General features: G+C 43.8%; 1 protein-coding gene across 22 annotated transcripts; it reads left to right on the top strand.

Moving 5' to 3' along the window:
- Window positions 1–39,360: 39,360 nt before the first annotated feature.
- Window positions 39,361–101,016, top strand: PCMTD1 (protein-L-isoaspartate (D-aspartate) O-methyltransferase domain containing 1). Of its 22 annotated transcripts, none has more exons than XM_060115671.1 (11): window positions 39,501–39,586; window positions 40,925–41,272; window positions 48,774–48,946; window positions 50,270–50,404; window positions 56,764–57,081; window positions 60,758–60,839; window positions 65,883–66,312; window positions 78,933–79,035; window positions 90,513–90,684; window positions 92,232–92,355; window positions 97,990–101,016. In XM_060115671.1, the coding sequence occupies exons 7-11, from the start codon at window positions 66,006–66,008 to the stop codon at window positions 98,352–98,354; spliced, it is 1,071 nt and encodes a 356-aa protein (XP_059971654.1). In that variant the 5' UTR covers window positions 39,501–39,586; window positions 40,925–41,272; window positions 48,774–48,946; window positions 50,270–50,404; window positions 56,764–57,081; window positions 60,758–60,839; window positions 65,883–66,005; the 3' UTR covers window positions 98,355–101,016. The 22 variants fall into 22 exon arrangements, with proteins under 22 accessions (XP_059971671.1, XP_059971672.1, XP_059971668.1 ...); XM_060115670.1 differs by having other exon boundaries at window positions 48,774–48,967; XM_060115667.1 differs by having other exon boundaries at window positions 48,774–49,049.
- The last annotated feature ends 43,163 nt before the right edge of the window (window positions 101,017–144,179 follow it).

Raw genomic sequence — 144,179 nt, 5'->3', positions numbered from 1 at the left:
TAGGGCCTCCCTGGTGGCGCAAGTGGTTGAGAGTCCGCCTGCCGATGCAGGGGATACGGGTTCGTGCCCCGGTCTGGGAGGATCCCATGTGCCGCGGAGCGGCTGGGCCCGTGAGCCATGGCCGCTGAGCCTGCGCATCCGGAGCCTGCGCGTCCGGAGCCTGTGCTCCGCGACGGGGGAGGCCACGACAGTGAGAGGCCCGCATACCGCAAAAAAAAAAAAAAAAAAAAAAAAAAAAAAAAAAAAAAATGTCACCTGTAAAAAGAAAAAAAAAAGTCACCTGTTTCCTTTTTATTTTTTATTTTATTTTATTTTATTTTATTTTTTTTCTTTTTGCGGTATGCGGGCCTCTCACTGTTGTGGCCTCTCCCGTTGCGGAGCACAGGCTCCGGATGCGCAGGCTCAGCGGCCATGGCTCACGGGCCCAGCCGCTCCGCGGCATATGGGATCCTCCCAGACCGGGGCACGAACCCGTATCCCCTGCATCGGCAGGCGGACTCTCAACCACTGCGCCACCAGGGAGGCCCTACTTTTTATTTTTTAAATGACCTCTCTGACGGGTGTGAGATTTCTGCTGGACACATCACTGACCCAGAGCCTAAGGGTGGTGGCCACCTGTCCTGGGGCCCCCAGGATGGCCTTAAATCGCACCTAGTGTCCTGACAGAATCATCCAGTTTGGCTCTTCTCCTGGATTTGTTTTTGATCTTTAAACAAAGGAGTGCTAATAGCTGCACTGAAATAAGCTGGAAGGGTTTGTAGCCCTGTATTCGGTGGCTCTCGGTGGACGGGAGGCCCCTGCCCGGTTAGCAGAGGCCAACCATGTGTGGGCGATTTGGCCACAGCCCATGTCCTTTCCCGGCCTTTCCAGAAGCGTTTTACTAACACCTCCCTCTCAAGGACTCAAGGCGGCACTTAAGGATTACACCATATGCGCTCAGCAATGAGCACGTGTAGAAACGCTCGTGCATTTTGACAGCTGCGGCCTCTCTTTAGACCTGAGCGACACTGCAGCGGGTGCAGGGGCGCTGGGGATGGTGTCTACACCTCGGCCAAATCCAGGGCTTTGCTGCTCCTGGTTTTCTCCACTTAGTCAGACCACCACTTTCACTGTCCTGCTGCACTGCACCCAGAACGATCTGGATTATCATCTTACATGTCTTCCACGAAGTAGAATTTACTCTGCAGTTACGAAGTGCTCAAAACCTGTAGAGAATTTTCTCAGGTAAGAGCATTACGGTCCAAGAATCTTGATGGCAAATTCTTTTTTTTTCCCCAGACTCCGAAGTTATCCCTTCCTCTGCCCCCGCTTTCCTCTTTGGTAACCATAAGTTGGTTTTTTATGTCTGTGAGTCTATTTCTGTATTGTAAATAAGTTCATTTGTATCATTATTTTAGATTCCACATGTAAGCGGTATCATATGACATTTGTCTTTCTCTGCCTGGCTTACATCTCCAGGTCCATCCATGTTCCTGCCAATGGCATTATTTTGTTCTTTTTTATGGCTGAGTAATATTCCATTGTATAGATGTACCACCTCTTATTTACCCATTCATCTGTCAATGGACACATAGGTTGCTTCCATGTCTTGGCTATTGTAATTGTGCTGAGATGAACATTGGGGTGCATGTATCTTTTCAAATTAGAGTTTTCTCCAGATATATGCCCGGGAGTGGGATTGCTGGATCATGTAGCAACTCTATTTTTCCAGCTTCTTGAGAGACTGAACCAGATCTGTCCAGCTGAGCTGTTTCTGAATATCTGACACACAGAAACTGTGAGAAAATAAATGTTGTTTTGAGCCAAAAAAAAAATTATGGTCCATACAGAAAATTCAGTGGGAAGTACCAATAATTTCAACTTTAACGCTAAATACAATTTGGAAAAAACTGCAGGCAATTTTATTTTTAAAAACTTAACAAAATAACAAAATTGTGAAACATTTTCCAGGAAAAATACCAGTGCCATGGTATTTAAAAAAGAAAAGAAAAGAGAGAGAGATGTCTAAAAAAATTGATTAAAGTGTTTGAATATATACCAAGAATAATGATCTTGCTTATGTTATTTTAATGATCAGGTAATCTATATAAAGTAGCTTACATTTTTTCTTCAATGTATGCAAACATATGCTACTTTTATTTTTTAGAAAATTTATATTTGAACATTATTTGTAATGTAATTATTTTACAGGTCTACTGCTATAATAAAACCAATAGGTGTTCAATTTTATTAAACTTAGGGACTCCTTTTATTCTCAGAAGTACTGCAGGCTGGACGGTCTACCCTTTGGTCACCAAGCCCAGAGGCAGTTGATACCCCTCCCCGGGGCTGTGTGGCGGTTTGATGCTGACAAAAGTCCCAGGGCTGCTGGGACTGGTGCCCGTACACCCTTCCAGCCACATCTGTCCTCCTGTGGCTTCCCATGATGCTCCTCTCCCTTCATTTCCACTTGCATCAGCTTCAAATGCCTCCACTATCAGCCCCAGTGTTACTGCACTTCCTCACTGGGTTAAAGTAGCCCGAAACTAAGAACTGAATCATTAGCATTTAAAATTTCTCACCCAGTTTGCCTTTTCTGAACAGCTCTCCTTTTAGAGACTTTATAATATCCTATGGGACTAAAGAAAGGGTCCTTTTCTTTGAAATGACTAAATGATCTCAATTCAGCATTTTTATTACCTAACAACTGTATCTTTCAAGTCAAAGAACACTAATTAAATCGAGGCCCTAGTGGTATAATTTTTAATCATTACCTAACTCACCAAGGTATAAGTGTCAAACAAAATAAAAAGTTTCATTTATTATGTCATAATTATGTTAATTATACTAACTCACTGTATCAGTTTATTAAGACATCATCAAATCCCTAAGATGGCTTAAAACTGAGTATGTAAATGAAAAAGATGAGAATGTACCTAGGAAGGTCGAAATCAAATTTTTTTTTTGTCATTTGGGCTTAGTTTTATATTTTCTAACATGTGGTCTTTTCAGATTATCGATTAAGACTCTATTATTTAAAATGTAAAATCAAGGCTAATCAGTAAAAGTCTATCCTGCCAAGAACTCTAAAGGACATGGGGATCAGGTGAATTCAGAGAAAGGGACTGAGCAAGCTTTCTGCCTCTAGCTGGGTTTTCCTTTCTAAGCCTGTGCCCTGAAGCCCTAGCAACGCATACGCAGCAGCCTCTCCTGCAGCAGGGCAGCATCCCGGTCCCAGCCGGCCTCGCCCTGACCCAGCGGTCACAGAGCTCCCCCATCAGCTCCAGACTGGACTCGCAGCAGTACCTGTAAAGCTCAGAATTTCTGTACCTTCCTACAGCTGCATTTTTCCACGAACCCAATCACTGAAAGCTTGTTACCGATGAAGCTCATTGCTGAGATGAAAACACATGCCCTAGTTTAAAAATGTTAAACCATCAGTGATCTGCATAATAAATTGTTTAATCTTTAAAGAAAAAAAACTGTCTTACCCTGTTCTGATCCTACTATTTGATCTTTTTTTGCTACTTCATTTAAGTACCATTTAAGTATGCAAGTGGGGCTTTGACAGTGCACTGCATTAATGAACTGATATGAATTGCTATATCTTATGTGTTATTCTTCGGTACTGCATAGTACTTCATGAGATGCACAGGAAGGTCACACCTTAGATTTGAATCCCAACTCTGCTCCTAATACACTGCATGATCTGAGACAATTTAGTAAACACTCCTGGAATCCTGTATCCATAAGTAGCTAGGATTGTGCTTGGTTATATGCAAAGGAAACCCCAAAAGACCATGACTTAAACAAGATAAACATCTATTTCTTTTTCTTCTTTATTTACTTATTTATTTATTTATTGGGTCTTTGTTGCTGTGCGTGGCCTTTCTCTAGTTGTGGCGAGCAGGGGCTGCTCTTCATTGCAGAGCACGGGCTCTAGGCGCGCAGGCTCAGTAGTTGTGGCACGTGGGCTTACTAGTTGTGGCTTGCAGGCTCTAGAGCACAGGCTCAGTAGTTGTAACTCATGGACTCTAGAGCACAGGCTCAGTAGTTGTGGCACACGGGCTTAGCTGCTCCGTGGCATGTGGGATCTTCCCAGGCCAGGGCTCAAACCCGTGTCCCCTGCATTGGGAGGCGGATTCTTAACCACTGCGCCACCAGGGAAGTCCAAGATAAACATCTATATCTATCACACATAAACTCCACTGTCATTGGAGATCCTCAAAATTTCTTTCTGCTTTTTTATCCTCAAGTTCTGAGTCCTGTGGTTCTTATCTTTAAGATAACCTCAAGGTCCAGTGTGGTGCCCAGGGATACAACCATCACCTTCATAGTCCAGGAAACAGGAAGAAGTGTCCACCTTCCTGAGTTTTCCATTTTTTTGATACTAGTGAACATTATGTAAATTTTCGCCATTGAAATAACTGTTGTGGTTTCCACTTTCTGACTGTCCCCTGACTGATCCAGTGCAAACTAACTTTGGACTTGAGGGTCTTGGGCACAAAACCTGGTGCACCACTTCTGGGCTGTATAACTTCAGGTAAATTCATCGACCCAATCTCAATTTCCTCATCTGTAAAAATGAGATGATATTGCCTGAAGCTGTAAGGAGTAAGGGATACAATTCAAGTAGAACAGGCCTATTCATGAAAATCACATCTCAGATGTAAAGAAGTAAAACAATATTCTTCTATTATAGAAAACTCTTTTGGAAGGGCTTCATGGCACTGCGGCCTTTCTAGAAAGAGAATGAGGTGGGATTGAGTGGAAAGTAATTATTTTCGCTACAAACCCCTCTATATAGTTTGAATGTTCCACCGCAGGTGTAGTACTTTCATTTTATTTCTAAAATGGCACAGAGATTTTCTGGGCAGTGGATGATGAGTCATTTTTGCTTTCTTATAATATTTTCTATTAAAAATGAGTAGATGTTGGACTCATGTGGGGAAAGGCACGTTACAAGCTTCACAGTGTCTGCAGATCTGAGCAGGTCTGATGATGCGCCTAGGTCCCCTCCTGCAACAGTTGGTCCAGCCACTGGTCCTCTGAAGCCAGGCTGCCTCAGCACCAAGTAGACAGGTGTCCAGTGTGTGAAGAGCAGGGCAATTGTCGGCCTCAGTAATTGTGGCTTTTACTCACACAGGGAATATTGCAGGTTTATGCTAGATGAGGCATGCTCCCAATTTATTATACATTATTCTATGAAGCATTATTCATTTTTCCACATTTGTGTGAAAGATAATGTCTTTGGTAGGCTAGAAGCCGGCTATGGCTGGGGAGTTCACCAAAAAGAATTGATTCCAAACCAGGCTTACTGATTATGATCCTTACTGGAGCAGGGACAGAAAAAGAACTGGTTATGTATCAGCAAAAATCAAATTGTGATTTAAAGGCATTAATTTTGTTAACCAAATGTATGCATGTGATTAAAATGCAATATTGCTGTGATTATAATGCAATCAACAAATTATTAAACTGCAATCAAAACGTCAACAAGTCCTGTGTCTGCCAGAAGTCTCCTCAGCACATTATTTTAACTCGATCTGTAAACTAGTTTTTAGTAAATAGACTCTTTCCTATTTCTCAGCTGTCACATTTCTTTTTTTCCCTTTTAATTTGTTACCTAAAAGAAAATATCAGAGAGACATTTGAAGGGATGTAGTGTATCTTTCCAAATATAATTTTTTTAAAGTATACAAACCAGGGTTTATCAGTATTATTGTACAGAATTTGATCCCTTAAAAGGAAAAAATATATAAACATCCTGCTCGCTTGCTTACAACACAAAAATGAAGCAACATGCTAATGAATGATAAGCTTAACCCAACTTTCATGATAGAAAAATTCGTTTTCAAATTAATTTTTAAAAGATTACAGTATCTAAAGGTGCTCAACACCAGCTTGGATGTGATTACACTTTTAAAATACTTTAATGCAGGTGATTATTAGATAATAAAATTATAAAATCTCCAAAATGTAGCCATCAAAACATGCATTTTAAAAAAATCATACATGTTAACCACACCCCTAGCTTTCTTTGCTTTGTCCACAGTTTAAAAATACCTTGCTGATTGTCTAACCCTAAATCAGACGAGAAAGAAAGAAACACTCTAACTATCTGGCTCATCTTGTCCCAGGACCTGCCCTAAAATGAAACCTAAAATATCTTTCACCGACTGTATCCTGATTTTTATTTACGTTAACACTGTCGGGCGTATTTAATATGAACCGTCTTCTCCAGGCTCCTTTGGGGTCCTCTAATCTCAGCTTCCAGAAGCTTTGTTCTTCACTGGAAAATTCTTCCTAGAAGCTCTGGCTGTAGCTATGGTGTTGTAATATACAAGGCGGGGAGGGCCACCTTCGAAGGTTGAAACACAAAGAGCTCTTTCATTTCAGCAAAATAGAGTCTCAGAATTGTTTTCTTAGACTAGGGTGGGTCCCAGTGGCAATTACGACATCTGAGGCTTCATTTCTAGCCTGTTTGAACACGCGCATCGTCCATTTCCAGGCCTGAAGAGCTGGGAGACATCTTAAAACTGACCTGGGGACTTCCCTGGTGGCGCAGTGGTTGAGAGTCTGCCTGCCGATGCAGGGGACACGGGTTCGTGCCCGTGAAGGGGACACGGGTTCGGTCCAGGAAGATCCCACATGTCGCGAAGCAGCTGGGCCCAGGAGCCATGGCCGCTGAGCCTGCGTGTCCGGAGCCTGTGCTCCGCAACGGGAGAGGCCACAACAGTGAGAGGCCCACGTACCGTAAAAAAAGAAAAAAAAGTTACTCATGAATCTTAGAGATGCCCTTCCTCGCAGTGCCTGACAGGACTGTAGAAATCACCCCATCTTTACCAGAGGAAGGAGCAAACCGGGTCCCTGAGAGGCCGGTGGTGGGGGCTCGTGTGGACGCCAGCCCAGTCAGCATTACAGCTGTGTGGTCACGTCCTCTTCCACCTGCCTCTTGCTCCCTAAGATGGGCATTTCGCCTCCCGCTTAATCTCCCTCCATAAGGTGGAAAGGGCAGAACAAATAAGAGTAAACGGGACCATCCACCCAGGTGAGGCTGTACTGACCACAGAGCACCTGCTGGGCAGTGACCCCTCTGCCCCCGTACCTCCGAGAGGGCACGGCCGTCCTGCACCTTCTCCGGAACAGCTGCAGGCTTTCAGGCTCAGAAAGTGACGAGGCCAGTAACACCCACCCAGTGCTGGGCAGCCAGGGGCACAGCGGTCCTCTGAGCCTCCCCTCAGCCTCCCCTGGGCCTCCTCTGAGCCTCCCCTCAGGCTCTTCTAGTTCTCATTGGTGGTGTGCTCTTGGAAATCTGTCTCATTCGGCTCTAGCTGCTGTAACAAAAACACCATGGACTGGGAGGCTTACATAAGACACATCTCAGAAGGCTGGGAACCCAAGGTCCAGGTGTGAAGTTTGCATCCCGGTGAGAACTCCTTCTGGCTCGGGGACAGCTGCCCCCCACTGTGTGCTCACATAGCAGAGGGAGACAGAGATCATCCCGGTGTCCTTTCTCTTAAGGGCACGGATTGCATTCAGGGGGGGCCCACCCTCCTGAGCTAGTTCCCTCCAAACGCCCGTGTCACATTGGGGTTGGAGCTTCCATGTAGGACTCTGGGGCACACATTCAGTCCACAGAAGAACCCTGGCACCGTGTGCACATTAGTTAAAAGTGAGATGCAATATTAGATCCCCAACTCCTCATCAGTACAGAGTGACAAGGAAAGTGCAAACTTGGGTTTGCTTTGGACACTGTCAAATTAGAATGCTTTCAAACCACGCATGAGATGCGAAGAGTATCAACCATCCTCTGCTGAATATAATTTTTTTAGCGTCTTAAACCTGATTCCTGACCAACTAAAAATAATTAACCCTTATTCCTTTCAGTTTCTGTGTTTTGACTGTTTAAAATATCAACCTGAATATTGTATTGTTCCATGGTGCAGAAAATAAGCTACTTTACGTATATACTTACATATTTAAGTCTTAACACATTGTATGTAATATCTGATTCTGAATTAAGAGGTTTCTCTATAAATTCAGTGGTGGAGAAAGTCAGCTTCATAAAAATGATTTAGGAAGAGATGGAAATGTTTTGATTCCGTGTTTCAAGAAAGAAAAGTAATGAATCTCTGGGATCATTAAACTCAGTAAAACGTTCTTCCTCTGAAACTGTATTATTATCATTTGAAATAGTGAAAACATCTTTAAAGCCAATAATACATTACATAGTTTGGAAAATATGACTCATTTGGAGAGCGCAAACGTGATTCAGATATTTAGAGCTTCACTCACTACCTAACATGGCTCAGTTCATGAAGAGTGGGTATGTTTGCTGAAGTGGAAAAGCCATGGGGACCCTAACTTGTAGCATTTTAGGGATCTCCCACATTACCGTGTGGCCGCTCTGGGGTAGCCTTCATTCAGTCATACATTTACTCACTTCACAAAAATCTGCTGCGCATTAGATCAATGAGACCAGGCCTCTGAGACAGTCACGTGGAGGACCTCACCTGCCGTCCTGGAGTGAGTGGTGACAGCCGGGACACGGCCCATCCAGAGTGAGTTTAGAATCAACCTGGGTTTTCCCAGGCCCCGAAACGGGGGAGTTGATCCCAGGAAACGTGGCCAGTAGACGGGGAGGGAGCAAAGCCAGTAACAGGTGTGTTGTAACATTGCATCTCCCCGGGGGCTCCTGGAGGTGAGCGGTGCTGGAGCGGGGGGCAGGCCGGGGGCCCCAGCTGGACAGGGTCACAGGGGTGCGCTCCCTGGACTTTACATGGTTTCAAACACTCTAAGGGAACATGAGACCCTCCTAAAAGTTCTTACGTGCCCTGCGGTCTCCCCAGAGATAAACTTCTTTCCTCTCCTGGCCTCCAGCTTTTCCTCCTATCCCTTCTGTCTCTGGTTTGGAAGAAGATGAAAGGCTGGAAACAATCTTAAATCATCTGTTTTTTTCTCGAATTTTACTTATCCAATAATTGCTATGCAAGACATCCTTGATGTCATGGGACCACAGAGAGAGGAGTGGCCGTCCCTGCTTGGACACTGGGATGAGGCTTCTTACAGGTGACAAGGCTTCTTACAGGTGACAGGGCTTCTTACAGGTAAGGCCTACGGGAGGAGGAGTTTGCAGGGTGGGGAACAATGTCACACTGTACAAATTTACTTCATAAGTGTTCAGTTTGTCAACTCCGTTTAGGATTGTTCCTTGGGCCATACTTTGAAACCCACCCCAAAAATATTGTGTACTGGACTTTTATGATAGGTACGAGTTCCTCTTCACTTAGTTTTTCAGTGTCGTTCACTCTCCCCGCCCCAAAATAGACAACTCTTTTGACTCACTGCGATTTAGTAATATGGCATCCATCCTGGTTTATAAATTAACACTCCAACTGATTTACTCCTCTGGGGACCATCCCTGAAATTCGCAATCTTGCCACAAGGGGGCAGTGTCTCCTGCTTCGAGTAATCTAATCCCATCCTTTCTTGAGATCCAAACTTCAATCAAGGATTTTGTACAAATTCTGTGTGTGAATCTAGTGTCTAAGTCCATTAAAACAACTAAACACAATGTATGTGAAGGGTACATAAGAAGTCTACTTACAAACTAACTCTCCATGCAAATTTATGTGTGTGTTTTATGTTTTAAATTTTAATTTGTTATAAACTCAAGCTTGTGGAAAATTTACAGAAAAGTAAAACTAAATTAGCAATTTATTTCTTTTCTACAGATCAAAGATCGCTACCATAAAAATTTTAGTACGCCTTCTAAAATATAATTTTACTCATGTAACATGTATAACTTTACATACTTTTTCAGATAACACTATATATATAGAAACATTTCTCAATTTGGTGGATTGAAAGAGCTTCATTAAATTCCTCCAAACATAAACATTTCCCAATTTAGGTTATTTTCAATTTTTCGACATTAATTGTTTAATATATTTGATATTACCCTTTGAATGAGTCACAGTATGAGATCATTGGATGCAATGCATGCTTTTTTTAAGACTTTTTGATACATTTTGATAAATCATTTTTCTAAATAAGAAAATAAGGGGTTTTAACTTTATTTATTTATTTATTTATTTTTGGCTGCATTGGGTCTTCGTTGCTGCACGCGGACTTTCTCTAGTTGCGGCAAGAGGGGGCTACTCTTCGTTGCGGTGTGCAGGCTTTTCATTGTGGTGGCTTCTCTTGTTGTGGAGCACAGGCTCTAGGCACGTGGGCTTCAGTAGTTGTGGCACTTGGGCTTGGTAGTTGTGGCTCGTGGGCTCTAGAGCGCAGGCTCAGTAGTTGTGGTGCACGGGGGCTTAGTTGCTCCGTGGCATGTGGGATCTTCCTGGACCAGGGCTCGAACCGGTGTTCCCTGCACTGGCAGGTGGATTCTTAACCACTGTGCCACCAGGGAAGTTTGGTTTTTTTACTTTTTATAAGCAATTCATATGTGCGAGATATATAGTTTTAGCTTTGCATGCTTCCAATATGTATGAATTTCTGTTTTCATGATTTAGTTAAACAATAGTAGTTCATCTCTGTTACAAAGGTTGTGTGGTAAAGAATTGACCTTACCCCATAAGAGGTCTGGCCTTTGTCCCCAACTCCTGGGAGGGAACCCCTAAACTGCTTGCATTTCTGAAGCAATAATAGTGTCTTCACTGAGCCCCTCAAATGACACTGACAGCTTATGTTAACAAGCTGACGCATGGTGGGTATATGGGCCACTTTATATCAGCCCAGCCTCTGGGCCAGGTGCTGGGCTTGGAGACTGAGCTCAGCCCTCGGGCAATCAATCAATCATGCCCTGTAATAAAGTCTCAGTAAAAACCCTGACACTGAACCCCGGACAAGCTGCCCTGCTCAGCAATACTCCATGTATCACACGTTGATGCTGAGAGGGTTCCACGTCCTCAGGTCAATGGAAGCTGTGCATTTGGAACTTTCCAGAAATATTCGATATATGATAATATAGTATAATTAACCAGTCTCCTACAGATGGGCAAATGTACATCTATCGTTCTCTGAACAGTTTTGAAACACAACAGAACTATGTATTTGTATTGTGCTTTTCAGTTTTCAAAGGGCTTTTACATCCACTGTTTTATTCACCTGACTGAGCAATGATCTGCCAGGGAGAACAGAGATGGATTCTTAGATTCGCCAGAACCTCTGCTTCTGGTGGGAATCCATCCTGATGGAAACTGAATCAACAGCATATTTTCAACTACATGGCAAATAGCCAGATGCAAAATACTACCCTAGAAAAGGCATCACCTAAATGAAGTAGCACACTTGGGACTGACCTACCTTAACGAAAACCACGCCCTTGTGGATTTCTAAATTTGTTGAAATAGGCAGAAGCGTAGCACTTTGGGAGATGGACACACATATCTACAGAGATGCCACATGCATGCGAAGCTTCCTTCTAAACTGTGATCTTATCTCTCTCTCTAAATGTCTCCGCTGCTTTTAATACCAAACTTGTTTAGCTATCATGTCATGGTGCCTTGGCAGAGAGGTGAATTTATATTTGGAGAAAGCTCATGTGACAGTCCTGTGATATGGAAATATCCTCTGTGTCATCAAAAGAGTCTGCTAGTCCAAAAGCCCACTTAGCAGTTGTAAGGATGGGGGCGGGGGAATATTTTAGTATCTAGCCGCTGTCCGTGAAAACTGACAGTCTGTGTGCCTTCAACGTCTCTATTAGCTTTGTTTATGAGTACTAAAAAGTCCCTAAAACTTCAATTCCTTCACGTGTTCCCCAAATGCACATCCTCTGAGTTCACTCCTTGCCTGGCTGATTCCCCGGCCCCCAACCTCCTTACTGCGCTTTATTTTCTTCATAGTGCTATCCGCATGTAAAATCACAGGAATTTTGCTTACATTTATGTTCCTTTCCCCTTCCCTTCAAACTTCAGAGATCTGTTCACCTCCTCCAGTCCGAGAACAGCACCTGCACGTGGAACGCTCTCAGGACACGTCTGCTGAGCCAGTAAACAGGAGTTCGCTGCTGGCTATGAATGCGCAGCGCTGGAACCTCTCCAGGCTCCCGGGTTACAAGGCAACAAGAAAGGCAGTGGATTCCAAGCCTTCTCCAGGTCGGAGCTTTGGCTGCTGTTCCACCTGCAGGTGGGTCTCACCTAGAGGATCTCGCTGGCCCGGTTCAGCTATTCTGAAGCCCGGAGATGTGACATGGTCAGTGGAAAGTCTTGGTTCTAAGACAACATTGGATGCAAGTTCATTTATCCAAGCTCGGAGAGCACCAGAAGGAGATAAATGTGCGATTGGTAGCAGCTAACCCTGGGTGAAGAGAGTGATGGATTCTAGCCCCTGGTCACTGCGTGTTATTTTCATTCCGGGGGTGAGTGGCGCCTGCTGGTCAAGCCCCTTCCCCTTCCTTCTGCTCTTCCGGATCAGCTGATGGAAGAAATGACAGACCCAGCTGACTGGTTTCACTTTAAATTCATGAGCACGAACCTGAACCAGGCCTCCCCGCAGCCCAGACTCCTGCTCTGTGTCTTCAGCAAGTTAAGGTCCAACAAACAACTTGTTTCCCTGAGATGCTAGACCCCGAAAACTAGGCAGCCTCCCCCCATTTCTGCCCCCAAGTCCACACACCTACCCAGGTCTGCCCAGCTTTCCCCTTCTGTTACAGGAATAAAAAACGTGTTTCCTTGTTACGGGCTGAGTTACAACTGATGTGTTGAAACCCTAAGCGCAGTGCATCAGACTGTGTCTCCTGTGAGCTGAGTGTTTGTGTCGCCCCCCCCACCCCCACCCCCGAGTTCACGCTGAAACCTAACCCCCAGTGTGACATGTTGGGAAGTGGGACCTTTGAGGGGTGATTAAGTCATGTCAGCGAGGGGAAATTTCCCCTCTACCCCTCTTGAGTTCTTGTGGCTGGACTCATAATAAAGTTGACACAGGACGGAAGAACAGGAGAAAAAGAAACCAATTTTAATTGTGTGCATGGAGGTTCCACAGAAATGACACTAAGAAGTGGCCAAAGCAGGCAGCTTTTATACTTTTTAGACAAAGAAACAATACACTGGTGAGGAACTGACAGGACAAAGAAACCTAGGTTTGGGTGCTCAATTAGTGAAGAATCTAAACAGACTTTGGGCCTGGGGAGTCAACTAAAGGAGTCACAGGTTTTGTCCATCCAGCCTTCTTGGCCGAATCCCCGATCTCTGGAGATAAGGATGTCCTTCTACCTCTGGATGCAGGGAGAAGACCTTTCACATGAGAGACTGATTTCCTGCTTCAGGGAGACAGAGAGGAGGGTCAGAGTGTCCCTCTTGCATCGGGTGTTTCTTAAGTAACTTTAGTGCAAAAATAACCAATATGCCGTTGAGGCACATTTTGGGGGCGACCCACCCAGGGTCCCACACAGTCACGAGGGCAGAGCCCACATGAATGAAATTAGTGTTTTTGAAAAGAAGCCCAAGAGAGTTCCCTTGCCCCATGTGCGAGGGAGCAGGCTCTCACCAGACACCAGATCTGCCAGAGCCTTGACCTTGGACTTCCCAGCTTCCAGAACAGTGAGAAATAAATGTTGCTTAAGGGCCCCGAGTCTACGGAATTTTTTCCTCAGGTGTATAGGTTTTATTCCCATGGAGATGCTGCCTTACTTGATTACAGACCCTACAGCATCCAGACCGTTCATACTCCATATACTCTTGCTTTGAATTTCACATGTGGAGTCAAACATTCTGGTGGAGCTATGATTATTTCTTATTTCTGTTACATTAAATGGATAAAAGATTCCATTCACAGGAAGCATGAGCTTCACTCCCTAGATGAGGAAAGTCACAGGTTTGTCATCTCTCCAAGCCAAATTTAGTTTTTCTAAAGTTCCCCCTCGGGGTTGAATGAGGTCCTTGCCTTCCTCACCTTCCAGAACACTGGACATCGCTAACAAGTTCACTGCCAAGTCCGGAAGTTTGGGAGCTCAAATCATTCTGAGCCAAATTTGAAGACGAGGTCTTTAGCAAAGCCAGCCCCCAGGAACACCGGGCACTTGTTTCCCTGGGGACCTCCCCACTGCCCGAGTCCCCCTCAGACCAGGCTCCTCTAGGCTCCCGTCTGTTACATCTCCACCTGCCGGGAGGTCTAGGTAGAATCTGCTGGGCTCCCCTCTAGGGGCCAATTTTAAAAATAACCTCTGGCTTGGCCAAGTTTTTTCTCAAATGGGATTGAAGGAAGACAAAGTCCTAGTGTAGAATAAAACAGATGGAAAATATCTACATTTCATTTCTTTTGCTGGATATTTAGTACATTTTTCAAATGGAGAAGCAGATATTTTTCCCAACATAAACATTTTTTGAAGTATCCTGTTAAAAATGTCCTCCCCCTTTTTAAAATTTTTGTTGTTGCTGTAGTACATCTGAAACTCCTATTATTTTGATGTTGGACCTCCCATAATTATCTTCTAATCCTTGTACCTTTTTCTCGTTTTGCTTCTCTTTATTATTTATTGAATATAATTGACATATAACATTGTAGTTTTAGGTGTACAACATTATGATTTGATACATGGCTATGTTGCGAAATAATGACCACAGTAAGCTTGGTTAATATCCATCACCACATATAGTGACAAATTTTTTTTCTTGTGATGAGAACTTTTAAGACATACTCTTTTAGTAACTTTTTGCAGTACAGTATTGTTTACTATGATCACCATGCTGTGCATTACATCCCAGGACTTATTTATCTTATCTCTGGAAGTTTGTACCTTTGACTATCTTCACCCAATTCACCCACACCCCACCCCCTTCTGGCAACTATCAATCTGTTCTCTGAATCTATGAGTTTATTTTTGTTTTGTTCTTTTGTTTTGGTTTGCTTTGGGGGCTAGGTCCACATATAAGTTAGTTACATGGCATTTTTGTTATAAACAGTCCAAATGCACTAAGGTGGCACCAGGTGTGACACGCTGTGCAGGGGTGGGAGGCGGTGCTGGGAGGGTTTGTCATGGAAACTGTGGGCTCCGCAGGAGGCTTTGTCCGCGTTGCAAATAGGGAAGTGGTCTACAAAATGAAGACAAAATGTAATTTCTCAACAAACACATTCTGTGGTATTTTTGTCACTGATCCTACCGCCCTGTGAGATGTGGAAATGCTTGATTCTGAGACCCTGGTGTCGTATGGAGGGAGGGGAGGGACAGGGGGTGACCAGAACTGAGATCTCAGAGGGCGCATCACAAGTAAGGGGGCTGCTCTGAAACCCAGACCTGCTGTAAGTCCCGTTTCCCCCGTTTAAGCTACATGCTCTGTTAATTTCCTGTCTCATTAAACAGTCACCTCAGAAAACCTGAACCCCTCTTACCCTGCCTGGCCTTTACCCTGCCCGGGTTAGAAAGTGGGCTTTATGTGCCTGACAGTTCACATAAAGCCAGGAGATCTTTACTAATGTATGTGAGTCTTGACCAAAACCCACTTTTAGGTAGGGGTGGAAGCGTTGTCTGATCCCGTGATGTTGGTGTCGCAGGAAGTCAACATTCTATTTGAAGTCTGCCTGGATGCTCGGGGTCGGGGGCAGCCTCTGACCCACCGAGAGGCAGAACCTGGTGGCTGTCTCTTCCGTCACAGGTGGGACCTACCCTGGAAGCTGGCAGACCCAAGCCACCAGTGTCCTGATGCGCTGGTCGTAACGAACCTTTAGCTTTGGAGGGAGCTCACTGAAGTGGGAAAGTGGAAAATGGACGGAGTATCATTTACATCACCAATATAATGTGCAAAAATATTGTCACCCTGTGGACATACCTAAAAGTCTGACCTCTGGGTGATACATCCTACAGTCAATGTACATTGAGGAAAGAAACAAACAAATAAGCAAGTTTGTTTGTTCAAGTAAACTTGAACACAGAATCCGGGGAAAGGTTGCAAAGGTGTCCCTTAGACAGACGGCTCGAGTAGAATATGAAAATAGAACGATAGGCTGCTCCTTGGGTTGTTTGGGCAGCGCTGAGTGGTTACAGTAACCATCAGGGCCAGGAACCGTGTGGAATATGGCTTTTCTCACCAGTAAAACATTCACCAGGAAGAGGGATCAAAGGCCAGGGGTGTCAGGGACTTCCCTGGTGGCGCAGTGGTTAAGAATCCACCTGCCAATGCAGGGGACACGGGTTCGAGCCCTGGTCCTGGAAAATCCCACATTCCGTGGAGCAACTAAGCCCGTGTGCCACGACTACTGAGCCTGCGTGCTACAACTACTGAAGCCCATGCGCCTAGAGCCAGTGCTCCGCAACACAAGAAGCCACTGCAATGAGAAGCCCACGCACCTCAACAAAGAGCGGCCCCCGCTCGCCGCAACTAGAGAAAGCCCGTGCGCAGTAACGAAGACCCAACCCAGCCATAAATAAAAATAAATAAATAAATTTATATTAAAAAAAAATCTGTGACCACTATGCACAGTGGTCTTGACAGAGGTGGAAGAGCCTCGTCACCTCCTGCCCTCACGCTCGTGCAGGGAGCCCAGGCACCCGAGACTGAAAGGAACTTTGCACATCACAGAGAGACCCACACACAGGCAGAGGCTAGCTGGGGATGGAGGGCCACCTCCCAGCCTTGTCCCTGTGGATGTCCGCTGTGCTGCCTGGTGCTTCATAGTTAAGAAAAGCCACAGTTATTTTGATAACACTTAGGAAAGTATGTTGGCAAAAGGGGAAAGAAAAATCACAGAACTAACTGTGAATGACTCGAGCTTACCCTTCTGCTCATCCGGGCCCTGGGGAGGGGAAGTAGGGTGCACAGTCAAGTCCGGGCTCCTCCCCAAACTCACAGCTCTCCAGGGGCCTCTGAATCTGTGCTCCTGGGCTCACCTCCCTGGGGACCCCCCACCTCCTGTCCTAGGGTTCCCCCAGCCCACGGCTCCCGGCTCTTCCTCACAAGGAAGTGCTAAACCCATTTCTCCCTCAGGACATTTGCACTTCTGTTTCCATGGCTTACAGACGTAGCCTCAGAGATCACCGCAATTCACCGAGGCCTCTGTTCAAATACCCTGTCTTCACTCACGCCCCCCTGGCAACAACTCTCTGCCTTTGGGGACCCCTCTTTCTGACACAGACGGACCCTCAGTCCGCTCCATTCATCTCTGTGGTACCCATCCCCACTGGAGGCCTCACAGACCTACTTGCTTCCTGGTGTACTGTTTGTCTCTCCACGAGGGTATCAGTTCCAGGACGGCAGGGATGGGGTCTTGATCGATGCTGTGTCCCATGATGTAGAACTGTGCCTGAATCATAGAAGATGCTCAATGCACATTTGTTTGGGGGAATGAAGACATCATTCCTGTGGGGTAGACAGACATGCCACAAAGCAGTCAGGGGCAGGAATCCAAGCCCTTCTGGGCGAGGGGGGCAGGTGAAAGACTCCCAGACCCAGGACGCTTGAGAAGGGCCTTGGAGATGGAGAGGCAGGTGTGGGCAGAAAGGAGACTTGTGTTGCAGGAGGGGAAGCAAAGTCACAACACTGCTGGGTTCAAGGAGAGGCCGGGCGTTTGGAGAAAGGAGACGGGATGCAAACAAACCGTGACATGTTGGTGCTCCTGGGACATCAAGTGGGGAAATTCCAGCCCTCAGAGCAGAGGCACCTGCCTCCTTGTCAGGCTGGTAACTGGAGATCATCAGCAGACGGTTCACCAAGAGGGATCACGGCTTCAAGACGCCAGCGAGGGTTAGGGCCACTCCCCGGGGATGCTGCTGGGGAGAGGCCCGCCCGGACCTGGGGGGCCCCCATCCCGGCCCCATCACCTCAGAGCCGCCATTGGTTGATGAGACCAGAGCCTAAGATGAGGGATTTTGGCCCATGTGGTCCCCAGGCTCGCTGGGCCGCAGAGCCAGACAGAGCGAAAATTCCGAGGGACGATAAGAGGATGTGCAGCTCAGGAGAACTCCTTCTGGGGGACAAATGCCTCAGTGGGCGCCTTGAGGTGGATGGTGAGACCCCGGCATCACGCCCAAGCAACCCCAAACGCCTACACAGGCAGCAGTGGGAGAAGTGTGGCTCTGCCCCAGGGAAGGAGATGGGGGACAGTGTGAGCACAGAGGAGGGAAGGGCAGGGTGGGGACCCCGTGTGCCCCGGGCCCAGGGTCACTCCCCAGGGGCCACAGGCCCCCAGCACCTCTGCACGTCCACGAAGACCCACGGTTTGTATGAGTGGATCACCCTGATTATACATGGGCTTCACTCCTGGGACAGCGTGGTGCTTCCCAGAGACCACTCTCGTGGAAACAGAAGTGTAGACGCAGAACAGGCCCTGAAATTCCCATAAAATCTTTAGGGGAGGTTCATTTTCCACAGGCTCCACAGAATTTTCACAGGTTTCCACAATTCCACAGAATTGGCCAAGGTTCGCCCAATTCTACCAAGATCTTTTGGATCCGAAGGGTTGTGAGTCTAAATTATTAAGAAGGGTGGAATTTTTTTTCTCCAAGCAGCGGTGAAAATATGGAGGCATTTGTGGGGGCTGTGCCTCGTGGCCGTGTGGAAAGTGGCGGAAAGCGCTTAGGCAAGAAAGACGATGTCCTCGCCTACGATGAGGTTGGGAAGAATGCTCTGGAATCTTCCGGAACGGGCCTCCTTCTACACTTGGGCCACGCATACCTTCCTTAATGAAATCACCCGCAGCCTGTAGGAGCTCACACGGCCTGGGTCCTCGTGCTGATTCATTTAACGTCACCTCTGTCACCCGTCACTCACGGCGGCCTCTGCATCTCCTGAGGATCTCTTCTCTCTCTCCTCGGATTATTTCAGATAAGGGTGGTCATTACTTCTCTCTCCCACTCACTGTGACACTGTAGTTCCCCTTGAGCCCCTATCTTTCATACCCACTCCTTACCATCTGCTACTTTCATGAATTAATCCTCGTAAATAGGGAATGGTAGTTTCACCATATGAGTACAAAAGAATATTTAAAGGCTCTGTTATGACATATTGGAGGTAGAAAGATAATTTTTTTTTTTTTTTTTTTTTTTTTTACTGAAGGTGTTTCTTTTCTTTAGAAAAAAATACTTCACAAAAACAGTGTTGATTTTTTTTCCCTTAGTATATGTCTTCTTATTTTCAACAAAGACACAAGGAGGGTGCTGGGCTATGACATGGTAACTTTGAGCATTTTGAAAAGGCCAGAAATTTCACAAACCATCAACAGGACCCCAAGGCCTTGTGTATAACCACCTACCGGCCACTGGCTTATCTGAAAAGGCGCAATTTAAAAGGAATGTCGACATTTAAAAGACCATTGTCCTCGGTACAGACAACGACTTCCTAGAATTCAACGGTCCTGTTTCCTGTAATTTTCATCTTTGGGAAAATCATGATTTCTCTGAGATGTGACATTTATTTATGGCACTGTTTTTTTTTTTTTTAAGTGTCCCGCGCGCAGCAACAAAGACCCAATGCAGCCCAAAATAAATAAATTTAATTAATTAATTAAAAAAGAAAGGGATGGAGGGCGGGATGCTAGTTTATTATTTATCATTTTGGCTGGGGAATACGTGTAGCCCAGTATACATCTCAGTAAAAGGTTACTGCAAATCACAAAGAACAGGTATCTCAAGTTAATGATTTTAGTGCTTTTCTATGTATGGGAAGATGCAAAACTCTGGGTTCATTAAAATTCTTCCCGAGATACACATCTAACTCTCTAGGGCCCTGTTTTCCCAAAGCACAGACGGCCTCTCGCTATCGCCTTAATCTCCTCTGGCTGAAGCACAGAGGGCACAGCGCCCGCAGCGGGTCAGTCCCAGCAAAACTGGTTGGTGAGCCAGGTCTCTGTGTTTTGTTTACACGAGGCTTGCTTAGAACTGGGATTAAGACCCTCACAAGAAGACAGGACAAAGGCCATCTCAGATAGTTTGCCACTTGCCCCAGGTGGGCACGTCCTTGTCCTCAGACAGAAGGAAGTTGAAATGCATGGACTCCATCCGGGACAAAGGGGAAGGTGGATTTGAGATGGACAAGGTAGACCGAGCCCTGGGTACGCTTGTTGACTATGTCTCGAGAGAAGAGGACGCTACAGGCCTGGCTCCTTTGGAGGAAATTATGTAAAAGTAGTAGACGGTTAAATAGTAAAACAAAACAACAAAAGCTCTCAGTTCTTGCAGCCACAGATGCACTGGCACAAACAAGGACATATGGTCTGCCCTAGAACATTGCTTTCACTGTATGATCCTGTGAGCTTGGTTAGAAATGCAAATCCATGAGGCCCATTCAGAGCTCCTCAATCGGAATCCCTGCGGACAGAGCCCAGCAGCTGGAGTTTTTACAGGTTCTCCATGTGGTGCTCAGGCACACTAGAGTTGGAGAACTGTTGCCTTAGTGGACATATTTCGTTATCCCTCAAACTCATCTACAGGTGACACTGCCCCCCTTCCCACCCACAAAGCACACGGCATAAGCTCATCCCAGCTTTACCATCCAAGCAGAGCACAGAAGCCAGCTTAGTGGTTCTGAGTGTGGCCCTCAGGCCAGGGCCTGGTATCCACTGGGAGCTGGGAGCAGGGGGTGGGGGACAGCAAGCTGTGGTCCAAGCAGCCCTCCAGGTCATCTTGATGCAGCTAAAGCTTGGGAACCGCTGGGAGAGAGGATAAGGTTTGGGCTCTGGAGTAAAATCTGGGATTACATTCAAAACTGGGTGACCTTGAGCAATGTGCATAACTTTGGTGTTTCCCCAGTTATAAACGAAAATATGATTGTTCAGTCATTCATTCAACAAATATTTATTAAGTACCAACTTTGTTGGGGTAAAGACAAAGCTGCTGTGTAGAGTCCCAGTAATGCAGTGACTCAAAGCATAAAGAACATTTGCTTCTCTTCACAGAAGAGTTGCCGAGTGAGCTATGCTGCAGGGGCTGGCAGGGCAGCTCCGCTCCGTGTGCTTTTCATGCTCAGGGACCAGGCCCTGTAAGCACCGCCCCACCTTCCCCTGGGGCAGCACGATGTCTGCCAGCCTGCAGCAGTGTCCTCCTGGAAAGGGAAGGGGCGCTGAGTGTCTGCACACACACCGTTGCTGAGGCCTTGGCCGGAAGGGCACGAATTTCCACGCTGGCAGCGCACTGATCAACAGGTAGGCATCCAGCCAGGCTTCCGTGTGCGTGCTGCTGGAACATGTAACCTGTCCTGTACCAGGAGGAAGGAGAGCAGATGGCGGTGAACACCCAGCCACCTTCACCAAGCCAGCCTGTGCCACGCACTGCGCCGGCTTTCGGGACACAGCAATATGGGGGTAAAGTGGCTGTTTTCAGGGAGCTCACCTTCTAGAGGGGTGAGGCTCATAAATGCATAAATGACACTATTTCCCACAGGGATGAGAGCTACGAAGAGAATAAAACAGGGGTGTGGGGTAGAGAGTGACTGGGGCTGGGACCAGAGGGAACACCACCCTGAGAAACGGACATTTCAGATGAGAAATAAAAGACAGCAGATGAGACAGTAAACTGTAAACTGCCCAGCATGTGTTATGCTCTATGACTATAAGAATTGTGATTATTAAGAGTCAGGAGAGCAGATACACATAATTAGCAAAAGAAGACTTTCGGGATAATGTAAAACCCAAATCAGGCATTTTGCCCACCCTATTGAGGAAGCAAGAGATTCTTAGAGGGTCTTCCCTGGTAGCACAGTGGTTGGGAGTCCGCCTGCCGATGCAGGGGACAGGGGTTCGTGCCCCGGGCCGGGAAGATCGCACATGCCACGGAGCGGCTAGGCCCGTGAGCCATGGCCGCTGAGCCTGCGCGTCCGGAGCCTGTGCTCCGCAACGGGAGACGCCACAGCGGTGAGAGGCCCGTGTACCGGAAAACAAAACAAAACAAAACAAAAAAAAGAAAGATGGGCAAAGGAACGGTTGATTTCATTTTAAGTTCTACAGCAAGATTGGGTTTTTATTAACCATGACACCCATGACTTTGATACAATTGAAAAATGTAAATTAAAAAAACCTTTCCAGGGATCGTTATAAATGAATATCTGGATAGGTAGGACCTGACAGTGAGCTTAAGTGCTGTTCTGATGTCTGGACGCTCACAGCAAATGAGTGACAGTCCCTGGTTCACAGATGGCCGTCTTCTCTGTGTCCTCACATGGCGGAAGGGCTGAGGGAGTTCTCTGGGGCCCCACTTATATAGAAGGGCACAAATCCCATGCAAGAGGGCTCCTGTCTCATGACCCCATCACCTCTCAAAGGCCCCACCTCCAAGTACGATCACACTGGGCATTCGGGTTTATCATATGAATGTGGGGGCACACAAACATTCTGTCCATAGCATTAATGTTATATGTCAGCTTGGCTAAGCCATGGGACCCAGGTGTTTGGTCCAGCACCAGTCTAGAGGCTGCTGTGAAGGTTAGGGGTGACTAACTTCTACAGTGAGTTGACTGTAAGTGAAGGAGGTGGCCCTTGCTAATGTGGGTGGGACTCATCTAATCAGTTGGCGACTTAGGAGCAGTAACTGAGGTTTCCCAGAGAAGGAGGGGTAATGCGTCAAGACTAACACAGGGGTCTTACCCGAGTCTTCGGCCAGCCAGCCTGCTCTATGAGTGCTGAAATCAGAGTTACAACACCCACTCTTGCCTGAGTTTCCAGCCTGCCTGCCTGCCTGTCCTGCGGGCACTGGACTTGCCAGGCTCACATGCCAGCCTGAGCTAATTCCTCGAAATTAATGTCTCTCTTAATTTAAAATTAAGAAATTAATTTTTAAAATTAAAAAAATATCTCTGTCTCTCTCTTTCTCTCCCTCTGTCTCTCTCTGTGTCTCTGTCTCTCTTCACTTTTTTTTCTTTTTTCTAACTTATTTTTGGCTGCGTTGGGTCTTCATTGCTGCACGCGGGCTTTCTCTAGTTGTGGCCAGCAGGTGTTACTCTTTGTTGTGGTGTGCAGGCTTCTCATTGCAGTGGCTTCTCTTGTAGCAGAGCATGGACTCTAGGCACGTGGGCTTCAGTAGTTGTGGCTCCCAGAAGCCCACAGAGCACGAATTGGCTGGGAGAGGAGGAAAGACAGAGCTTGTCTGGGGTGCACGGACTCCTAGGATGTATGGCCCCAGTTACAGGAGGCTGACTCAGAGGGTAGCAGAAGGAGAGACCCAGGGAAAAAAGGGATCCTGAGAACCTGACACAGCAGCCAGATGTGGGGATCCTTTGAAGAAGCAGCCTCAGAAAAGTCACAGTGGTCTCAAAGGATGAGAGAAGCTTCTTTCCCCTTCCTCTCCTGTTAAGTACAACTAAAAATCCCTGGACTTTACATGTAAGATGCACATGAGAAGAATCTGAAAGTTGGAGAGAGAAGCCAGGCAGACTGGGAAACTTGGGACCTAAGGAATGACCCAGCAGTGGATTCCCTGGGTTTCCTTTTGCCTCATTATCCCAGATTGGGTGCCGACACAAAAAGTCCCAAGCTAAGCCTGCTATCTCTAGTCAAAAGACAAAGAAAGGGACAGCCTAGCAGTACAGAAAAGTTTTAGACAAGAACTGCCCTGCTACCAAAGAATTCAGGCCGCCTCATGAATGTACAAAAGACAAGGGAGGGATGCTCCCCCAGAGCCTCCAGAAATAAGTCCTGCTGGGGCTGAAAGCTCGGCTTCTGTGCACCAGTGTCGGATCGAATCTTGAAGACAGAGTGTTGGGTGAAGCAGAAAAGGATGGCTTTACTGCTTTGCCAGGCAAAGGCGGCCACAGTGGGCTCCTGCCTCAAAAACTGTGTGTCCCCAACCAGGAGGATTTGATGACGGGTTTTATAACAATACTTCAAGGGTGATGAGCAACTGTTCACATCTGCCCTTTGGAACTCAGGGAAGGTCATGGAGGCTGGAGTCTTGCCTACAAGAAATGGGGGACAGAAAAAACGGCTTCTGTGCCCAGGAGCCCACACCCCCATCCCGGTTTCACTCCCCCTCTTTTCTTTTTTTTTTTCCCTCCCCTGTAAATTTATTTATTTATTTATTTTTGGCTGTGTTGGGTCTTCGTTGCTGCACGCGGGCTTTCTCTAGTTGTGGCCAGCCGGGGCTACTCTTCGTTGCGGTGCACAGGCTTCTCACTGCGGTGGCTTCTCTTGTTGTGGAGCATAGGCTCTAGGCGCGTGGGCTCAGTAGTTGTGGCGCACGGGCTTAGTTGCTCCACGGCATGTGGGATCTTCCTGGACCAGGGCTTGAACCCGTGTCCCCTGCATTGGCAGGTGGATTCTTAACCACTGCACCACCAGGGAAACCCCCCTTCTTTTCTTTGATACGCCTCAATCTTGAGGAGAACAGATGCTGAGCAAGAGAAGGGAATAATCGTTTTGGATGGAGATGTTAGTCGTAAACCCGGCAGAGGAGCTCGGTTTTCTTGCTGACAGCTGGATGTTAGCTCAGTAAACCCCATTTTTCAGACTTCTGGCCTGTAAGATAACAAATATGTGCTGTTTAAAGCCACTAAGATGGTGGTAATTTTTTTTTTTTTTTTTTAGCATCAAGAGGAAGCTAATTATAGATTTTGGTACCAAGATTGGAGAGCTGCTGTAAAAAATACCTAAAAGCGTGGAAGTGGCTTTAGGTTTGCATAAAACATAGTGGCTAGAAGAATTCTGAGGAGGATAACAGAAAAACCTTAGATTTTCTTGAACAGACTGTTAGTTGAAATTGTTAATGCAAGTTCGTACGCGTGATGCACAGTGAGGCCAAACAAACTGAAACATCGGAGTCTGGAGCAGAGAAAGGTTTACTGCAGGGCCATGCAAGGAGATGCGTGGCTTATGCTCTAAAAGCCCCGAGCTCCCCGAAGGGTTTCGACAAAGCACTTTTAAAAGCCAGTTGAGGGAGCGGGTGTCGTAGGGTAGGTGATCAGCTTGTGCACAGTCCTCTGACTGGCTGATGGTGAGGTCACAGGGCGGTGTCACAGGGGTTCACGTTTTCAGTCCTGAGGCTCCAGGAGGCCCTGGGCTGTGCGCTCGTGGTCGGCAAGTAGTTAACCTCTTCCATTTGGTGGGGGGTTTTCACATCTGCAAAACAGCTCAGGAAATTCGCATCAAATACTACCATCTAGGTCCTTCAGAGAGGAGCTGCAGCAGAGGGCATGGGGGAGGCCTGTCCTGGGAAGGCCCCGGGGTCCTGCTCGGTTACAATTCCCCCTTTTCTTGGCTACTCCTCAGTCTTGAGGAGAACAAGTTTTGAACAAGAAAAGGAATAAAGGTTCAGATAAGGAAGTTAATCATAAACTTGACAGAGATACCCACATTCCGGCCGACACTGCTTTGAGAATGGCTGGCGGCGTCTGAGTCTGACACAGCTACTCCAGTTTTACTTCCAAATGCATTTCTCTCCTCAATGGCCAAAGCAGACGTCACCATTAGTGATTTTACTGCTTTTCTAGATATGTGAAGATGCAAGAATTTGGGCTTATAAAATCTTCTCCTGAAAACATCTCACTATCTGAAGGCGTGTTCTGCTAGTTTTTCCCAGAGCACAGAGGGCCTCGTTCCTGATCTCCACCCTGAGCTCCTTTCAGGGGGTGCTGAAGGTCGGCGGCTACAGCGGAGACGCAGGTGGCAAGTGTCCATTTTCAGCCAGCAGGGCCCCTTCATGGTCCTAAATTTGACCATGGTTTTCGTGGCATTTCATAACCATTTCGTCCCATGGTGTTAGGAATGCTCATCCCCAGGTCTGGCAAAGATTTTGTCAACTACTAATTGGCACTCGCCATCTACGACTTCGAGGATTAAATCAGGTGTCCCTGCGGCCGCTGACCTTCCACATCCCCTGAAAGGAGCTCAGGGTGGAGATCAGGAATGAGGCGCTCTGTGCTCTGGGAAAAACCGGCAGAACAGGTCTTCAGATAGTCAGGTATTTTCAGGAGCTGATTTTATGAGCCCAATTCTTGCATCTCCTCATACCTAGAAAAGCACTAAATTCCTTCATGGTGACGTCTGCTCCACGGGACTAGCAGAAACCCGCAAGGGACTAGAAGCAACCTTCTGTAAAAAAATATGTGCTACATTGCAGGTACTCTGCCTTCACCAAAATCACATATATATATATATATATATATATATATATATACACACACTGACCTTCCCCCCACCCCCACCCCGCCTCTTTGGAGCAGTTTCTCAGTGCTATCTGGGATGCTGTTTCCCGGGCTGCAGTCCTCATTTTGCCCGAAATAAAACTTAACTCGTAACCCTCACACTGGTTATTTTTTTAAATCGACAATCTCATCTGGAACTATACATTATCATTTTATCAGAGGCTCAGTCGCACATTTGTTAAAGCAAGAAACAACAAAAAAGGCAATCTAGGTTATAGGTTGTTACAAATATCTCCTGGTTTCCCCAGATTCTGGAGGGGATGTGTTAATGTCTTCTTTCTCGCAGCCATTTACAGGTGGGCGGGGTCTGGGTGTTCCCTGTGAGCTGAACAAAGGTATTCTAGCTTAACATTCAAGCATGGGGGCGGGGTTCCCTGAGATGGGCAACTGTGTATACTTTAAGCTATAGGCAACATCCCATTAGTGATGAATTTGGAGCAAAAGCAATAGAATACAAAGGTTAAGGTAAAAGATTTGTTCTTCCCTATTAGAACATGCGGTTGTTACTGGTTCTGCTAGTATGGACTCAGCAGTCAGTGAGAAGCATGGCAGAGAAAGGATATTGTTTTAGAGAATTCGTGAATCATCAGGAAGAGACTGTTAACAAAGACACTGAAGGCTCTGCTGTGAGGGCCCAGAAGGAGATGAGGAAAACATTACTGGAAGTTGAAGGAGGGGGATCCTTGTTCCATATTGGCAGTTTCCTGCCTTTCTGTGGAAAGCAGAACTTGTAAGTGATGAACTTGGACAATGGTAAAGAAACATTTTCATGACTCATGTGAAAGACAGTAAGGTTGACTTCATTCAGCGACCACTACGACGGGGTTTGCAGGAAGCAAAGAGATTCAGCTTAACGCCAAGTACAAGCACAAGTACCCCGAGAAGCAGGTGGCGGTCTGTGGATGGAAAATTACCAAGAGGAGACACCGTGGTAGGGGGATTCTGGCTAAACTGGCCGGACAGGATTTCTGCTGAAGGCAGCTAGGGAAGTTTGAGGATGAGGAATTTGATCAGGGTGGGGCTTTTCACTAAACTGAATCAGCAGGATTCTTGCTAAAATTGGACAAAGTAAGCCAAGGACAGAGCCCAAGGGCAAGACCTAGTCAAAATCAGACCTCAGAGGAGAGAGTCTGGTCAAAGGAGAGAGTCCTTGTCACTATGTAGCTGAGGAGATTTTCAAGAATGTTGAAGCTGATGCCCGGTTTCTTCTTGCAGCTTTTAAGTAAAAACTGAGAAGAAAGAGATGAACCGAAGGAAGAACTGTGAAGCAAAAAAGAATCGGGGTGGGCTTCCCTGGTGGCGCAGTGGTTGGGAGTCCGCCTGCCGATGCAGGGGACGCGGGTTCGTGCCCCGGTCCGGGAAGATCCCACATGCCGTAGAGCGGCTGGGCCTGTGAGCCATGGCCGCTGAGCCTGCGCGTCCGGAGCCTGTGCTCCGCAACGGGAGAGGCCACAGGAGTGAGAGGCCCGCGTACCGCAAAAAAAAAAAAAAAAAAAAAAAAAAAGAATAAAAATGACAACAAAATGTTTGTAATTAAGCAAAATGACAACACGGGATAATTTTGAGAACATGGTAGATTCTAACAAAGAAGCGCTAAGTTAAACATTTCTTCTTAAGTGGTCACTAAGTGTTTCTGGGGTGAGCAGTATTTGCAGAGCCCTAGTAACAGCTGGGCTGAGGTAGTGACCTTCTGGCCCCATTAGACCACAGCCACCAGACCCCTGGGCAAGCTTCCCAAGATCACACTGAGGGGAGAAAAACAATATGAACCAATGTGAAGAACTGAAAACGTGGTAAGGATGGACCAAATATGCACAGCAGCAGAATCCGGTCCAACTGACAGGTAGGTAACAATACCATGTAGGTTATAAAGAGGTGAAAAATAGCTCCAAGCCAGTGACTAGGACTAGAATCTGATAACCCAGAAGGGTGTGCTATGGTTTTCTATTGAAACATAGTTTCTCTCCACAGTCAAAACAAATGGTTAATTTCTTCAACAGGAATGCTAATGACCATTAATGCATAAGTATGAATTAGCTTAGTTTTTTTTTTTTTTTCTCCTGACTACTAGTTACATTAGGGGCTAGGCAATACATATATATTTATGAAGTGTGCATTTGTTTTATGACTATTATTTTTAACTGGTAATGTTCTCAAACTCAAAGGATCTTGAATCGTATTTTGGATTTTTTTCTTGTCTGCTGTTGATTCTCTTGTTTGGTGACAAACAAAACTTTAAACCCTCTTATCTTTTTTTAAATATATATTTTTAATAAATAAATAAGTTTATTTATTTATTTTTGGCTGCGTTGGGTCTTTGTTGCTGTGCGTGGGCTTTCTCTAGTTGCGACAAGCAGGGGCTCATCTTCATTGCGGTGCGCGGGCTTCTCATTGCAGTGGCTTCTCTTGTTGTGGAGCATGGGCTTCAGGCACACAGGCTTCAGTAGTTGTGGCACACAGGCTCAGTAGTTGTGGCTCGCGGGCTCTAGAGCGCAGGCTCAGTAGTTGTGGCACACAGGCTTAGTTGCTCCACGGCATGTGGGATCTTCCTGGACCAGGACTCGAACCTGTGTCCCCTGTGTTGGCAGGAGGATTCTTAATCACTGTGCCATCAAGGAAGTCCCTAAACCCTCTTATCTTGACTCTAAGAACTGGGACTAGGGACCTCAGAGAGTCACTTTTACTAGAACTGTGGTTAAGCACAAGGTAAGTGGCAAAGAACTCATCTGCCTACTTGAGAGTACATTTTTCAGCTTCATAACACGACAATAAATAGGCCCCTTGGCTTCTTGCTTGAATAGCTAGCGGTGAGAGTTTTCACACTCATATTCTGCTCTTTTCTTCTCGGAAAATGGGAAAATTACCCACCCCTGCCCTTGCCAATAGTTTGAGCCGTATGAATAGTCCGGGCCAGCAAGTTGGATCATTTATTTGCTGGCATGAGACACTTTAAGAGCTCTCTTTTCCCGTTGTAAAGGTAGTGGGAAGCACATGTTAATATGGTGGGGTCTGGAGCCCTGAGCCAACCCACGGGGACAGTGGCCTAGAGTTCACCTGATAAACTTGTGTCGGGGGAAACCACTGCAACTCTGTGCTGTTACAGAGGCAGAATCTAGCCTGTGCAGATGGTAGTTGAGAGTTTTGTATCAGGGAGCCATGCGGTGTATCATCCAAACCTGCACACTTGAGAGTAAAGGGACGCACTGTTAATAACCACGACAGGACAGCAGCCATCAACTGGGACTGCCATGAGCAGACCAGGATGGATGGTCACCTTCAGTCTGTGGGCTGAGAATATCTGACCGCCAGACAGCTGTCCAGTAATATTCTCCAGTGCTATGTTGGAATGCAGTTAAAACCACAGCAGACTGTGCAATTTTAGAGCCTAAGTCAATACAGTCAAATATTTTCTCCTAGTCAAATGAATTTTGAGTGTGAGTTCGTAACCTGTGGAACCAATGAGAAATTTCCGTTTGAATTATACTTGCAGGTCTCCTATGTCCGTAATGATTAAACATCCGGGGTTCTTGTGTGAGGTCAAACCCTCGAGGAGGTTGTCCTGGCCTGGAGCTATACACTCACAGTAGTTACTGCTGAGATGCCCGTTGTCCCACCTGGTGTAGACCTTGCTTCTGGAGGTCCTACTGAGTCCGTTCTACCCTACGGGCGTGAGAGAATGTAGTGCAACCAGAAACTTCAAGTCTGAAAGTCCGGCCTCTCCAGCTATACTGTGCATCCATTTTCTCTGAGGTCTCGCCCCTGGTTTGGTAAACAGGTTTTTGTTTTGTTTTCCTGCTCACTGGACGCAGGGTCATCTGTTTCATTCCCATCTGAGGAGGGAGGCCTTGGGGCATAATTGTGCTAACAAAGTCAGCTTTCTGTCCTGCCAACTTCACCTCTCCCACAAGGCAAGCAGCCACATGACTTGCCTACCTGCTCAAGCAGATCAAGGGAAAAGGAACAGATGCAGAATAAAAATATAAACTAGTGTCAGAGATGTATTTCATATTTCAGCCTTTTAATTAGAAATTGAAGGAAGCTAAGAAGACAGAAAGCCCTCCCCCTGTAACATTCAGTGGAGGCTTACCGCTGAGGCCAAAGTCCTCTGTGAGTAGAACATCGTTAGTTAATTCCTTTGTAAGAATTCTACATTTTTAAGAGAGTTGTCTAAGTAAAAGTACTCCTGGAGGGAAACCAAGCTGATTTTGTATATGAAGCATCTTGGCGTGAATCCCTTATCATAAGTTCTTTCGAATGTGGTGCTAGTCCTGAGTCCAACAGGACACATTGTAGAGAGGCAGAGGGAATGTTGTTGGTGGGGAAGGTGGGGATGATACCACAGAGGGGTCAGGCAGCGAGACGGCAGTGTCTCAGGCAGAGGAGGAGCACTGATGTGCTGCTCATTTAAGTGCTGGTTTATAGCTGGTCCTGGCAGGGGAGCTGCGTGATCCAAGCACCTGTGCTCTTGGACTGCCTCTGTCACTTAACCATGACCTTCAAATTGGGCTACACTGAACACTCTTCCAGAGTGTTTGGGGTGGACCAGACTCTGTCAATATCTCCTTGAAAAAGCATAGACTTTAAGTCACATTCTGATTTATACCACATTTTTGCCAAAAGGAAGGGTGTTGATGATTATTTAGGCCAAGGCTTTGTTTTAGGATTTTTCATTTAAATTCTCTGTTCTGCCCTAATAACGAATTTGTTGACACAACCCCTATTTTTAGTATTATTTTTAGCAAACTATTCCATTTAACGGGATTTAAAAAAAAAACACTCTATTTGAAGGCCAGTTGGTTCTGGTCAATTCCTCCTAATTACTGTGTTCAAGACTATCAACCCACTTAGAGCAGGAAGAATCTATAAATACTAGTTATCACTTCAGTGCCTGGACTCATTACTATGGTTCAGTTATCTGATCAATAAAGACAGGCTTATTGACCAAAGAATTTATCATCTTCATCTCAGAATTCAGATGCCATAGCTTAAGCATGTGCCACACATGCACACACACACACACACACACACTTCATTTACACCATGACTCACTGAGGCAAACTTTCAGATAGATGATAGCAAACTCTTACAGCAATTGCTGCATACAGTATAGTTTTTAGCTCTGAGATAAGGCACTGGAGTCAACGGCACATAAATAAGACGAATGTGGCTCCTCATTGCTTCATGAATCTAGACCACAAGCCCAGTTGCCGTTTACCTGCCAGACTTAGTCCCGTTATCCCCTTGTACCCTATGTTCTAGATAAACGAGATTAATCTCTGCTCTTTGAAAGCACACCATGAACGACCTATCTCACTTACTCTGTGCTACTCCCTTTCCTAAAATGACCATTCTCATCATCTTTTCAATGCAAAAATTCTATCTAAATTTTGGATCATGATTCAAATTTGACTTCTGTCATGGAGCACTTCCACGAAGCAATAGCATCTTATTTTTACCCTTTTTGTTATGTCATGCGTCACTTTCTTCCTTGCATTATTTGAATACAAGTTTATTAAGAAAGCAACGATGTCACATTTTGCTTCATATCTTGAACATCTATCACAGTTTCTCAGAAAATGTTCATTAAATTTTTAATAGATTCTTTAAAAATTTAAAATTTAGTTACATATAAATTAAAAAAATTACATCTATAGTTTCAATGCATCTAATTTACAAGCAGTATCCCTAGTGAAGGAAAAGCATCTCTATAGATTAAAAAAACATTAACTTTAGAGTTGAAGTCACTATTTACTGCAGACAATGAAGTAGAAATGCTTATTTTCCTACAAGAAATTCCTTTTTTGTTGATAATTTTTATATTTCCTTTTACTGGAAGAACTTCCAGTATCCTATCAATATGAAATCTACTGTAATCGCAAAGTTACAGTTAATACTCAATCCATGTGTTAAAACACGAGAGCTGACCAAATGCCTTCTAAGGTAATGGTTAGCTCTGAAATTCTTTATACTATTGTCCCATAATTTCTTCTATCTGTTTATGTACAGCTGCACTAAAATATGAGCTCTAAGAAGGCAGGGCCTTTTCCAACTATTACCTGCTGTATCTCCTTGCCCAGCAGAGCTCACATCCTAATAAACACTTGTTGAATGAATGAGTGCATCACTTAACCAGACTGTTTGTCTCTCTCCCGCAGAGGTTTATAGACTATGAACATTCTACTGATGCTTTTTTGGTAGAGCCCCTCCCGCGGGCCACTGTGCTAGGCCCTAGGCCTCTTCTAAGCTTCTCACAATCTATGTGGAGAGGCCTGTCAACACCATAAATTAAATGTGAACACAGCTGTAAGAGCCGTTAAAAATAAGATAATATGGGAATGATAATTCAAAAAGATTAGAAGAATCAATTAATTTGGCAATCAATTAATTAATTAATCAATGAATTTTACTAAATGGCGAGTGGGAGGCTTTTCCTTTCCTCCCCACCCCCCCTCCTCCTTCTTAGCACAAATGTAATATATATATATTTTATAGAATATAATTCTCACAGTACCAAGGAATAGGAAGTATGAAAATGGGTACACTTCCAGTGTTTTTCTCCTTCTCAGCCATTCATTCATAAAAGACTAATCTTGGGAATTTCCTGGTGGTCCAGTGGTTAGGACTCTGCGCTTTCACTGCCAGGGCCGGGGTTCAATCCCTGTTCAGGGAACTAAGACCCACAAGAAGTGGGCGTGGCCCCAAAACAAACAAACAAAAAACCTAATCTTATCAAATTTGAAGGTTACATGCCATTACTTTTCAAGTTTATAATAGAAGTTTGCCCATAGGCAGCTCTCTGGAATAAGCTTTGATAGAAAAAAAAAAAAAATCTAAAGGTGGATCTGATCCAGATGCAAGATGGTTAGATTTCTCTTCTCTTAAATGTTAATGATCTCTGAAAATGGAATAACTTCCTCTTTCCATTTACTAGTGCCTGAATGCCCACAGTAGAAAAGATGGTGAAGACGTGGAGAAAGGATGAGAGGAAGAGGCTGAAAGTTTTCATGGAAATAGAGTATCTTAAATGCTATTTTTGTCAATAAAAATATCTTCATTATATCTATTATGTTAGTAGCTTAAAATATATAAACCGGGCTTCCCTGGTGGCGCAGTGGTTGAGAATCTGCCTGCCGATGCAGGGGACACGGGTTCGAGCCCTGGTCTGGGAAGATCCCACATGCCACGGAGCAACTGGGCCCGTGAGCCACAGCTACTGAGCCTGCGCGTCCAGAGCCTGTGCGTCCAGAGCCTGTGCTCCGCAACAAGAGAGGCCGCGACAGTGAGAGGCCAGCGCATCGCGATGAAGAGTGGCCCCCACTTGCCACAACTAGAGAAAGCCCTCGCACGGAAACAAAGACCCAACACAGCCAAAAATAAATAAATAAATTTATATTAAAAAAAAAAAAAATATATATATATATAAACCTATGATATATAGTTAGCTTATTAGAGCAATTTCTTCCCTAAGCTGTTATTCTATGTATAACATACATGAAAAAGGAAACCACATAATCATATTTGAATTTTAGAAAGAAGCCTGTTTTGCAAAATTTGAAACAAAGATAAAATGTAAATATTTGTCTTAGGGAAATGATTTTTTGTACTTTTAATCTGTCAGAGAGGGGGCGAAATCTGACATGTGGAGGGAACGCAGGTTCCAGGGTAAGAGAAAAAATAGGCAAAGATCTATACATTCATTAAACAATTATTTCAATTAAAAAATTATTTAATTTATTTTAGTTTTGGCTGCGTTGGGTCTTCGTTGCTGCGCACGGGCTTTCTCCAGTTGTGGCGAGTAGGGGCTAGTCTTCGTTGTGGTGCGCGGGCTTCTCATTGTGGTGGCTTCTCTTGTTGCACAGCACAGGCTCTAGGCACGTGGGCTTCAGTAGTTGTGGCCTGTGGGCTCAGTAGTTGTGGCTCGCGGGCTCTAGAGCGCAGGCTCGGTAGTTGTGGTGCACGAGCTTAGTTGCTCCGCGGCATGTGGGATCTTCCCGGACCAGGGCTCGAACCCGTGTCCTCTGCATTGGCAGGTGGATTCTTAACCACTGCGCCACCAGGGAAGCCCTTCAATTGTTTAGGATGAAGCAATTAAAGTTATGTCATCACTTCAAAATAGTTGTTTCATCTATTTAAGTGTATATAGTAATAAACTATCAAATTCATCAACATTTTAGACCCAATGTTTATCATATGAGATAAAAACATATGAACATAAATACAGCAATCTCTCAAATCTTTTTTTTTTTTTTTTTTTTTTTGCGGTACGCGGGCCTCTCACTGTTGTGGCCCCTCCCACCGCGGAGCACAGGCTCCGGACGCACAGGGTCAGTGGCCACGGCCCACGGGCCCAGCCGCTCCGCGGCACGCGGGATCCTCCCGGACCGGGGCACGAACCTGTGTCCCCTGCATCGGCAGGCAGACTCTCAACCACTGCACCACCAGGGAAGCCCTCAAATCTTTTTATAAATGAAATTTTCTCTTTCACATGGCTGGCCCTTGTCCTTTTTTTTTTCTTATTCTTATTTTCACTGAATCTCTATCAATTTACTTATTAATAAAATGGATATTATACATCACTTTGAAAACCATCTGGCCAATTTAATATTACATAGTATACAATTAGAGTCTTAGGCAAATGCAACAAGATAAGTAACCTTAAGACTTCTCAATTTAGGTGATCAAAGGGGCTATCTGCATAGCTTCTTTGAGTATAAAGACTTCTAAGCCAACAGAAAAGAGAAAAAGAGTTGATGCAGGAATCAGTAGTCCATTATCAGATAAGTTATTTTCAAGTAAATCCTGAAAAAGTGAGAAATGAGGCCTGAAATAGTCATTTAAATGTCTTTGGTATTTTTATGTATTGTCAGAATAAAAGGGATCTATATATAAAAACAGGGTAACACAAATAGATGTATATTATGGCTTAATATTATTAGAGATTAAATTTCCAATGAAAAGTCATTTCTAATTGAATATAGTCTGCACAAACAGGTTTCATTCTTAATGTTAAATAGAGCAGAAATTTTGGAAGTATCCACTCAAAGAATAGGGTCAAGTGACTTTGGGAAAGTATAATTTTATTTTTAATTGTATATACAATTCCTTTATTACTTAGATTTCAGTGGTTACTGAATTTTTTATTTTATTTTTTTTTGGTTACTGAATTTTAGAAACTAAAAGCAACTTTTCTGCTTTTCAGTGTTTTGCTGCAAATACTTCCGGTGGAGGGAGGTGGGTAGACACAGCAAGGTGTGTGTTTTTACATTCGTTGCTTGGTCTCAGAAGAATTGAATTCTTTGCTGTTCCAGGTTGGTTTTTGAAGACTCTTACTATAAAATAACTTTTACATAAACTCTGCCGTAGTTTTTTTGTTGTTGTTTGTTTTTAACATATTAAGAAGTTTCAGAAAATACAGTATAGCTTTGAAATGCTGGGAAACTAATGGAGTCTGCAGATCAACGTGGCATTCTGGGTGGGTAGTTCAGAGGGAAAAAAAATAAAGAAGACTCACTAAAGGCTCAGGCCCACAGAAGCAGAAGTGGTGCACAATTCCAGGTGATTTTCCCACATGGGAAGGGTTGCTTGAGCAGTCTTTCCGTTCACACCCATCATCACGAATAGCATCTTTGAATGTGAAAAATATCAACAAAACAACATAATATTGTGGCTCAAAGGATTGAGAAAGGCCTATAAAGGAAGAAACACTGGTGAAGGTCCATGAACAATGAGTACAATTTCCTTACTAGGAGATGATTTATAGCCACTGGGAATACCAGGAATGGAGTATTTTCACCAAAGCAAGCCTGTTTTCCACCCAGTTTCATATCTATGAACTATATGTACTTTAGAAAAAAGAATGTACCGAAAAAGTCTATTTTTTAGACTTTTAGCACTGATCAGAATCGCCCAGAGGACTTGTTAAATTGGGGTTGGGCCCCTTGGATTTGCACTTCTGGTGAGTTCCCTTATGATTTGATGCCTCTGGGCCAGGAAACCAGGAAGAAATGCCCCATAAAAGTGATTCACTGATTCACGAGGGCACGACTCTCTCTCTGAGTCCGCCCGTGTGTCTCTCCACACGTACTGTACTCTTTTTTTTCTCCTAATAAATACTTTACTTGTTTTACTACTTTCCGTCTTTGTGGGAATTCTTTTTCTGCAAAGCTGTAGGGCCAGGGCCTTGTCACTGACCTTTGGTCTAGTGGCTGGGATTCGGGGCTCTCACTGCCGTGACCCGACCTCAGTCACTGGCCAGGAACTGAAACCATGCTTCAAGCCGCTGCAGGCTGAGGCCACCTGAGATCAAGACCACATTTTGAGAACCACTGACTTAAAGTCTGTTTCACTTTTCTTCTAGAGGATAGCTACTTTTATGTTGTCATAGAGAAGTCCTTAATTTTGACTTTAATGTTTCTCAGTACTTTAATGTTTCTCAGTAATCTTAAGTGATCACAGTGGGACGCAACACCAAGGAGACACCTTGGAATAAAACAAAGTGCTAATGGCTATAAACAAAGGTTGTCACGAAGTTAAAAGATTCCCTTTCATCTGTCAGCTCTGAGACTGCTTTGTATTTCCTCGATTTGTAAATTATATAGATATCACTTCTCTGGAATGTAGGGTCTGAAGTTTTCGCCTTCATTTTCAAATTCTAGTCCTACTCTAGAAATATTACCATCTTCCCAAAAAAACGAATTTATGTTTCTTAAAATCAGTAAGGAAATGCCGTTGTGTGGCCCTTGTTTTCCAAACAGAAAAGTAAGTACAGTGAAACTAATTCTCTTTTATTAGAGAGGAGATATTTATTTTTATTTTTTTGTGGGGCGGGGAAGGAGGCGATGGACTTGTAACTGTACTGAAAATAGTACAAGGAAATTTAGTTGCAGAACAAAACAGTTCCATATTTAGTAGGATTTAGTCCTGGATTTTCCCCAGACATTGCAGGTCAAATGAAAGATACAAAGAAATTCTCTCAGGCCTCAGACCAGACTTGGCATTCACTAGAAACCACAACCAAGGCCCCTTATGCAACAGAGGTGTTTGCAAATAACTAGGTGATTTAAGGTTAATCTGGGCAACACACGAAGACCTCCAATCCTGAGGCTGAAGAGAACATGCAACAACTCTTGCCATGACTTTGGGAAATGTGCACTCCAGGGGGGGTGACAGTGGTTTGTCTTCTGACTTTGGTTTAGTTTAATAAGCATCTGCTGAATGCCCTGCCAACTACACACTGGCACTCGCCATCTACCTTCACAAGGATTAACTCATGAGCCGCTGCAGCCGCTGACCTTCAGCACCCCCTGAAAGGAGCTCAGGGTGGAGATCAGGAATAAGGCGCTCTGTGCTCTGGGAAGAACTGGCGGAACAGGCTTTCAGACAGATATTCTCAGAAGATTTTATGAGCCCAATTCTTGCATCTCCTCATACCTAGAAAAGCACTAAAAGCATAAACAGTGACATCTGCTCCTCGTGACTAGCAGCCAGCCTCTGCCAAAACGTGTGTGCACCCCCTTCACTAAAATCCTGTATAGCACTGACCGTCCCCTACCTCTTCGGGGAAGTTTCTCAGAGCTATCTGAAAAGCTGTCTCCCGGGCTATAGTCTTGATCTTCCCCCAAATAAAACTTAACTCACAACTCTCACTTTGTGCGTTTTTTTTTTTCAGTCGACAGCCTTCTGCGTGCAAATAACAGAGCATTTCCGATATTACAAGGCTCCTGCCTACACAGGATTCTGTATTCATGAAGTATGCACTCTGGCTATTTCCTGCTTAATATTAAAACTGAAGCAACCTGGTGTGAAGAATTAAGTTACTGCAGCAAGTGTTACTTTCCTGTTGCCAGGACCACACTCGCTGCAACACTGGACCAAGAGCTCTAGGAATAAATTGTCTTGTGGGCATCTAGATTAATCAAAGTCTAAATAAATCTCTAAATAATTCTGGATGATGGTATCATTTAAAATTATATCAGCCATTCAACAACTACAGAGGACCAGTCTTGCAGGAGACCCTGTACTGGGTGCTGGAGAGCAGCAGGGAACACCACGGGCCTGCACCCAGACTTTGTGGATTACACATCAGTAGGAAGGCACACACTCACCAGAAGTAAATTATGCACGAGAAGTACTAAATGCAGGCAGTAATCAGAAATGGTCTGAAGGTGGAGAACCCCAGGAAGACACTGAGCTGTCAGCCGATTTGCTGTTGAATCACTTACCCACAAGAACAGCACTTGGTCCTGTTTGCTAACTACATCCTTACTGGTCGTCTTACTAAAAATGACATGTGGTCAAGTTTAATGCAGTTGCGGAAGAAGAAAAAAAAAGTCTAGAACTCTGAAAAATTCCTATTGCAGAATGGGGAAAGTAAAGAAAATGCATAAAGAAATGAAGGGGAGAAAAGAGGGAAAATGCCGTGGCAGGTGGTTCATGATTTCAGCTATTTTCCTAACTTGATCATTTTTACTTATTTAGCTATAGTAGGAGACTTTCGAGTGCAGAAATTCCTGCTTGGGAATTTCAGAAAGCGAACCCTTTAAGACTGTTCCGTGACCCCATCACAGTGAGTATACAGTTAGGGCCCGGGACCAGGAATGCAGGGGTCAAGGGCACCGCAGACAGAAAGACTGCAGGAGGAGCGGAGCGGCCGCCGGACCCGCATTCACACTCCATTCACTGCAAACACAGTTGCTGAACAGAACGCCGACCAACTCTTAGCAACTCTGCTCCGTCTGCGAGCTCCTCCCTAGGGACCTCTGCTCTAACCTCGCTTGCAGGGCTTCCGCCAACAGTATCTGATTTAACCGCTTTTGCACACAGACAGCCACGGTGGGAAGCAGCACGGCATTCAGGGCGCTCTAACTGTTCACCCGCGGAGGCAGCCCGCGGACACGGTCCGCACGTCTGCAAGGCCGGCAGCCGCGGGCAGAGCCCTCCCGCCGGGCAGCCCTCGGCCCCGCCTCCTCTCCCGGCGCCGCCCGAGGGGGTGGAAGCCGCCCGCCGTGACGGACGGACAAGCGCCCACACGCCGCCAGGCACCGCGGAGCAGCACCAGCTCAACGACCGACCCCAGCTCCGGAAACAGCCAACCCACGCGGGGAGGCGGGGGGGAGGCGGGGGGGAGGGCGGCGGCGGCGGCGGCGGCGGCGGCGGCGGCGGCGGCGGCGGCGGCGGCTGCTCTCGCGGGATCTCTCTCTGCCTCCGTGACTTCGGGCCCCATCGAGACCTCGCGTGGTTTGGGCTAGGGGCGGGGCGAGCCGAGGGGCGGAGTCGGATGGGGCGTCCCCGGGCCTTGTTGATTTCAGCGTCCTCGCTGCGGCCCTCACGCCCGCCGCCGTCCGCGCATGCCCGGTCCCCGCCGGCTCGGAGGCCGCGGCGCTCGGGCTTCCCCAACCAGCGTCCGGGCCCCGCCCCTACCCCCGGCGGCGGCGGTGGACGTGTTGTTTTGGCGGCGGCGCCGGCTGCCGCGGAGCCCGCCGAGTCCCAGCGCCTCACCTGCGCCCGCTGCGGCGGGCCCACCGACCGCCTCGCCACAGGTAAGGCAGTCGCCTCGGGCTGGGGGCGGGGTCGGGGGCCAAGGGGCCGGAAGGGCCGAAGGGGGCCTAGGGATTGAGGGGAGTCAGGGGGTGGTCGGGGGCCGGGAGGGAGGGAGGTCGGGCCTGGGCGGCCGAGGGGGCGGGGGGAGGCTGGGCCCGGGGGTGGAGGCGGGTCTGGGGCCGGGAGGTCGGAAGGGCCGAGGGGCCGGGGGTCGGGGCCGGCGGCTGAGGGTTCGAGGGGGCCTGGGGGCTGAGGGGAGGCTGCGGGCCGCGGCGTCCAAGGAGGCGGAAGGGCCGGGGGGCCGGGCCCGGGCCCCGCCGCCGCGACTTTGTTGTTGTCGGCTTCGGAGGAGGCGGACCTGCCCGCGGCGCCTCGCGCGGCCTCGGCGCTGCAGCTGGACGGGGTCTCGGGGGCTGGAACGGCGCCGCCTTTTCTCGTTTTCGGGTCTCGGTTGGGCGGTTACTGCTGTAGAGTGCGGGTTCGTCCACCGCGGGAGTAGAGGGGACCCCGGCGTGGAACCACACGGGGAGAAATTTTGCGAATCCAATTATTTTTTTGTTTGTTTGTTCCCCACTTCCAGAACTGTGTTTCCATCTGTCCTCTTAAAATTTAGAGATCCCAACTGTGTTTTTTAAGTTACACATTGGCATCCTTTGGGTACGGAGGAGGAAGTACGGTCTTCCCGATAGTTTTTGCTCGCAGTTTGTTATGTCTCGTTGTTGCACAAGTACTGTGTGCTCTTTAAGGAAACACAGCGCAGCCGCACAGTGCCGAAGTTTGTCCTCCCGCCGCGCCGGCCCCCCACCCATCTCCACCCCCCCGCCCCCCGCCCCATCTTACTGCCCAGGGGAACCAGTGTGAGAGTGTGGTGTTTAGCCATTAAGGATTTGTCTGCGCGTGTAATAAATACGGTTTAAAAACACAGTTGTCACATTACTGTAAATCGACTATACTTCAATAAAACAAAAACAAAAAACAAAATTGCGATCATATATAGTATGTAGTTCTTATTGGCCAGTTCTACTCATGGTTGTTTCTCCATTTTATGACGTATCTCATTCTTTTAAAAACCTACAGAGCTCTATTCTTTTAATCGATGAACATTGTCGTCCATAGTTCTGTAATCTTTTAGCTTTTAGTTAGCTTTTAATAAGGTCTACAAACTAATGTTTTGAAACATAATGTGGTAGAACTTTAAGAATGTCTGCCAGTTGGGGATACTTACATATTAGGAAGTTGAGTAATATGTTTACACAGAGCTTAATGATAGCTTACAGGAGGCCTGGGTGACTTCATAAAGCAGGTTACTAAAATACTTCATTTTTTGTTTCTTTAAGTGCATTTGTCAGCGTAAACTTGAACTCCATATGCTCAGTTGAAAACAGATTCAGTCCCTCAAATGTGAACTGGTCCCTGTGTGACGAAGAGGTAAAGGTAGGAGGCCAGTGGCCCACAAGTTTGTGTCTCAGGCAGGTAAACCATAGGGAGTAAGCTGTTAAGTGGAGGGCTGATAGCAGCTGCTTACTATTCAAGAGGACGGGAAACTAGGGACTCTCTACTGCACTTGAGATTTCTGCGTGCAGAAGAACTGGAGGCTTTGTTGATCTAATCACCGCCTTGTATCTATTAAAAATGTGCTGTGCGTTCATCTTGGTGCTGGCTTCCAGGGAAAACAACTGAGTAAGGTAATCACAGAGAACCATCTGGTTCTCAACATGTATAGCCTGAAATCTGAGGCCCAGTTGTGTAGCATTTTATTATTTGGGAAACTGTGTTTACAAGGAATCAAAAACGTCCGTGGCCTTTTTAGTTATCCTTGCTGGTAATAGAATGCTCTTTCTTACGTATTGCTCACAACATAGGTGGCAGTCTCTTCATTCTATGAATTTTTAAACAGAGGCTCTGAGAGATTAAACTGGTGACGACCCCACTGCCTTTTTAGTGGTGCTGACTGCATTAGACTCAGGCGTGCTTCATGCTTCAGACATGCTTCCAAGAACCTGTTTTTTGCTCTGCTGTGCTGCCCCCCATTAATGAAAATTACCTCACAAAATTACTGATCTTAGAGTTTCCTTCTCTTTTTTGGCTTGGAAACGTTCCCTACAAAGTAGAGACATAAATATATATTGTATGTATTGGAAAATAATCTAAAGGATACTTAGTGTGAAACTCTAACAATATCTATTTATTTATTTTTATTAATTTATTTTTATTTTTGGCTGCTTTGGGTCTTTGTTGCTGTGCGCAGGCTTTCTCTAGTTGCGGCGAGCGGGGGCTACTCTTCGTTGCGGTGCACGGGCTTTTCATTGCAGTGGCTTCTCTTGCTGCAGAGCACGGGCTCTAGGCACACGGGCTCAGTAGTTGTGGCACGTGGGCTCAGTAGTTGTGGCTTGTGGGCTTAGTTGCTCCGTGGCATGCGGGATGTTCCCGGACTAGGGCTCGAACCCGTGTCCCCTGCATTGGCAGGTGGATTCTTAACCACTGTGCCACCAGAGAAGTCCCTCTAATGATATCTTTTAGATGAGGTTTCTGATGGTGTATTATTAAAATATTGAATTCCTTGAGGTGATGCCATTAAGCAAGAAGATGGGGGATTGTGTTACTTTAGTTTTCAGTCACTCCATTTGATGCCATGCTAAATTTGGATGTCATAGTGAATTGTAGCTCTTACAGATGCTTTTATTCCTTATAGACTAGTCTCATTTCACTTAGTATTATTTTTATGAACCCCATTACACTCTTTGTAAACTAATATGATGAAAACAATACAAAGAGGGTCCTAAAAAGATTAAAATTTGCTTATTTATTTTGGTCTCCTAAAACTGCATCATGACAGGCAGTTTAATAGAGTATATGTCATAATGTTATGGTTATTGATCTGTTTTGGTTTTCCAGCAGATGTGACAAGTGTGTGGTTTGAAGAAATATGGCACGTACTGAAGTTGAAGTATGATCAGTTGTAATATGTATTTGAGAAGAAACCCACGTATAGGAAAATATTTGAGCTTTTTTTCTTGGCATTTGTTAAGGATGGTAATTAGATTCACATTTAAATGGCATATCTGCCATCACTTGTCTCTTGGACAACTTACACTGGATGTGAGTGGGTTTTATAGTTGTGGGATACAAAAAAACAATTCAGCACCAGCAAGATGTCTTTAGAATACGTTAGGACTTCCAGCTGTTGGAGGATGGGGAATCCAGTTCTGTGTGTGCATAGTCTCAAAAATTAATAAGAGATCTTATGGCTGACGGGGAGAAATACAGAGTTTTCCAGTTTAGCCAAAAAATCCTTTTGGGGCGGCATACATTCATGAGTAGCTGTCAATAAACTATTTAGGGCCTATGAATGGTAACAAAGGCGTCAGCTATGATCTAGAGTTTAAAATCTAGATGAGATTTAAAAGCTAAGTACGAAAGAACTCTTGTGGAATTGCCTAAAGGACCTGTTCCCTGATAGCTCTGTTTCTAGGGAGAAAGTAGTTAAGATGCAAGAGAGGCCAAAAGAGAGGGGAGATAATCTGAGCGTTGGCCCTCCGAGTAACAGAGGGAAAGGGGAGTCCTCAGAGTCAGCTCTGTGGTTGGAAGTCAAGGAAGATAAGCACTTAAAAGTTACAGTTCTTTGAGATACTGAAAGAAAGTCTAATTACGATTATTATCCTGTGGTAGCTGTGTCCTGCTGGGGGTTGAGTTGGAATAATGAACACTTTGCAGTAACGTGTGGGCTCTTGTAAACCTGTAATAACCACAGTGCAGTAAGTCAGTTCAGTGTATAACCTCAAGTGCAGGGAGCATCTGAGAGCTGTGGACTGTGAAGTGTCGTGAGGCCCTTGTCTTCCCCGTTCCTGCTGCAGGCCAGCACCTTGGACTTACGTACAGGTGTTACCTGAGATAGAGTTCTCGTCTCCCTTTTTTGGGGCTGTGTTTTCTCCTTTCTGGCCACCTCAGGCCCCCGGATCCCCCTGTTCATTCCCTGTTTGCTGAGGTCCCAGTTTGCATCACCAGCTTCATTTTCTTTCCAGAGCTTCAGACCTGCCTTTTGTTGCTTTCCTTGACAAACTCTTTAAAGTGGCTGTCATTTTGTTATCTTGAATCAAATAGATTCAGAATTGAAGTGTTTTCCTTGCAAATTTAATTCTTTTTCCTTCATTTACTTGTTTGTATTAATGATCCTCACATTTCCTTAGTCATCTAGACTCAAAATCAAAGGACACCTTTGATTCTTCACTTTCCCCCTTCTTATAAATGATTTGTCATTTTATTGCATGTGGTTCATGATTCTCCTGCCTCTTTTCCATTTTCCCAGCAGTTAAGTAATTTTAATCCCTTTGCCATTAACAGGAGACATCCCTAATCTCTAGGTTTTACCATCCCATCATGTTTGCTGCTATCAAATTAATTGTACTAAATGCAGCCCTGATCATTTTTTTCCCCCTGCTTGCAAACAAAACAAACCCCCAAAACTTATGGAGTGTTTCTTCTGACAGCCACTGTGCTGGGTGCTTTGTCCCATTTGGCCCTCGTAATAGTTTTATGTTGTAGGTACTGTTAGGCCACTTTACAGAGGAAGAAATTGAGAGTTCATGAGCCTGAAGGAGTTGCTAGTAGGCAGGTGAACTGGAGTTGGAATCCCAAGCATGGCTTCCAATTTTGTGTTCTTGACCTCTGTGCTCGCACCGCGTGGCTGCTGATCGACTCTGGAATACAGTCCTTGTTCTTCACCTTTGCCTTTTCAAAACTGCATTACATGGCCCCGGCGCTCCTTCTCAAATTTGTTCCTTGTTTTATTCAAACTTCTGGTTTCTTATGCATTTTCTTTCGGAGTTTCCTCCCTTTCCTGTCTCTGCTCTTCGAGGCCCTCCTTGCGGAAGGCTTGCTGATGCGCTGTATTTCGCTAGGGCTCCTCTTCCCTGTCTGCGAGTTAGGTCTCCTCTCATTCATATAGTTGCTTAACCTTGTGATGAGAACTTTCTACTCTGAATTTGTTTTTGAGTACTCTGACAGTTGTAATTGGATTTAAAAATGCTCAAAAACGGAAACCGTGTGTTGTGGACGCTCAGGAGATTGGTGTGAATGAATATGAAAATGATCTCTGGTCACCTGCCCTGTTAATGGCAATTTAAGCAGTATTTGACTTTAGTTGGTAGATGACACCCAATAGTTTATTGGAGTTTTTAATTTTGTGTATGTGACAAAACCAGATTTTCTTGTTGTAGGCTATCAAATGAGTTCAATTTTCAGATTCATTTCTAGGTACTTATGATAAGTGGTTTTTTCTTAAAAATTCAGTTTTGTTTTTTTTTTGTATGCACGTGTCTGAGTTATTGACAATTGTACATATGTATAATATATGTATATAAATTCTTAAAATTAATGGTTTGACATTTGAATTCTTTTCGATGCTGTTGAATTAGACATATTGTCAAATGAATTACAATGTTCTCATAAGCTTTCTGGCCTCACACCTTTCTCTGTGCTTATGTAGATACGGGCCTATCCTGCAGTGTCATTTATTCCTTTTTTGTGACACCAGGAAGCTCCAACTTTTTGGTCAGCTGAAATGCCCTCACACAGATTATACATCAGTCTGCTTCCTGAAGAGTTCATGTGAAATTTCAGATTATGTTGAATCTGTCAAGGTTAATGGTTACCATGCAAAGGTTAAAATTTTATATTTCTCTTATATCTGCCTCTGCATCTTGTATTACAGTGTAAGTAATACAAGTATTATATTAAGTAATTAGTTTCTGCTTTACATATAAAAATATAATCTTTTCTATTAGGAGCTGAGAATGTAGGATATCTTGGTGATGGTGATAGGGGGACACATTTGGGGTTTCTTTTTGGAATACTAAATGCATGATTATAAAAGAGTGAGATTGATTCTCAGACTAATTAGTCAGTCTTCCTGCTCTCGACTTCATAAAGGATTAAAGTAATCACAAATACTTCTCTAAAGATAAAAGTTTTAAGCAAGTTTAAAATGAAAGATTTTGAAAATAGATACTGCAGTCACATGGTTCAAGGTTTAAGTGCTGTGAGAAGTTTCTAGCCTGAAGATGACTCCTCAGCCTGCCCTTTTCCCCCGCTGGGAGGTAGCCACTTATCTCTGGAATGATACAAAAGAAACTGTCTGTATAGGAGTAAATTTGAATAAATACTCTTTTTCTTTCCAGTTAGGATGAGGTTCATTGCAAACAGTTTCACTTGCATTTTTCACTCAGTGTATCTCTAATATTCCATAACAGTAAAGAATTTCTTCATTCTTTAAAAAAACCTTTTTGCAGCCTCAAAGTATCTGCTATATATTGCTACATATATAGATTGTATATATTATCATTTATTTAACCTTATTCCCTACTGATGGACATTTAGATTGTTTCCAGTTTTCTACTGTTATACCCATTGAGGCACCCGTTTGAAGGAAGAGAAATAAAAAGTAGATCTTTCTCTCTAGGGAAAAATAAAAATTGAAAACTGAAATGGATGTTTCTTGGGGAATGAAATGGCTTCCTTTTCAGGCCTGATGATTACTTGTGAGAGAAGGATGGGGCCATGTGAAGGTGCTTGCTGGAGCCCCCGGCGACTGTGGGCAGGAAGAGTAGGAATGGCAGTGGTGATTGGCCGCAGCTTCCAGGGCCAGTGTCCGCTCCGCGCGAGGCCACCTCTGTCTGCGGTTAGAAGTTCTGTGCTGGGAAAGGGTTCTTGATATTTGGAAACTCGTCTCTGGGACTGTGGCCTGTAATAGTATATTTAACGTAGGAAATCTGTTAAGGGAATGAACGAAGATCCCTGGGTGTCATCTAGAAGGAAATGTCATGGCCAGCAACACAATATATTTTATGAGGTCATTAAATTTTTCACTGTAGTATTATTGTATGATCAGGCGTAAGATTTAAACTACTGAAATAAATGAAGTTTAACAGATTCCTCCTTCAGCAAACCTCTGCCATCCACATCTGTTCCTTGTGGGTTGTTTGGGTAATAATGGCTTTTTAACAGTGTGGTGTGAATCCTTTCAGACTTTATGTATAAACAGAAATAACATTCATGTATCTTAAAAATGTCAGTCAGAATCCTATTGAATAACAAGTCATGGTAAGAATAACGAAAAGTCAGAATTGAATGTAATAACAAGTGAATAAGGTGATGATGGGATGTCAGGTAAATAATGAGTGCTCTTTGATTCCTTCTGACCAAGGGTGCTATAAATACAGACTGTCATTGTATACAAGTGTAACAGCTGCTAAAGTTGTGTAGCTGGTCTATCAGGTTACTCCTAACAAGTCATTTAAGGTTTCCCAAGCTGTGCCTTTTTTTGTTTGTTTGTTTTTTAACCATAGTAGATACGGCTTACTGAACAGGATGAGTTATCTTTTCTTTGTTATTTTTCAATCATTCTGTCCTAAATATGGGATTTGAGTGTTTTTCTGATAGGCATCAAAAACTTAGTTTTTTAGGTGTTTGGTAGCTATGGCATTTCTCTTTATGCTGGTGCTATATATGCTGCCTGGGTCCACGTGGCTCAGGTTTTTGTAACAAGGGTTCGTTTGCACGGACTCATTTCTGAACGCCTATGATCCTCTTTTGGTCACTCATACACACGTTCCTGGCCATCGTAGAAATAATAGGTGCAAAGGTCATTTGTCTTTGTTCATCCCCATGTTCTGCCACATATTATAGCAGGAAGAATTCCTTGTAGGAAGACTAGAAAATATGGATAAAAAAGCAACAGATTGTTGGGAATGTCATCACCCCGGGTGTGTGTCCTCTAGTTAACTCTGAGAGATTTCTATGTTAATGAGAACACCAACTAGAAAAGCCCAGCTTTATAAATCCTGCTGCCGTATAAGGCAGATACATTTGGTGATAGAAGCATGGAAAATGTGAGTGCTTGAATTTTCTCTGACCTGGATGCTTTGCCAGGTAACCAAGGCTGTGGTAGGGCCTCAACTTAGCAGGTCAGGTGGTTTGTGCACACGAACGGCCAAGTGCTGAGTGGTGTAGCTGTTGGTGATGGGAGCCCCCCATGTGTCAGTAGGTGGGTTAGTATCCACCTCTATTGCTGTTCCTGGTTTCATAATTCAGAGCTTTTATTCTGATTGTGTATCATTGTATTTTTGTAATCTGTCTTTAAGATACTGGATCTTAAGTTTATTAGAAAGAAATATTTAGAAATGCCATAGTTCAAAAACAAACACAAAATGAACCTTTCTTGGTTTGACAGTATTTCAAAGGACGGTGTATTTTATCCCTATGACCCCTGTGAGTCCTGGTACTCTTAGTCTCCTGTTTGCATTGTAGTCTCTTTTTAAACATTAATTAATTAATTAATTAATTTTTGGCTGCATTAGGTCTTCGTTGCTGCACGCGGGCTTTTCTTTAGTTGCAGCGAGCGGGGGCTACTCTTCGTTGCGGTGCACGGGCTTTTCATTACGGTGGCTTCTCTGGCTGCGGCACACGGGCTCTAGGTTTGCCGGCTTCGGTAGTTGCAGCACAGGGGCTCAGTAGTTGTGGCGCGCAGGCTCTAGAGCGCAGGCTCAGTAGTCGTGGCTCATGGGTTCAGTTGCTCTGCAGCATGTGGCATCTTCCTGGACCAGAGCTCAAACCCGTGTCCCCTGCATTGGCAGGTGGATTCTTAGCCACTGCGCCACCAGGGAAGCTCCCTGCATTGTAGTCCCTTGATGACTAGAGTGGATTTTTAAATTCATGGTCACCTTGATAATCAAATATAAGAGCAGATTTTGGAACACATGAAGGTAGTTACTACAGTTTTAGTTTTAAGAAAAAGCCTGGCAGTGGTCTGTAGTGATTTAACATGTATTGTAAATACCATTGTGAAAGACTTACTTCAAATACTTCTAAACCATTTTAATGGTTTAATGGACTTGACTTTTTTCCTGCAAAGAGAGTGATTTTGAACCTTTATTCTTTTATGAACCAGAGAAATTAGAAATGGCAAAAGAAAGATTTAGGCTTTTCTGCAGTGATTTATATAAATATCTATATTGTAACTGTTCCTGAAATTGGTTTGGTTCTGATGGAAAGGGAGAGATCACCATGGTCTTAAACTAGTTGAGCCACCTTATTGTTTATGGCAAAAAAGCTTTTTGTAAGCTTTCTGTTTCTTGTTAAGGACTTGTTCAGTTGTCGCTGTTTAATAATCCCTGGTTTTATTGTGCCTAGATAGTGCATCCTGTATGTATTTGGGGCCGCACCTGCATATGCACGTGTGCATGGACATCCGCGGCGCACGGCTCCAGGAGGCCCCATTCACACAGGCACAGTGTGATTGCCATTCCCTGCGCTGCCTCAGGAAGTCTCCTGTGTGTGTGACGGATGCTCCCTGGAACGGTGCAGTACGAGATGCTAATATCTTGGTGCTTTAACATTTTCACACTTTTGTATGACTTTCCCTTCATTTAATCTTTACAACAGCCTTGTCAAAGAGTGTCTTGTGTGGTGAGTATCATTAGTCTCATTTTATAGATGCATGAACTGAGATTCAGAGTTAGTTCCTTTTCCTGAATCTGCTGAATCTGCTTTCTTTGCTGTGAAATGATCTGCAGTCTTTAAGGACAGAGGGCTTGGTGTGAGAATACACCTGGAACTCAAAGCCCATTCTGCCTTCCAAGGAAGTTAGGCAGTCCCTTTCCTTGGAAGTAATGCTATTACACGCAGTTTTAAGATTAAATGAATTAAAATGGCAAAGCTTTATATGCAGTAAATGCTCAACTAATGACAGTTGCACTAATGATAAAGGTAGTAATGCTTTATGAGTCACACACTGCTTTTCAAAGACCATGAGATCCGTCGTCCCTCGGCAGAGCAGGGACGTGCACAGCAGTAGTGTCCGTGTAAACGAGAGGCCAGCCTCGGGAGCAGCCTCACGTCAGTGTTGTGTGGGGGGTCAGGAGGAGCCAGGGAGCTGGGGTGCGGTCGCTGGGGAGCCCATTAGGCTCGCTCGTCTTCCCTTTGTTTTTAGTGATAACATGCAAAGCACCACCTGTAGGGCAGTCTGTTTTTAAAAGGGTGCTCCCCAGGGAGATCAGCTCGGTGCTTTGTGACCGCCTGGAGGGGTGGGATAGGGAGGGTGGGAGGGAGACGCAAAAGGGAGGGGATATGGGAACATATGTATATGTATAACTGATTAAATTTGTTATAAAAAATAAATAAATAAAAGGGTGCTCCCTCTTGAGGCCAGCCTGGAATCATACTACATTAAAGTTTGAGCAATTTTGAATCTGCTGCAAAAATCCTGACAAGTACCAACAGCTGAGAAAAGGTGCCAACTCTCACGTACAGGGTCTTAACTCACGCTGAACTGAATTTTTGTCAGCCCTCAGAATGAATCTGTGCAGTGGCTTCCCACTGTCCTAAACGTAAGGGCAGGAATTGAGCAGGTTTGAGCCCTAAGTGGTTTTAAGCCTAGGCACAATTTCTCCCAATGGTGTAGCATGTTAGGAATGCTCAAGTTTTTTTTGTGATACTGCTCAAGGGTTAGGACTGGGCATACATTTTCATTTATAAGAAAAAATGATTACATGCCTTAAGAATAACCAAACCAAAAAATGGATGGTTTTATTTGTTGCAGTGTTTCCAGTTAGTCCTTCAAATTGAAGTTCAGGGTCATCTTTAAAGTCCCTGTGTAGTCATCTGCAGTCTAGTTACTGTTGTTTCAGGGGACTTCGGGTTGTCTTCATGTGACCGCCTTATCTGTGAGAGAAAGTGAATTCCACGTTTCGTCAAAGGAATAGGAGCGTATCTCTTGCCACGGATTATCCTTGTGATCTCTTATTTTGTTTCCTGCATCTTAGGTGAGTAGAATGGATTCAGTCCCCAAGTGTACAGATTTAATTCCCTGTGGAGCAGCATTTGGCTGTAGACTCTGGGCAGTGTGATAGACAGATAATGCCCCCTTCCCCAGGGTGTTCATGCTTTAATTCCTGGACCCTGTCAGTGTGTTACCCCTCATGGCTCGGGGGAATTCAGGTTGCTAATTAGCTGACTTTGATAGGGAGAGTGTCCTGTATCACCCTGATGGGCCCAGTGTGATCACAGGGTTCCTTAAAAGTGGAAGAAAGAGGCAGACTGAGGACTCAGCCTGGTGTGGCTGAAGATGGAGAAAAGGGTCATAAGCTGAAGAAAGCAGACGGACCCTAGACTTTTGAAAATGCAAGAGTAACCCCCCCTCTTAGAGCCTCCAGAAAGGAATGCAGCCCTGCCTGCACCCTGATCTTAGCCCAGTGAGACCTGTTTTAGAGTGTGACCTCCAGGACTGTAATATAATGAACCTGTGTGGTTTTAGGCAGTTTCAGTTGCGGTAATTTGTTAAGGCAGTGATAGAAAATGTATACAGGTAATAACACATTGTGATCATTTGATTCCTTAGTGAAATGATTGCTAAGCAACCCCTTCCCCCAACAAAATATTTAGATGACATTTACAAAGCTGATAAAAAAAATAGTACTGCTGTGTTTATTTTTATTAAAAAAATTTTTTTAAAGGCTTGATTTAGAGCATTTATATTAGTGTCATTTTAATTTATTTATTTATTTTTGGCTTCATTGCTGCGCTCGGGCTTTCTCCAGTTGCAGAGAGCGGGGGCTACTCTTTGTCGCGGTGCGCGGGCTCTAGGCGTGTGGGCTTCAGTAGTTGTGGCACGTGGGCTCAGTAGTTGTGGCTCGTGGGCTCTAGAGCGCAGGCTCAGTATTTGTGACGCATGGGCTTATTTGCTCCACGGCATGTGGGACCTTCACGGACCAGGGCTCGAACCCGTGTCCACTGCATTGACAGGCGGATTCTTAGCCACTGTGCCAACAGGGAAGTCCTACTGCTGTTTTTAAATGGGGGTGGTCTTGAGCCCTACCAAGTGGGATTTTCTCTCATTTTTGCAGCATCCTGGAGTTACCTCTGAGTTTTTGGAGCTTCGTCCTTTTTTTTAATGACAGAAGTGGTGTATTGGGTAGGTGAATCAAAATGGTATACAGATGCTGTTGAAGTTGGGAGAACCGCAAGTATGAAGACCATCTTGAAGTTAGTTGTTGTAATCTAGCTAAAATTGATAAGGATGGTGATAGAATGGAATTTTCACTGAGAGCGGTGGGAGTAATTGAAGCAAGTAGCTGCCCTGCAGGGTGAGGGCTGTGTAGAAGGCTTTGGGTGTATTGTGTTTGAAGTGATGGTGGGGACCCCCGGCCCTGTGAAATTAATCTAGTAATTTATTAAATGCACTGGAAAATTTGTACTGAAGAGGAGGGTGACTTTGAATCAGCAGAGCAGGAGAAAGGAGAAATACATACCTGCCCTCAAAATCCTGAGGCAGTATGCTGGAGGAAGGCATGGACAAAATTAACAGCTATTTAAGTTGCTTTTCTGGCAGATGGAAGCTGGGGTCCTTGTGAATTTGCTACATGGAATCCTTCCAGTTTGGGGGAAAGAGTCTTATATTTGAAGAAGTTGTATATACTCTTTGTTCTCAGTAGGAAAGAAAGACTATCTCTCTGCATTCACTGTAAATAGACATAAGTAAATTTCTACCCTAGGCTCCCCTGCTGTAAAAAATGGAAAAATGACAGTAAGGTAGTTGGATAAGGTAAATTATTAGAGATTATTATTTTTGAAGATATTTTTGTTCTTCCAGAACACACATACCTCCCCACACAACACACATTAAAATAAAACCAAATGCTCTGTAGAAACATAAGGTTGTCTTTCTGGCTATTCCTGCTGTTCTCTGGTGTTCAGTGTGTCACATTTTTAGGGCAGCAGCAACGTTTATATGGCTTATTTAGCGTTTTTTACTGTTGCTCTCTTCCAAAATTATTTTCTGCTAAATGAGTAATACAACAAATCCATTGAATTTTTTAGGGCCTGTTTGTATATCTCGTTTTCCCTCCGTGTTCCTACAGCTCAGGGACTGCATTTTCCAATAAATGTTTTTTGATGGTCTGGTCTCCTTTCCGTTTGAAATGCCACCGACAAGAAAAGCTAACCTTTACCATTGCTTCGCCCTGGCACTCGGTTCAAGAATTTGGCTTTGCCGTCTCCCTGTCCCTTCGTTCCGTGTGGGTCTCTATTTTTAGCCTCTGCCTACCATGTCTACGTGAAATTTAATGAGTGCTTCATTGGTTTTATTCTGTCCTTTCCCAGGTGTGCTAATAATTATTGAAGTCTATACAGGGGAAGCAAGGGAACCAGAAAGATGTTGTGTTTCAGTTAACAAGCTCATGTTTAAGCTGACGCCCAGTGGCTGAGGCTACCAGGCATCCTTCTGTCTAAGAGTGTGACCCAGTGATGCATCTCCTGAGAAGGAACTTTAATTAATTAATTAATTAATTAATTTTTGGCTGCGTTGGGTCTTCGTTGCTGCGCGTGGGCTTTCTCTAGTTGCGGCGAGCGGGGGCTTCTCTTGTTGCGGAGCACGGGCTCTACGCGTGCGGGCTTCAGTAGTTGTGGCTCGCGGGCTCTAGAACGCAGGCTCGGTAGTTGTGGTACACGGGCTTCGTTGCTCCGCGGCCTGTGGGATCTTCCCGGACCAGGGCTCGAACCCGTGCCCCTTGCATTGACAGGCGGATTCTTAGCCATGGCTCCACCAGGAAAGTCCCCCTGAGCAAGAGCTTTAAGATGGCAGAATTGGCGCCTGCTGCCCTCAGACTCCTAGTTGCTGTTGGCCGTCTAACTTTCCTCTGTGATCATGGTGGACAGCTCTCCTAGCACGGAGAAGCTGGTGACAAGGGTTTAACATTTTGCGAAGAAACTAAGATAAAACACAGTCACATACTTAGAAGTTTTAAAAAAAGCGGGGGTCATTGCAGGATATAGCAACTCCCGTCAGATCCGTGGGACTGTGGGTGTTTTGGCTGGCGTGTATCAGGGTCTCGTGTGTCCTCAGTTCATTTTACTGCCTGACTGTCTTTCGTTCTCTGATGGACCTGAATGTAGTCTTTCTGGTTTTCAGGTTTGTATGAGTCTAGTTTGTACAGGAAAGGAAAACCACACGGTACTTTGAACAGGGAAAGTTTAATGTGAAGAATTGTTAGCTGTAATGGGATTGGCTAGTAAGTAAAGAGAGCCCTAAAGAATATAGAAATGGTATAAGGAGCAGCCACTACTCCTGGGGCTGGGATTGAGCACTCCAGGAAGAGGCCCGCCTGGCGCTGAGATCCAGGCCTTGTTGGGAGGGTGTGTGGCTCATTGGATGTCAGAGAAGTTGCTCTGGTGCCTCCTTGATGGAATTTTCCAGAAATCTGCTCTCTGGGGTATGAGGCAAAAATGCTAGAGAGGTGTTTCACCAGAGGCTGCTTTCCGCAAAGTGGCCAGGGCGGCTGCTGAGGGAGCCAGGTGCCGGGAACCCTCTTGCTCTGTGGGAGCCCGCCGAGCCATGGCTGGGCTGTCCAAGGTCAGGAGGCCGCAGGAGGAGTGAGGTGGAAAGTCCGCGCGAGGGGCCGAGAGGGACAGGAGGAGGGGCAGGGCAAGGGGGTGAAGCCTTGTTTGTGGGGCCTGTTCGGTCTGGGAAGAAAGTGGTGCTGGTGGGTGTTAGCAAGTTGTGACCCGTGGGTTACGCTGGGCCCGCTGTCTGTTTCTGTGTAGCCTACAAACTAAGAAGGGTGTTTACATTTTCAGATGGTTGGAAAAATACTAAAAGAAGAGTACTGTTTCATGATGTGAAAATTCTATGTAATTCAGGTTTCAAGGGTCCATAAATAAAATTTCTGGGACATAGCCACACTGTTTGATTTATAAGTTGTTTGTAGCTGCTTTTGCTCCAGAAGCACACAGTTCAGAAGTTGTGATGGAAACTATGGCTTGCAAATCCTAAAATACTTGCTCTCTGACCTTTTATAGAAAAAGTTAGCTCAAGGACTGGAGACACTGAAGATTCAGTGTAGTGGGAGAAGGATCAGCAAATGAGATGTGAGATGCGCTTGGAGAAGGAAGTAGGGATTCCGAGGGGCCGTGGGTGGGCAGGTCCTCAGAGGTAAGACAGTTGCCGTTATCGGAGTTCTGGTGCTCGAGCACTTGTTGAAGGTGCCCAGGATGATGGTGAGAGCTGGCGGCAGAGAACCTGCAGCTGAGGTGCCAGAGTCCCCACTGACACTGGGGGAGTGGACACCTCAGGGTCCTCAGTGTGCGGATGGGGAGATCAGCGTGCACAGATAGGAGAGCGGAGCGCGAGGTAGAGATGCACAGCGTCTTCCGCACCTTTTCCAACAAGAGTGAAAAGCAGTCGCTATCAATCTTCTAGGTCTTCTTGAACACGGAAGACTATGTATGTATATGTGTTTTCTCTAGCTTCTTATTTTTATATGTGTGTGTGTATATACATGTATATGTATATACACACACATATATATTTTATATGTATATATTTTAAACGCGTATCATGAGTTTACATTGATTCCAGTTCCATCCAGCTCACAAGGTATATCCTCGCAGTCTTGCCCCGGTCTTTCCATGCTTTGGTTTCCCTCAGAAACACCATAGGGTTATTGAGATCTCATTGACAATTGGCACCTAACATCCGCAGTATTTTATGTATGTTTATTGTATCTTATTGCTAGATTTCTATACATTTGATGAATGTTTCTTGAAATGGAAACATGTTCTTTTGTGAGAGGACTAAGTAGGTCTGTATTAAATCATAAAAACAGCCGTTGAGCACATGGTGTGTGTTATGGACTGTCACAGGCAGTTTACGTAGATTATCCCATATATTTCTCACTGATCCTGAGGTAGTTATTATTATTAATATTGGGTTTACCATGTAGTAACTGAGGCCTAGAGAGATGGATTATGTTTCCTGAGGCTGCATAGCTGGGAAGCTGTACAATTAGGGTTCCGACCCAGAACCCACACAGTATCCTATGAGCCTTTATTTAAGTATAATTTTTATTTTAAAAGAGCACTTTCTGTTAGAATATGACTCCTAATGAACATACAACTTGATGCGAAGTTACGATTTGATATACTAATACTCATTCTACAAATGATCCTTGTAAGGGTAGCAAAGAGTAAAGTGAAATTAAGTTATATTCCTGTTGATGTGGCTCCTGTTGAATTCTGACCAGAATTTCACATTGCGGAGGGTTGTGGCTCAGCACTGTAACCTCTGTGCCTATCAGAGTTCCTGAGACTAGGTTATCAGTTTTTGTTTATTAAATGAGGAAATCATCAAGTAGAGTCTTTTTGTGCAAAACACTTAAAAATTAAAATATCCAAACGTAAGGTAATACTAGTTGCTTTGAGTAACTTTTTGTTGAGGGAACATTTAGTGTTTTAAATACGCTATTAATAAACATGATTTTACTCACCCATTTTGACTACTGTTTATAGTTTGAAGACCAGTCTAATTTCATTTTAAAATGAAACGGTTTCTTACATTACTAGAGATCTTTAGTTCTGTGAATTCGTTTTAGCCAAGTTAAAAGTAATTTTTCATCATTTTTTCTGAAAATATGCTAACTATTTAAGAGACTGAGTTCCTTGAGCAGAGACTGTCTGTGTGCGCTGGAGCCATCCTTGGGCGTTCTTTCCTCAGCGTGCCTGTGTCGTGCTCATCTTGCCGGATCCGTGGTGAAGAAGTGTTGAGTGCAGGCTGGAGGGAGGTACTGAGCTATAGTTTTAAAAGCTTTTGCAGGCATTTTGATTGCTTAGTTTGGACAGTTTTCTCAAAATGAGATTTATTAACTAAAGGAACCACGGATGACAAATTAATCATTTGAACTTAAGGTGAAGCTCTTAGCACTTACTTCAGAGCCCACATAGCATTGTTACGGTCATCTTAGGACGACAGTTCATTTCTCAGAACTTCTTAAACTTTCTCTGGGTTGTGAGTAAAAATAAGGATAGAACTATTTGTCCCCATAAATGAAATGAAGCTATAGTATCAATGTGGTGTGTGTGTGTGTTTGCATTTCTCAAGGGTCTCAGACCTGCATTTCTAGTCATTTTATTTCTGACAATGTGAATATTAGTAGTAGTGCATGACATAAGATCTATGAATAAGGCTGAAATATCTCTGTATTTAGGAAATTAGAACAATTTACTCTTTCTCAGTTGGTTTTCTTCATTCATATGGTGCAGGTAATACCACCTGTCCTGAAATACCCTAAGGTAATTATGCTATTATGTGAGTTGGTACTGAAATATAACAAGGTGTTTTTGTTTTATGCAGCTTTTACTAGTGTCTGTCTGTAGATAAAGTGACCATCATGGACTTCAGAAAGATGCCATTTTATAGAACTACCATACGACCCAGCAATTCCACTACCGGGCATATACCCTGAGAAAACCATAAAAGAGTCATGTACCACGATGTTCATTGCAGCTCTATTTACAATAGCCAGGACATGGAAGTGTCCATCGACAGATGAATGGATAAAGAAGACGTGGCACATATATACAATGGAATATTACTCAGCCATAAAAACGAAATGAAATTGAGTTATTTGTAGTGAGGTGGATGGACCTAGAGTCTGTCATACGGAGTGAAGTAAGTCAGAAAGAGAAAAACAAATACCGTATGTTAACACATATATATGGAATCTAAGGAAGAAAAAAAAAAAGGTTATGAAGAACCTAGGGGCAAGACGGGAATAAAGACACAGACCTACTAAGAGAATGGACTTGAGGATATGGGGAAGGGGAAGGGTAAGCTGTGACAAAGTGAGAGAGAGGCATGGACATGTATACACTACCAAACGTAAAATAGATAGCTAATGGGAAGCAGCCGTATAGCACAGCGAGATCAGCTCGGTGCTTTGTGACCACCTAGAGGGGTGGGATAGGGAGGGTGGGAGAGAGACGCAAGAGGGAGGAGATATGGGGATATATGTATACGTATAGCTAATTCACTTTGTTATACAGCAGAAACTAACACACCATTGTAGAGCAATTATACTCCAATAAAGATGTTAAAAAAAGCCATTTTATAATACTGGAAAACTGTAGTTAACCTACTTACATTCTTTATCTTTGCTTACTAAAGCATTTACTTAGACTTTTTGAAAGTTTTTAAAGGTGCCATCAAAATAATTTGATGTAATGACTGTGTCCCAGTTGAAAAAACCAAAACCAGAAAAGATAACCACTTGCTCAAAATCATACTGTGTGACAAGGCCAGTCTTTGCATTACACAGTACGTTAATACATAGAAAGAACATCTTTGGCGTGAGCTCATCTTCTGGTTTATTTTATAACGAAATATTGGAACAAATTAGAGGAAGGGAACAGATACAAATCATCTGAACTGATGAGTAGTTTCCAAGCCATGTAGTTTTGCTTTGGAGTATTCTTTTATTTTTATTTGAATATTGTCCTGTGTGAATTCATAATTTTTCCAATAAGCCCCACTTTGAAAGCATGACCCAAGAGGAGCTGAAAATGCGTGTGCTTTTCTCTCATGTTTCCCCATCCATCTCATTATATCCTAAGAACATGGTCACTTAACGGACCGAAAGCAGACAGCACAGCTGCCGTTTCAGTGTTCTGGTTCAGACTTTTCCCGAGTTAGAGGAGGTAAACAACTTGCAGGCTGTGGCTCCTATGAGGATTGTTTTTAAGTGTTAAGGATTGTAGTATAGCACTTCTTAATACTTCTTGAAAAATTGAAAGATGTTAAGTAAATATCCTCAAACCTGATGAGTTTATTCCCCGAGGATTGGTTTTGTTAGGTCACAGACACGTGTATAGTGAGGGTGTTTGTGGTCTACGATTAGGGCTGTGCTCAGTGACCACGTGCTTGCGCGGCAGTGGTAGAGGTTTGACAAGGCCGTAGATTCAGATCTTTGAGTAAGAGGAGAGGAGAGACTTCTGGAGCTATATGAAGTTCTGTAATTTTCAAAATAAAAAAATTTCAGATTGAGTTGCTTCATATCTCTTCTTTTAAAAAAATGTGTATTTCTTTATCCCCTCACGTCCTGTACCTTGACCTCTTCAGCGAGCCACCGCCTACTGCTTCTCTGTCCATCTGTGAGTTCATGCAGTTGTCCACTGTCCCAGGTGGGGAGGAGGGGAGAATTAGAAGAATGAGGGGCGCTGTGGGGCAAGGCAGCGGGAGCAGCTCTGGAGTCGTGGGGTTGAGAAGGTAACTGAGAAGTCCGCATCTGTGCATCTAGGCCTCTTAGCACTTGCCGAATGTCAGAGTGTCTAGTGTGGACGCTTGAACAGATTTTCTTTCGTTTCTTCAGACTGTCTGTGGTAGTGAACTGAAGGGCTGGTGAGGAGACAGTGGCTTATCAGTTTGCCTTTCTTCCTGGCGCTGCAGCTGCAGGGTTCACACTCTCCCTCTAGAATCGTGTCTCACACAGGCCACTCGCTAGGTGATAACTGCGCCAGATTCCAGAACTGGTCCTTCTTTGTGTTCCCTCTTTGGTCTTCTGGATTGAAAAATGAAAGTTTGGAATGTTCACTGTGTCATAGAAGTGAAAGAAAGTGAAGTATTTACTGGATTTGTGTATTATTAGGAGCTTTATATGTAACGCACTCTTTACTCTTCACAAATTGATGATGTGATTATTATTTTTCCCATTATATTGATAGGGAAACTGAAGATCACAGGTTAAACAGTTTACCCGAGGCTGTACAGTCAGTAAATGACATCAGATGCTTCATTTCCCTCGAATCCAGGGGTCCCCAGCCCCCGGGCCGCAGACCTGTTCGGAGCCGGGCCGCGCAGCAGGAGGTGAGAGGCGGGTGACCCAGCCAGCCTTCGCCTGCCGCTGCCCACCACTCGCGCCCCCGCCCCCGTCCGTGGAAAAATTGTCTTCCACGAAACTGGTCCCTGGTGGCCAAAAGGTTGGGGACCTCTCTTCTAATCCATTCTTCTGTCTTTGGAACCAAGAGTACAAAAGGGAGGGGAAAAAAGGAACTGTGAGAGGTTGAGGAGAAGGAAGGAGATCTGAACTGAACATCTTTTCAGCTAAGAGAATGAAAGGCTCTTCTGAGTGAGAGGTCAGGAGCCTCTGGGCCAGCTGTTGTGTTTCAGGGGGGTCCATGGCTTGACAGACCGCATTTGCGTTGTGGCTTACCCCTGCCAGCTGTGAGCTTGTCTCGTGGTCTTTGAACTTTGTTCTCATCAATAAGATAAGGTTAGTGCTTCTTCGTAGGGATGCTGAAGAAAGACTCCAGTGCCTGGTAGGTAGAGGTGCATAGGGAATTGCATGTGTGTGTTATTAGTACTGAAACAAGGGCAAGCTTTGCATTATCTTTGGACGTGGAGTTAAATCAGATGTTCTCAGCAGCTTTTGGCATGGAGTAGCGAACCTTGGCTCACCCTATTTTTTCTTTTTCGTCCTTTCATAAGTCTCTATGTTTCCTCATGTCTGTCTGTCACTGAGAAAGGTTCCCGTGCGGTTCTCTCTGTACTCAGAGCGGTCTTGGTCCATGACTCCCATGGCAAGATCCTTGAGGGCTTGAGGAAGAAGGAGCCTATGTTCGTGCCCTCCTGTAGTGTGTTCTCCTTTGTTTGGGTCACCAGTCTCCTTCCCCGAAAGCTGGGTGGGCTGCGTCCCCACCTCTGCGGGGACAGGAGCACAGGGAGTGACTGCTGGCCACCCGTGCCAGGAAGGCAGGGGAGGGGTCAGCCTTCCGCCTGTTCTCTTCCCGCCCCCGTGGCGTCTGTCTGCCACCGGCTTGCTTCCTGCCTCCTTTGACTTGGCTTTAACCTTCCATAAAACATCCCTAAGCTGCCTGAAAGACACCATGATGTTGAATGGGGCTGCCAGTAGTTCTTTCCCACAGCCAGGTACATTAAAGTCGCAGACCTAATTTTGAAAGCATGGCAAGCAGCTTTTGGAGCACTTGGAAATCATGTCAGGTGAGCTTATGTGAATGTGCCCTTTGCTCCTCCACCCTCAGGAGTGAAAACTGTTCTTAGCCTGTTCACAAAGCTGTTCACAGCTTCCTTCTGGGACATAACTGCTTAAGCTGTTCAGTCCTTTATTCTGACACTTTGTCCTTTTCTACCTTTACCCTTTCTTCTTTCTCTCAGAATCCTTATTTTGCTTTTATTGTTTATGCAGGACTTGAACACCCCTCAATTTTTTTTTTCTTCTATGCTACAGAAAATGGCAGGAGTGGGGCAGAAAAAATTGTGATTGAAGTAACAGAAATGCTGAGGCACAGACACTCATTCCTAGATAACTAAAACTCAGTTGTATTCAATGCAGGTTTAACTGATGCCAAAATAGCAGAGAAATCAGAGCCCTTGGGAACCTTAGGAATCAGAGAATTAGCCTCTTCGTTTCACAGGTGAGGAAGTGATGTTCTGGAGGGTTGCCCAGAGCCATACAGCAAAGTTATCAATGGGATCAAGGCTAGACCTTGGTCTCTTGACTTGTGTTTGGCACTTTTCCATGATCGAGATGGAATTATCTCAGAATTAACAACTGGCAAACACATTCCATGACCTAATGCTGTAATGGCTTTTTAAATACTGTTTGCTTTACTCATAAAAAATGAACTGTATTTCAAGTTAGGAGATTATTATTGTTTGCCTTACTCATAAAAAATGAACTGTATTTCAAGTTAGGAGATGATTGTTGAATTATCAAAATATTCACTACAGATTTAACTTGCAAACTCCTCATATGTACATTGATTATAATCAATTTAAAATCTCATGGTCCAGTAGTCAGGGGATTGGTTACTTGGTGCATCTGTCTGATGGAATATCACGCCCCTGGATTTTGGAAGAATTTTTGATGGCATGAATAAATGCTTAAGACATATTAAGTGAAAGTCTGAAATAATATATACAGTATAATACCAACATTGTGTTAAAAAAATAAGAATATTGATGCTTAGAAAGTAAATAATAACAGTGACTCTTCAAAGGTTAGGCTTATCAATAATTTTTATTTATTTTACTTGGTTTTCAGGTTTGCTGCAAATGCATATACTACTTTTATAATCAAATCAGTGAATATTATAAAATGTAATTTATAATTATACATATAATTTATATGTACTATGTGATTCATTTTTCACTCAGTTTTTCAGAACATTGTATATGATAAAATGACATCTTTCAAGCTCTGTAGTGTAAATTACTATATTATGATCTCTTTTGTTCCGTGGTTTTTCTGCTGTAGACTTATTTTATTTGTTAAATGTATTTTTATTCCTTAGGAAACTATTCTCCATGTGTCTTTATTGTACTTCATCTGGTCTAAATAAATATATATAGCTGTCTTCATTTTTACCTTGTCAGTTTTGTTCAAATAATGCAAATACACAGTTTAGAAAGTTAAGTGATACTTCCAGCCTTGGAGACAAAGCATAGCAGTTCCTGGCTTCACCTGTCCCCGCCCCAGGAGGCTCAACACTCCAGAGGGAACTTAAAAAGATAGCTTTTACGTCCTGCTACAGGTGAAGGGTTAACTCCCATACCCCCTTTACCTCCCTCTCATCCTCCCAGTGTGGGTAAATGACTATTCAAATTAAATCAGCAATCATGTTTTCTGTTATGACTATGTAAATATTGCCTTCCACAGACCAAATAATGTATTCCAGTTCTAACAGTCCCTTTCTTTTATGGTTTTGGTTTTCCCTTCACATCCTGTTTGAGTCATTCAGTGCGCTTCTCATTGTCTGAAATCCTTCCCTGGCTTGCCCCGTCTGCAGGAGGAGGTCCAGGCTCCATGTGCTGTGGCCTGCGAGTTTGCCAGGCCCCTTGGTCCCTCTGGCCTCAGGAGCACTGCTTTCTGTCTCCAGGCTCACCTCTGCGGTGCTGTTTGCAGTGTTTGAGCGGGTGTAATGCCCCTGTCCCTTCTACATCCCGAAATGCCTTTCCTGCTTTCTGCTCTCTGCTGCGCAGGCCTTCTTTAGGCAACTCTTGCGGTCCTTCCATCCCCTCCCCTGCCCCCACTGTGTCTGGGCTGGGTGCCCCCTAACACCTTGTGCAATTGCTGTGCTCTGTTCATGTGAGTTTGTAGTTGTTTATGCCAGCTGCATGCCACATGTGCTCTGGGGTCCTTGAGGTCTCCTAGGATCTTTTCAAGGGTCTGAGAGGTCAAGTACTGGGTTCTTCTACTATAACATCTGAAAACACCTAATGTTTTGCAAAACAGCAGGGCTTGTGGGAAAAATAGCGTTGGGGCGTGCCACTCAAAGCCTGTGCAACCAGCTTACCAGCAGAAACAGTACCAATCCTAATAAAATTTCTGGGACAGCTAAACCTCTCCTGGGGTTTGCAGCTGGCATCACGGTCAGTCAGGCCTTCACAGCCTTAACCCCTAGGGTTCATCGTCCTCCTTTGACATTGAGGCCCTGGAAGACCATTTGCTTATGGATTATCATTCTATTTGCATATAGATGTCATTTTTATTAAAATTAAAAAATCGGAACCTGGGTTTAGCCTTCATTAGTCTGTTGTTTTAATTCAGGGAAAACGTCTTAGCATTTTAACATCTGCATCCACAGTCCCCCAGATCCCTTGAAGACGCTGTACCATCATCTAATTGTCTTACATAGGAAGGTACGCTATTCTAAGCTTTTTGCTTGAAGTCTTTATGAACTGGTATGGTGTGCCTTTAGTGTGGAAGCTTGTGCCTTCCTGTCACTTCAGAACACGAGCATGTATTGTAAAACGACCACACCTTCATTATCTCCACGTCATTACCGTGTATGCTGAACGTGTGAGCTCATTTGTGTTGAAGAAACATGCACTGCAGCAGGTTGTACCTCCTATTCCAGGAAGCCTTTCCTGACTTCCTCCCTCCTGCATACCCTTTCAGCTTTCTGTTCGGATCTGTTTCTTTCCTACCAGACCAGAGAGAAAGGAGTCTGGGAAATCTGATTTCGCAGTTGGGCGCTACACCCTGTTGACAAGGTGATGTATTTTCCAGCCTTCTGAGTGCCTGGTCTGTTGCAGTAGATCTGAAACAGATGCACTGCACTTTCTAAAATGGAAAAGTAATTTCCCTTGTTAATACCTGACTGACTCTGCTGCCTGTAGTAGATGTTCCTAAACTAGAGTGGACTCCTGGGTCTCTAGGAGCTCAGGAGCCTTCTGAAATTGTATGCACCACTTCTAATTTGTTCATTTTTTTAGTAGAGGAGAGTTTGTGATCAAACTCTCAAAAGAAATCACTGGCCTACAGGATGAAGTCTACCCAGCTCTGTGTACTTTCCCTGCTGTCTTGACTTAGGCTGAGCTGTTTCCTCAGCCTGTAATTCCCTAACTCCCTTTACTGTGTTGCACAGTCCCTGCCCTTAAGAAAGCTTCCTTGATCCCGGAGCCAGTTCCCTCTGGGCTCCGTGGGCTCCTTCAGCAGCCTTGTGTCACGTGAGCTGTAGCTCCCCACCCCTTTACGGACGGTTTCTCACTTGACAGTGGGCGTGCCAGGGCCTTCTTCCCAGGCTTACGGTGGCGTTGGTGAGGTGGTACACAGATGTCAGCAAATGGTGCTAGTCCCTGCGTGCTTGGGTCTTCCCCTTGCCTTTCTCACTGAGAGAGTGAGCTGCCGTGTGGTGAGGTCCACGTGTGCGTTTTGCTCTGATGATTTTGGGTAGAGTTCAGAAGGACCCGAGAAGGGTCAGGTCACTCTTCAGCCATAAAACAGAGCAGAAGGGAAATAATTTTTCAAGCTAGTAGATGATGGCGTTTCGGTAGAGCCGTCTGTAAAATGCCTCTGTGTAGTCAGAGTCGCTCTCGTCAGATCCTCAGCAAGTGCCGCCCGGGGGGCTGACGGCAGCTGCTGCCGCCCAGCGTCGCCAGCTTTTCTGTCGTCTCGGGAAGACTTTGAGGACCCGGTGAGAAAGCTAACCTGTGCCTAGAGGCCATGCTGTCAAAAACACCTCTAAATGGGCAAGTCCCTGGCGGGCCAGCGGTGGGCCTCGAAGACCCCGCAAGCCTCACGGCGCGGCCCCAAATCCCACCACCTTTAAATGCTGGAATTGCACCCCGCGCGGCGCGCGGTGCTTGAGCTGGAAAGGGTCTGTCCCCGTCCGCCTTCGTTGCGTGGCGCCTGCAGGGCGCTCAGCTCGCGGGCAGGACGGCGCTGCGGACCCTGGCCCTTTCCAAGGAGAGCGGGTGGGGAAGTCGGAGCCAGCGTTTGTGTGCGTGAGCTTGAGCGCGCCAGATAGGGGCGCGGCGCGAGTCTGCAGTGCTTCCCCTGCTTGGAGAGGAGGAGAGAGGGGCTCGGCAGTGGGGCAGGCCCTGGGGGCGCGGCCGCGCGGTCCAGCTGCGGTCCGGCTGCGGTCCGGCTGCTCGTCCTCTCTCCAGTCCGGAGCGGACCGAGTGGGCTGTCAGAACTCTGGTTTTTGGCCATATGGGTGTTTTCGTTTCTTACTTTCCCTCTCGCCTGATTTATCAGTTCAGAAATTAATTGATACATGAATTTGCTTACTAGCGCATTGAATAAAGCTTAAATTGTGTATTGAATAGTACTATTGAAATTCTTATTTTATCAAGTTGCACTTATGTTTCCATTCAAAGATGCTGAGTTTGACTTGTTAAAGAAGTTCATTGTACCTACGTGTGTATAACGTATGTTCTAACGCTTAAACTATTAAAGTTGTTAACAAAATTTGTGGTCTCATTTATCCTGACAGGGTTTACCAAACACAATTGTAATATGTATATTTACATATATGTATATATATTTATTTATATACACACATTTTAAACATGTTGTAGTTCCATTTTGTATTCCGTATTTAGGTAATCTATTCTTCTTTATGTTAACATTTTGAATTTATGTGGTGCATTTAGGAATTGATAGTGGATGTTTAAGTTTAGGAACTTTAAATCCAGTAACTCGTGTATATTTACCTAGGCTTTCCACACTCTCTAGAAGGCCACGTGGCTCAGTGATGGAGGAGCGTGGTCTCTGGAGTCTGGAAGGCCGGGGGCCACGCCCCAGCAGCGTCCCCTTCCAGAGCAGCACTGTCCACCATGGCAGCCACTGGCCACGTGGGGCTCTTCAACACTTGGAGTGTGGCCGGTGTGACTGAATTTTTAATTGTATTTAATTTTAATTAATTTAGGTCTAGGTAACCATGTGTGACTGTGGCTGCCATACTGGGCCTCACAGTATGAGGTGATTTAACTTAGTTCTGTGTCCCAGCTTTCCTGTCTGTACAGATGAGATCAAACTTAAGCTGCCTTTTGTGGTGGTTATAAGAATAAATAAAACAGTATATGTAAAGAGCTTAACTCTGTGCCTGGAACAGAATATGTCCTTGAGAAATGCTAGTTAGTTATAATGACTATTATATATTTAATAAGCTGGAATTACTTTCCTTTTGAGCATTCATTTAAACCTGTTTATTTTTATTCTTCCCTTTCAGGATTAATTTATTTTTGGAAATCAAGTGCAATATTAAAGGAAAACAAACCACACTACCTTATTGGAAGCCATTTCTGCTAATTTTATTACATTTTAAAATTTATGGTTTGATTTGAATACTATCATGGGAGGAGCTGTGAGTGCTGGGGAAGATAATGATGACTTAATTGATAACTTAAAAGAAGCTCAGTATATCCGCACTGAAAGAGTGGAGCAAGCCTTCAGAGCGATTGATCGCGGAGATTACTATTTGGAAGGCTACCGAGACAATGCTTACAAAGACTTAGCCTGGAAGCATGGCAACATACACTTGTCAGCACCTTGCATTTATTCAGAAGTTATGGAAGCGTTGAAACTTCAACCAGGATTGTCTTTTCTTAACCTGGGAAGTGGAACCGGATATTTAAGTACAATGGTGGGCTTAATTTTAGGTAATTTAATTTTTGTAAAATTCTATTTTAAAAAGTAAGCTGAGTTTGTATTGCTGTTTATGATTTATAGGGTTTGTAACTTTGTGTACAATATATGTTTGAATGTATATTCTAAAAGTAGTTACCTTCCTTAAGTGTGGAGAAACAAGGTCATTGTAGTAATCTTTCCTTATTTTCAGCCCTGACCCTGATAGTTAGCTTTGCGTTCAGTCCTAGACTTAAAAAGTTCTTGGAACTGTTTTTGAACCCCCAGCCATTGTCTGTACTTAGAATTGAACAGTTGGAAGGTGGGAAACTCAGGAGTATCATGTAATCTACTTCAGGTAAAGTGTCCTGACAGCTGGCATCCTGACAGCTGGCATCGAGAGTTTGATGGCTATCAGTCAGTGCCCCATGGTGAAGGGGATGGTGCTGTGCTCTTGTTAGGGTGCAGGAGTCTGTGGGGTATGGAGGGTGTGGCAGTGTGGGGCAAAGCACAGGACCCGGGAGAGAAGTGTGTATGTCATTAGGTTTCAGCCGTCTCGTTGAGTGTCTCTCTGCCAGGCCTTATTTCTGGAGCGAGTATACAGCAGTGATCAAAAGGGACAAATGTCTCTGCCTTCAAGAAGCTTACTGGGTGCTTACTACGAGGGCTAGGCATTGCTGAAAGCACTTGACATACAGTAACTCATTTAATGCTCCCAATAACCCTGTGACGTATGTATTGTCATGATTCCTGCGTATGTTGGTGAGTAAACCGAGGCACAGAGGTTCAGTAACTTGCCTAGAGTCACGTAGCTAGGAAATGACAGCTGGGGGATTGAGAAGGCGGGTGGACAAAGCATGCACGCAGGAGAGTCTGCTCTAAGACATTGTGATGTTGGATGGAGGATGAACAATCATGAGTGTCACTGAGCCGCTTAGTATTTCCTGAGAACTGCTGTGTGACAAGCATTAAGGTAGAGTGTCAGGCTTATAACATGGACTCCTGCCCTTGAGTTTGCAGACTGGTGGGAGTGGAGAGACAGAGGGAGATGCACGGTTCTCATCCCGTGGGCTGTGTGCTGTGGTTGGGGTGTGTGCCCGCGTTACAGGGATGAGACTGGTTTACAGACTACAGTGATGGGGATCATGGAAGGATTTTAAGTAGAGAAATGGCTGTACTCTAGGAGGGCGATCCTGTGTCCTGGTGCGCTGAGGCAGTCCAGGTTTTTCCCGGTTATCCGAGCATCAGTATTGACGATGTCCTTTTCTTTCCCAAAGTGTCCCAGTCTGCACGGTAAATTATGTGTTCACATCGTACGACTTCAGGCCTGAAGTTCCCCCTCCTAAACACTGACTAGCTCCGTACTTGCTCTCCTAGTCATGGAACCTGCAATCATTTCACTTAAAAAAAAAATTAAAAAGCCCTTTCATCCCACAGCTGAGTCAGTTCCTGATACATAATAACTGGTCAAAAACGGTAACATTATTAATTTCTGCCAAGAAAGAAATTTAGCAGCTTACATTTAAATTTGGTGCTCTCCTGATCCTGAGATAGCAATTTTTCATCAGGTTGGGAATCCCAGAAACCTAGCACTTGTATCATTAGAGCCTCTTTGAAAAAGGAATCTCTAGGGTTTGAGACGGTCTCCAAATCAAAGGAACTTAGCGGAGGGGGAGCAGGGAGAGCTGCTTTTCCAAAGTGGGAGCTGCCTTCCTTGAGCCAGTGCCTTTCTTGAGCAACTGTGGCTGCTTAAGACTCAAGTCCAGCCTCACTCCACGTCCAAGCACCTGTTCTGCCTTTCACTCTTCTAGCCGGTCAGCTGGCTCCTGCTGAGGGAGGGCAGTTTAGCCAAAGGCCTGGTGGGGGGAGAGCAGGGGTCCTAACTAGCAGCCTTACCAGCAGTGGGGTCACCCTCCGAAACTCCATTCCTTAGTACTTGTCACCAAGAAATTAGATGACTGGGGCCAGATGCATTTGTAGGCCGACTGCAGACTTCATCATATCTTGAATGCTTTCTCCTCTATATCCGCGGGCATTGTGGGGAAACAGACCCTGGTTTGAGTGACCCACAGTGATGACGCTTCCTCCTGTTAGCAGGCTCCAGGGGGTCGCGAGTCTTCAGTCAACATGTGTGACCGCACTGACTGGACAGTATTCCAGCATTTGTCTGTGTGTGGTCCTGCAGTCAAGACCAAGATATAATACCTCTCCTTTTGCTGGTAAATATTCATTTGATGAGAAAGATAAAATAAATACATTTAGAAAAAGGAAAGGCAGAGAGAGCGGAGTCTGTAAAACTGTAAAATTCATTACAGTTAATAAATCTTGGATCTCTCCAGCTTCTGAAGAAGCTAATCTTTTTTTCTCCTGCTCCCCTTTTTTGGTTTGTGTTTCTCGAGCATTTAATTAAAGTCAAGGAGGGGGATACATCCATAAAAATCACTTAGAACCAGCTGCACAGGGGGCTGCTTCCGTGTTGCCTGTAATAATCTGAGAGCCCTGCATCCGGCTTGGCCCCAGTGCCTCCCAGTGGCCGTAGCAACAGAAGCGGTCTCCTTACTGCGCTGCTCTAGCACGCTGGCCCTCAGCCCTGCTCTCCGGTCACAAGATGGGGCGGCGCGTCCTCCCTGTGGGCAGCATTCCTCGCCCGAGGACACGCTCCGTGTGGTCCGGGCCGGGAGGGCAGGGCGTCTGAGGAGGAGGCCCCTTGAGGGATCTCCGCCTGGAGAGGGTGGGCTGCAGTCCTGAGAGCTCTTGTTCAGTGAGAGAAGTTAGGGTGATCCTGGCTGCAGGAAATGTCTTGTGATTCCACCACATTTGGAGAGCAGTTACTCATAAATGGAATTTAGTTTTGCCCCGCACTGAGAAAATGGGTTACTCCCGGTTCTAAATCATGCCTCATTTTGGACAACTTGTTTCGTTCCCAATTGAAGAATAATTCTTGTTCCACTCTCTTGTCCTTAGGAGTCTTCCTGGAGCAAAGAATTTTCACACAGAATCTAGTCCTTAATTGATCCTCCTTTCAGTTCTGTCTTGTGCCCAGGGAAGACCATTGAATAGGATGCCGGAAAAGAGGCCTCTCATGTCCTCATTAAATATCAGAACCATGAAGGCAAATTATTCTGATCATCTTTCTGATTCAGGTGGGAATGGTTCGTCTCCATTCTGATCCTTTTTGCTTAGGGATTCACTCCTTATGTAACCCATAATATAACACTTAAGTGTTTCTTATGAAACCCGTAATCTCGGGCTTAATGATTCTCTCAGTCTCTTGCCTAGGTCCTGAGTTGGTAGGCGTGACTGTGGAGAGACTGGCAGAACCACCCAGCACTCGGTACGCCACTGCCTCGGCTCTGCAGCGTTAGTTCCCACAGGTCACACGGTGGGCAGGCTTGCGTGTTGAACGGGAAAAGCACCACCAATGGACCTAAATGCCTTCACCTCCAAGGGGGCTGGTCAAGCTGCGTGTGGCTGTCATGTTTGGCCTCTGTACTCTTTCTTTCTCTTTACCACAGGACATTAAGTGGTGCTTGCTGATTCAGCTACCCTGACATTGCCTTTGACCTCAGACATTCATGTTTTCTCTCTCATTTTAGCCCTCTTCCTCACTTGGATGAGGTTCTAATTTACGCACCATAAAGTTCACCCATTTTAACTGTACAAGTCAGGGAGTTTTAGTCTGTTAGCAGAGTTGTACAAACATGACCATAATCCAATTTGAGAGCACTTCCATCACCCATAAAGATCCCCTACCCCAGCCCCTGGCAGCCACTTACCTACTTTCTGTCTCTATAGATTTGCCTTTTCTGTACCTTTCACGTCAATGGAATCATGCAGTCTGTGATCTTTTGTGTATGGTTTCTTTCCTTTAGCGTTACATTTTCAGGGTTCATCTGTGCTGTAGCGTGTATCAGTGCTCCATTCCTTTTGGTGGCTGAGTAATACTCCATTGTGTGGGTATACCACATTTTGTTTGTCCTTTCACCAGTTAATGCTGATTTTGAATGATGCTGATGTGAACATTCATGTACAAATCTTGGTGGAGACATCCAGTTACATTTCTCTTGGGTGGATTCCTAGGAGTGAAATTGCTGGGCTGTATGGTGAGTTTATGTTTAACTTTTTAAGAACTTGCCGAACTGTTTTCTGGAGTGGCTGCACCATTTTATATTCCCACAAGGGAATATAAAGGTTCTAGTTTCTCCATAGCTGCACTGATGGGTTTTTTTTTTTTTTTCTTTAATAGCCATCTTAGTGGGTATAAAGTGGTATCTTGTGGTTTTAACTTGCACTTCCCTGGTGCCTAATGATGTGGAGTATCTCTTCCTGTGCTTTTTGGTTATTCCTCTGTTTTCTTTGGTGAAATGTCTATTCAGATCTTTTCTCCATTTTTAAATTAAGTTTTTGGTGTACTTATTATTGAGTTGTAAGTGTTCTTTATATATTGTAGGTACAAGCCCTTGATCAGAAATATGATTTTCAAATAATCATCTCATATCTCTTTAAGTACCCCTTTGAGAAAACCCCGTGGCTCGCTTCAGGCCTGAGAACGAGGGAGACCCAGAGCAGCCCTCTGCCTCGTCTCCCCCATCTTTGGTGAGACAAAACCCATTCTGCAGCTTTCCAGGGTTCTCTCCAAGGTAGATTCTCTTCTCTTCTTCTCTGCATCAAGCCAAACCTCAGTTTTCCCTCTATATTTCTACCCTACTTCTTCTTTTTTAGGAGATGATTATTATTTTTTTCTTTTTAAGAATTACGAAGACTGTTCTTGGTATGGGCTTTATTTTGGGCCCTGAGCAAATCTGTTTTGAAAAGAACCCTTGCGTTTAGGCTACTACCGTTTTCTGAGATCAGTTCAGCTCCTTGCTGTTTACACCGTTACTTCTTAGTCCTGGTTGGGCTTCCGTGCATCTTTTTTCTGCCCATATGCCCTGCATTGAGTTGCTACCATTACTGTGTTTCTTGGGGTTTTCCCTCACTTCTGGTTGTGGAGCGGAAGTCATTACTGACAACCGTCCCCTTCACTGCTGCTCCTGTGGAAGTCCCCAGATGATTCTGTGTTTATGGGTGTCACTGCTGATTATTACAGGGCAGCTAATAGTAATAAAAATACAGTTTTAGGGAACAGTGCAAGCTGTAGAAGTCTTACCAAGTTTTCATAGTAATTTCTTCTGGTTACATTTCTTCATGCTCTTCGAGGTTGAAAGGCACTTCCCTTAGTGCTGTGAAAAGTCTGAGGTGGGTCACTTTGCATCCTGAGTTTTTACCTTCAGGCTTAACGCTCCCCAGCCTGGAGCATCCATGCACCAAAACCAGTTGAACCGTTATTTGCGAATTTGCCAACTTGCTGAAGTGCGTCTGTAACCCTGACGTCAGTATCTGTCATTGGTGTGCGTGTGCGGGCGCCGGCGGGGGTTGGTGGTGGGAGCTGCTCTGTGGGCCTGGCCCCAGCTGGCCTGGGTCGAGGGACGGTTCTGCTCCTGGTTTCAGCGTCTCAGAGCGGCGGCCAGAGGATCGAGTACGCAGTGCAGTGCGAGCAGCTTGGCTGCTGGGCCCCTTTCTCCTGAACCTCTTCGCTTCTTTTGCAAAACAGAGAAAGTAGACTCCACCAGGGTGAGTCTTTAGGACTGAACCTTATTTATCTCTGTGAGGTACGTATGTATGTGTGTGTGTGCGTATTTCCCTAGTAGCCGTGGTGTAGCATTTGCTTTGTGTTTTCTGGACTTTACAGAACATAAACGACCACAGATACCGTGTGCTGACTGTGTACTCCAGAACACTCCTCACCCTTTCTGAATTTGTGTCTCTGTGTAAAATAACTCGTGAACCTCCGTCTCCCGGTGACTCCCTCCAGAGCTGGCGCCCACGGCCGCATCTCTCCCCGGCAGTCTCCCCTAGGCTGAGCTGGGTGCCAGACTGAGCACCCCGTCAGAGGCTCACCTGTGTCGCGGGGCTGCTCCTGGAACCTGCCTTCACGTCGTCTGTGCGGGCAGCTCCTGAAGCCTCAGCCCGTCCAGCCTCCCTCACCTTTGGCCTGCAAAGAATCTTCCCCTGGATTCTGCTGCTCTTTGCGTTGCCTTTACATACACTTCCTCTGTCCTTTTGTGGAAGCTTCTTTGGCTTCAGCCTATGGTGAAGGGTGGCTCTTCCTTCTGTCTTCAGGTCACCTCCACAGGCAGAGGATTCCCAGGTTTCCAGCACCAGGTCTGTCTGCTGAGCTCTGGACACTCCGCATCCTCCAAGCTGGCCAACAAGCTGGATACTTGATTATGCAGTGCTTACTGCACGCCTCTTCTTCAGTGTGCACGAGATTCCCAAGTTCAGCCTGTCTCCAGCTCAAGTTGCCCTTGCTTACCCTCGCCCACACAAGACAGAGCAGCTCAAGTGGCTTATACCTCCTGTGTTTCCATTTTGGTGAAAGGTACTTTTTCCTACAAAAATTACTCAAGGCAGGGCCTGAACAGCAGTCTCTCTTCTCTGTCCTTAACTTTATCTTGCGGGATAGGCAGTCTGTTCACAGGGTTAGAAACCTGAAAGAACCGAAAGGCCCCTCACCTGTCTCCTCCGCTTTGTCTCGTCCTCCCACCTGAAGAGCAGTCAGCGCATGGAGCCCTGGGGACACCTCCACTTCGGCACCGACTCGCAGGATGCTTAGAGGGTGGCAGTTGACTTGAAATCAGAAGAACTTTCCTAGGTACATAAAGGAAAGTCTGTATTGCATTTTAGAAGATTTCTAGCAAACAGCCAAAATTAGTAAGAAATTTATTTTCAATGACATATACTTTTCTGTAAGATTTACTTCTGTACAATGCCTCATTCTGTGATAAAATAGATTTGACACATGAAGACGTGACAAATACACATTTTTATGCTTTGTATATATATCATTTGCCTCAGTCTTCCTTGTGCACCTTTTAAATTTGGGATGGTAGCTAAGTTTATGTACTTTATCATTCTCCCAAAGAGTATTTATTATACGTGCCATTGAGCTAGCTGCTGAGGATACCACAGTGCAGAAGACACATCCCACACCCTTGAAATTGTGCGTGTCGCTTCTAAACTAGCATTAGAAGCACTGGGTCAGATTTGTTGGCTGTTCTTCATTTAGTTCAGGAATTTTTATTGAGTATTGATGTGACGTGGTCACTGCACTGGCCCTGGAGTATCTTCACAGGTGAATACGCAGTACAACAAAAGGGCTGATGAAGTGGCTTCCGTGGAAAGTGAGTGCGTTAACGGAGTTGGATCAAGACCTAAAGCTGTTCACGTCACCTTTTAAACCATGTTCTGTTTTATTACAGTTGCGCGCACTCCTCAGCTTACTGACTGCTGTGGCGTAGTGTTCTGGTGTAGACGTGTGAGAGATAGTCCTAAATTACTCTGGTCACGTTAGACTTGGGTATTATCAGCCCACTGGGTGGAAATACCTGAAGCAGCTGATGGTGACGTGTGTTCTTGATATATTGACATTTTAGACATATAGTTTACTGAGGATCTTGGGTCCATGCTCCATAACTGTTTAAACCGACACTTTCAGATTTCGTGTAAACATATTTTTAAGATTCACGTGTAGTAAAAGAAAACAGTACTTACATCCATAAGCTGAGAGAAGCCTGAGGGACTGGAACGTTCTGGTAAATTCCAAGGCTTGCTTCACGAGGCCTTTCCCAAACCTAGAGAGCAGAGAACAAGTCTCCAGTCTTAGGTATGTCCCACTAGCTAAAGAATTTTAAGCTTAACATGGCAAGATTCAGTAAATGTTTGACAGTGTCTTTTGTTAATATGCTTTTTTAACGTGATACAGTAAGGTGGAGAACCATAAGAAAATATTTATATCATAAGTGGAAATGCATTTGATCAGTTTCTCTTATCTGGTTATTGGTTACTTAATCTTTTGCTGATCTCATTTTTTCTCCCCTTTTCTTCATCTACCTTTGCACTATTTTGTTTCTTGGCGTTATACCCCAGGGTGTTCACGGAAAGAAAGAATGAAACCTATTCTTGTCTGCTTTTCACCTGTTACCATCTCTGAATTCTTCTAAAGTTACTTGTAAATCTTCCCAAAGATGCCTATTTTATTCAACTAGAATTAGTAATAAAATATCATTGTAACTTGTTTAAAGGTGTTTTTACATATACAGTTGGTCCTCTGTATCCACGGGTTCCGCATCTATGGATTCATCCACCATGCATCAAGATATTGGGGTGAAAAAGTCCAGCAAGTCCCTAAAAGCAGAACCTGAATTTGTCACGTGCCGGCAACTATATACGTAGCATTTACGCTGTATTTCCTATACGTAGCATTTATGTATTGGGTATTATAAGTAGTCAAGATGATTAGGGGAGGATGTACAGATGTGCAGTGTGCATGTGGATACTACCATTTATATGAGGGACTTGAGCGTGCACAGATTTTGGTATTTGCAGGGGGTGGTCCTGGAACCAACCTCCCCCTCCCCAATACTGAAGGGTGACTGTATGTTTTAATTCTCACTGAGAAACTTTATGCTAATTTCATGGAAACCGAATAACTGATTCACCTGCTCCCTCTTGTGGTAAATATTTAGTTTTATCCCGATGCTTTTATTTGTAGTTATTAACTCTTGATTATCATTTTAGCAACGAGAGCACAGACTTGAATAGTCCAAAAAGATTTAAAAAATCATTTAGATTGGGCATGGCAATAATTAGGAGGCTGTAGCTAGGGTGCTCAACCCAAGCTGCCTTGTTAGGGTCACCTGCAGAGCCTGGGCCTCACCCTGAGAGACTCCCTCCCCCTGTTTACAGTTTAAATCAAATTAAATTTAATCTACTTTGAAATTTGATTTTAAAATTCACAGGTTATTCTAACATGCAGTCAGGGTAGAGAACCACCTATAAGCTGCAGTTTTGCTTCTACAATTAACCAGTTCTGTATTCAAGGGCAGAGCATGTTATAATTTCTAATGATTTGTACCCATCTTGTATTTTATGGTGTGTGAAAGACTTTTACATAATTTACATGATTTTCCCACAGACCCATTTCATACAGTAGGAAAGACCTCACATGGTAAGTGACTGCTCTGATTATTCAGCTGTAGCAGGAGCCAGGATTGGAAACGAAGGCACTGGCCTTAAATCCACCCGGTTTCTCAGCACCCCGCGGTGTTTCGGTCTCAGATGGGCTGCGAATTGTTCATCTACAGAGCTCCTCTGGTTATGTGCTATGCACTGTGAGGGGCTTTTTGCTTGTGGCTGTTCCACGGATTAGCTCTCCGCACAGCACAGAGGACGCTGGGCATCCCGGGCGCTGTGCAGCTCTCAGGTGCCCGGGCTTGCACACCACACTCAGTGCTTCAGAGGGGGCGTGGGGTGCTGGGCGTCACAGGGTCAGCAGCCGTGTAGTAAGAAATGGAGGTGTTGATAGACACTTGATACCTAGACCTAATAATCAGCGACCTTTATGTATAAGCTCTTATTATTGACTAACTGGAAGAAAATAAGTAAGCTGGTTTAGGTCCAAATACTACAAAAGAAAAACAGTCTTTAGATTTTTTTGTTATATAGGAATTTTGTTATATTATTGCTCTTAATAAATGGACTTTTGCCAGCCTTAAAAATAATTTCTAATATAGGGTACCTATGTTTTTCTAATAACTGTATTTGTCTTAATAAACTGTGACTTCTGTGTAAGTTTCTATTTTCTCTTTAGTATTTAGCAATTAAAGATAGTGGTCAACTGTCAGTACTTTGATTTTTTAAGAATTTATATGACAAAAATTAAGCTTTTATTATTTCATAGAAAAATCTCTTCACATTGGCATATACAAAATAACACTGGCATCTATTCAGCACAGTCCAATTAACGTTTCACCTGTTAGATGGTGATAGGGAGTCTTAAGCTTTCGTCTTTTGGATGCCATTTCAGTTTTCTCCAGCAACAGCTTATACCTTTCTATTAGAATTATTGTATATTACTTATTTATTTGAAAATCTTGTACTTTTTTTTTTAATCTCTTTGACTAACCTAAGCTCATTATTTTTTGGTCGAAAAAGTTACACATGCATGTGTTAAGACACACTTTAGACAATAGAGTGTAATGGTGAAAATGTCTCCTTCCCACCCCAGACCTCTTAGTCCCCTTCCTTAGGAGCAGCTGTGTACGCTTTTTGAGTTTTCTGTGTTTATTTTTCCGTTCTATTTAGTACAGGTGTCAAATGAGTTGTAATAAAGAGCATCACACTGCAATTTTATCATATACTTGATGTGTTCTAGTTGTATATCACATTCTAAATAAATGAGATACTGGTGACATTGCCATTTAAGTTCTGCCTTCTATTAATGCATTCTTTTCAATTTATTTTTTTCAACATGTTAATTACTGTTCAGTTTATTAGTGATAATTAAAGATATATCTCCATGATATTTTAAAATTAAGCAATTCCAGCCATTAAAAAATCATGAATGGTGTTTGTACTAGAAATTAATGATAGTATATCATACATGTGTGTTTATGATACTATCAAACAAATCCATTGTATGTTAATGAAACTGTCTTTATTTTGTGTCAAGGTGACGTGAAAAACAACCTTAAGAAATTTTCTTAACAAACTTTAAACCTTATTTCCAAAAGGTGTCACTTTGCTTTTAGATGTTGTATAAGCAGAAAGCAAGAAAAGGAAAATGAGACCAGTGGTGTCTTAAGTGACAAACAGCCTACGTAGTCCCTTTTGACTTAGAACTCTCAAGTTCAGACTCCCTCTGTTAGTAAGGCAGTTTGAAATATTGAACAGAAGCCTTGATTTCTACATTCTTTACTTGCCGCCTTTATTATAGTGCTTATCCATTCAGTCCTATTGGAAACTTCAGCCCCAGCAATAATGACCTTTTTTTATTGACCTCTCATCCATATAGCCCTCCTTTTGTTTTCCAGATGGTTGATGAGTATAACTAGATTCTTAAAATGGAAAAAGTCTCCGTTATGTTTTACATTCAGTGGATTACCTTAAAAGGGTAGAAGGAAAATTAGATTCATTTCCTAGAGCAATATTTTCCTTACTATGTATATAATGTTAAGTAACTGTAGTGTAATTTGAGGTTTTTTAAATGAGGAAAACTTTTTTCAGTGTTTCCTAGCCTTTTTTGTTTCCTTACGGAAATTCAGGTTTTCAAAATAGTCAGATTCAATACCAAATTGAAAAGTGACATTACTACGTGTACTTCTCTAAGTTTAATTTTTTTGCCATTTTCGTTTATTTTTTGAAAAAAGGAAATTCTAGTTTTTGTCAATTTGTCTTTGGTAATATTAAGGAATTACAAGAGATCTTAAAAGATATTGGATGGGTGTTCCAGTTAGCAGATGAAGACTAACAGTTTGACAGTAAGGAAAAAAAAAATGAGAAGCAAAACATTTAAGATTTCATTGATCAGAATAACATTTTAAAAAGTATAAAGCATTTCAAAGGAAGTTAATGCTATAACTGTTGTGGTCTGAAGGATCAAGTACCTTTTAATTTAATCTTTTTTTTAATCTGAATACATTTTCCAAGTAGAATCAGTTTTTTTTTAAATTAATCAAATGCAATAGAAATATAGTAGGTTTATCTGCTTTTGACTTGAAGATAGTATCTGAACATTTTGGTTTAATTTTTACAGTTAGGTAATTCCTAGATTACAAACCGGTATTTTCATGTGCCCCCTGTACATTCAAAAATGTTAATTGAGGACTGTGATTTTTTTTGTTATTTTAAAGTTCTTAGAGGTCTGTGGAACTCCAGTATATGTTGTATTTTTAATGGCATTCAGTAGGGGGCACATCCAGTTAAGTAGTTCCTAAGATACATACCAGATACAGAAAATAACACACACACTTTTTCCTGAGAGACCAATCTCAAAGTAAGACAGAAATATAACAAAAACGTAGAGTGGAAAACCTGATTGGCTCAGTCTCAGAAGTTTGGGAGGAATGAGATGACTAGCTCAGAACAGTGTGTTACTGTCTTGGGGTCATGGGGCAGGCACGAGGCACAGTAGCCTTAGGAAACGGGAATCCTGTTGGTCACATTCTTGGCCAGTACCAGGGTGGGGGAAGGAGCAGTCCCTAGATCATTGCCTTGTTCCCCGTTCCTGGACTGTCACTCATCCTTGGCTGTGTGCAAAAAGAAACGCCAAGTAAGCGGTGTGAAACGGGCGGGAACAGGAGAGTCAAACCAGCTCCGCCCGGAGCCGCACTGCCCTGGACAGTGGGAGCTCCAGAGGCAGAGGGTGTGGTCTCAGCCCTGGAGGAAAGTAGCATTCACTGGGTGGGGGGTACTGTGCGAGGCTTCTGTCATACCTGTGTCAGCCCGTGGATGCAGACATTTGAGAATTACCGAATTTTTAACATGATAAAGGAGAAGATAATGGTAATTAACTTGAACTTCATATAGAAATATGATTATTTCTTTGGCAGTATTGTCCTGACAGATAAGCTACACCCTGGAGAGAACTCTGTGACTTATTTTTCTTAAAGCAGTGTAAATAGATTTCCATATAGCTTTTTAAATCTGTGGCTAGCAGATAACATATTTCAAGCCCTCTTTAAATGCTCCTGTGATAGATAAATGAGCAGAAATTAAAAGAGCTCTATAAAGACATTCTTAATATTTTTTATAAATGCTGCTGCTACAATTGCAGGTCCTTTTGGAATAAATCATGGGATTGAGCTTCATTCAGATGTGGTGGAGTATGCCAAGGAAAAACTGGAGAGCTTCATCAAAAATAGTGATAGCTTTGATAAGTAAGTATTCATATCTATAGTTCTGCTTTGAAAGCACTTGATAAGTAGACACGTGTGACATGTCTGTTCCTCACTACGGTTAGTTTATTGATCCTGAGTTGTCAGTTGAGTGCAGCAAAAATCGGTGTGGTATAAAATGAGAGAAAAAATTAAGTTAGAAAACTGCTGTGATTTTTATTCTGTGTACATATATAGTGAATGACAAAGAAATAACTTCTATGTTGTAATTATATGCCGCTGTCACTGTATTAGTGGGGTAATGTTCCATTCATTAAGCAGCATACAAGTACCTTTCCTGAAGACAGAATGTAAAGATGCGCTTGGCATTAGAATAGTTTTGGGGAACTGTGTTTACACCTTTGGGATAGTAATTTAATAGTCTGCCCTCTTTATTTGCAGCATAAGAGCGATACCTGTTAGAATATGGAGGACTTGCTTAAAAACATGAAGTTCCTTAGTAATTTAGCCAGAGAAAATCATCATCGAAGTATATTGATATGTCCTGTGAGGGCTGTGTTTTGAGAAATTTGCTTATAGAACCATTGTTTTGAACTCCTACTTTCCTTAGAAGAAATACTGCCGCACAGGCGTTGGCCCTTGCGCGGGCAAGGAAGTCTGTTTGCTGTGTAATGTCCTTAAAATTCAGCAGTGGTAGTACTGTGGGGCAAAGGCTGCTTCTGCTGAAGTCCGTGAACTCTTGTGAAACTGGAAGATTTGGAGGGCATTTATCTCTCTCAACTAGTCATAGTTTCAAAGAGAGAAAGGCCTAAAACTGATAGGAATCAAGCTTAGAACCTAGTCCCTTTACTGTATAGCAGAGCTTTGGTCCAGGGTTCCAACCCAGCTTGTTGGGAGTGGGCCTCACTCAGCTCTGGCCTGGCCTGGCCTGGAGGTGGGGACCTGGGCTGGGGGTGGGTTCCGAGCTGAGGGCTGTTTCCTAGGGTTCAGGCCTGCGGGTCAGCGCTAAGAAGGCAGCAGGAGGGCCTCTGAGGGTCTCCTGGAGCGTCTTCCCCTCCTTGCTCCTCCCTTCTCTGCCCCTCCTCTCCTTCCTTCCCTGGCCCTTTCCTTTCAGTCCCCTTTGCTCCGGCCAGTTTGTGTGTGTCCCTGGCAAGTGGCACTTGGTGGGTTGAAGAACAGAAAACCCGAGGTGCCGCAGAGTCCGCAGTGCAGGGGGAAGGCCCAGGGAGGGAGCGTGACTGGGTGTTACGGACCTCTGGCGGCGAGCTGCGATCTGCGAGCTGCGGAACGTGCCTGTGCTCGGCTTTGGCTTTGTTCTGTGATCAAGCCAGTGGATCTGAGCAGGTCACTTGAATTTTCTGCACCAGTTTGCTGAACACAGTTCTTTATCTTATTTATAAAGAGTTAACATTTAATTTATGTTTTTGAATCATTTTTCAAATGCTTACCATGTGGATTCATATTCTGTTTCCAAGAATAACATACTGTTTGACAGAAAGAAAATAGTGTTGAGTTCAAGTTATTTGATAAGAAATTGAGTTTCAGTGTTAGTGTCCTTTTGTGTCTTCATCATTTCCGTGTCTTATAATTAGTGGTATGGTAAGTGCTTAAGATCTGGGCATGGATATTTTTTATATTGGTTGTTAGAACTCTGGAACTTTGTTGAATTTATTGAATTTCTATTGTTCTAAGTATTTGTTTTGATGCTGAAACTTAACGTACACATAAGACCTTTTGAATACAAGACCTTTTGAATACAAGTAAACTTGGAAAATATGAAAGTAATATTACTAAAAGCAAATGTTTAAAGTCTAAAGAACTATATGTTAGATAATATATTTCAGGTGTTAACACATAAAGGCACAGATAATTCACTTTTGGGTCATTAATCAGGCAGAACAAACTCAAGGAAGAACTTTGAATCATCGAAGTACCTTTTTACAATATCTGCGGAGTCAAGTTTCTTGCTGACAAGTGGGCACGGTCCTGGCAAACAGTAGAATATGTCATTCTTTAAAGTATTTCTGTGTTGATGTAATTTAAATATTAAATCATCTATAACACAGATAATTTTGAAGGTTTTATATATTTAAGTGTCTCAATTTTAAAAAACTTTTTCTAAAATTGTTTTTGTGTAATTGTAAGATGATCAAATGTCCTTGGCTTGTATTTCTTGAGTGTTGTTGTTACTGTGTTATACAGGTTTGTTATTCATAAAATGGTGAATCATCAAATATGGTGATATGACTGATCTAAATGTTTCTTTATAATTTTTAATGGTCTTGTTACTTTAGTTAAAATAATCAGACTTTATAATATGGTTGTTTCTGAAGTGTTACAACTTACTTTTAAAACAGATTCTTATATTAATAAACTATTCTGGAAAAAAAAGACAGTTTTGGAAATGTTATCTATTCTGGTTTTCAAGTAGCTACTGAAATAATGGTTACGTACTTCAGATTATGAAGGTATCTTGCACATACAAGGGGTAGTAGGTGCTGGGAAATGCTTTGTTTTGCACAAAGTCGTGAGTTGGGTGAAAGTTAAGTAATCAAAGTTGAGTCATTTAATGGGCTCCTTTAACGTCATTTGGTTTTGGTGATAGAAATAATGAAGATGTAGTAGTTTTCTTCCTATCTTACTTGTATTTTGATGATTTCTTTGATTTTTTCTTGGCGTTTATTGATAATATTCCTAGTTATTTTCAATTTTTAAATTTGAAAACCTTGCTTTGGAAAGTGATGTTTAAAATTCCGTTCCTAAGCAATTTTATTATATTTAATTGTGTACGGGTCATCAAAATACATGTTTTAATTAATAAAATATAAAGTAACTCAGGAAAACAAATTGCTATTTATGTATTCCTTAGTACTTAGTATTGTTCCTTAGTACCAGGCTATCCTTGATTGTGTGTAACACGAAGACAGTAGAAAGCTAAAACCTAATACTTTTCCAATCTTATTTATCCTGTTGGTTTGGATCTTTTTTATCAGTTCCTTTTTCGAAAGTATTGTCATGTCACTTATGATTTAAACTGTATCTTTAAAGTTTTCTTATGTATATCTATTTGGAGATCATAGTGAACTCCCAAACATAGCAGGTGGGAAAAGATTCAATAAACTACTCAACATTACAATATGTAATGTAAGATACATATTTTTAAAAAAAATATACAGATGTATGTTTCTGTGTGTGCTTTGTAAAGCAAGCTTGGTTCCTGAGTCTTGAAAGTACTATTTCTTCTTTCAGAAAAAAGATCCTTAGTATAATGTGTATACTTGTAAACGTTCTATGTCTTGGTTCTGTATCAGCAAATGAAGTAATTTGGAGAAGCTACCCTGAATTTACTGTACTTGGAGATAGGAGGGAAGGGGAAGTTCTCTTGTGTGGTTTATTCCTTGGCTCTGCCTGTGGTATACCCACATGCACCGAAATTCCCTAATGAACTGACATTTGATTTCAAAGGTTCTCTAAAACACTGGCAAGCTTTTTCAAATGAAGGACCAGATAGTGAATGTATCTGGCTTCCTGGGCCAAGTGGTCTCTGTGGCAGCTGCTCAGCTGTGCCACTGCAGTGCACAGGCCTCTTGGGACACCCTGTGGAGGGGTGGGCGAGGGGTTCTGGTACCACTTCATTGACAGAAACAAGTGCGGGCTGCACTTGGCCTCTTGTCCGTGGTCTGCTGACTCCGGTTCTGCCCGTCACACACACGCTCCGCGACGTTTTTATCTTAGCCCACTCTGATACAAATGAGTCTTTGGGCCTAAGTTCTAAAGGCCCTTAGGTGTCTGGCTTTCATGAGGGAAGGAGAAGTTTGGGGAAGGTCAGGTTATCTGAATCAGTGTTTGTGCACATAGAGTAAGCAAAATAATGTCTCCAGCTGTGTTTGCTTGGAAGAGTAAGTCAGTTAAAGGAGCGTGAATTATAAACCTTTATCCTGTAAGTGCTTTGCAAGTAAGTTGGTAATTGGTGTAGCATTTATTTACGGCTTCATTTATGTGTTTGTATACATGGAGCTGACTTGGCTCCCTAGAGGGCATGCTTTGGGGGTGTGCCATTCCCTGTGAGACAATAGGTCCTGTCTCCTCTCCCCTCCAAAGATGCTGTACCTGATTTTGGAAATACTCTACTGTCAGTAGCCACATGAGTGCAGCGTAGCCTGACTAATTGAAGATTTTCATTCTCTTTGAATGGAGGACTGTTGTTTCTACATAGTTTGTTGTAGAAATGAGTCATGAAGACAGTAATGAGATGATAAAAATAACAGCAGGTAATGTGTATTATCTGTTCTTTAAGTACCAAGTGCCATTCTAAGAGCTGTACCCACAGTCCTAGAGGCAATATTGATGTCCACATTTCCCAGATGGGAAAACAGGGTTAGACAGTCCATAACTTCAGCTAGGCTAGTCTTTTTGTTTAGTTCTGATTTAGCTATGATGATGTAAAAACTGATTTATTCTAGTGTTTCTTCCCAGGGGTAAGCTGTGCCAATGAATCACAGCCTAGCAACTTGGCCCCAGATACAAAAGTTGAAGCAGCACTTTTATTTCCATCATTTATTTATTTTTTCCAGATTAGAATTTAGGAAGTGCTGTTAGCATGGTTACGTGCACTATAGCATTTTTATCAGAAAGCACACCTACCTGTTCATTAATGAGACTTACCTGTGGTATGGGTGATGGAGATGGGCAGGAGAGGAAGCATGTCCCTCAGGGTCAGTCAAGGTACACACTTTAAATTACCTTCAGAGCTAGTTTAGTTGTCTGCATTTTAGAAGATTTGATTGATTTGTGGCAATGTCTAGTGTCCTAATTTTATTTTTAATTATAGGCTCCTTTTCCACATAATTCAGTTTGCATTGGAAAAAATTAAATGATACTGTATTCTATCAGTTTATCACTACAGCAGTCCCGCTTCATCTTTAAGAGAATTATGGCATACTTGAAGTAGTTTCGCTATCTGTAGATATATAGTCAATATTATTTCAAACTAGTTCTTGAACTAGTTCTTGAACACTTTGGTATATTAATAATGTTCAGATGGTAGTTTTATGAGATTTTATAGGTTGTAAGCACAGTTTTTAATCATGACAAACATTCAAATGGTGGGACAGAAAAATGCTTAAAACTAGTCATCAGGGCTCCCAGTTACGTGTTTTAACGTCGGTTGGAAATGGCGTGGGGGAAAGTTTGATGGCTTCTAACACATTTCAGGAGAAGAAACTATTCCGGGAATAACATACTGTTTGACAGAAATAAAATAGTTTTTATCCCAAGTTACTTTATAAGAAATTACTGTTGAAATATATGAAGGCTCACTTTTATGCGATGTACCTGTCACATTCCCTATAAAATGTTTAGAGATTGTTTTTGGTCCTGTGGAGTCTCCTAAAGCTCTGTTCAATGAGAAATCTGTGTATTTACTCTTAACACTGTGCTTTAAATAATGCTTGAATTATTCTGAAATGAGTTTGATACAGTTGGAAGGGAAACCACTTGAAAAGGTAAAGTCTTTGTTTTTTTAAATTTTTTGAAATTCAGTAGCTTAATCCTTGGTTGTACGAGTTTTTGAATGGTATAACTGTACTTGGAGATCAAGAGATTAACGTTTCCTTGGGTTTTCTTCCCAATGGAAGGTTGTGAAGTGTTTTGTTTTTTTGTTTTTTGGCGGTACGCGGGCATCTCACCGCTGTGGCCTCTCCCATTGTGGAGCACAGGCTCCGGACGCGCAGGCTCAGCGGCCATGGCTCCTGGGCCCAGCTGCTCCGCGGCATGTGGGATCTTCCCAGACCGGGGCAGGAACCCGTGTCCCCTGCATCGGCAGGCGGACTCCCAACCACTGCGCCACCAGGGAAGCCCTGAAGTTTTGTTTTAATGAAGTAGTCCTAGTTGTTAGAGTTCAAAATGTATATTATGGCAGAGTGTTTTGAGAAAAAGCAGTGTCTATGATTCATTTGGCAGGTTGTTTTGGACGAGGTATGAGAACAAGATAGGATTCTTTCCTTTGTCCTTGAAGTCCTTTATTCCATGGGAATAATAGTCTGAAATTTCAATGACAGCATCCTATGGCACATGATAAACTAGGTGTGCAAACTGTCAGCTCCCACTCCAGCGGTGTATTGAAGGGAAATGTTGTTTTTCTACTCTCAGTCAGCTCCTAGACCTAGACTATCCATCTAAGAGGGAAGCTGCAGGGCAAGGCTAGGTCACCCTGTTCTCCTAGCAGCTTATCAAAAGAATTATATGGGCAAGTTGGCAAGGTCCCTGCTGTGAATGGAATCGTCTGTCCATCTCGAGATGAAGATAATCCAGCACGCACCTGTAAAGAAAAGCGCTGCTGAGGTAAGTGATTGGAATCTGGGTGCTAGTTTGGCCAAGCGCTCATGTCATAAACCAAGCTATCTGTGCTCTCTCTTTTCCCACAAATGATTTTCCTTGCACGTTTTATTTTAGTAAGGGCATGTCAAATAATTTTCCCTTTCAATGTAAAAGTCTAAAAAGCCATTAGATTTTCAGGTTTAAATCAATAAATAATTAATAAGTCTAAAGTGGGTGAATTTGTAGTTATTACATTTTAGAACTGTTTAACTTTTTTTTTTGTATACAGGTAACTTACATTGTTAGGAAGTATAATTTGGTGTAATATAGGAGTATAAGGTATCTGTATCTGGGAAATTTTGTTTTGGAAATTTTCTTCAAAGGATAAAAATGATTGCTACTTTTCATGTTACTAACAGACATAAAATTTAAATGAGCTCCCCCGAATCAAGTATGAAAACTGGAAGAGAACACAAGAACCATACTTTTAGGATTAAAATGATAACCACATAGGAAGTCTCCTTTTGGTAGGTCTCTTGTCTCTCTTTTTTTTTTGTTTATTTTTGTTTTGCTGTTTTTTTTTTTTTTTTCCCCTTCTCAGGTTCCATTTGTGTGTGGTTGATGTGAAAAGGTGGAATTTGGATTTTCTCTTTCACTATTTTTAAACCTAGATTTTATGTATAAATCTATAAATAATGTAGCACTATTTTATAATAAAGTGAAAACTTCTGGTTAGTTTATTACTACAGTCTTCCAGATTATACAGAATGGTATTTTTGTTATAAAATATGTCCTTTGCCTATAGAGGTTTGTGGAAACTTAGGGAAGATGCAGCTTTCAGAAACTAGTTAAAGCTGAAGGAGGAAACTGTTCTCTTTATTTTCTTCTTTACACTGGAAGAAATAATAGCAGTTGTAATTGACTCTAGCCACACTGTAGCTGTCATCCATGCCTCAAATCAGTCATTTGTTCTTCATACGTATATGAGCACATCCGTAAACATTTGCCTGAAAAATTTTAATCATAGTCTTTTGAAAAAGTATTATTAGCAGTAGGATTTGTATGAATTTATTTACGTGAAATGCTATTTTAAAAATGAGCCCTAATTTCAGTTTCAGAATACAAAATGTCTAAGTAAGATCCTCACCTCTACCTAGTCAGAAATAATAAAGGCATCTCTAAATCCTTTATTAGGAAAGATAACCTATAACCCATTTGTGTATTTAAAAAAATAACGTTATAAGTACAGGCAGTTTGAGAGTTGTTTTGTTTTCTTTGCTAACCTGAAGGATTCGTGAATTATTGGTGGAGAAGGTGAAGCCATAGCTGTAAGTGTAATAAACAGTACCCAGACGGAACAGTGTCTCTGCTAGACATGTTTCTTATAACTAGTAAATTACTATGTTCTAGGTGTTTTTGTGCCTATATTTTAAAATATTCACCTTTCTACCTGATACGTCCTTGAGGCTTTACTATTTTGTGTCTAGAAATAGTCCAATCCTTCTACTCTTTTTGGAATGTTGTCTCAGGTTCAGTTAAGCTTTAAAATTTGAGTATGCTGGTAAAGGAAATTAATTTGGTATGTTAAATGAAAGTGTAAAGACCCCATATGCATTTGTTAGAGGTATATGGTCCATTTGCATTAGTAGAAATTATTTATAAATTTAGAGGTCTAATTTTTCTCTATAATGATTCTTTGTAATATTCCCTAAGTGGAAGCAGATATACTTGTTCAGATCTGCATTACAAGGGAAAAGACTTTCTTTCCTAGAATAAGGTGGCTTATTTAAGATCTTCAGAAAGGCCCCTAAAAAGTACCTTTCAGGGGCTTCCCTGGTGGCGCAGTGGTTGGGAGTCTGCCTGCCGATGCAGGGGACGCGGGTTCGTGCCCCGGTCCAGGAGGATCCCACATGCCACGGAGCGGCTGGGCCCGTAGGCCATGGCCGCTGGGCCTGCACGTCCAGAGCCTGTGCTCCGCAGTGGGAGAGGCCACAACAGTGAGAGGCCCGCGTACTGCAAAAAAAAAAAAAAAAAAATTTACCTTTCAGTTAGAGGACAGTTGGTTTGGTTTATTCATTAAAGGCAAAAGAGTTTTTTTTTTTTTTTTTTTACTGTTTGAGTTTTGCTTTTTTTTTTTTTTTTGGCACTTGGGGAAAAAATCATGTATTTTGTAACATGAAGCTACAGTTATTTATACTTATCCAATTTAGTAAAACAAGAACCATCATATTGATATAGAAAGTGCCATGGGCACATATTCTTTCTGTAACTGTTTCTGTGCAGGTTTCTCTTCTAGTCCTGGGGTTCTTGTGATTAACATATTTAATTTGTCAAGTTTGGGTTCATATTCAAAGTTGGTAGGTGGAACAGCTGACAAAACAATTATGTTTCTTATGTTTCTCACCTACTTAGTGTTTTTTGAGGCCCGTAATAGGTGATGGAGATACAATTAAAATTCAGAGGAAGTGTTCAAAGAGATATCGGGAAAACCAGGAGAATATTCCAAAGGGAAGTTTGTATTAAGGAAAATATTTGAAGCTCCTGTTGATAGGTGATAAAGTTAGAAGGGTAGTTGTTCAGTGTTTTCAGTTTATGCGGCTGTTGAAGTATACACAGACACACATACACACATACACATATACACACACACATATATACCTACACATACACACACGCATATAAAAGAAATACTGAGATATTTTACATTTTCATACTGAATATTTGAGATCTTGTGTGATTTTTATCCTTTCAGCACATCTCAGTGTGGACGAGCCACATTTTAGGGGCTCGTGTCCACATGTGGCTAGTGGCTGCCATCTTGGATGGTGTGGTCTGATTGTCCTGTCTCGCCTTTCAGATCAGGCTTAACCATTTCTCAGGGAGCCTTCCTCTCCCTCCCCAGGGCGTCGGTTTCCTTGCATCCTCTGTCTTCTTTATGGAGTCGCATACCTTTAGCGCATTTATCACACTTTTAAATCAATCTTTAATTACTGAGATTGTTGTCTCTTCCACTAGATGTAGGCATGGGTGTTTCCCTTTGTATTTCCAGTCTTGACCCACAACTGGTGCTCCACAAACAGTATTTGGAATGAATTGTCCTAATCACTAGTGTCAGGCCACTTGGCTAGAGTCACACATTTGATTTTAGAATCAGACACTAAATTCCTTCTAATTCATTTTGCTAGGATGAGAGTATATAAAAATATCACGCATATGAGAAGTGGTTTTAATTGTAAGTTGTTTACTTGTAATGGTGTTTTCCTAGATGATAGTTCTGTGAGCTATCATGTATTTTTAACTAGTAGGAAACTTTTAAACTATAAGCATATTTTTAAGTTGATTTAACAGACTTAATGGTAAAAGAGCTTTAATAATTCAGATTTTTAAATGTAAATTCCCTGCTCACGTTCATCCTGAAAATTCTAAGACTGGCTTAAATTATTATAAAATTAAGTTATTTAAAATGAATTTTTATAAGAATGAGGATTTTTAGATTGAAAATACTGGTCTTTTTTCTTTTTAAAGGATGCTTACTTTGAGTTTGATGAGATGATTAAACCACATGATCCACATTATTTAGTTATTTGAAAGCCATATTTTAGACAATCCTAGGTTGTGTTGAGTGTAAGAGAGAATTAAACATTGTCCATTACATAGGTAAGTTTACACTTTTGTGTGTACTTTGCAAGTAGAAAGAATGAGATCTGATTAAGGAGTTGGGTAAGACTTCGTTGTGTAGCTCATATCTGAACTGTGTCTCCAAGTGACGCTAGGCGTTTATCAAGAAGAGAGGGAGGGGCCTTTCAGTCAGAGGAACAGCACAGACACAGGTACAGGAGACACTTTGTAATATTTCCTCTAAGTGATGAGAAGCCAACAATTTAACCTGTGGCTGCCGCGCAGTGTGTAGCCTAGGGGGCAGAGCCAGGGAGTGAGTCTGGAAGGGGGGACATCCAGGTAGAACCGCAAGGAACCCCACATGGCCCTCTAAGGGGCGTGGACCTGTGCTGAGCAGCCGTGGGGGAAGCGGTGGAGGGAGGGTGCAGGCTCTACTCTGTCCCTCAGGCCCCCAAGCCCCTCCACCAAGGGGACAGGAAGTTGAGGACGGCATCATGCTGAGAAAGTCTTCTTTAAATATCCATGACCATAGTGTGTCTGTACTTTAGTGAATTTTAATGGGAACTTACTGCGTAATAAGTCTGTTAATTACCAAAGGGCAGGATACGTTTTACAAAATAAAAGAGATTATGATTCAGAGTAATTTTTCATATTTCATCCTCAAATGATAGCCTGATTTTGCTGTGTGGTCAAATTAACATCAATCAACTTAAAGGTGAAAGGATATTTCATGAATTAATTTTTAAAAATTACGTGTTTTATTAGTGCATTAGGCTTTTAATTAATTATATATTTTAGAGACTGTTTTCAGATTTGCCAGAACTTAAGGAATAAAGTAGAAGTCTAAACAGGATAGTTTGTAAAAGCATAACTCTATATACAATGAACCAACATTGTAACCAGGAACAGGTGGCCTGGATAAGATGCCTTTGCTTTGAAACCATCCATCTCTCTTCTTTTGTTGTGTAGGGAGATCCTGGGGGCCAAAAAGCACTTCATTCTGCTCTCTTTTCCAACCTGTAACATAGTTCTGCCAAAATGTATTAGGAAAATCTCCCTACTCTTTAGTGGTTGCAAGAGCATAGGGTAAGGGCACCGGTGTCTTTTCCTGACAAGCTTTGCCACTGTTAACTGCAGCAAGATGCCCGCAGTGGAGACTGCACAAGCCCTTCCATGTCCACTGGCCCCTGGCTTCTTTTGGAAAGAGCGGGGGGAGTGAAGCCTTGTCTCTTGTGTTTGACCCTTTGGGATTCTCATCCTCATTGTAGGTCCTTTGTGCGCATCACAAGGTTGGTGTCGTGATGGCTTTTCACTATATTCACCTTTTAAGCCTTAAGTAAGGTTTCAGTGTGGCAAAAAAAAGGTTAATGTTTTGAAAAAATGTACCCTGCATCACTGATAATAAAACAATATATTTGATCAGTGTTAAACTTCATAAATCTGATATTTCAATCAAATTTTATAATATATTATCCTTATAATTAATTTGGTAACTTCACTCTTTCAAGAAGCTGGACTCTGTTAATTTGTTTAGATCTGATCTTTTGCTTAATGCGCTAAAATACTGTCTGTTTTCCGTATAGATTCGAGTTCTGTGAGCCTGCATTTGTGGTTGGCAATTGTCTGCAGATAGCGTCAGACAGCCACCAGTATGATCGGGTCTACTGTGGGGCTGGAGTCCAGAAGGACCACGAACACTACATGAAGATACTGCTGAAAGTCGGGGGCATCCTGGTCATGCCCATAGAAGACCAGGTAGCTTCCACTGTCCTTTCACTTGATGTAGGAGACGCACTTAGCGTAAGACGGGAAGCGTTACCTCAGTGAAAGGTACACTGTAAGTTTCAAGGAAGAAATAAATACTCTTCACAGATCTGTCTATAGAGGAGAACATTGAAACGGGCTCTCGACTATTAACCAAGGCAGGTGCGGAAAAGACCCGTTAACTAGGGTTAGGAGAGCCACGCTGAGCTGCGCCCGCCTGGTGTTTGCGTTGCTGCTCCCCCGTCAGGGTCCTCGCCGGGTGAGGGGAGGGAGTGCCACTGAATGTGTAACTGCTTCTAGCTGAACATATGAAAAGGAAATCCTGTTCGGAGTTTGGTGTGAACTGCTTAACTCCATTCCAGACACGAGTAAATTTTTGGATCTTCTTTTAGTATGCGTAGATGCATTTGAAAGTATTTTTCACCTATTGTCTGCCTTTGTTTTGGAATTATTAGGTTTAAGTGTATGAAATCCTAATTTATTCAGAAAATGGGTGGGTCTTTTACATTGAAATTTTATAAATATACATTTCAAAAAATATCTTTTATATTCATATTAACCTACATCTGAGATGTTTAAAACACCTTGTGGTTTGTAAGTAGAAGATAGATTGTCCAAGATGACTGGGACGTAGTGTGGTTGTTTTGGAGTTTGTATATCTGAGGGTCCCCTAAGTTCACACATGTGATTTGCAGGTCAGAGGATTTCACCATCACCACGTACTGTGTTTGTCAGTTATTAGAAAGACAGAATATAAAGCATTCATTAAAACACATTCTTGGAAAAATGTTGTTACTTGAATGCTTCCGGAGTTGAGACTCCCAGATTAATCGTCTTTTTCTGTTTTCCTTTAAAGAGACATTTTTGAACATTTAAAATATGGTTTCCCATTGGTATTTTATTGAATATTTATTATATACTATTGTACTAACGTAAAATATAATAGGCTGATTTCTATAATATAAATTGAAGATACTAATTCATCTTCCTTCAGTCATGTACTGAGCTAATATTTTTTCTCCAGAACTGATGGTGGATATTTGCTGAGTGGGTAAAACTTCTAATCCCCTTGTGACTAATTACATTTATCCATGAAATGTCAAGTTGGGATTAGGATTAGAATCTGTATTTTATAACCACCATGGAAGCTCATGAAGTTGATTCATTAGTACAGTAATGAAAACGTGTTTTTACTAATAAAACACTTTAACCAAACAACTGAACCTGTGTGAGACGTGTGTTTTGGGGGCCATTGGCAGGTGTGGGTTGGAAGAGTACCCCTAGAAGCCCTCAGACCCCAGATACAACCTGTGGAGTCATGCTGTTTGCGCTCAAGTGTCTGTCTTGAACAGCAAGTATTTGTGATTCCTCCTGTATCATTTTATGGTAAATATTTAAACGAAAGTAATTTGGTTGCATTCAGATACAAGTGATTATATAGCGATCACTGCTGTTATCCTGTTAAAACAAAATTGTGACTGTAAGGTGATCACACGTCCAAGATTAAGCCGTTCTGTCTCTTTTCTCCCTCTAAATAGTTAACACAAATTATGCGAACTGGACAAAACACTTGGGAAAGTAAAAACATCCTTGCTGTGTCATTTGCCCCACTTGTGCAGCCGAGCAAGAATGACAATGGCAAACCAGATTCCGTGGGCCTCCGTAAGTAACCGCTGGTCCTTTCTGACTCGACTGTGGCTTATGTTGTTCAACAGCTGTGCTTGGGCTTAATGGGCTGTGTTAACTATGAAGAGTTAAGTAAATAATGCAGTCATGTATTCCGTGGATTGATTTTTTTGTTGTTGTTATTTTTGGATAAAGCTCCTACCTTGCACCAGGCCCTGTTAGCTGCCTTCATGGAGGTATGAAAACAAGGGGCAGGTCAAATGAAAAGATGAATTTGTTACTTACAGTTGTGAATGTATTAATTATGGTACATTTGTTGGCATCATTTTCCATACAGAGGGACAGCAAACAGAAAAGCCTTTCTTTAGGCTGAAAAGAGCTTGCTCGTTCCAAGATCAGCAATAACTTTCAGGGTCGCTGAAGCTCCTCGGCTGGGCTGCAGAGGATAGCTGATGGAGACTTTCCTTGTCCTCAAGGAGAGAGTCAGTGTTGATGGGGGTGGAGTTGTTTGAAGGTAGGAAGATGGTGGAGGAGAAAGAGGGCTCTAAAGTTTTACCCTGAGCCCCTCACTGAGTGACGGTACCATTTATTGCTGTTGAGGACTGAGGGTGAATAGCTTGGAAATCGGTGTAGGAAGATCAGAGACTTCTATTTTGGCTGTCTTGAGTTTCCTGTTAGGTAGGCATGTGGGTGTCACCCTGCTGCACGAGCTATGAGGATGGGTGAGGAGACTCAGGGGAGGTGCTGGGACTGGGCCTGTGATCCACCCGGTCAGAGCTGGACCACGAGCAGAGGCAGGGCCGAGAAGTGGGAGGACAGCAGTGTGTGGTGTGTGAAACCGGACTTTGGAGAAAGCGGGAGTGCTGAGCTCCCTGAGGGCTGCTGAGACCCCGAGGAAGAATGGTGAGCGCGGCAGTGGTTGGCCCAGCGTGTATCATGGCTTTGGAAACCAATAAGTAAAGTTCTTTGCCAAAAATGAGCTTTAGAACTTTACCATAGTAAACTTCTTGATTTAATTTGCTTTTTAAATGAATTCATTTCATAGGAAACTGGGAGAGATTTCATTTTATTTTCAGGGTTATTTTACCCTCTTGCAACCCATGTGGTTTTGTGGTCTTTTGGGGTGCTTTTTTAAAAATTTAATTTATTTATCTTATTTATTTACTTTTGGCTGCGTTGGCTCTTCGTTGCTGCGCACGGGCTTTCTCTAGTTGTGGCGAGCGGGGGCTACTCTTCCGTGTGGTGTGCAGGCTTCTCATTGCAGTGGCTTCTCTTTGTTGCAGAGCATGGGCTCTAGGTGCGTGGGCTTTAGTAGTTGTAGCATGTGGGCTTAGTAGTTGTGCATGCAGGCTCTAGAGCGCAGGCTCAGTAGTTGCAGGCACGGGCTTAGTTGTTCCACGGCATGTGGGATCTTCCCGGACCAGGGCTTGAACCCATGACCCCTGCATTGGCAGGAGGATTCTTAACCACTGTGCCACCAGGAAAGCCCTGGGGTGGTTTTGAGAATTAAGTGAAGTAGTGTTTATAAAGTGCTTAGCAGGTAATAATGGCTTAGTAAAGGATAGTGTTGGGATTTTGGGACGGTCAGTAAATTACACCCGTTTCCCCTGCTCAAGTTCTTACCAGTGGAGAGGTGGACTTGGGGACCAGGTAGCTAGGAATTGAAATGGAATAGGATGTGTGGAGAATAAGAACACGTTTGCTTTTCTGTTAAAATAAGTTAAAATAGGTTTCTGTGTAGAGAACATTATTTCATTAATTATAGGGAATAAAAACGTGAAAGAACGTTAGCACAAAAAAACCCTAAAAAATACACGTGCACATCCTTTGCCAAATGTATTTTGTAGCTATGAAATTGCTCATATAAACAATTACTAAAATGTATCTATAACTCTTCCTCAGGTTCATCACAAATTTTTACTCAACTTAAAGTCATATTTCTTTTTCTTTCTTTGGTATAAGACATTCTAAAAATAAATTTCACAGCAGGCCCTTTAGAAGGGGTGAAGGAAAAGCTCTGTTTCCTTTATACACCCCCTGCCGGATCCTCCTGTCTCCAGACCTGTGGGTTCTCCTCCCTGAGCAATCCCACAGTCCTCTGCGGACCCCAATGAGCTGTACTGCGGTCTGGCGCAGTTGCGGCACTCGCCGGTGCCAACACAGACCCCGCAGGCTACAGGCTGTGTCCTCCTCCAGCTTCTCACAGGCTGCTTATGAATCAGGCCCCATGACCCCTCCTAGAGTTCGATAATTTGCTGGAGCGGCTCCCAGAATGCAGGAGAACAGATGACTCATTAGACTAACTGGGGAACAGCCGGATGGGAGTGACGCCCAGGGTGGGGTGTGTGAGGATGCGGACCTCCACGCCCTCTCTGCACGCACCACCCTCCCGGCACCTCCGGCTGTGCACCAGCCCAGAAGCTCTCCGAGCCCTTTCCATTAGGGGCTTCTGTGGAGCTTCGATTGATTAAATCATCGACTCTCGGTGATCAACTCACCCTCTAGCCCCTTTCCCGTCTCTGGAGGGGTAGCCTGAAAGTTCCATTTCTCTAATCCCATGGTTGGTGTCCCCGACAAGCAGCCTAGCACCTTGAAGGGTTTAGCGAAGGTCACCCCGTAACATCAAGTCACGTGTGGTTGAAGGGAGCTTCTCATGAACACTAAAAGGCACTGCTTTTCACTTTGATGCTCTCATCACTTAGGAAATTCCACGTGTTTTAGGAGCTCTGTGTCAGGAGGGGAAGCCAAATGTACATTTCTTCTTATAAATCTCAGTATCACAGAGGTCGGGTGATTTCATGAACTGTGGAACTGCGCCACACTGAGCCAAACGAAGTTGCGGTTTCGTAGGTTGAAAATGGGGTTTGACCTAAATCCAGTGCCCTTTTCAGTCTTACTTAACAAATAAAAATGAAAGTGCTGACTGCTGGGTTCCTACAGAATCTACATAGAGACCACCTTTTGGGAAACAGACAGAGCTGATGTGTTAGAGATAGCCTTCGTTGTCGTTTTGGCCTGAAAGCTTCAATTCACAGGAAAGCTTCATAGCCGTCAGGACTGGTGTTGTCTGGTCCATTGGATCCTTCTCGTGACTAGAAACGTTAGGAACAAGGAGTATTGAAGTACAGAAAATGCTGGGATTTTTGAATAAGTGGGGCTGAGAATCGTCCAGAAGCTTTCGTATTATCAGGAAACGTTTAAATGAGGCTCTTGTGGGTGCTACTTTAGGACCTGTGAGTGTCAGAAGCGACTGAATGGAGCCCGGTCTGAATCCTTTTCCAGTCCGGGTCCGGGTGGTGCTTTTGAAGTTGGGCTGCCCCTGCAGTCGTCGTGGTGATCGTGTCCCTGGAGGAGCAGCAGGCAGTGCTGTCGGAGGAGGAGGACAGTGGAGGCCTTGGGAGAGCGCCCGGGGCGTGGGCGGGTCACACCCACAGGGACAGCCGAGAAGACTGAGTTACTCCTTCTCTTCTTTGTAGCTTCTGAAGCTCTTCCCCGGTTGTTCTCTACCCCGCTTCCTGCAGTGGTCCCTTGACCTCCGGCCCCCCTCCCTCCGGTGCCCCCTGTGGGGGCCGTCCTGGCCTTTGGGGCTGATGACCCCATGACTCCCGTCTGCAGCCGGGCCCTGCCCTGAGCCCGGTGCTGGTGGAGCTGCCGCGGGTGGAAAGGGCCGGCACGTCGCATGGCCTCTGGGGCCCCGAGCACCTTGCTGGCCCCTCCCCGCTTGCCTCGCCTGGCACTGACGGGCTGCCACGTGTGAAACGCCCACGGGGTGGCGGCAGCGCCCAGACCTCCATTTAGGACGCACAGCACGAGCAGAGCAAATCTTTATCTTCTCCTCCCCAACTGTTCTTTCTCTTTGTCACGTGGGTAATCAGCGTTAGCATCTGCCTCGTCGCTGGGGCCAGAGACTCTCCGCGTCCAGTCCCCGTCCGTCCTGTCCTCAGAGCAGAACTCAGGCTTGTCCCCTCTCTCCGCCCCAGCGTGGTCCTGTCTCACGCAGGCCCCTGGCACGCCCGCTTCTGCCCTTGGCAGCCGCCACCCCACAGAGGGGCCGGGCCGTGCTCTTCATCCGTTACGACCCTGCCCCCTTAGCACCCTGCAGTTGCTGATGGCCGTGGCCTTCCAGACCTCAACGGGACCCGTCCCCGCGCCCGCCTGCCTCCGCCCAGGGTGCACTTGAGCTGGCCTCCTCCTGTCACGTGGATCCAGGCGCAGCTCTGACTTCCTCAGGGGTCCCTCAAGGGCCACCCAGTCGGGAGCAGCCTTGCCCCCATGTTACTTGCTACGTCGTTGGTGCTTTGTTCCATACTTTTTTATCTGCCGCTCCCCAGACGTATACGCTCTGTAAGAGCGGGGCTTTCTTGGTTTCAGTCTGTTGCGTGCTCACACAGCTGGCTGCTGGCAGACTTGTTACAGGTGGTTCCAGTTTCCCCGCATGGTTGGGGGCAGGTGCAGGGGGCAGGATAGACATGAATTCCTTTCCATTTTGGGTTTCAGTAGAGAGTCTGAAGAAAAGGTTTTGTAGCAGGCCAGGAAGTGTGTGCTAAGGGATCTCTGAATTGGTCTAAGATGCCTCCTGCCTGGAGTTTTATGACAAACCGCATCTCCCGCTGCAGGATGTGCCCAGCTTGTGACTGGGCGGAGCCCCGGGCACTCGGGCAGGAGGGGACCACCCAGGATGGGACGTGTACCTGCAGGCCCTGTGGGGGGAGGATGAGGAAGGGCCCAGGCAAGAGCTCACAGCTGAGGGCAAAGACCGACCACGTACACATTCGGATAACTGACACGGTAACAGGAAGGTTTGGAAGGAGGTAGCTAAGAAAAAGTATAAAAGTAAGCAGAAAAGTGGTGAAGGCTTTCTCGTGCTGTGGACCTGAGGAGGGCTGTGTTCTGTTTTGTTAGGTATTTGAGAAGAATCCTTGATAAGGGTTTTATTCCCACAGGGGTGGAAACTCGGAAAAACGAATTTCAGGTGGGGACCTGAGAAGTTTCTTTGTCTGGGTGCAAAGCACTGGAGGAGGCCACCAAGAGGGGCGTGTGGCCTAGGTCTTAACACCTGCGCGTCGGTGGGAGGCAGGAGTGAAGCAGACAGGGCCTGTTCCGACTCTGCCTGTGCGCTTGATAGAAGTGAGCATCAGCAGCTTAGATCTGTGGTGCTTGGGGGCTGTTAAGTGCTGCGGCGTGATTTCTGGTGGCCCTGTACCTGTGAACCAGTTCTGCCTGTTGATTTACACAAGGATGGAAACCGCGTGTGCATGCGTGTAATAGTTTAGAGCTCAGACCGAGGCAGCTGTTCAAACAGTGCCTTCATTTTTAAATAGGTCCTTCACACGCTTTTCAACATCAGAGAGTACAGAAAATGTGTAGGGTAAAACCTCTTCCATTCTCGTCCCCTCACGACTTAATTCACATGTGCTCCAGCTGCTGTAAGTTACTTATCCTTCCCGAGAGGGTTTATGCTCGTTCCTGGGGATGTGCCCACGTCTGTGCACACAGACCCCGGTGCCGTCCGCCGCCCTCAGTACTGCCGCGGTCCGGCACATAGTAAGCGCCCTTCCTAAAGTCTGTGTTAGATGAGAGTCAGAGTTTCTTATGTCCTGTCTTCTAATATTCACTAAGAACTGAACAGTATATAACGTTTAACTCTTTATGTTTTCCGTGTGTTTTTAGCCCCCTGTGCTGTCAGGAATCTGCAGGACTTGGCTCGCATTTACATTCGACGCACACTTAGAAATTTCATAAATGATGAGATGCAGGCCAAGGGCATTCCTCAGAGGGCGCCGCCCAAAAGGAAAAGGAAGAGGGTCAAGCAGAGGATTAACACTTACGTCTTTGTGGGGAATCAGCTCATCCCTCAGCCTCTAGACAGCGAGGAGGAGGAGAAGATGGAGGAAGATAAAGAGGGGGAGGAGAAGGACCACGGCGAAGCCCGCAAGCAGGAGGAGCCGCCCCAGAACTTGCTGAGGGAGAAGATCATGAAGCTCCCCCTGCCCGAGTCTTTAAAAGCTTACTTGACGTATTTTAGGGAAAAATAACTTAGAGCAAGAAGAAAGAATGCCTACTGATAATTCCTTTAGTCTTGAAAATGTAGCATTTGTTAGAAGTTAAAAGAGAATTCTTTCTTTCATCAGAGTGAATTTTTAGTGGAAAAAGTATAACTTGTTTCTGTCTTAGTAATACAAATGATGTATTCTGTGATTAAAAAGAATCCCTTTTATAAAATATATTTTTCTTTAAATCTTGTTAAAATTGCTGTTTTAACTTGGAGCGACTTCAAGAGTGGAATGTAAAGTAGTCAAGACTGGGTCCTTCAGATCCTCATCTGGTTCCTTACAGACTAGTAGTGTGAGGGTTAGGTTTAATTTTCCATAAGGTGAAATCATCATGAAGCATATGTAGTCTGATTCGAATTGCAGCCATTTGCATTTCCTCCATGAAACCTTTATCTAACAAGGAAATCAGAAGCTTTGTGTTTTGCAGTCACTGTTGCTGAGTTGCTGTAGGTCTATTCCGGGCGATGTATGAGTGCAATAACGATGCAGATACGGAGTAACGTAGCTTTGAAAAGCCTCCTTTCAGGGAGTTCAACAGCACTGCTACTCTTGCTCTTGAATCTGTTGCCAAAAGACATGGGGAAAACATCTGCTTCTCTCATAGAGACTTTAGGAGCACGTCAAGTGAATATTAAAATAAAACGTATATACTTAATACAACTCTTAGTTTGTGTGGACCCTTTACATTTTCAGTATTTAAAAATGACGAGGTTATCTTACTCTGAAGTTTTAGAAGCTAGTGTATTTAGGACGGTTTTCCCTGTAGTCCACTGTATAAAGTATTTGCTTTAAGAGAGTCCGTTGTTGTACGCGACTGTTGATCGCTCATCGGTGCATCGGCCCGAGGGGGCTGCTCACAGGTGCACTTTAGCAAAGGGAATCCTGGTTCACTGGCAGGTTCATCCTTGACAAGTAGGGCTGCGCCAGCCTGCATTTGCTTTGAAATTCATCTTCATAGCATAGGAAGTAGTCACAGAAATTATACGTAGATGACCTTTTCTTTGAAAATTCGGAATCATAGTGTAATCTTTGGGACCTACACTGGGCTCATTTAATTTCCTCCCATGTTTTTCTTTTGTTCTTGTTTCTTGTGGTAAAGGAACAGTGATTTTCATTTTTTTGCTTAATATCCCATCCTACTGTATTCACTATTTGAAAGTCAGTAGTGAAACAAACAGGTGGTAAATGCCATTATTAGTGTGTTTCTTTTCTTCCTACTAGGGCCTGAAGAGTCATGCCTTGTTTAAGAAAGTATACAGTGTAGCATATTTAGTGCTATTTAGTGTTCCATGGATTATATATTTTTTAAAAGGAAAAATTTGAGAGTATCACTTATCACCACCAGCATCACTGTTACAACTGTTGAACAAGTATGCTGGAGGAAACGCAGTCGATGTGTAGTGGAAGGGTTATTATGTCTCTGCAAAGACTCAACCGTTAGATGAATGGTTTAAAAAAATCTCAGCTCTGGTAATTCCACACATCTAAAAACAACAGTTTGAAATAGCCTAAGCATGAATTATCCCAGGTAAATCAGGATATTTTAGTAATGGGAAAGATTATTTCGTGGAAGCTGTTTGCTTTTTACCATTGACTGGGCTTGGGCATTGGGGGTATCTCCACAATTTTTCTTAGGTGATTACTAAGCTGTTATTGTTAAGAAATGCCCCATTCATTTCTATCAAGGAAAAAAAGGTAGTTTCATACAATTATCATGTTAGAAATGTTCATTTTATTTTGAAATCAGTGTCCATTTTAGAAGTTTAATTTTGAGTTCCTGGTGCCCACATATTTTTTATCTAGCCGCCCCCCCACCAGCTTTGTTGTTTTCGGGGCAAGTGTTCAGATAACGTCAACACAACGTTTTCTTAAATCATGGTGTTAACTATTGATAAGGGACGTTTTTGTTAAGGATATGTTTGAAGATGGAGTTTTTCATATCAGCTTTCATTCTGTTGGCTTTGGCAAAATGTACGGTAGGTTTTCATAATCACTGCCTATTTTTTGTCATTGAAATGTATCTTTTGTGTTTTTAAATGCATTTATTTCACAGTTGTGACTTTACTATTGACTTTAAATAAAGAAGTAGAAATAAAAAATGAAATTTTAAGTGAAAGCCCTTTTATCTATTAATGGGAATATATTAGAATGATTAAGAATATTTTGGGTGTTTATTTTTTAATGAATCATGTTATATTTGAGTGTGGATGATTATGCTTTATAGGTGGAGAGGTAGCAAATAAAGATGAAGTAATTGAAAATGATGAGCAGTGTATTCATGGGATTTTGCAGTGGGGTAATTATTTGTTCTGCGGAGAGAAAGTAGGCCTAGGGAGGGAGCACGACGACCTACCCCTCAGTCAGATTGCTGCTTGGAGATGGCTTGAAATAGCATCCAGAATCTGATAAAGCCCGAGAAACTGCCAGCAATACCGTAACTACCAGGAACATCATTTAAGTCTGTACTGCTTATCGGTCGATATATCTGGTTCTAGTACTAATAAAGAGAAATGTCATTAAAATAGCAGACATCGTAGTTAAAATACAAAATGTGTAAGTGTTGGTTTCCAGCTGTTTGAGAGGACAAAAGTGAAGCAAAACCTGTTAATTTATGGGAAAACTTGAAAAATTATTTTAAATAAACAGTTGCATATAATTAAGCATCGTTCTCCAATGGCCTGCCTTTTTTCTCTTTTTAAATTTAGAAAATGTCAGTACACCTATGGATATATGCTGAATTATGGTATAGAATTGTCTGTATTTGGACATCTCATTTCCTTTTGACTGTTGCCACCTCTGAACGGTGTAGGGTTTTAAAAATTTATTTTTATGAACTATTCAAGTAGATACGAAGGATATTTATAAGATGCGTGGAAAGTCCAAGGAATGACTTGAGTGTTCATGTAGGTACATGTGAGTACGAACCATGAGGCTTGACTGCTAGCACTACCGTTACCTGTGTGTGCCCCTCTTTCCCGCTCATCTTAACCCCCCTCTCAGGGTGCCCGTTTGTGACGATCACACCTGGCTTTTTGCCGTGGTTTTACACATACGCTTGTATCTCCAAGCGGTATGAGTGGAATCACCCCTGTTCATTCCTGTGCACCTACTTTTCACTGCACGTTGTCTTTCTGAGGCTGGTCCCTGTTTGTAGTGATGCTGGATTCCCACATTCCCACTTTTTTGTTCATTATTTCTTCTTGACTCAGATCATCTCAATTTTCTTTTGCCTAAAGTACATCTTTTAAACTTTCTTTTTGGTGAAAGACCCTGGGTAGCTAACTCTTAGTTTGTCTGTCTGAAAAAAATTTATCTTTGTTCTTGAAAAATATGACTAATATAATTTTAGGATGACAGTATTTTTCTCTACGACAGTGGAGTTACTTCTCTACATTCTGGCTTTCATTGTAGCTGTTGAGAAGTCCACTGATAGCCATTTCTTTGAAGGTTATCTTTTATCTCTTTTTACAGTTTTGTCTTGACATTGCTAATATTCTTGTCTTGGCATTGTTGATTTTCTGTAGTTTCATATAATGTGCTAGGTGTTAATTTTTGTCTTTAATCCTACCTGATACTTCTTTTATAGGTGTGTGGATTGGCCTCTTTGATCAGTTCTGGAAATTCTTGGCCATTTTCTTTCCTTACAGACATTGCCTCAACTTTCTTTTCTTTTTTCTTTTTTTTTTTTTGCGGTACGCGGGCCTCTCACCGTTGTGGCCTCTCCCGTTGCGGAGCACAGGCTCCGGACGCGCAGGCTCAGCGGCCATGGCTCACGGGCCCAGCCGGTCCGCGGCATGTGGGATCTTCCCGGACCGGGGCACGAACCCGCGTCCCCTGCATCGGCAGGCGGACTCAACCACTGTGCCACCAGGGAAGCCCATGCCTCAACTTTTTGCCTCTCAGCATTGGATTCTAAATAATTTATTCAAATATATCTTCCAACCACTAATTCTGTCTTCACTTGCTTTAAGTCTGCTGTTAAACCCTTACACTGAGTTTTAATGTCTGTTAAATTTTCTAGTTCTGCTTTTTAAAACTTTTAAAAAATAATTTCCTGCTCTTTATTAATATGTTGAATTTGGTAAGCACGCTGAACCTATTTTCTATTCCATATCTGATTCCAGTATCTGAACTCTACGGTGGGCTTCTGCTCAGGATGTCTCTGAGGGCTAGGGCTAGCTGTGACGACCCCGTTTCTTTTGTGCTTTGCGGGCTTTGCCGGAGCTCGTGGAACTCTATCTGTGAGAGTTCATTAGAGGCCGACTGGTCTTTGCCAGAAGCACTGCCTGCTCCCGGCCTCTTTAAGTCCTGGGTTTAAGGGTTTCACAGCACTCAGGGAGAGGGGCCTGAACATCCACGGGAAAGCTAACCTGGGGACGTTACATCTTCGGGGAGATTTTACTCCCTCCTCATAGCAAGTTTTGAAATAGGCAGTTTTCTCTGCGTTCTCTGGGGGAAGGAGGGGATAAGGTGGATTATTTCTAGTTCTCCTTAATGAACTTGATGGGGACGTGGAGATTCCAATGAAGCCCTCCCCATTTAGGAAAGGGCTTTTCCCCTTCTTCCTGTAGGCTTGCTGCCCCAAATCTGAAGTTAATGTCACTAAGTTAAGCAAATACTCCAGCTGAACAAGACTCCAGTGGTCACGTACCTTGCTGGCTTCCCTTTTCACTTTGTTCTTGGACACATGTATATGTCTTACTAACTTGTTCACTTAGCACACTGATGCCTTTTTTAAAATAAATGTTTCTAATGCTTTATCTAGCACACACAGTTTTCTGCTGGAGAGTTTCCTAGGGCCTGCAAGGAAAGGTCCCACAGCCACGACGAGGCTGGCATTCATGTGCTCCTCTGGGCCTTGCAGTTCTTAGCCTTATACTCATGGAAGGTAACAGTAGGGGTTTTTTTTTTTTTTCATTGTCAGGTTTCTAAAAGTAGAAAGTTTTTAGTCTTTCCTTCCAGAAAAATGCCCTACGAATACAATGTAATATTTATTATATTGAATATTTTGAACTGAAAACGACGCACAAACCCGCATGTCTTGTCCAAGTCCTCCAAATTGCAAACATCACCAAGAGCATCGGAATTGTTAGCGGTGGGCCTGAAAGGACAAAGCTGACTTTTTCGTTTATTGATATAGACAATAAGAGACACACGAACGATGTCAAGCATAGTTCAAGTTAAAATCATTCCTGTTCATGGAGATTGAGTTTTTTCTTCTGATTTTTGTATTAAAAAACCCTAAAACCCCACATGTTTAAAAGTTGGAACATTCTGCCAAAAGAGGGCAGTGTTCACCATCAGTAGAAGGTAAAGGGACGGAAGAATTACTGAGAAGGAGAATGAATTTGTTTCTTCTTTATACTCACAAGGTTGATAAAATTTGACAAAACGTTCTCCTCTCACTACCTCTGTCTCGCAGCCTGGTCATCTGGAGTTGCTGCCTAAATTAACCATCCAAGTTTCACTTTGTTTTTATGGTTTGCATTTTTTTAAGTTCTATTTTAGGGATGAGATTTGTTTGAAAGTTTCAGTCTTTAAAGATAAAACCAAAACCTTAAATACCTGCTTACAGAGTGGCCAAAAGGTACACGTTGAACTGCAAGACATACTTGTGGCAGAAGTCTTGTTTCCAGCGGTGTCGCCGGGAGAGGGCCGCCCGCCCCCGGGCACCTAGCGGGTGAGAGGCAGGTCTGCAGCCGCCGGGGCGGCGGGTCCTGGAGGCTCATCGGTGCCACTTCACGTGCTCACACGCGTGACGTGGGTGCGTCTGCTCCAGGGCCGGGCGCGGGCGCTAAACACTCAGTGTTAAAGGAAGAAGCCAGAAGCAGCCGGTGGGAATCTCGTATTAGTGCAGCGCTTTGGGTTTCAGGAGTGGAATAATACAGTTCGGAGTAGGGAGTATGTGCCCCGGGGTCTGCCAATTATTACTGCGCCCGCCCTGCAGGGTTTGGAAGTGTTACCGGATAAAAAGAAGAAAAGCTGTCCTGCGTGGATGCAATAAATAATTAACGTGAGCTGCCGAAGCCCGGCCGGGGGCTGAGAGGCTGGGCTCAGGAAACGGTGGAGCGACGCGCCAAGAGGAGGTGCCTTTGACGGGCGGCTTTGGCGCGGACGGGTCCTCGTCCCCGCGGCGCACCCCGCCCCGCCTCCTGCCCCGTCCCGCCCGCCGAGGCCGCGCCTCTGTCCCCCCAGGTCCCGCCCCCGCTCGGGTCGTCGGAGCAGGGTCCTCACTTTCCCGTAACCCCAGGCTTCGGCACTTAGACTGGAAAGCGCGAGCCCCGAAGCGGTGAAAGGATCGGGCCTCCTTTCTAGCATCTTCCAAAACTTACCGCGGAGAATTCCCATCTTCATTCCTTGGGTGATTTGCCTGCATAGAGTCCCAGTTTAGCCCCTTTATCGTCGCCCCGCCACCCCCAAATCTTCCCTACTCTGAATTGGGTGAAGCAGCCGTCCACGCCGCGTGTCCCCGCTCCCGGCTGGGCCTCCCCGCGCCCTGCGGTGGGCGATGCTCCCGGGTCCCCAGAGCAGCCGGGAGCGCGGGGTGGGGGCCCGGGCGAGTAGGCAGGTCGGCGCCTGGGAGACCACACCGGAGTGGGCGGGCAGATGGGCCTGGGTGCTCACCCGCCGTCCTCGCCTTCCGTGTGGGGAGAGAAACCGCATCACTGAGCTGCCCTTCGGGTCGCACAGTGTGTGGAGTGCGCACCTTTCTCATCGTGGTGCTCAGGCTTTACGCCCCAAGAGGAGAAGACGAGAAGTGCCTCTAGGGCGAGCCGGTTGGAAGGGCTCAGCGTCCCCGGTAGAGTGTCTGCCGGTCGTGGCGGGTGCGCGCGGGATAGAGCCGCCTGCCCCGTTCGGGCGCATCCCTGGGCGGAGGGAAGTGGCCCGAGTGAGACTCCGGGAATTTCGAGCAAGAGGTAGGACGAGCAGCGCCGGGTCATTTTTCGTCATAATCGTGAAATGAGGATCTAGCTGGGTAATGAAAGTTGAAGCTGGTGGTTTGTCGTTGCACATAAGCCCACTTATATTCTGCCCAGAGTAATTTTTATTAAGCATCTTCTTAATTTTATGTGCTCGTGAATACGAAAAACAGTCTTACTGTAAAAACTCACAAGACGCATTCTTGAGCCCGGGGCCCCTCCTCTGTGGCGGCCACAGGACAGGGCGAGCTGGGCCTTTGGCCTTGAACCTTGCCTGTGTCCTGTTGTGGCGTCAGTTTCTGCAGAAGCTCCATCAGGTGCCAAGGTCGGCTGGCGGCCCGTGCCGGACACCCTCTCCTGGAGGCCCTGAGCGGAAGGGAGAGGGCATTGTCCTTGCAGCTGTGCAGAGCCTTCCTCGGCTGGAGAATGACACCCCGTGGCTGGACCCTCAGGTCCCCAGCCGGGCCCCCTGCGAGTTCCCAGCTTCCTGGGGTCTCGGTTTCTTAGTCTGTAAAATGGGGATGCTAGCGGTGTTCTCCCCCTGGGGTTATTCTCAGGTGACATGAGCTCGTGCGCGTTACTCGCTTAGGAGAATCTGGCTCTGCCCAGCGCCATGGAAGGGTTCGCTGTGACTACTGTTTACGGCTCAGGGCACGAGCTTCGGACTCACATACCTACAGGAAGCTGGCTGTCAGGGTCCTCTGAGGGGAACAGGGGGGTGAAAGACCACCTGCCCTGAGTAGAGTGAGGGACAGCGACTGACCTGCAGCTGGAGCCCTGGGGAGCGGGGGCAGCCCGGGGCCAGCCAGCTCCCGAGTGGGTGCCGCCCTCAGGGCTTGGGGCCCGTTGATAATGAGCTGGCTGTATTTTTCAAGAAAATATGGAAGTCAAAAGTGAAATTCCCTGATTTTTATTATTTTAAAAATTTTTTGGCCAAGTGACACGGCTTGAGGGTATGTTAGTTCCCCAACCAGGGATGGAATCTGGGCCCTAGGCAGTGAAAGCGTGGAGTCCTAACCACTGGACTGCCAGGAAGTTCCTCCCTGACTTTTATTTTTATTTATTTATTCAAAAAAACATTTGTTTATTTATTTGGCTGCGCCAGGTCTTAATTGCGGCACACGGCATCTTCGTTTCTGCATGCGGGATCTAGTTCCCTGACCAGGGAACCCTGCATTGAGAGCGCAGAGTCTTACCCACTGGACCACCAGGGAAGTCCCCCTGACTTTTAAATATTAGCAGCTAATTACAGTTTTTCAAAGTGAAAGGCCCGACCACGTGTACTTGCAGGTTGCTTTCAGCCCAGAACCTTCCGTTTTTTACCCCTGTTGGAGACAGGCTATGAAAGCCGAGAGGAATACATGCAAAGTCTGTACAGATTGGGCCTCTACTTCTGTGGGGCCACAAAACCTTGACAGAGGATTAGATTTTCATGCAAGCAATATCATGAAGGACCACAACTCACTGATTAAGATAAAAATTCTGAAAAAGAAAAGGCAGATCAGCCTTTGAAAGCAAAGGCATATGGAGCCTGGCTCAGTTTCTCCCTAACAGCAGAATTAAGTTTTTGTTAAAGCACATTTAAATATATGTGTATTGTCACATAACAGTGGAAACAGTGTAAAGAACACATTTAACACTATAAATGGCCAAAGTGCTAGTAAGTGTTAATTTGTAGTATTGTTATATTGATACTTTCCTTGATTTTTTTTCTTTCCATGTTTTTAGAATTTTAACCTTAATGTAGAAAATATTTTTCTTAACCATAGATAAAAAACTTCACTATATTTAAAGATTATGGTTAATCAGGGCTTTAAGATTAGAAAAATGCAAAGCTATTCCCTTCCTCAATTTTAATTTGATTCCATCTATAGAGATATCAAAGCACATATCGTTTACCAAATATTCTGCTACCATTTTGAAACTCTCGGGACTTCCCTGGTGGTTCAGTGGTTAAGAATCTGCCTGCCAATGCAGGGGACACGGGTTCGAGCCCTGGTCCGGGAAGATCCCACATGCCGCGGAGCAACTAAGCCCGTGCACCACGACAACTGAGCCTGTGCTCTAGAGCCCGCGAGCCACAACTACTGAGCCCAGGCGCCGCAACTACAGAAGCCCACGTGCCTAGAGCCCGTGCTCCCTAACAAGAGAAGCCACCACAATGAGAAGCCCATGCACCACAACGAAGAGTAGCCCCTGCTCGCCGCACCTAGAGAAAGTCCGCACGCAGCAACGAGGACCCAATGCAGCCAGAAATAAAAATTAAAAAAAAAAAAAAAAAAAAGAACCGCTGCTGGAAATTGTGTAAATCGTATATGCTTAGTGGAAGGACTTTTCAATGTGAAAGTTTCAATATACTCTGTTTCTTAGCAGAAAGTTGAATTTGACGAATGGTAAATAAAGGTAACCAATCAGGTAAAACTATAGCAAAGTGTTCTGTTACACCTGACTTCCAAGAGAAACCCCAGGGCAGAATGCAGGCTGGAAGGGACCTTCGAGGACTGGCCAGGTCTGCCCCAGGGGCGTCTGGTCTCCCCCGAGGGTCCCCGTCCTCCACCACATCCCTTCGTAATCTTGGGTTCGGCAATGGATGCTTGGATGCTGTGCACCAAAAGCACACTGACAAAAGAAAAAATAGATAAATTGTTCTTCATCAAAATCAACAACTTTTGCACTTCAAAGGACACCATCAAAAAAGTAATAAGACAGAATGGGAGAAAAATTTCAAATCATATATGAGAACCCTTTTACCTCAACAAGTTAAAAAGCCAGATAACCCAGTCAAAATTAAACAAAGTATTAGAAGAGCTATTTTTTAAAAGAAGGTGCACAAATGGCCAATAAAACCCATCTGGAGATGCTCAACATCATTAGTAATTAATGAAATGCAAATCCAGAATGAGCTACAACTTTAACTCTTGAGAATGGCAAAATAAAAATGACAGATGATAACATGTGTCAGCAAGGATGTGGAGAAACACTGCTGATGGAATTGTGAAGCAGAGCCCGTTGGAGGACAGCTTGGCAATTCCTCAAAACCTTAAACGTAGAATTACCGTATGACCCAGCAATTCTGGTCCAAGAAAAATGAAAACATGATATTGATTCTTCCGATCCAAGAAGATGGTATATCTCTCCATCTGTTGGTGTCATCTTTGATTTCTTTCATCAATGTTTTCTTTAAAAAAATTTATTTATTTTTGGCTGCGTTGGGTCTTTGTTGCTGCGCCCAGGCTTTCTCTAGTTGTGGCGAGCGGGGGCTACTCTTCGTTGCGGTGTGCGGGCTTCTCACTGTGGTGGCTTCTCTTCTTGCGGAACATGGGCTCTAGGTGCGCGGGCTTCAGTAGTTGTGGCACGTGGGCTCAGTAGTTGTGGCTCGTGGGCTCTAGAGCACAGGCTCAGTAGCTGTGGTGCACAGGCTTAGCTGCTCTGTGGCGTGTGGGATCTTCCCGGACCAGGGCTCGAACCTGTGTCCCCTGCATTGGCAGGCAGATTCTTAACCACTGCGCCACCACGGAAGTCCCTTTAGCAGTATTTTTAAGTGGAGAATTGATCTATAAATAATTCCTGCCTACAGAGAATTTTCCAGTCTCTTTCCCTCTCTCCTTCCTACAAATATTCATGGAGTGCCTATTTTATACTAATAGCTAAAAAAAAAAGAGCTATATTTTGCTTCTTGGTCCTTCCCTCTGGCTCTTATACTAAAAAAGGGAACATAGATAATAAAGAAAAAAAAACCCAACCCCCCAAATATATAGAGTGCAAATTCTGAGATGTCCTATGTAGAAAACTGTTCAGGGATGGAACGTTGCCAGCGGGGGTGGGCGTAGGGAAAGCTTACTTAGAAGCATCAGGGCTGGCCTGCCTGAGAAGGGGGTTTAAGTTGAAACCTACGGAATGAGGAGACAGCCATTCAAAGACCTTCCAAGCAGAGGAGTGAAGTCTAAGGTTGAGGAGATTTTGGCTCTTAGAGAAACTGAAAGAAGGGCAGTGGGGCTTCGTGGCTGGAAGGAGAGTGTCTCAAGACGTCGAGTCGAGGAGAACCTCCTCCAGCCAAGCCTGGGCAGGCGAGAAGCCCCTGGGCCTCTGTCCCTGTGAGCCAGGGCTCGGTGCTGGCAGGGTGCACCCAGAACCCGAACGTCTGCTCTCGTGGCCATCACCATGTGGTCCCAGAAGATGCTTCTCCTCATCTCCTGCCCTAATGCCTCAGAACAAAAGGGGATGTTACCTCTCCAAAGGCTGCCGGGACTTGCGGGAGATACTGGTGCTGACCCTGGAGCAGAGAGGCGATTTGAGCTGTAGGAACATGTAGGTCAGAGAGAACACAAATACGCTACCTTGTCACATCCCTCCATTCACAATGGCATGACAGCCATTCTCATTCACGCATAATCAATTTCCCAATCTCATTGATCATCCGTTTCCTTGATTCTCTTCATGAACCCATCCCTGGACTGGACGTACTCATAAGTTAGCAAGGGATTTGCATCTTTCTCTTGAATTCACACACTCTACATTTGTATATTTGTATGTCTAGACATAATGTGTGTGGAGTGTGATAACAGACTCTTTACGCTGGTAACTGTATAAACTTGGAATGCTTAATTACAAATAGATTTACTTTTGTAAAAATAATAAGGTTTAATTACATTTTTATAAGTAAAGATTTAATTTTAATACATTTGATTTAAAATTTGATAGATTATGATTTGCATTTAACTAGTTTAGATTATTATATATTTTTTATTTTTCCAGCTTTATTAAGTATAATTGACAAATTTTTATATATTTAAAATGTACAATGTGATGATTTGATCTGTGTATACATTATAAAATGATTACCACAACCAAGTTAAATAACACATCATCACCTCACATAGTTACTCTTTTGTTTTTGTGAGAATGCTTTAACTGTACTCTCTCAGCAAATTTCACATCGACAATACTGTAGTCACCATGGTGTACATTAGATCCTCAGAGCCTCTTTTAACGAAAGTTTGTACATTTTGACCAACATCTCCCCATTTCCCCCACTCCCCAAGGCTCTGGCAACTACCGTTTTATTTTCTGATTCTGTGAGTTCAACTTGAGTTTAATTTTAGGGTTCTACATATAAGTGATACCACACAGTGTTTATCTTTCTCTGTTGGGCTTATTTCACTTAGCACGAAGCCCTCCAGGTCATCCACGTTGCCAGTATCTTGGCTATTGTGAACAGTGCTGCAGTGGACCTGGGAGTGCAGGTAATCTCTTTGAGATCCTGATTTTTTTCCTTTGGAGATATACACAGAAGTGGGATGGCTAGATCATATGGTAGTCCTATTTTTCATTTTTCTAGTCCTATTTTTCATTTTTCTGAGGAACCTCCATAACTGTTTTCCGTAGTGACTGCACCAGTTTACATTCCACCAACAGTGCACACGGGTTCTCTTTTTCCCACATCCTTGCCAACGTTTGTCATCTCTTGTCTGTTTGTTAACAGCCATCCCATCCGAACAAGCGTGGTGATACCTCACTGTGTTTTTTTTTTTTTTTTTTTTTGCGGTACGCGGGCCTCTCACTGTCGCGGCCTCTCCCGTTGTGGAGCACAGGCTCCGGACGCGCAGGCTCAGAGGCCATGGCTCACGGGCCCAGCCACTCTGCGGCATGTGGGATCCTCCCGGACCGGGGCACGAACCCATGTCCCCTGCATCGGCAGGCGGACTCTCAACCACTGCGCCACCAGGGAAGCCCTCTCACTGTGGTTTTGAATTACATTTTCCTAATGACTAGTGATGTTGAGAATCTTTTCATCTGTCCGTTGGCCATCTGTATATCTTCTTTGGAAAAATGCCTATTCAGGTCCTTTGCCCATTTTTAAATTAGATTATTTGGGAATTTTGCTATTGAGTTGTATGAGTTCTTTATATATTTTGGGTATTAGCCACATATCAGATACATGATTTGCAGATATTTTCTCCCATTCTATAGGTTGCTTTTTCATTTTGTGGATGATTTCCTTTGCTATGTAGAATTTTTCTAGTTTGATGTAGTCCTGTGTTTGCTTTTGTTGCCTTTGCTTTGGGGATCAAATCCAAAAAATCGCCAAGACCAATCTTAAGGAGCTTTTCCCCTGTGTTTTCTTCTAGGAGATTTAGGTCTCAGTTCTTACATTTAAATCTTTAATGTATGTTGAGTTAATTTTTGTGAGTGGTATAAATTAGTGATCCAGTTTTATTCTTTTGTGTGTGGCTGTCCAGTTTTCCCAGTACCATTAATTGAAGAGGTTATTTATTCCCCATTGTGCATTCTTGGTGCCCTTGGCAAATATTAATTGACCGTATATGTGTGGGTTTAATAGTGGACTCTCTATTCAGTTCCATTGGTCTATGTGTCTTTTTAATGCCAGTATCATAATTTTTTGATTACTTTAGCTTTGTAATATAGCTTGTACTCAGAAAGTGTGATTCTCCAGCTGTGTTCTTCTTTCTGAGGATTGCTTTGTCTATTTTGGGGTATTTTGTGGTTCCATATGAATTTTAGGATTTATAAATTTCTCTTGAAAAATGCCATTGGGTTTTAATAAAGATTGCATTGCACCTGTGTATTGCTCTGGATAGTATGGATATTTTAACAATATTAATTCTTCCAATCTGTGAACATGGGATATCTTTTCATTTGTTTGTGTCTTCAATTTTTTTCATCATTGTCTTATAGTTTTCAGCACACAGATTTTTTTACCTCCCTGGTTAAATTTATTCCTAAGTATGTTATTGTTTTTGATGCAATTGTCAATGGGATTGATTTCCTAATTTCTCTTTCAGTTAGTTTGATGGAGTCTTTAGGGTTTTCTAAATCTAAGATTGTCATTTGCAAACAGAAACAATTTTACTTCTTCCTTTCTGATTTGGATGCCTTTTTTTTCTTACCTAATTGCTCTGGCTAGGACTTCCAGTATTATGTTGATTAGAAATGGTAACAGTGGGAACTTTTGTCTTTTTCCTGATCTGAGAGGAAAAGCTTTCAGCTTTCACCACCAAGTCTGATATTAACTGTGGGCTTGCTATATGGCTTTTATTATGTTGAGATATGTTCTTTCTAAACCCTCTTTGTTGAGAGTTTTTATCGTGAAAAAATGTTGAATTTTGTCAAATGCTTTTTCTTCATCTATTGAGATAATCATTTGATTCTTATCTTTCATTCTCTTAATGTGGTGTATCACATTTATTGATTTGTGTATGTTGAACCGTTCTTGCATCCCAGGGATAAATCCCACTTGATTGTGGTGTATGATCCTTTTGATGTGCTGTTGAATTCAGTTTGCTGTTATTTTGTTGTGGATTTTTGCATGTATTTTTTGTCAGGGATATTGACCTGTGATTGTCTCATACTATTCTTGTTATTGAGAGTAATGCTGGCTCGTAAAATGAGTTTGGAAGTTTCCCTTCAGCTTAAAATTTTTGGAAGCGTTTGAGAAGGATTGAGGTTAATTTGTCTTTAAATGTTTGATGGTATTCACCATTGAAACCATCTGGTCCTGGACTTTTCTTTTTTGGGTGTTTTTGATTACTGACTCAGTCTTCTTACTAGTTATAGATCTTCAGATTTTCCTTTTTTTTTTTTTTTTTTTTTTTGATCCAGTCTTGGTAGGTTGTACTTTTCTAGAAATTTATCCATTTCTTCTAGGTTATCCAGTGTGTTGGCATATAATTTTTCATAGTAGCCTCTTATGAACCTTTGTATTTTTGTGCTATCAGTTGTTATGTCTCCTCTTTAATTTCTGATTTTATTTAATTGAGTCTTCTTTTTTTCTTAGTCTACTTACAGATTTGTCAATTTTACCTGTCTGAAATCTAGCTCCTCCTTTCATTGATCTTTTTTACTGTTTTTCTAGTCTCCATATCATTTATTTCTGCTCTGATTTTTGTTATTTCCTTCCTTCTGCTAACTTTGAGCTTAGTTTGTTCTTCTTTTTCTAGTTCTTAGAAGTGTAAAACTAGATTATTTAAGGTCTTTCTTTTTTCTTATTGTGGGTGTTATGGCTATCAACTTCCCACTTAGAACTGCTTTTGCTGAATCCCATAAATTTTACTATGTTATGTTTACATTTTCATTTGTTTCAAGATTTTTTTAAAATTTCATTTTTGGTTTCTGTTTTGACCCATTGATTGTTCAGGAGTGTGCCATTTAATTTCCACATATTTGGGAATTTTCCAGTTTTCCTCTTGTTATTAATGTAAGCTTTCATCCCATTGTGGTTCAGAAAAGATATTTACCTGATATGATTTCAATCTTCTTAAATCTGTTAAGCCTTGTTTTGGGACTTAATATATGATCTATCCTGGAGAATGTTCCATGTGAGCTTGAGAAGAATGCGTATTATGCTGTTGTTGGATGAAGTATTCTGTATATGTGTGTTAGGTCCATTTGGCTAATGTGTAGTCTAAGTTCAATATCCCTTTATTTATTTTGTCTGAATGATCTATCTATTGTTAAAAATGGGGTATTGAAGTCCTGTGTTATTGTTACATTGCTGTCTATTTCTCCCTACAGATCTGTTAATATTTGTTTTATGTATTTGAGTGTACCAATGTTGGGTAATATATATTTACAATTGTTATACTCTCTTGATGAATTGACCTCTTTATCATTATATAATGACCTTCTCTGTTCTTGTTATAGTTTTAGACCTAAAGTTTATTTTGACAGATATAAGTATAGCTACCCCTGCTCTCTTTTGGTTTCTATTTGTGTGGAATATCTTTTTCCATCTCTTTGAGCCTGTATCCTTAAAGCTGAAGCAAGTCTCTTGTAGCAGTCTATAGTTGGGTCTCTCTCTTTTTAAAAAAAATCCATTCAGCTACTCTGTGTCTTCTGGTTGGAGAATTTAATCCATTTACATTTAAAGTAATTATTGATAGGTAGGGACTCACTGTTATCATCTTGTTAATTGTTTTCTGGCTGTTTTGTGGTTCTTTTCTTCTTTTTCTACCTCTCTTGCTTTCTTCCTTATGATTTGATGATTTTCCATAGTGGTATGCTTTGATTCCTTTTTCTTTGTCTTGTGTTTTTTTGCCTTGTGGTTACCATAAGGCTTACATGAAACTTCTTGTAAATGTAACAGTCTCTTTTAAGCTGACAGCAGCTTAAGTTGTGTTCCTTTAGTGTGTCACGTTTTTCAGTTTTTTTTTATGTTTCTTATAGCCTTGCTCTGATGTCTGCATATTTGATGGAGCAGTCACCTCTTTCATACTTGACAGACTGGTTTTGGTGTGGAAAGACCTTCACCTGTGTGTGGGTGAGAGGGTGTGGCTGGGTTGGAGTAGTGATTCTGGCTCTGGGGATGCCTCTGTGTTAGGCTCTATGCAGCTCTGTCAGCTGGGGGCAGTGTTGGTGAAGATTGCAGGGCTTCTAGAGGACCAAGGCTGTGGGTGTCCACAGTGGTGCTGAGGGCTGCTGGGGTCTTTAGTGGCAAAGTCTGCTGGGACCACCTGATATTTTTTTCTTCCATGGGGGATGTCATGGCTGAGGGGATTTCTTTGGTAATTGGTCCAGCTTGTGGTTGCCTTCATGGTGGTGATGTCACTGGTGTTGGATATGTGGGTGCCCATGGAGTAGCTGTGGAGCCGGGGTCTGGAGAGTGGGCACTTGTGGATTAGCAGTGGCTCCTGTGTCTGGGGGGCTGGCCAGCCTGCAGCAGTGCTGGCTGGGGGAGACTGAGATATGGGTGCAGAGCCATTGTCTGGGTGCAGGTGAGCACAGAGCAAGCAGAGCAGGCTTTGGGGGCTGGGTGTGCACTGGGGTGAGGTTGCTGGCAACTGTGGTCATGGGACAGTGTAACAGAGGCTCCTTTTGGTGGGGGGCATGGCAGTATCTCCCTCTCGGGGGGCCTGTGCATATAACACTAGGGGTCCTCCACTAGGGAAGCTGCAGGAAATCTACAGTTGACATGGTCCCCAGTGGCAAAGGCTGCCCGGTCCCCACAGAACAGGGGCACCTGCTGCTTGGCTGATGTTGTTGGACCCCATTCTTCTTTGTTCCTCGCTGCCTCTGATGTCTCTGCTGAGCTGATCTCCCCAGTAATCCTTTCTGTGCAGTTTTTCGCCTTCTTTTGCTCCACTGTGTTACTGTAGGTTCTTAATTGGATTCTTCAGCCCTCCTAAGGCTATTTTCAATTGTGAATAGCTAATTGTTTTTTTGTGAGGGGAATGAAGTCTGGTATCTCCTACTGTTTCATCTTGCTCAGTTTAGATTATTTTAGAAAAATAAATTTTGTCAAAATACATATGAAAAATAATTTATTCAGTTTTTACATTTGATTTGGATTTTTATGAATATATATTCAAACAGCCTTTGGACACAGTTATGTTTTAAAAATTCTTCAGATCACTGAGAAATATTATAATACATGCCAAGGAAGGGCTGGAAAAGAAGACACAAAAATAGAGCTCAGAAAAGGGGAAAAAACAGCGGAAAAGTAGGATTTTAGAAGCAATCTGCTTAAATTTTTAAAACCTGAAAATAATGAAAGAGTAGGCTTCTGTCATGCATGACCGATATAAAATCTGCAGAGTTCATTACACATTTTTCAGGTTTAATTACTGATCAAAACAATAAAAATGAGCCAACTGGGCATTGCAAATTGTTTAGATTTTTACCACTGATCAAAATAATGAAAATGAGCAGAAAATTATTCTCATCAAATCCAAAATTTTATCAGGTCTGATAAAATTTATGAAACTACAGTCTTTAGTAAATGAAGCTTGAGTTACTGATCAAAATAATGAGAATAAATGACAAAAGTATTTACATCAAATTTATAACCCAGAAGCACAAAGGCGGTTCTGTCCAGTGTGAGATGACAAAGAAAACGCATTCCCAGAATCAGCAGATCGCGGGAGAAGGTCAGGACTGGGAGCCCCGCTGCTCTTTGGGAGCTGATCCTGGAGGGTGTGGCCCTGCTTCCGGAAAACAAGCTGATTCGGGTTCGTGGTGAGAAACCTTTTGCATTGGATGAAGAAGAAATAGAAACGAACCTTTACGTTCGCAATCTATATTTTGTTACTATTTTTCTATGTTTTATAGCTAATTTTGGAGAGCAGCTTTTGTCAGTGAAGTTATTTGTGATTGAAGCATTGGGTTCTTTATGAAGAGAATATAAAAAATCGCTATTATAGAGAAAAGCACACATAATACAATGGCTAGAATTGAAAAACTTCTGGAGAAATAGCAAAAAATTGGTAGTATTTAACAAAGAGAAGTAATAGTCAATATAGAAACATTGGTATGATGTTCTAAAAATACTTAGCCAAACATATTTAGTCAAATAAAATGACACTTTATTTATTTATTGACAGTGTCCAATATTTACTGAAAACAATGGATAGGTTCTAAGTATAGAAGAAGTAACTTTGGAATTTGAGGCTAGAATGTCTGAATATGTCAGATAAATATAAAAATAATAAAACAAATTAAAACTAGAATGATAAAATCAAGTGAAAATTTTAATCTAATGGGAATATTGTAAGGATCCAGGTATTTCTTTTTTCATTTTTTATTTTTTAAAAATTCTTATTGGAGTATAGTTGACTTACAGTGTTGTGTTAGTTTCAGGTGTTGCAGAGTGAATCTGTTATACATATACATATAGCCACTCTTTTTTAGATATTTCTTTCAGAGCTGTTGAGATCTGTAATAATGATTCCTATGAAGGAAGTTAACCTATTTCATGGTATTTTCCATGGTAATGCTGATTTTTCATATTCAATCCACCTTTACAAGTCTATATGTAACATCTGTTGGGTTTTTTCTGAGTCTAAGTATCACGTTAAGAATTTTAGTAACAGTTGCTGCTGCCCCAGTGAATACAGTTTCTCCAAACTGAAAACATCTCTCCAGGAATTAGTGTGGCTCTAGAAATGAGGTTTAATTGGGCATTATTCTCAACAGAGCAAGATTATGTGGACAATCTGGATTGTAAACACATAATTAGTGATTTTTTTTGACATGAAGGCAAGAGATACATTTTGTGGCATAAATATGTGAGTATGAGTTCTCTAGGTCTTCATTTTATTAGTCATCCACCACCACTGGTCCATCATCAGAACATCTCAGCACAGGTGATGATTATGATATTCAAAGGGTCTTATGATTACGGAGGTATTCTTGTCAGGAGAGAGTGGCAGAATATATTTTATTTAATAGCTTGGTTTCCATTACTTTACAGTGTAGACGCACAGTGTGGGTCTATTTGTAGTCTTGTCCAGACTCTGCAGTGGAAGTGCTGGCCTGGGTGGACGAGCCTCCATCATTCAGTGCGGGGGCCTTTTGTGTTCTCCAGGACCTCGTGTGAAGTGATGCCCAATCAGTGTTGCCAGATGAATGCATATTACCTGGTACTCCCTCCTGCAATTCCACTTGTCACTACGACTTGCCTTTCAGAGCCTGGATGGACTGGCTCATTCTTAGGGAAGCATTTCCCATCCCCCATCAGCCCGAGCCATCGCTTCTCCCTCTGCCCTTCTGCAGACCTTACGTCTGGCTGCGTCCCACAGAGGGTCATTGCAGATGCTCTCAGCATCCCCTCTGTCCCTGTGTCAACAGCAGCCTTAGGGCAAACACACTGGTCTTTGCAGCTTCCCACAGGACTTGGCATGGGGGTATTCAGTACATTTTTTCTTTTACTGACTATGATATTTTAAGAAATTAGTATACATAAATCCTATAGTAAAATCCCTATTCCTCCACATTTATGAAATAAGTACTTGTGGTTTTGTCCTTTTGCTGCAGATTTTTTAACCTTGTATTAAATACGTGCATAACAGACACTGTTCATTTTGAGACTGGTGAATGATTTTTATAATGTTTCAGGATAAATCTTTATAAGTTGTTATCAAAATAGCCAAGAGAAAAATATAAAAATAAGTTTCAGATCTCTGGTGGCTTGATCAAAGAAATACATAGTTTGAGGGTCAAAGATGCATTCATCTGTTGAGGTTAAATGTAATTTTCTATAAAGTCAAAGAAAGGAGTGCACGCTAGTGTACTGGGTCTGAGAGGTTGTGTGGACCAGAGCTTCATCACAGCCAGGCTTTGGGTCAGGATCTTCCTGCCCTGCTTATTTAATTGTAAATCTGCTTTTGGAAGCACCTTTACTCTGCTTGCTATAGATGATCTGTTTTTAGCTGCTATAATTTTCTCAGAAAACTTTATACCCCCTTAAGCACCTTATTTCTTTTTCATTTTTCCATCCTTGTGAAGGAATCTTCCCAGCTTGACCTTAGCTGAATTCCGTTCTGTTCTTTTTTATTCTGCTTGCTTCCGGCAGAAAATGAACCAGATCACTGATGAACCATTTGGCATGAGACGTGCGGGTTTCAGGACTTCACTGAGGTGCTATTTTAGGATGACTGTGATATTATGGGTCAGAGTGAAAACAGAAAAAAGGTGTTCTTTTTTATTAAAAAGCAGTTCCAAATGAAATGACGTCAGTTTATAAACATTTGAAATGCATCCTCATTTTCCACCGGTTTGGTAGAAATAGAGGGATGATTGCAATTCCTGTGGGTCTTTACTCTTTCCTTCAGGACGTTCTCTGTTAAGGACTCTGCCTGGTATTCATTGTCTCACACCTGGGAGGTCATGTGATGGCAGATTCAAGAGGAAAATGAGTAATCAGTATTCAAAAATAGTTTTTAAAAGTAGCCAATAGCAGTTTACAGCTTTGGATAATATTTACTGAACAATGGAAAGGGGAATTAGATTTCTGGAAACTATTCTGTTAGATTTTATGCGAGCAAGAGAGATCTGTTTGGAGGACGGATCCGTGCCCTGAATGGTGACTGTGCTTTTCCCGTTTTGCTGTGTAAATGGTCACGTGCTCATTGATGAAGGGCTAGTGGTGGCCGCTGGAGGTGCCCGGTGTTGGCTGGCACGCCCCGCCTTTCCAGGTCTTCACCTCCGTCTTGACCTGAGATACCTCAGCGACCAGCTTGGAGAGCACCTCCGCCCACACACATAGTTTGCTCATCCTTTTTGAGCAGACTTTGTCATGTGGAAAGTTTTCTTGGGGAGCTGAGATGTGACCACCAAGTTCACTTCCATCTGCAAAGCCAGGATTTTCCCCACTGCCAAAGGAATTCCTGGGGCTGCTGTAACTTGGTGCTTTGTTACAATGCAAGCAGGTATCACTGATGTCATGACAGTAATTTTAAATAAGGTAGGCATTGAGGAAATGAACAATGAGGACAGAAAACCTTACTGCAGGTGTGTGGACAACACCTAACCTCCCCCATCTGAACCCATTTGGCCAGAGATGGTGCGTGGTGGTCTTTAGTTTGGGTTCATGATGCTAGAATACACAATCTATATTAAAACAGCCCTAACTGGGCTTCCCTGGTGGTGCAGTGGTTAAGAATCCGCCTGCCAATGCAGGGGACACGGGTTCAAGCCCTGGTCTGGGAAGATCCCACAAGCCACGGAGCAACTAAGCCCATGTGCCACAACTACTGAGCCTGCGTGCTGCAACTAATGAAAGCCACACGTCTAGAGCCTGTGCTCCACAAGAGAAGCCACCACAATGAGAAGTCTGAGCACCGCAACAAAGAGTAGCCCCTGCTTGCTGCAGCTAGAGAAAGCCCGCGCGCAGCAATGAAGACCCAACACAGCCAAACAAACAAACAAACAAACAAATAAAATAAATTAAAAAAACCCACAACAGCCCTAACTAAGTGTGAATTGAAATTACAGAAATACGTAACTTATCTGATAAAGAAAGGAATTTGGAGGGAGAATACACTAACTACCAAAAAACTACTTACTTTTATAAACCTTGATTGTCTTTTTGAGATTATCAAGGACCAGGTAGGATGACAATAAAAGCAAACCCCTTCTGTGCCCCACCCAGCTTCTTGCATCCGGGTTTTCTTTGCTGAGTCTGGACATGATCAGAGGGCAAGCCAGGAGGACGCAGTTGGGATTAAACCAAATATTCTAATGCAACATTCCTTATTTTTCTTATCAGACCTTTGGAATCCATGGTGACTTGGAGTTAGACAGCATCCTCTAATACATGAGATTTAGCTCAGAGAAAACATGAGCTCGAGCATAGTGTAAAAGAAACATGCCAATTCATTTATTCACACCTCACAGAGAAATCATTGATTGGAAACGGTGGTTAAAATTTAGAAGGAAAATAAAAAACATTTTGACAGGGATAAAATCTGCCGAGAAAGTACTCAGAAAACGAAGACTGGATAGTATTTGATCTTGAAAATACAGTCTTTAGTGGCGCTGTATGTCTATAGTGTCTCTTATGTTATTGTAAATTGTATTTTGTTAGTAATTTTAAGCTTTCAAGTAATTAAAATTAGAAGGGGTCTGCTCCATATCTAGCATGATGTGTGGAGCATTTTGTCACCAGGTCACGTTGATATGACCCATGATGAGGTCTCTCAGTTTCTCTTTGGCAAAATAAGAGCGATGACGTTTCTGTTTGAAAAATCATTGCGACTGTCTGTAAACACTTTTCCTCTATGGATATATATATATTTAAATAACTGGCATTTTCTCTGGAGAGACTTTGCATTTCCCCTGCCATAAGAAGAAAGTTGGAGACTGCCAAAGCCATAGCAGCTCTTGTCCCAAGCCAGGGAAATTTCTCTGTCTTCTCTGCCTCTTTATTAGCAAAGACAATGTGTGTATTTTTTTTTTTTTTTTTGACAATGTGTGTATTTAAGGCCTGCTGTTTTTTAGAAGGTTGTCTAGGTTGAGTGTTGGGTAGACAGCGTAAGAAAGAAAGAAAGGATTTTGTTTTCTGTTGCCTCTTCCATGATGTTTGCGGGGCTTGACGTGGGTGATTTAAGCCACCTGTGGCCTCTGGTTCAGATGGAAACTCGGGATGAATTGTGAGTATTGATGCGGTTCATGTTCATGAAGGTACTGACCTGTCCTCCACTTCACGTCATTTGTGCCCTTTTCTCCCTTATTATTGGAGGGTGTGTGTGTGTGTGTGTGTGTGTGTGCCTGTGTGTGTGTGTGTGTGTGTGTGTTGATGATGAGGGATTTTGGAGGCAGTGCTGTGCATCGTCCTAAACCTGGCCTGAGATGCTTTTCATCAGTCAGTGCTGTGTCACCTGCCCTAACAGAAGAGTACACTCTGGGTGAGAAGCAGGGGACCAGAAAGAGAGAGGCAGTGCGCATGGGGTCAGCATGGCTCATCCCAAGTTTGTGAATCACGTTTGTCTTATTGAAGACGTTTCTAAAGTATTTTAATAGTTAAATTCAACAACATTTATCAGCCTCCACATTCGCTATGGGGTAGATAAGTATTTAAGTTAACAGGAGAGGAAACAAAAGATGCTGAAGGTGATCTTGACAAGGGATCTGGCTGGGTTCTGGATCTGCGATGTCTCCCAGTTCAGTCCACACCTTTGCTCAGAGCTTCAGAAAACGCCCAGTGATCCCTGTGGCTGCTGGGTCTAGGCTGGTGGACTCTTGTAAAGAGGGCTTTGAAGGCCTTACAAGGAGTGTTTGGAGGTCAGCCAGGGCTGGGACTCTGACAGGGGGGTTCCCTCCACCCCGGGAGGCTGCCTCCTGCCCAGGAAACTGTGGGCAGCGCAGGTCCCCTCGCGTCTTGATGAGACCTTGAGGGGCGGCCGAGGGACCGTGTGTCGGGATGCTCTGCCCTCAGAGGACTGGGGTTCTGGAGCCTACATCACGTTTTCTTAGATACCACAGGGCACTGGGACTGACTCCAAGAAAAAGGCTTTCAGGAAGCTTCCGTAACTGGAAGGGTAAGTGAGTAAGAGAACTTGTCTCCTGCCCTCTAAGTAGCTCTGGCTCAGGTGCTACTTTGGGTGTAAACTAATTGTCCGACCATTTATCTCAAATAGATTGCTGTCCATTTACATCTCAAGCCTTCCTAGAGGGTCCTAGGACATAATTTGGAAGATTATTTTTATATAAATATCATCTGCACACATTCCTTGAATCAGGTAATTGGTGTCAATGAATAAAGCCTACAGAACAATGCAGTGAATACTGGTATCAAAAGGTTTACAATTGTTTTAAAAGAATTCATAATGATTCCTTTTTTACACTTTTTTACTTATTTATTTTTTACCTTTTGGCTGCACCATGTGGCGTGTGGGGTCTTAGTTCCCTGTCCAGGGATCGAACCCTGCACCTTCTGCAGCGTAAGTGTGGAGTCTTAACCGCTGGGCATCCAGGAAAGTCCCTAATTCCTTTAAAATTGTTTTTTTCCAGGTTATTATGCGCTAAATTGATCCTCTTACACCTAGACTAGTTAAGTCTTTGAATTTATAATGAAATCTAAATAAACTTGAAAGAAACAACAGGTAGTTTTAAAGCAAATGAGGTTCTTAAATAAAATACATTCTCTGCTTAGTTTTAGTGCCCTAATTGTGAAAATGAGCACCACCCTTCCCAGGTAATTTTTATTTTCTTTTATTTTTTAAAAATTTATTTATTTATTTTTATTTATTTTTGGCTGCATTGGGTCTTTGTTGCTGTGCATGGGCTTTCTCTAGTTGCGGCAAGCGGGGGTTACTCTTCATTGCGGTGTGCAGGCTTCTCACTGCGGTGGCTTCTCCTGTTGCAGAGCACAGGCTCTAGGCACCCAGGCTTCAGGACTTGTGGCTCGCAGGCTCTGGAGCACAGCATCAGTAGTTGTGGTGCACGGGCTTTAGAGCGCAGGCTCAGTAGTTGTGGCATGCGGGCTCAGTAGTTGTGGCTCGCGGGCTCTAGAGCACAGGCTCAGTAGTTGTGGTGCACGGGCCTAGTTGCTCCGTGGCATGTGGGATATTGCCGCACCGGGGCTCAAACTCGTGTCCCCTGCCTTGGCAGGCGGATTCTTAACCACTGCGCCACCAGGGAAGTCCCTTGACTGAGCACTCTTGATGCAGCAGTTCATTTGCTCCTCACAGAAGATGCCGATGAAGGTACTGTTACCACTTCCAGTCCTACCCACCAACCTGCTGACACCACATTAAACAAGTTGAAGAATAAAAGTCATGTGATCATCTCAATAATGTAGAAAAACCTGTTGACAAAATTCAACATCCATTTATGATTAAAACTCTCAACAAAGTGGGTTAGAGGGAAATATCTCAACATATTAACGGCCATATATGACAAAATTACAGCCAACCTCATACTCAACAGTGAAAAGCTGAAAGCATTTCCTCTACAATCAGGAACAAGGCAAGGATGCTCACTCTCACCTCTTTTAGTCAACATGGTATTGGAAATCCCAGACATAGCAACTGGACTAAAAAATATAATAATAAAAAGAATCCAAATTGGAAAGGAAGAAGCTAAACTGTCAGTGTTTTCAGGTGACATGATACTACATATAGAAAATCCTAAAGACACCACCAAAAAACTATTAGAACTAATAAATGAATTCAGTAATGTTTCAGGATAGAAAATTAATATACAGAAATCTGTTACATTTCTATATACTAACAACAGACTATCAGAAAGAGAAATTAAGAAAACAAGCCCATTTACAATTGCATCAAAAAGAATAAAATACCTAGGAATACATTTAACCAAGAAGGTAAAAGACATATACTTCCAAAACTATAAGACACTGATGAAAGAAATAGAAGATGACACTAACAAGTGGAAAGATATACCATATTCATGGGTTGGAAGAATTAACATTGTTAAAAGATTACTAGCCAAGACAATTTACAGATTGAATGTAATCCTTAACAAAATAACAATGGCATTTTTTTCACAGTACTAGAACAAATAATTCTGAAACTTGTATGGAAACACAAAAGACCCCAAATATCAAAAACAATCTTGAGAAAGAAGAACAAATCTAGAAGCATCATCTTCTCTGATTTCAAAGTCTGCTGCAAAGTTACAGTAATTAAAACAGTATGGTACTGGCCCCAAAACAGACACATAGATCAATGGAACAGAGTAGAGATCCCAGAAATGAACCCACACTTATGTGGTCATTTAATCTACAACAAAGGAGGCAAGGATATACGATGGGGAAAAGACAGCCTCTTCAATAAATGGTGTTGGGAAAACTGAACTTCTACATGCCAAAGAAACAAACTGGACTAATCTGTCACACCATATACAAAAATAAACTCAAAATGGATTAAAGACTTAAATGTAAGATCTGAAACCATAAAACTCCTGGAAGAAAACGTAGGCAGTATGTTCTTTGACATTGGTCTTAGCAATATTTTTATGGATCTGTCTCTATAAAAATATGCAAGGGAAACAAAAGCAAAGACAGACAAATGGGACCACATCAAACTGAAAAACTTTTGCACAGTGAAGGAAACTATCAACAAAACGAGAAGGCAGCCTACTGAATGGGAGAAGATGTTTGCAAATGACTTGGAGATGCCCTGGCGGTAGAGTGAGCTCCCAGGAGGGCTGTGCCCTGTCTGTGTCCCTGGGAAGCACAGGGTCCCCTCCCCTCCCTGTCTCTCACCTGGCCTCCTCCTCGGGAGGCCCTCCAGGACCAGCTGGTGGAGGGGCCCAGTCTCCTATCGGGTCACTGCTTCCACCCAGAGCCTGGGAGGTTTTGCACATCTTTTAAGCCTGGAGCTCCATCCCCCTGGCCCTCTGCTCCACTGAGAGTCAGCCCCACTGGCCTTGGCACCAGACTTTCTGGGGGCTCGTCTCCTGGTGCAGGAGCCGGGCTGGGGAGCCCCGTGGGGCACAGACCTCTGCTCCCGGCTGGACCTCTGCGGTGTGGTCAGCCTCCGTCTGGTGGCTGCCCATCCCGGGGTGGGGCTCAGCTAAACCGCACCTCGCCCACCCCGTCTCCTTGTGGTTCCTTCTTCGTGTCTTTAGTTCCAGAAGCTCCTTTCTGCCGGTGCTCAGGTGCTGCTTATGGAGATGCTCTGGAGAGTCGTGGCTTTGCAGGCTTTTTGGGGCCCCTGGGAAGCTGGGTCGGGGCTTCCTGAGATACCGTCCTGGTCACTCCTGTTATTGGCTTGCTGTTTTAATTTTTATGTCTCTGATTCTGAGGGTTAATAGAGTTTTGGATATCTTTATAGGTATTTATGTTTTATCTTTTGTAGCTATTTATATTTTGTCTTTAAACAGAGATCAGTGTTAATATATTAACTAGCAATAACTATGTCAGTATGTTAGTAGTCTACCCACAGCATTAACTTGCCTTTAAAATATCATGGTCATAGGTTTCTGTATTGAGTTTGGGAGGAATCATAATAATAAAATAGCAAAAACTTATAATGCATATTATGTGCTAGACACTCGTCTAAGTACCTTCAATGATTAACTCATTTAATCCTCGTAATAAACTTATGGGAAGAGTTCTATTATTGTCCCCATTATAGAGATAAGAGAACAGCAATGTGTCCAAGAGACACAAATGACAGGGCAGAACTGAGAGCCGGGCTCCAGGGCCCGGCTGAGCCTGGACTCTACCGTGGAGAGACTTACTGAAACCCTGCCTGGCGAAGTGACGTTAAAAGAAGTGAAAAACTCCGTGTGATTACTATAAAGGTACAGTTTCCCAAAGAGTCGTTGAAAGAACTTAATCACGGGAGGCTTCTTTCTTGAAATACTATCATGAGCAGTCTTTGTTTCTAATACCTGCCATCTTTTATTTAGAAAGAGACATTCAGCTCCTTGGGTTGAGTTATTTCATTTTGGGCGACATGTGTCTGGGGTCAGGAGCCTCTGTGTGGGATTTATTAATAAATCATCATAATAAAACCCACAATGGTAGCTTTTAAAAAACAGCTTCTTTTCCCATCAGGAATTTGCTCACGGCTGGATGTTGAGAAGCCCTCAGCTCTTTCCTGAGCCGAAGCTGAGACCCAAAGGCCCCAGACAGGGTGACCTGTGAGTGGCTGGGTCGCCTCACCTCACACCTGGGCTCTTCCTGACACAGAGCGTTGCTTTCTAGGTCTTCCAAAGATTGCATTAGATGATAGGTTTTTACAAAATGGTGTAAAAATAAACTTAACATGAAACTTCCCGTTTTAAATGTACAGTCCAGTGGCATTCACTACATCCACCTGCTGTGGAAGCAGCATCACATCCATCTCCAAAATTTTTTTTCACCTTCCCAAACTGGAACTCTGTACCCATTAAATAACATCCCCGCCCACCCCGGTCCCTGGTACCCTCCAGCCTCCTTTCTGTCTTTGTAAATTTGATGCTCTAGGGACCTCATATAAGAATCGTACAGTATTTGTCCTCTTGGGACTGGATGATTTCACTTAGCATAATGTCTTCAAGGTTTATCCGCGTAGCAATAGGGTTGCTTTGAGAAATTACGTATATAAAGCAGTTAAGACAATGCCTGGCATATAGTGAGCTCTTAATAAACCGTTACTGTTGATATTCATTGTATCAGTTTCCTATTGCTACTGTAATGAACTCCCACAAACTTTGTGGCTCAGAACAACACACATTTATTCTCTTACAGTTCTGGAGGCCAGAAGTTTGAAAGCAGTTCCACTGAAGTCCAGGTGAGGGCAGAGCTGGCTCCTTCTGGAGACTGCAGGGGAGGGTCTGTTTCCCGACCTTTTGCAGCTTCTAGAGGCGCCTGTGTGTCTAAGCTCAGGGCCCCTCCCTCAGCTTCAAAGTCAGCAGCATGGCGTCCTCTCTTCTGTCCGACCTCTGCCTCTGACCTTCCGTCTTCTCTAACTTTCACCATCCTGCCTCTTTCTTACCTCTGACCCTTGTGGTTACCCTGCGCCCGCCTGGATAATTCAGGGTCATCTCCCCATTGCAAGATCATTAATTTAATCACATCTGCAAAGTTCTTTTCATCATAGAAGTTAACATATTCATGGGTTCCAGGGATTAGGACGTAGACCTTTTGGGGCAAACTTTATTCAGCCTACAACAGTAATGCAGCAGCTGCTGATGGTAATAATAACATAGTATTTAGTAATGGAAGGAATGTTCTTATACCTGAACAACTAATCACAACAACATTGGTACCACATGGGAGGCGGTTAAATCTCACCCAGACCTTCTGACTCAGACTGTGCATTTCCGCCAGGTCCCCTGAAGATCGGAACTCACCTTCCTGTTTGAAATGGTGTCTGCCCCTCATCGGGTGCCTTAATGCGGACAGTATGCACAGATAAAGGTAGAGCCTCAGTTCTCTGTTCTCTGCTTGATCTTCCTGACAGCACCACGACACTGCAGATTCCTAGTCTGCACCAGAGTGTTGCAGACTTAAGCCCCATATGAGAACTGGAGGTGGTTGTAGGATGTAAGGGCGTTTGCTCTGTGAGGATTGCTGACTGATTTTACCTGAAGGGAGTGTGTAACAGGGGGGACCCCATCTGCTCTCTGCCTTCAGGTAAGGACTGTGCCTCAGGACGGTAGGTATTGATTTATGACCCTGGGAACAGAGTAGTGATTTGCCTTCTGGTTTAGATTAATAGTCTGAAGGTGAATAAAATCCGCTACTCTAGCACATACGTCCTTTTGATTGTCTATCTTTTTTATGAATATAAATTTGAAGATAACTTATTTTAAAACCTTGCTAGAGAGGTGGACAGCTTCTAAATGAAGCATGGAAGACCAGCTGGACTAACAGAATCAGGGGTTTTGTTTGTTTGGATTGATTTTCTTCCTCTTATTTGGTTATTTTGTTTTGTATTATTTTGTTTTGACTAGTGATTGAGGTTTTTTTGAAAGCTGGAAGCTTTATCTTGACAGACATTTAGGGAGAAAGACAATGGCTCTTGGGAGGAACCTCCAAACCTGTCCAGAGATGCAGCCTTTATCACGGAACTGTCCCTCTGCCTCAGCATCTCTTTCTAGAACACCAGGGTGAAGGACTGGTCGTGACTATTCTAATTCGGCGTTCCGTGTGGGAGGCTTCCAGGAGGGTCACGGGACTCACCTCTCGTGTTCTCAGGTTTCTGCGGTGCTAATATTGCCAAGTAATGTAATTTTGAGTCTCAGTGACCCCACACTTGAGTTAACACTGTCTTTTAATTTTCCTTGGAGGTTTGAAAGAGCAGGGCAGGAAATACTGTCTACAGTTGATTTATTAGGTGTCAACCTAGAACGTAGTGGATGGTTTGGTCTGTTTTTCTCTGCCTTATATATAGAGGCATGCATGCCTGAAATTGCCGGGCAGAATGACTGTTTGTATTGTCTATGTCGTTTATCTCTTTCCTATTAAAACGTTAAGATTCTCATACAAACACTGTGTCTTGATACTGATGAGCTGTGAATTCCTGAAGGGCTGGAGACTGTTCACTCTCCTTCCGAGATTCCCTTTTTCAGGGCTGAGCTGTCATAACCAAATTGTTTCCATCATTTTGAAAGAACAACTGGAACTCAAATAGACCAATTTATCTATGCCATACATAGAAAGGAATTTAGGGTACTGGAAAGATAGGGTATTTTCAGATATGTCCTCTATTTTTGTTTTAGTTCTCTTCAGTTCTTATTCTCAGTAAATGATGTAAAAACTAGTTAGTCTGAACTCATTGTTTATCTCTATTCTCCCCTAACAGACTCTTAAAAAAATTCTTGGAGCTGTAAGTTCTAAAATAATTTCCAAAATAAGACACTTAGAAAGATGCTATCCTATTGACCAAAGCTCCGTAATATACTGAAAGTGAAGTTTCTTTGCTGATACGATGAGACCATCGTTCCTCAGCTTGAAAGATACACTTTCCCAATGTTCACAGCAGCACTATTTACAGTAAGTCAAGACACAGAAGCAACCTAAATGTCCATCAACAGAGGAATGGATAAAGAAGATGTGATACATATATACAATGGAATATTACGCAACCATAAAAAGAATGAAATACTCCCATTTGCAGCAACATGGATGGACCTAGAGATTATCATACTAAGTGAAGTAAGTCAGAGAAAGACAAATACCATATGATATCACTTATATGTGGAGTCTAAAATATGACACAAATGGACTTATCTACTAAACAGAAACAGACTCACAGACATAGAGAACAGACTTGTGGTTGCTAAGGGGGAGGGATGGACTAAGAGTTTGGAGTTAGCAGATGCAAACTTTATGTATAGAGGATGGATAAACAATAAGGTCCTTCCATATAGCACAGGGAACTGTATTCAGTATCCTGTGATAAACCATAATGGAAAAGAATATGAAAAAGAATGTGTATATATGTATAACTGAATCACTTTGCTGTACAGCAGAAATTAACACAGTATTGTAAACCAACTATACTTCAATAAATAAATTAAAAGCAAAGAAAGATACACTTTTAGACAAGGATGTTTGGTATTAATGACAAAGTAGGTATTCAAGAGGTTTGTTAACATGAAATGAAATATTCTTGTGCAGGTGTGTTACTTAAAATGCACTCTGGGCCAGGCAGACCTCCCTGTATCTCTTCTTTTGCTTTTTTCCTTTCTTTATATTCCACTCTCTCTGTTCCTTTCTCCTTCATGTATCCTCCTTTTCCAAAAATTAATCATCAATAAACTTGATTTCTGCTCGTGGTAAGCACATGGTGTGCAGATCTTTTACCCCTCTAATTTTCCAAAACCAAAATCTGCCCATCTGAATATGCTTGAGTTACATTTCCTAGAGGTCTGTCAGTCCTGGGGCAGCCCCTTGGGCACAGTGGGAGCTGTGGTCACCCCTTTGGGGATGGAAAGAGAGAAGAGGGAAGCAAAAACTGTGCTACTTATCTGGTTTCTTCCAAATGCTCCTGAAATAAGTTTTACCATCCCAGGCAAGGCCAAGGCAGGGTTTTCCCTTTCCCCTTGGCCTTAGCTTTACTCCCAGATCAGATTCTAAGGTGACTGTTCCCAGAGTTGTGCTCGTGCCCCAGACAGTTGCTGAGCACTGACCACACGATGGGCACCGTTCAGAAAGAACACCCAACTCAGACTATCATTAGAGCTGTTAGGAAAGAACCTGCTCCAGAAGCAGCCACAGGCATTGAGTGTTTGTAGTGAACAGAGAACAGTGCATCAGTGGAACACACGTGGGATCCCATGTCGGTATTTCTTTATGTATAAACACCTCTTATGAGTGTTTACTTTGACCATAGGGTCAGAGCTTTCCTCTGAATTATCTTTGTATCCACAGCATATAGACAATCACCGGCATAGTAGACAATTGGTAACCTGCTCATAGACTAGAGATTTCCCCCTTATCACTGCAAAACAAGGACTGTGGTTTGATCAAAGCCAGATTGTGAAAATAAAGCTATAATTTATTCACAGAATGTGCTGTAATTAAAAACTGGTTCTGAAATATGGGATGTGTAATGAAGGAAAGAGAAACAAAATTCAGGAAAGGTTATTTGATTGTGTTGACTTAAAAAAATAGACTTTATATTTTAGAAGAGTTTTGTGTTCACGGCAGAACTGAGTGGCAAATGCAGAGATTTCCCGTATACTCCCTGTCCGCCCGCCCGGACAGACACAGCCTCTACCAAGCTCAAGTTCCCGCCATCAACATCCTCCTCCAGATGGTACATTTGTTACAGTCAGCGAACCTACACTGACACCTCATTATCACCCAGAGTCCATAGTTTACATTAGGGTTCATTCTTGGTTTTGGACATTCTGTGAACTTTGACAAATGTATACAGGCATTATACTATCATACAGAGTATTTTCACTGCCCTAAACATCCCCTGTGCTTCACCTGTTCATCCCTCTCTTCCCTCTAACCCCTGGCAACACTTATCTTTTTATTGTCTCTGTATTTTTGCTTTTTCAGAATGTCTTATAGCTGGAATCACACAGTGTGCAGCCTTTTCAGATGAGCCCCTTTCACTTACTCACATGCATTTAAGGTTCCTCCTTGTCTTTTCATGGCTTGATGGCTCCTTTCTTTTTAAATAGTCCAGTGTCTGGATGGACCATAGTTTATTTATCCATTCACCTGCTGAAGGATATCTTGGTTGCCTCCAAGTTTTGGCAATTGTGAATAAGCTTTCTATAAATATCTGTGTGCAGGTTATACTGAGGATATATGTTTTCAACTCATTTGGGTAAATACCAAGGAGCACAATTGTTAGATTATATCAAGAGTATGAGCGTAGTAAGAGTATAGTAAGAGTATGTTTACTTTCGTAGGAATCTGCCAAACTGTCTTCCAAAGTGGCTGTGCCATTTGCATTCCCACCCACAGTGGATGAGAGTTCCTGTTGCTTCACATCCTCACCAGCATTTGGTGTTGTCAGTGCTCTGATTTTGGTCCCTTCTGACAGATGTGTAGTGGTAGCTCATTGTTTTAATTTGCATTTCCCAAATGTATTATATGGAACATCTCCACATATGCTAATTTGCCATATGTTTTTACCTTCTTTGGTGAGGTGTCCATTGAGGTCTTTTGTTCAGTTTTTTAGTTAGATTGTTTGTTTTCTTATTGTTGAATCTTAAGAGCACTATTTCTATTTTGGCTAGCAATCTTTTATCAGATATGTCTTTTGTAAATATTTTTGCCCAGTCTGTGGCTTGTCTTCTGATTCTTTTGATCTATCTTTTGCAGAGCAGAAGTTTCAAATTTTTATGAAGTCCAGCTTATCAATTTTCTTTCATGGATTGCGTTTTTAGTGTTGTACCTAAAAAGGCATCACCAACTCCAAAGTCCTCTAGATTTTCTTCTATGTTATCTTCTAGGAGTTTTATAGTTTTGCATTTTGTCGTTTGGTCTATAATCCACTTGGAGTCAATTTTTGTGAAGAATAAGTTCTTTGTCTGGATTCTTTTCTGGTTTCGTGGGCGTCTTGTTCCAGTACCATTTGTTGAAAAGACCGTAGTTTCTCTCTTATTCTGCCTCCGCTCCTTTGTCAAAGATCCTTGGACTATAAATGTGTGGGTCTAGGTCTGACCTCTACTCTGCTCTGTTGATCTATTTGTCTGTGCTTTCGCCAACACCACACTGTCTTGGTTACTGTAGCTTTACAGTAAAATTTGAAGTCAGGTAGTATCAGTTGTCTGACTTTGTTTTTCTCCTTCAGTATTGTGGGTTATTCTGGGTCTTTTGTCTTTCCTTATAAATTGTAGAATCAGTTTGTCAATCTCCCCGAAATAACTCGCTGGGATTTTGATTGGGATTGTGTTGAATCTGTAGGTCATTTTGGGAAGAATTGACATCTTGACGATTTTGAGTCTTCCTCAAAAGTCTGTAAACATGGAATATCTATTTATTTAGCTCTTTTTTGATGTCTTTCATCAGAATTTGGTAGATTTTGTGTATATATTTTTTAGGCTTTTACCTAAGGATTTAATTTTGGGGGTACTGATGTAAATGTATTGTGTTTTAAATTTCAAATTCCGCTTGTTCATTGATAGTATATAGGAAAGCAGTTGACTTTTGTATAGTAACCTGTATACTTGCAACCTTGTTGTAATTGCTTATTAGTACCAGGAGTTGTTTTGTCAATTTTTTGGATTTTCTATGTAGATAATCATGCCATCTGAGATTGTGCTGACTTTTTTTTTTTTTTTTTTTTTTTGGCGGTATGCAGGCCCCTCACTGTTGTGGCCTCTCCCGTTGTGGAGCACAGGCTCCGGACGCGCAGGCTCAGCGGCCATGGCTCACGGGCCCAGCCGCTCCACAGCATGTGGGATCTTCCCGGACCGGGGCACGAACCCGTGTCCCCTGCATCGGCAGGCGGACTCTCAACCACTGTGCCACCAGGGAAGCCCTGTGCTGACTTTTAAAGGAAAGTTGAAAAGCTTTCCTGCTTGCATAGGGAACTTGATTTTTAATTAATTAAGTGCTTCTCCACTGAAAACTGTTCTACAAACATGATTATTGTCGAGTACAATGCATAGCTTTTATATATGTCCCTTAGGAATACCAAATCCCCATCATTAAGGCTCTTTCCTAACCCCAGTTCTACTAAGATTGGTACTACATTTTGAAAAGGTTATAAAATACAAAATCCTTATATTTATATCTGATATTATATATATAAGGTAATTTATCTGAGCTGACTACATCACAGATCTTTTGCAGCGGCCAAATAAAATGCTACACAATATCACACAGGGTGGTCTTTTTAAAACACGGCTTGTGTTGTCACACCCCCTTGCTTAAGACTTTCCAGGCAGTGTCCATGGTCCTTGGGATGGACTCAGACCGCCTTCAGGGGCCAGGGCTTGTCCATCTGAGCTGGTCCTGCCCCCTCCCAGCTGCTCTCTGTTCTCCCAGGACCCAACCCTTGTTCTCAGTTTGCTGAGTCAGTGCTGGGAAAAGCTCAAACTCCTGGTTTTCAGATGCCGGCTCGTCCTGGCTCACGGGACCCCTGCAGTGTCCCCTTCTCTGAGAGGCACCCCTGACGCCATCGCTAGCCTGCACGGCTGCCCCTTGTCTCTGGGTGTCATGCCCATCGTTGTCCCACTGTCCTCTGCAGGTATCTTCCCACCTCCTCTCAGGGCCCCCTGTGGTCTTGTCAAGTCCACCTTTTCCGTCTCTGTGACCCATACCTGTCCACCCACCACTGCGTGTGTTCCAGGAACGCTGGGACTTTGGGGGGTTGTGTTCCTGCTCTCTCCGCATCAAGGTGCCCGGTGTCCGGCCTCGCAGTGAATGTTTGCCTCGCAGGCAATCACTATAAAAGTGATAAAGATATTAAGCCTTGCAGATAGGAAGTGTAGTATTGTTATAAAAGGTAGGAGATGTAAAGGGGAAGATATACACAGATGCGTGATGCAGGAGAAATGCTTTGAAGAGAAACTATTTTCCTTTATTCTTTCCTTCGGGTGGCTTTTGCTACCCTTTTGTTTTGGTTCCTAGTATTCATGTGGCCACGCCCCATCCCTGCTGTTGGTTAGGCGTTGAGGCTGGAGCAGCCTTTGAAGGCGTCCCCTCAGGCTCCACCAGGACCTGCACGGCTTCTTCCTTACCGCGTGGAGAATCTCCTCTTTCCAACTTTAAACGATTTCTTAGGTGTAAATGGTAATTTAATTTAATTTAATTTAATTTCATGCCTTAAATGGTAATTTGTGAGATTTGTTTTTTCAACTTTTTACCTTAATCTAATTCTAAATCTAATTCTAAGGACCTAAATCTAACTTTTTACATTAACCTAATTATAAATATGATAAACTCACATGAGGAAATAGCCATCGGATTAGCACAACCCAGAGAATAATTAAAGTCACGTACCCGGGATTTGGACCAGGAAAGCTTTTAGTGTCCATGTGACTGCCTTGTGGTTTTGTACTGATGGATGGCTGGATGGCTGGAAAACCAGCTGGGTGACGCTGATGAGCCCCACTCTCGCAGATGCACTGGTGTCGTGGTACAATAGCTACAGAGGGTTGCCTGCCACAGGGCAGGCGCTGCACCCACGGCGCCCTTACAGGCTTTGTTAGACCTGATCTTTGCCACAGATCTATCTAAGAAAAACAAAATACGTAAGCTTGTTTGAAATCTAGAATCTGCTTTTGTTTATAATCTGTATTTGTTTTGTAAATACTTGGGTGAGATGTAGGCTTTTCAGCAAACAGATGGGAATTAAAAAGAGGAAGACAAAATGATATTTGGAATTTAGTACTGTTTTTGTGTCTTCTCCAGCTGTTTGGTAGTCATGATATTAGTTCTACCGCATAATCCGACTTCAGATGAAAATATCAGATCAGTGACTGTGGAGGTCACTTGTGCTTCTGTCAACCTGGAACAAATATCCTGCCAGATATTTCTCCAGCAAAGGTGGGTTTATTCAGAGCTGCAGAGAATTCCCATTCGGGGTCTGCAACCATGGCAACCACAGCAAGTCCCCGCAGGGCAAGGGAAGGAGAATCTTTTATAGAGGGGAAAGGAACTGAGGAGGGATGTAGTAAACAAAGGGTCCATGGCTTGTCACTGGCCAAGTCCTGGCCAGGAGAGAGGAGTCTGTCTTCGTCCTGCTGGGGTCTGCTATCGGCACAGGCATGAGAGCTCCCCCTTCCGGCCTCCCGGCTCTATTTAATTGAGGTTTCTGTTTATTAAGTTTTTACACTTCAAATTGTGCAGTTATGGAATGTTACCAGGGGCCATGCGTCCTAAGTGAAAGGCTTGTTCTAATCTAAAAGGAGGACAAAACAGATATTTTTGCTGACTGACTATTTGGAATTTGTTGCTAATAAGAAATCGGCCAAAAGCATTTAGCATCTAGAAATATTAAAAAAATATTTTTAATTAATTGATTAATTAACTTTTGGTTGCATTGGGTCTTCGTTGCTGCGTGCGGGCTTTCTCTAGTTGCGGCGAGTGGGGGCTACTCTGTTGCGGTGCGCGGGCTTCTCATTGCAGTGGCTTCGCTTGTTGAGGAGCACGGGCTCTAGGCACACGGGCTTCAGTAGCTGTGGCACGCGGGCTCAGTAGTTTTGGCTCGCAGGCTCTAGAGTGCAGGCTCAGTAGTTGTGACGCACGGGCTTAGCTGCTCCGTGGCATGTGGGATCTTCCCAGACCAGGGCTCGAACCCGTGTCCCCTGCATTGGCAGGCAGATTCGTAACCACTGCACCACCAGGGAAGCCCCTAAAAATATTTTAAGAAAGAGAATAAATGTGTCAAAGTTAAGAGAACAAAATTTTACTTTTATCTTTCTTTCTTTCTTTTTTCTTTCTTTATATTCCCAAAATAAATTCTTGGACATTGTATTCTTATAAATTATCCTACAATAGCAGACAATTTTAAATGCATTGCCATGAAGAGAAACATTTTTATGGTACTTTGCATTAGTGAGAATGTTTAATATTCATCCACTTATTCTTGCAGTGGGTTATGGTACGGATGCTCTGGACTCCTACTCTGTACCAGGATATGGAGCAGATGTTATGTGTTTGTACGCAGTTCAGTTTTAGTGTGCTCAGTTGTAAAATGGTCCATGAATTGAAAACAAAACAAAACAAAACAAAATGCCATGTTCTTTGTAAAAGCAACCCTGTGAAGCCTTTGGGGTCAGCATTTGGAATTCTCAGGCAAACTGTCTTATTCCTAGTCTGTACTTATTATGTGTACTTGTTTTCTAGCACCTCAGGAATGATTTCTTTCTTGATGCAAGATATACTTAACTGGTGCTATTTCGGTATCGTCTTATAAGTATGAGTATACTGGTTAGACTCACTCAGGAAGTATTAACATTCTTGGACGCAGAGGAAGGCCAGTGTGTCTAAAAATCTAGTACTACTTTATAATGAATTTCAAATGGAATATTCTTTTTTTTTTTTTTTTTTTTTGTGGTAAGCGGGCCTCTCACTGCTGTGGCCTCTCCCATTGTGAAGCAGGGCTCTGGACGCACGGGCCCAGTGGCCATGGCTCACGGGCCCAGACGCTCCGCGGCGTGTGGGATCTTCCCGGACCGGGGCACGAACCTGTGTCCCCCACATCGGCAGGCGGACTCTCAACCACTGCGCCACCAGGGAAGCCCCTCAAATAGAATATTATAAAAGGTTGATGAACGAAATCAGTCTTTTCAATACAGTTGACTCTTTTTTCAAATACTACTTTCTTTTAATGGCTCAATGTAATGAAAATGTTAGAAGAATTCACAGCAGATTCATAACCGTTGTAAATTACTTCCTTTCCCTGGTCTTAGGTTAAGCGTATGCTGTTTTAAGTGCTGTTTAACGTTCCATGAAGCTGTTATCTTATAACTTAGACTTTGAGTTAAAGAGAGGTCCAGATAAATAATAAAGAACCCTGATTAATAAAGAAGCCTCATGGGCAGGTGTGAAGGCCCGGCTTCTTCACTTTCTGCCTCTCTTTGCAGAGTCATGTCTGCTGTCTCTTGTGGTTTCCCTGAGAATGAAAGGGCATACGAGTGGGAGGTGAGGGCAGATGTGCAGGCATGTGTGCGAATGCCACTTTTCTGGGCTGCCCCAGCCCTGGTGGGGGCGGGGTGCCCACGGGGTAGAGGAGGAGCACAGGGGCTCCACTCAATGGGGAACTTGGGCCCAAAGGCACCGAGAGTGGTTGACCCTGCCCCAGGGCTGCAGGCACGGTGGATGGAACCAGCCTGCTCCCCGAGCTGTCTCTGTGGGAGAACTGGACCCTGAAAACACCAGTGTGATCGGGATGAGGTTAGAGCTGCAACGGACACGCACACAGCGGGTCGGGATCTGTCTTGTTTCCATCACAGAATCACTGTTAGAATTTCTGGAGATTCACGGTGGTTGTAGACAACCCTTATTTTACAGTTAAGAGAGCTGAGGCTCAGAGGACGGACCGATCTAGTTGGGCTCCATCGTCAGTCACTGGCTGAGCCAGAACGTCTGTGCAGCATCGTTCACATGGTCAGTGGTCCCATCTAAACCGAGTGAAGGGAATCTTAAAAAGCCAGTAAAACTGGCCTACACTTCAGGGATGATCTTTGACCTGAATTTGAATATTTGCCTGTTGACTAGTTATGTCTGGGTATTTACAATCCATATTCACAAAAAACGAAAATGGTAACGTGTGTCAAGGAAAACCGGACCTTCCCCATCAAATTGTTCCTCAGGTGTCCCCTCCCAGGATTATGGCTCTGGCCCGGGAACACTCACTCATCCCGGTATTGCAACACCTGGCAGCTGGTGGAGCTGGAGGTGGCCAGTGTCCTGTCCCCCTGACGGCTTCCAGAAGGAAAGAGGACGCTGCCCTTGAGCGTGTCCTCAGCACCTCACCTGGCGGAGGTGCTGCCTGCAGCTTTGTAGTTCAGTTTATCAAAGAACAATAAAATAAGTGGTGTTAGAAACACATTTACACAAACTATTAGGATTTGCACTCAGTTTATTTAATCTCTTTTTCCTGCATTTCACATGTTATTAAGAGCAACACAGCTTTCATTTCTAATTCTGGTGCTTCTAGCTGATGAGAAAAGGGAAGATGTGGACCCGCTAACGTGGCCAATGCCTTGCCCTGCCTGTGACCCATCGGCAGAGCACGGTGTGACGCTGACGTGCCAGGGCCTGGGTGACAAGCCTTGGTGGAAAGCTTGATATTTTTGAGGCGTTGCTGTGAGCACCAGGTGGGGAGGACAACCATGAAAAGGCCTTTGTCCTCAGGACCTTCCTATGTGGTTGACTGGGAAAGGCAAAGACACCAAGTGCCCCGGAGTGAGTCTCTTCTGGGCTGAGTCCTCGGGCAGAGCCAGGTGAGCCCCCGACGGCCTCCTGGGGACGGTGCTGGCGCTGCCCCTGGGTGGCACCTTATCGCCTAAGAACGGACCTGGCATCTCCACCGGGGGCCGACCCTAAGGGCAGACGCCCCGGCAGCCACGGATGAACACGAGTTCAGGTTCTCTCAAGAAGGCTCTGCTTCCCGACACGCCTTTCTCCTGTCTCCTGTGGTGCCCTTTGCTGACTGGTGGAACAGACACCTAGGTTGTGGCCGTCACGGCTCGGAGACATCAGGGTATGATGGGCCAAACACGTGGGGCTCTGTTCCCCGGGAGGTCTGGACGCCCCTGCCAGGCTCCTTCGACGACAGCCTTACCCTGGAGAGTCCTGAAACAGCCCCTTGTAGCCCCAGACTCCCTTCTGAACGCTGGTCGAGTGCATCCACCAGCCCCTGGACACCGTGGCTTAGATGTCGTCCTCAGCAGAGCCCAGGCCGCAGTCTTCCCGCGCTGGCCCCAGGCCCGCCCCTTCCGAGATGCCCCTCGCGTGGCCAGCAGCCCCAGGACCCAGTGGCGGGCTGGGAGGGCTCATGGTGCTTGGCCCTCCCTCCCCGGACTCCCCACCCGCCGGGCTCGCACACAGACGCTCGGTTCCAACCCTGAGCACGTCTCCACCGCGTCCGCACTGCTGTTCCCCGGGTCACCCCTCCGGCTTCATTTTCCCCAGTCCAGTGCCCTGAATTCCTTTCAGGGTGCACAGCGACTGCAGTGGCTGAGGACACGGTCCTCGTAGATCTGGATGGGGGACAACTTTCTTTATTTTACACTGTTCAGAAGGGAGAATAATTGCTTTTTATAGATTTTTCCAAGAACTTTTGCTTACAGACATTGAGGAGCTCTTTGTCTTTCTTTCCTTCCCTCCTTGCTTCCTTCCTTTTCTTTCTTTCTTTCCTTCTTTCTCTCCCTTTCTTTCTTTCCTTCTTTCTTTCTTTCTCTTTCTTTCTTTCTTTCTTTCTTTCTTTCTTTCTTTCTTTCTTTCTTTCTTTCTTCCTCTCTCTCTCTCTTTTTTGGCATATGGTATTTTTTAAAGGAAAAACTCCTGTGTTTCCCATCTACATCTCGTCTACATTACTTTCAACACTTCTGACATTTAAGGTCACCAGATATGTGGGGTTTTCCCCTCACCAGGCAGTTCTGTGACACCAGCTGGGCCATCCTACAGTTCAGCTGACTTCTGACACTGTTTACCTGGAGACGGCGTCAGATCCACAGTCAAGGGCTCAGTCCCACAGCCCTGCCCATTCCCCCCAAGATACCACTTACAAGTCCAGGGTGTCACATGTGGACCAACTAGCTACCAATTGTAGGTTCCCATGACCTCTTACTTGAATTCCATTAATTTGCTAGAGCAGCTCACAGAATTTAGGGAAGCAGTTTACTTATCAGATTACCTGTTTATTCTAAGAGGGTACATGTAACTCAAGAACAGCCAGATGGGAGTGATGCCCAGGGTGGGGTGTGTGGGAGGATGCGGACCTCCACGCCCTCTCTGCACGCACCACCCTCCCAGCACCTCCGGCTGTTCACCATCCCAGAAGCTCTCCGAGCCCCCTCCTTTCAGGTTTTTATGGAGGCTCCATTACATAAGCATGATTGATCAAGTCATTGGTCACGGTAATTAATTCAACCTCCAGCCCCTGTGTCCTACCGGTATGTTGGGGGTGGGAGGACAAAGGAGTGGGGCTGAAAATTCCAAACCTCAGATGGATGGTTGGTTCCCCTGGCAACCAGCCCCCATCCTTAGGTGCTTCCAGTAGTTGCCTAATTAACATAAAGCCTGGTGGGGTTGGAAGGGGTCCATTAGGAATAACAAGACACTTCTTCCTCCTTTATCACTGGAGCTATTTGAGAGCAAAAGATTCTCTCCTTGCTCTTATTCCTTAGGAAATTCCAAGGCTTTAGGAGCCGTGTGCTAGGACCAAGGACCAAATGTGTATCTGTCTCTTATAAATGACGGTAGCACAGCTGTAGAAATAACTCTTGAATGTAAAGAGCGACGCTGGTCTTCAGTGCCAGGGAAAACGCATCAGACTGCAGTTCTGCGGCCTCGTCCGCCGCGTGAAGGCTGTCAGCCGATGACAGCGCCACCTCTGGCGGGACCTCTTTGTTTCAGGGCTCCTTTCTGCCTGTGAACGTGGGCCCAGCCAGGAGGCTCTGCTGGGTTCTTCTCTGGCTTTGTAACCTCTGAGAGGTCAGCCTTGGCTCTCTCTGTCCCCACCGGGGAGCTTCCTTTGGTGCCTAGATATCCTGGGGCCACGATGGGACAGGCTTTGGGAAGAGGATGGGATTTGCCCTTGTGTGTGCGAGCCGGTGCCCCAGTGCTGTCGGAATTTAACATTCGTTCTTATCTGCATGTCCGTGGGCCCTTGGTCTGACATTATTTAAGGCCGGTGGGGAGCTGGCAGCAAGAGGAAAATGTGCCATGACAAATATCCTGCTCTTGTTACTGAACCAAACGTGGGTCTGCTAGCCTGCCCGCAGTACAGGCAATCTACTGACACCAGGAGGAAAGGGCAGCGTTGATTGTCAAGGCACCAAACAAGGAGTCCAGTACAGCGAGTGCTCAGAAAGCCTGAGCTCCCCGATGAGTTTCAGGATGAATTTCAGGAAAGCCAGGTGACGGAGGGGGTCACAGGGTATGTGATCAGCTCGTCAGTTCTCTGATTGGTAGATGGTGAGGTCACAAGCTGGTGTCACTCAGATAAAGCTTATCTTTAGTCTGTGAGCATTTTAACACAATGACAAGTTCGGGATCCCGAAGAATTAAAAACATCCAACTATGATGGTTATAAAAGTACTGGAGGCGCTCATGCCGATAATCTGTATAAGAATTTCCAAATCTATTTACAAAGAAGTGGAAATCGGGCTTCCCTGGTGGCGCAGTGGTTGAGAGTCCGCCTGCTGATGCAGGGGACACGGGTTCGTGTCCCGGTCCGGGAAGATCCCACGTGCCGCGAAGCGGCTGGGCCTGTGAGCCATGGCCGCAGAGCCTGCGCGTCCGGAGCCTGTGCTCCACAACAGGAGAGGCCACAACAATGAGAGGCCCGTGTACCGGAAAAAAAAAAAAAAAAAAAAAAAAAGAAGTGGAAATCTCCATCCCTTGGGGAGTCAGATGACTTGTCACAGGAAATTGTAAAATGAGATACCTCAAGCAGATGTGTCCATCTTTGAGTTTTATAGCACTTGAAAAGACAAATTGCAACATTCTTAAAAAATTTTCTATTAAAAAAAATGACCAAAGCAAATGTGACTGGTAAGCAATGAAAAGTACCCTTTTAGGGCACCATAGGAAAATACAGGTAAAGGCAAACTATTAAGTTTTAGCTGTGATTGGTATTTCTTGGTTCCCTGTGGGTAGCTGCCACCTTTTTCGAAAAGAAAAACAGTTATAATGCTGGAAAGTAGGTTGTTGGATTACAGGTAACTTACACCTCAGTCGCCCAGCCTCCAATGCAGCCAGTGACACTGGTGGTCCTGGACCCGGGGCGCTCACAACAGGAGGGCGAGAGGTCCCTACCCCCACTGGGTCCAGGGACATTCAGCCGCAGGTCTTTTCTGTCTCATTTCTGGTAGCAAGAAAATAAGCCACTGTTGTGATGTGGAGTAAGAAGCCCACATGCCGAGGGTGGAAACGTAAATGCTTGTCCCAGATGACACGCTGGGGGCTGCAGCCTGACAGCCCCCAGGTCTTCTGGGCTGTGTCTGTTTGAGCCTGGTTCAGATTTTGTTATTTGCAGCTTAAGTTATGCCTAACTGATACAATAGGAAAGATAAACAAACACCCCCCCCCCAAAAAAAAAACACTTGGATTTGCACATCCTTGGATGGTGACTAAAACCTTGCTTTTCTAAGCCCCAGTCTCCCCGCAACGGGTGCTGGGCGGTCTGGGGAAGCATCTCCACCTTCTCCCTGGTGGCTACAGGAGCTGCGCACACAGTGGCTTCCTACCTGCCCTGGGGACTGCCCAAAGCTACTACTGTTTTTATCCTTTCTCATGTTACCATTTACTTTCTGATAGGAATTAGACCCAGAAGATAATCTGGAAGGGATCATGGCATGCATTCAGGCTCCTAGACCATTGTCCTTAAGGATTCTGAGCTGTCTTATTTTTCATGGGGCTTTTTCCTAACGAAAAGTGTGTTTGCCTTTCACTGATCCAGCTGTACTTTGCAGCCCGAGTGCTGTAGCTTATAAAAATGTGCAGCATGAGGACAAATTAGGTAACTACACCTCAGTTTAACTGTTCTCTCAGATTGAAAGTCAGTCCCATTCCATGGAATAAGCAAGAGATAAAAGAGCATTTTTGTTTTATGTGTGTGAGCATTTGAACCCCTGTTTGTTTTATGTTTTTGAAGGGGCACTGTTGAAGCCAGGACTGCTGTGGCCCCAGGGTACAGCTGCCAAGAAACAGGGACCAAAAGGGAACTGCTTCACTAAACACAGAGCTTTCCTTTGTCATTAGGATCTTGCCAGATGGGAATTTAGTGTTTTGAAGGCAGGCATCCCTGTGGATGCCTTTTGTTCCTGACATTGTTGAATGAGATGGAGTTCTCACCATAGGTTTCGAGGAATGCTGGTCCAAGTGGGGCCCTACCTTCGGATGCTGGAGGGATCTGTAAGTGCCAGATCAGCCTGTGGTTGAGGCCCGCAGAGAGAATCAGTATCTAGGAGTCAGAAAGGTAAAAATAAACTCTTGAATTTAAATTTTCATATTGGAACTGTTGGGACTCAGGGTGGGCCACCTCCAACTATGCCTCAAAATAATGAATGTTGATTATTTTGATTGACTTTTTTGAAACATCTTTTTTGGAGTATAATTACTTTACAATGGTGTGTTAGTTTCTGCTTGATTGATTATTTTGAATTAAAGTTACTTAAGAAATGGCCAGTGCAAGAGGAACACTCTGACCCTCCTCTCTGTCTTCCTGAAGCAGGAAGTCAGTCTCTCATGTGAAAGGTGCTTCTCCCTGCATCCAGATGTAGAAGGACGTCCGTATCTCCAGAGATCGGGGATTCGGCCAAGAAGGCTGGATGGACAAAACCTGTGACTCCTTTAGTGGACTCCCAAGGCCCAAAGTCTGTTTAGATTCTTCACTAATTGAGCACCCAAACCCAAGTTTCTTTGTCCTGTCAGTTCCTCACCAGTGTATTGTTCCTTTCTCTAAAATGTATAAAAGCTGCCTGCTTTGACTACTTCTTGGGTCCCATTTCTGTGAGACCTCCATGTGCACGAATTAAAATTTGTTTCTTTTTCTCCTGTTCATCTGTCTTGTATCAACTTTATTATTAGTCCAGCCTGAAGTACTCAAGAAGGGTAGAGGCGGAAATTTCACCCTCCCCAAAACAAGAGTCTTCCAAGTGGACCAAATACCAATTTTTTCACAACACTTCCATTGAACCAGATGTGTAGGAAGAACCACCACATTCCCTAGTTAGATTCTCATGTCTGTATAAAAGTGAAGAGTAAACACGTTAAGTTTAACAAACCTAATGTTCTGACGTTGATAGATACATGAAGATAACGGCTAAGCCACTAGCAGTTGTGGAGAGAGTTGAAGGTTCGCGTGTTATGACACTGATGCTTTCAGTTGTTGAGAAGGTTGAAGATCTGTGTGTGATGGTGCTGAAGGTTCCTTAAGGTCCTTATTTATTCAGACACTAAGGACTTGTAAAGCAGGAAAGATGAGCCGAAGGAAGCATTTGACAATATGCAAATGATTAGACATGCTAACTTGGCTCCGTTTTTATGAGCTAAAGAATTCCATATACCATATGGTTCCATAGACCTGAACGGTTCTGTGTTTCC

Source organism: Mesoplodon densirostris, chromosome 13 (genome assembly GCF_025265405.1).
Source record: "Mesoplodon densirostris isolate mMesDen1 chromosome 13, mMesDen1 primary haplotype, whole genome shotgun sequence".
Taxonomy (NCBI): domain Eukaryota; kingdom Metazoa; phylum Chordata; class Mammalia; order Artiodactyla; family Ziphiidae; genus Mesoplodon; species Mesoplodon densirostris.
Note: the sequence above shows the minus strand (reverse complement) of the source record. Positions and strands in the feature narration are given on the sequence as shown.

Excerpts from the sequence above, each read along its gene's own strand:
- PCMTD1 (XM_060115673.1), top strand. The coding sequence starts at position 66,006 with ATGGGAGGAGCTGTGAGTGCTGGGGAAGATAATGATGACTTAATTGAT. Across the intron at positions 66,313-78,932 it reads AATGGTGGGCTTAATTTTAG|GTCCTTTTGGAATAAATCAT; the intron begins GTAATTTAATTT and ends CTACAATTGCAG. Across the intron at positions 79,036-90,512 it reads AATAGTGATAGCTTTGATAA|ATTCGAGTTCTGTGAGCCTG; the intron begins GTAAGTATTCAT and ends TTTTCCGTATAG.